The following is a 144179-nucleotide window of genomic DNA, read 5'->3' as shown; positions in this document are numbered from 1 at the left end:
AAACTTATACTAGAAAAATACACTAAGGAAAGAAATATAACTAATTTAGCAATTTAGTCACTTGGTGTCGTTTAAGGAATAATGAGGAAGACCTTCACACAAGCCTTACTTGAGGCAGGTGAACACGCAAATTCCTTTCAGTCATCAGATTACTCACCAGAAGGGCGACAGGAGTAAGAAAACCCGAAATAATAGAAGGCCCATGAAGTATGGGGGCAAGCTTGTTCGCGGTAACAACATTTTAAACCATGGCCTGAAATCCAAATTTAAATTGGTGGATTTTCGTCCACGGTCATACCTCATTTTTACTTTCTTATGAGAGGCCTTAAGATTATTCCTAGCTTTCCTCATAGATTCCAGATATTCTCTGGATCTATTGTCACTATTAAGAGTTCATTGATAAACCATAGATTTGACAATGGAGTGTTTGGGACGAATTTAAACATCAGGGAAATTGGCAAAAACTTGTGGGCTGATGAACGTCCGTATTAAAAGCTGAAGATAACCAATGCAAGGATGTATCCGAACGATAATGATCTTCGTGCTGGAAGGCACTAAGGTCTGATCTAAGGTTTCGATTCACCCGCAGGACGAGATATGGCTAAGGGTAGTGGGCCGAAGTAGTGACGTGTGAAATGGAGAGATCAAAACAGAACTGACGAAATAGGTTGGATCTGCAAGCCGTAGCGTTACTGGAAACAATATACTGACACGGTCCAAAATAAGCAAATATAGAATATTGATGCTAGAAGTAGTAGTTTGTGCAGTGGTAAGCCTAGTACTAAACATCCATGAAAATCGAGTAAAGCCGTCCACACACACAAGAATGAATTTATTACCGTATCCTTCTGATTGCAGGAAGGGTTCCACGTAATTAATATACAATTGCTCCATTGGGCGAGAAGCTTGGTGCGATGACAAGCCTACTTTGGTAGATGATGGTGGCTTGCTAATCAGAGAGTTTTACATGCTTTAACTCATTCTTCATTTTGCCGTCCATGGCTTTCCACATGAACAGCTCCCTTATCTCCTCTCTGATTTTAAAGATGCCCAGATGCCCTCTAATTGGGTCGCATGGTTATGTTTGAAGATCATAGGTACTAGAGTTGATGGAACAACAAATTTTCATAATTTGATCATGCCTTAATGGGTATCACAGGACTTCGTTCCTCAGTATATAAAGGACAACAATTTCCTCAGGAGAAAGGGTGTCAATGATGGGGGCCACCACCGGATCTAAACGTTGGTGTTTAGTGACATCATAGTATAACGTAGGGGCATCAGCAAGAAGGGCACATACACCAGAAGATGCGATGAGAGAAGGCGGAGGGCCTTCCACAGAATCTGAAGAAATTATAGGATCACTAGACAAAATTCTGCTCAACTCATCTGCGACCATATTCCCCGATCACCGAATGTATCGCACTACAAACTGGAAAGCTGACATTCTAATTGCCCAGCAAGCAATTTACCCGGGAGATGGGGCCTAGCAAGCATCAAGCTTAGAACCTGGTTATAGGTCTTCAGTTCAAACTTGACATACTGTAAATAAATATTTTTCTAAGGCAAAGCGTACAGCAAGTCGCTCTAGTTCATATATGAAATATTTGGCCCCTTGAGGTGACAAGGTACCAGACGCATAGGCGATTGGCCTTGGTCGAGTTCAGATCCCTGTAGAAGAACCACAGCTATAGAAGATTAAGGCGCGTCGGTCTGCACAATGAACTTCCTGGAAAAATCCAGCATAATCAAGACAGGGGCATTGCAGAGGTTAAATTTGAGATTCTCAAAAGCGGCTTGTTGAGAAGGACCCCATTCGAGTTTGATACCTTTCCAGAGAAAAAGATTCAGGCGCGAAGCCCGTTTAGCGAAGTTTGGGATTCATTTTCTGAAGAAGTTTACCATACCGATGAATCTAGCAATACATTTCACATCCTTGAGAGACTTGAAATTACGGATAGTCAGAGTTCTCGACTGGTCTACCGAAACTCCATCGGGGGAAACTATATGCCTCAAAAAGTACATTGATGGGTTAGCAAAGTATACTTTTGAAAATTTAACCGTTAATCCTGCTTTACGAAGGCGTTTGAGTGCTTCCCCTGGATGAACTCGATGTTTTTCAAAAGTCTCTGAGGAAATAACAACATAATCTAAATAATGGTAAAATTTAAATTTATTGTCCGAGAAGACACCTAGTATGAACCGCCGTTAGCGTGGGGAACCCGAAGAGTACGTGGTTGTATTCGTACAAATTCCAGTCAGTAGCGAAAGCAGTCAGATATTTTGATTCCTCCGCAAGCGGTATCTGATGATAGGCTTGATTATGGTCTAAGATGGTGAAACATTTAGACTTACGAAACCAAGGGAAGTATGAATGCAAGACGGGAAGTGATTCTGACTGGAGAAAAGTCTTACGGTTCAACGCCCTTTAATCAACTACTGGCCTGAAGCCTCCTTGTGGCTTTGGAACAAGAAAAATAGGTGATGAATATGCCGAAGTAGAGGGGCGAATGATACCATCGCTCAACATCTAGTCGATAATTTTCTTGAGGGCCTTCATCTTTGTAGGAGAAAAACTATAAGGAGGAAATCTTACGAGAATAGAATCCTTAATCTCAGTCTTATATTCAATAAAGTCAGTCACTCCTAGATTGCCCTAAAATATATCGGAAAATGCCTAAGGTGTAACGTCATCCCACTCTGAGGAGGCGAAATAAGCTAACGTAATGCAGAATTACACGTTAAAATGGGAAAATGGAAATTACTATCAAACTTGAAAGTCCATGATTTACTTTTAAGATCAAGCACAAGATCTGAATGGGACATGAAACCTGCCCCTAATATCAGAAGGCGTGACATATTTTAGCAAAAAATTGCACGAAACATATTCAGGAAATGTACAACAGAATTTCAGTTAAATACCATTCTTCTGAAATTATGGATACTATACTTCCGGACTGTAAATGGACAGTGATAGGTTCATTGTTTATTTCAATTTTGAGGGATGGTACAAATCCTGGATCATCAGAAGTAATTTTAAACATTCTCCTCAAAGGAAGCTTTTTACGGTCTTCCTTCCTCAGTACGTGAAATGGTATCATCATACTTAAACTGGGCTGAGCCTGGAGACAATGACTGGAAAAAGGACTCAGCCGGACACTACTCAAATTCTGTTACTATTATTACCAGAGGTAGAACAAGAAGGTGTACTATTTGGTGCGTTACAATTGTTTGCCAGTTGTGTTAATGAACCACATATAAAACAGCCTGAAGAGGCAGAAGATCCATTTTAGAACCTTTGTTATTTAATAGAAGGCATTTATTCCTTAAATGGTCCGCAGAACCACAAGCATAGCATTTACGGGGAGTAAACTTTTTATATGGGGGTGGCCGAGAAATATTAGAAGAAGATGGTGGGTCACGCACAACTCTCGGTGTTTCGGCATATTTCGCTCCTTACGCATAAAGTGACATGGCTTCAAGTTCCCTAAACATTTAAGGGCGAGAGAAAAACACTAATATGATAGATAAGATGGAATTACAATTGGTGAGTTACAATTGTTTGCCAGTTGTGTGAATGAAGCACATTTAAAATAGCCTGAAGAGACAGAAGATCCATTTTTAGATCCTTTGGTATTTAATATGAGGCACTTATTTCTTAAAGGTTCCGCAGACCCACAAGCATAACATTTACGGGGAGTAAACTTTTCACGTGGGGGTGGCCGAGAAATATTAGAAAAAGATGGTGGGTCGCGCCCAACTCTCGGTGTTTTGGCATATTTCACTCCTTCCGCAGAAAGTGATATGGTCTCAAGTTCCCTAAACGTTTGAGGGCAGGAAGGAAAACACCAATGTGGTCGGTAAGATAGAGTTACTATTGGTGAGTTACAATTGTTGGTCAGTTGTGCGAGTGAACAACATTTAAAACAGCGTGATGAGGCAGAAGATCCATTTTTAGAACCTTAAATAATGGTCTGTAAAATTGACCCTCATAATAATGCAAGGCAAATACCTTAGTACATAACTTCATATCCTGAAGGAAATCAGTTGAAATTTGTTTTTTGAAACGACACATGTCAAGATTTTGCCACAATTGAGTTAAGGCAAGTAATACAGTTTTTAAGTATAGATCTATCGTTTTCTGCAGAAACCACACACGTCACTGCATTGCTTTATCCAGTAGCTCTGCCTGGTTATAATAGTTTTTTGGAGAAACCACTTGTCACTGACACTTACGTTTTAGGTGGATATCTCCAAACTAAGATTTATTGACATGTGCTGTTTCAAAAAAACGATTCAGTTAGATTTTCATATAGCCTCTGAACTCTGAAATAGTATTTCAGAATTAGTGACGACAAGGCTCTGGCAGGGATACAGTTAGCCAAAAAGTGTACATGGAAAGCTTCAATGGAACTTCTTTCTGATAGAGCATTAACTATTTTGTCTGCTAAAAAATCAACGGTGTAAGGATATATTATTTTCAAGATATGAAAGTGAAACAAGGCAAACACCAAAGCGGCGTCCTGGAATTCCAGAAGAAATCTTAAAAACGAAATAACGTCGTTATTGGAATTGGCAGAAAATTTTGAAGTCCCTTAATCAACATGGCTAAACGATGGGGTAAGCTGCTAAAACCTGGGTATATCACCGGAGAGGTAACCGGAGGCTGAGATGCTTCGAAAGCGGCATTACTAATGAAAAATATGGGAAGGTGTTGTGGATTGCAGACAGTATTAGCAATCTGTTCAGGTGGGGCAGATGCCTGCTGTTGTTCAACCGATTCCCCACTATCTGAAGACATTTAATTCCTCTTCCGTATTCATGGTTATTGGGGCAATATAATCACTCTTCCCACTAAGGAACCAAGTAAACAATTGGTTCACTGTGCTAGACAGCTCAGAAATATGTTTGTACAAGGAGTTAGCCATACTAGAATGCTCTTTGCTGAGTTTAAGGGACAACAAATCCCCCAATATATTATAAAAGTGAAGCAGCCAAGCCTGAACACGTTTAAGTTGATTAACGGAGGGCTCACCTCCTTAAACAAACGAACAACAGATGCAAGATCAGCAATATTGGTGGTGACCGTAGATAAAGGCTCACCGACTTCCTTCTCTCCACAACCAGGAATACAAATAGGCAGGTGTAAGTAATCCTTTAATCCAGACGCACCTATCGCAACCGTGCCACCAGACTGAACCATTCTAATTTCTGGTTAATAAACAAGCACTTCCTTGCGTAAATACCAAGAGCAAGAACATATCTGGTGCCAGACATGATAACTGAAATTTTGACAAAATTTTAAAAATAGGAAATCCTAAAACATTTCTTGTGTTCAAATCCAATATTGGGAGAAATAGTCAAAAAGGATTTTCAGGCCCATTAACCACGCTCAGCTACCACTTGTTCCGGAATTTCCGTGGCACACAGAGGAAAAGAAAGGACTGGGGTGAATGGCTGGACAAGGAATTAACTGTAGCAGAATTTAACATAAAAAGTTTGGAAATGTTTTTTTCTTTCCTTTTGTAAAATTGAGATATAGAGAATCTAAATGAATAGAACAATGTCAATGAGCTTGTTACCTCTAAAATATCGGGGACATAGGGGTCCGAGCATCAGGTACAAACTTGCGATAATTACAAGGTAGTTCGTTTTACATAGAAAGCGCAATAAATTGCTCCAGAAAGGTACAATATTTTTCAAGAACAAACTTAGCTCCTAGCAGTTACATTACACAGGAGTCTATGCTCTAAAATACCCTTGTTGAGCCTCGCAGAGGCAATCAGTTTCATTAACTGCACTGCATTTAATCTCGGCAACCAATCGGCTGACCATACTTTCAATTGCTAAAACTAAGGGGGCTTACGGCCCAATGATACAGAGGCTAATCCTGTTCTACAAGGTGTGACTAAAGGAGAAACATCTAACGCCGAGACAAGATTTACACAATTTTGAGGTTGAAAACTTTAGTCACCCAGCAGGTTGACCTTGAAGTCCTGGCGAGCGGTTTGGCCAGTCAGAATGCTACGTTTTTCTTTAATAATTTAAAAACATACGGAAATTTTATTCGTTTAAAGATATACTGTAATACAATGAAATTATAAATTAGGGATACGAATAAATAAATGGGTGAGCATTTCATGAAGAATAGCTTCAAATTTCTAGAACTTCAAAATAATTTATACTTGTCTATAGGACTCGTGCTACTCCGCAGCATTCATTATAAATATGGTAATTGTTCTCGTGCTGCCTCTCTGTCAGACCCACTGTAACCAAAACGAGCCTAGTGTTTTAAATATATGCATTGTCTTAGGAAATGGTGAGCAGTGGCCACAATCTCGTCAAGGAAGTGCAGTTAAAGATTATATATCATAAAAGTACTTCGAGTTATAATGTCTGATATTGTTTAACACTGTGACAAACCATGCTTTTACGTCTCCGCTAACTTCGTTATTTAAGTATCTGATTACTTTTCTTTAACTAGAATATTACTTACATTTTACTATTTCATTTGATTTCATTTTGTACCAGCCAACTGCAAGAATTATAGCGTCCAAGACTGCGATTATTCAGTATCCAGTGAACAACGCTAAGAAGTATTAAAACCGGGCGAGTTGGCCGTGCGGTTAGGTGCGTGCAGCTGTGAACTCGCATCCGGGAGATAGTGGGTTCGAATTCCACTGTCGACAGCCCTGAGAATGGTATTCTGTGCTTTCCCATTTTTACACCATGCAAATGCTGGGGCTGTACCTTAATTAAGCCCACGGTCGCTTTCTTTCCATTCCTAGGCATTTCCTGTCCCATCGTCTCCTTACGATCTGTCTGTATCGGTGCGACATAAAACAAATAGCAAAAAAGAAAAGAAGTATTAACAAATTCAATAATGCAAACTCAAAACTTTATATTATGACTTATTTTCATAAAGAAATTCGGTTAGGTGTGAGTTTGATTGTTTCTTTCTAACTGAATGGGTTCCAGAGGCAAAGTGTTTGAGTGAACCTTTTGTTTTTGCTAGTGATTTATCTTCGCACTAACATGTGGATTTTTTTTGTAAGTTGCTTTACGTCGCACAGACTATGGGAGAGGAAAGGGATATAAGTGGGAAGGAAGCAGCCGTGGCCTTATTTAAGGTACAGACCCAGCATTTGCCTGGTGTGAAAGTAGGAAACCACGGAAAACTATCTTCAGGGCTGCCGACAGTGGAGCTCGAACCCTCTATCTTCTGAATATTGGAAACTGACCGCACTTAAGCGACTGCAGTTATCGAGCTCGGTGTGGAAAGTTTTCGGCGACGCAATTAGGAGGAAGGGTTAGGATTGGGAAGGCCTTATTTTAGTTTGCCCAGCGATTGCCCGGTATGGAAACTAGAAACCACGGAAAACCACCTTCAGGACTGCCATAGATGCGATTCGAATCCACCATCTACCGAATGCAGTCTCACAGTTTCGCGACGAGTGTAGATTTGCAGGGCTATAAATAGACAACAATTTTACGTTGCATTAGTTAGATAACCATCCATTTAGATGCTCCTACCTTTCAATAATAAACTGCTCTGAGATCACCATTATTAGGGAACAGGATGGAAAAATTATTTGTGTCGCCATGCACATATTGGCGATAGTCCATGCAGTGAAACATTTCTCTCACCATCTCGTGGACATTGGCCAGTGAAAAGACTAGGACGGAGAGACAGGGGAAGGAAGTGAGTGTTACCTCGTAGCCGCACTAAAACCCCTTTGTTGCCAGAAAAGATGCGATGCGATGGGTTTTCTTTTCGTTTTATTGCACCATGTTTCACTGTCCCACAATTCTAAAGTGGTTTCTGCTCCTTCTTCTCTATCTGATTGTACATATTTTATTGACTAGTCTATTCAAAGGCTCCCACTGATTCTATTGTAAAGTGTTAACAAAGAGAAAAGCCCTTGTGCTTGAGAAAACAGAAAAGAGATTGCAATAAAGACACTCTTACTGCTTGTGAGATAAGGTACATTAACGTTGATACAAGCCACGGTTCTTTAGAACGAGACTTGTTTTAACTGCATTCGAAGAACAGCAAGGAGACCCATTTACGAGGATCAGTGAAGAATCATGTGATTTTACAAGACGCGTTTATCTGGAATAAAATGGGCACTGCAATGACATGGACAGTGATACCTATGCCATTCTTCATAATATATGCCCGATAGTGCTTTAGAATGACGTAGTTTTCTTTTACAACATGATGATGATAAAAAATTATTTATTGAAACATAATTATCTAGAGAGATCGCCGAACTTGCAATTATAATTGACGTAACCAGTCCATAATGAATTGTAGATTATACAGTACAAATATTGACGTTTCAGAACACATTGGGATCAATGTGATTTACTGCTTGTCCGTTATGTAAAGCTTTTCTTAGTGGCAAATATTACAATCTTCTCTCGAATAACTTGTATTGAACGAAGTAAGAACGTCGTGCGTGCTTGCCCTGTTCCCATTTTATCTTAAAACATGTGGATATTACTACCTTGGCTTTCTAAATATATGCGCTATGATGTGGTGAGAAGATACTATTAACACCCAAGCACGGAAATCACAGTTGGTCATACCGCCCCACGGTGCATTTGGAATGTTCGTTCACTGGATATAATTCCCCTCTCTGCCGTCTGAGTGCTCAATTTCTGATTCAAACCACTTCTCCGTTCTTCCTCGTTCTAGGGAATTCCCCGAGTTCGCTTCGCTTTCCCTTTGTCCTGACCTAAGGCGTGGCTTAGCTGACGCATACTTGTACTCCACACTATAAACACCAGCGCTTTTTTTTTGAATAATCTAAGGTGAATTATACTACGTATCTCGTAGTCCTTGGATCATGCCCCTATCGAGTACAGGATCGTCCTCCACGTTGATGTTAATTTATCTTTACCTCTGTCACTTTCCTGCTCTAACGTTATATTGTTAAATCATCGTTATCCACGTTGTTTTCTGCTTCACTGTTGGGTTCCAAATTATCTTTATATCCTCTCCTTGCCTTCACGTTGGGCGCAAAATTATCTTCATACGGCCTTTTCGCGTCCAGGATAGGTGACGTAATGATTTCCCGACTAGATCTCAGGGTTCATTATTTCTGTCTTCATAAGTATTTTTAACGTGGGATTCAAACAACGCTGATACGCTATATAGATCTATCTCTCATCAGGATTGATGGACGTCTCCATATGACGTATCATAAAATTGCAATAAAATGGGTAATTCTATAGCTTAAATCTAAGTGGACCATTATTATAATGAAAAACATAAAATAACACATCATGTAAATATTAATAATTATCATTTATTCAAGAAAATAATAGTCACGTAGATGAAAAAGTGTAATGTGAAAATAAGTTTAGTATTCAAATAATGTTTGTTCCTGATATGTAACAATCATTCGTGCTCGTGCAATCTTCGTAAATCATAATATTAGGTTCATGTATCACAATTGAAATAGGTTATTGGTAATATTCAATGAATTACTCATAAAGAAAAGTAATAAATCTCATCTTGGCATGGGAAGTTATTGGTTATATTGATCTGGAAGATCATTCTATAGTTAATTTTTCATTAATTTTGCTTAGGACAAGCTTTGTTAATTCAAGATTATTACACTGACTGACAGAGCAAATGCAACACCAAGAAGGAGTGGTTCGAAAGGGATGAAAGTTGGGGAAAAAACAGAGACGGCACGGACGAATAATTGATGTTTATTTCAAACCGATGTGCAGGTTACACAATGCGCACGGTATCGACTCAGTAGGATGTAGGACCACCGCGAGCGGCGATGCACGCAGAAACACGTCGAGGTACAGAGTCAATAAGAGTGCGGATGGTGTCCTGAGGGATGGTTCTCCATTCTCTGTCAACCATTTGCCACAGTTGGTCGTCCGTACGAGGCTGGGGCAGAGTTTGCAAACGGCGTCCAATGAGATCCCACACGTGTTCGATTGGTGAGAGATCCGGAGAGTACGCTGGCCACGGAAGCATCTGTACACCTCGTAGAGCCTGTTGGGAGATGCGAGCAGTGTGTGGGCGGGCATTATCCTGCTGAAACAGAGCATTGGGCAGCCCCTGAAGGTACGGGAGTGCCACCGGCCGCAGCACATGCTGCACGTAGCGGTGGGCATTTAACGTGCCTTGAATACGCACTAGAGGTGACGTGGAATCATACGCAATAGCGCCCGAAACCATGATGCCGCGTTGTCTAGCAGTAGGGCGCTCCACAGTTACTGCCGGATTTGACCTTTCTCCACGCCGACGCCACACTCGTCTGCGGTGACTATCACTGACAGAACAGAAGCGTGACTCATCGGAGAACACGACGTTCCGCCATTCCCTCACCCAAGTCGCTCTAGCCCGGCACCATGCCAGGCGTGCACGTCTATGCTGTGGAGTCAATGGTAGTCTTCTGAGCGGACGCCGGGAGTGCAGGCCTCCTTCAACCAATCGACGGGAAATTGTTCTGGTCGATATTGGAACAGCCAGGGTGTCTTGCACATGCTGAAGAATGGCGGTTGACGTGGCATGCGGGGCTGCCACCGCTTGGCGGCGGATGCGCCGATCCTCGCGTGCTGACGTCACTCGGGCTGCGCCTGGACCCCTCGCACGTGCCACATGTCCCTGCGCCAACCATCTTCGCCACAGGCGCTGCACCGTGGACACATCCGTATGGGTATCGGCTGCGATTTGACGAAGCGACCAACCTGCCCTTCTCAGCCCGATCACCATACCCCTCGTAAAGTCGTCTGTCTGCTGGAAATGCCTCCGTTGACGGCGGCCTGGCATTCTTAGCTATACACGTGTCCTGTGGCACACGACAACACGTTCTACAATGACTGTCGGCTGAGAAATCACGGTACGAAGTGGGCCATTCGCCAACGCCGTGTCCCATTTATCGTTCGCTACGTGCGCAGCACAGCGGCGCATTTCACATCATGAGCATACCTCAGTGACATCAGTCTACCCTGCAACTGGCATAAAGTTCTGACCACTCCTTTTGGTGTTGCATTTGCTCTGTCAGTCTGTGTATTTTGTTTTCACAGCATTTCGATATAAGCTTCTTCAAAGTATAAAATTCTCAATAAACTACACAAATCTGTTTCTATTCAAAATAAAGTTATTATACTAACAATCATCATATTTTACATCAATTCTTTTTAACGTAAATCATCATTGAGTGTATGTAACAAGGTAGTAAGATTCTCAAATGTTACGAAAATATATCGATAAATAAGCTAATGTGCGACTTATTCTGTGTACAGTATTTTGCCTAGGGAAAATCATTTTTGAAGACATTGTGTAATATCTACTCTCGATTATATTTATCACATAATATGATAATAAGTATCCATGCTATCTACATTATGCCATCGTTATTTAGGAAAAAATTGGATTTCAAAATATAAATATTAAGTTAAAATACCCAAGTGGATAACCAATCAGTCTTATATGAATTCCTTTTTAAGCTCTTAATCTACAATAACTTTTCAGGTATGTATGACCAAGTCACCATTAACATAGGATATGGATTCTCAGAAAATAGGCTGTCACTACATAATAAACTTATATAATCCTACTGTGTATTAATATTCATTTCCTTACTCTTCAAATAAAACCATTTAGTTCTCGTATTTTGTCGTAGCATTACATATTCCTTCAATACATTCTCCATTCTCAACATATAACAACATTATATCTCCTTAATAACTCATTTTAACTTACATCACTTCATATTCTTTCGCATATTTCACCTATATACCTTATGTGAAGCTCATACAAACTTATTTCCAAACATTATTAGTATCGGATCCATATCTTCTCAAATAACATTAACGGGTCTTCAATCTGCCGTCATATCCAAATTTAACACATATCATAATTTATTACGGTAACATATAACCACTACATATCATAATATCACTTGGCATTGCGTATCGAAGATCCTAAATTTATCCCGGTTATAAACATTTCATATACGGTACAGTATAACATGACTAATTCGGATTCCTTGCTTTCATTGGAACATGATTATCACTTTTTTACATTCACTAACTGGAGTTTGTCTTAGTATTGATGAAGACAACCTACTTCCTTATATCACTGACATGAATAATCACTTGCGAGAATGTAATGTAATTTAAGTCATTCTGACGACTATAAACACATATCTATTAATGTAGGATTTAACCAAAAAATTTCTAACCTGGTTACTACTTATAGATATATATATTATTAGAGAAACTTACCTTTTTCCGCCTCTTTCCGGAATGATATCTACAATTTGGTCATCATCTGGAGCTCTGGATTCTGGTCATTCTGCTTGGCCGGTCATCGTGATATCATCGGGTACCAGGGGTCATCTCTGCCATGTCGGTGCAGCTCGGAATCATCCAATATAGTCGACTTCAAATCATTTTTAGCAAGCCATGGTTTCCTTCAAGAACTCGATTGAAAATACAAAACACAATGATGAAATCAGCTGTGACACAATAACATTTTCAAAGCCTTCTAACATGATTTATCTTCTTGATTCCGCTAAATATTGTTTCTTATAATATTAATGACTTTATTAGATCTCCAATATGTCTGCAAATATTTCAATTTGTTCTCGTACAGAATGACTTTACTAGTTGTTAATCCTTTATATTGCAATGTATTGGATATACTTTCCTTTAGTCACGACCTTGTCTTAGTACTTTACATATGCCGCTGCGAATTAATTTATAAGTTGCGTATTTTACTATTTCACGCGTATTTAATCATTTATATCTACTTTTACTATATGCTTATTTATATTCTATGAATAAGTTTCCTTACTTAATTCCTTCTCTGCTTTTAGTAATTTTGCATGATTTTACAGCTTCTTGATCGGAACACGCCCACTCCTTTGAGTTAGCCTTTCATTTATGTAATTAAACAGTGTTGGTCTTAACAATTCGAATATCTATTTTGTCTTGGTCTTATTCATTCCGACTCTGAGTTACTCTCAACTTCCTTGATATTTTATATAATTTATTCATTGTTCTAACTTCATTACTGGTAATCGCGTTCGTCTTAATTCGATTGAGCTTGATTGCTGTAAGAGTGGAATGGCTCACAGGCACGTAGAAATGAAATTAATGAAGTGATAATGTGAGAAGAAAAACAAGAAGATAGAAATATAGACTTTTATTCATAATTTTACTGTTATTATGACTGACTGGCAATATTGCAATTAAATATAAATTCCAGTGAACCTCTGCAATTCATATGTTCTGGAGTACATGAGAAAGGCCTCCTACTGGAGTATTGCTGGCATCGTTCTTTAGCAGAGTAGCTACTTGTCTCGATACTGATCATTCTCAAGCAACTTTAATGAGTGGCTTCTCTGTTGAAGGTTTCCCATCCAGAAAAGATGACGTTATACCTGATATGTTCTAGAAAACCAAGTGTGACATCCTCTGTATGTAGGAGATCCACCTTGCCACTGATCAGCGGCCACCAACTATTCCAGGCATGCGACTGCTTATTCGTCATCGAAGCTCTGTGTACGGTAGTGCTGTCTTCTAACAACCTGGACTGAAAATCTTGTCCAGAGTCATTAGTAAGAAGGAAGATACTGAAATTCTAACCATGGAAATCAAGGTGTCGCTATAACATCATTCTAAATATCACCTACAAATCAGGTTGACTTTACAGCATGTGCAAACTTCAGTAGCTAGTGCTTTGAAGCTGTTGAGCCTGGAGTAGAAGCGAATGATCTGAGTGTCATGTTCAACTCCAAACAGCCCAAGTCATTCCTGAGCATGATTTATCTTATTCATTTCTCTTCATACTTTTTCAAATAATATCAATGATTTTATTAGATCTCCAACATGTCTGCAACTATTTCAATTTGTTCTCGTACAGAATGGCTTTACTAGTTGTTAATCGTTTATGTTGCAATGTATATCAACTTCATCAGCACTAGTACCAGATGTGTCAAAACTACGGGTGGTAGCTTCCCACTCAGCTAACATGGACCCATAACGTATAGAGTTACATCGGACATTCGACCCCTATAATCAATAATCTAGTTCCGTTTTAGTTTGAATATGGCTAATTTAGAGGAGTTCGAAACAACCGTTGGACTTTGCTGTTGAAAGTATCACTACCAACTACCATCTACATCAAAAAACAAAGTCCTACGGGCAAATGAAGAATGTCTATTCCTGGACTAAGAGAAAAATAACAGAAGGTTGTCTCTGTGATCAATATGTAGGAGAGTAGTCGGAATGTGTCGACAACATTTCACCGCTTATCTGGTATTAAACAGCACAATGCAAGCCACTGAACTACTACTCCAGATCAAACGTCTGATTATGAAGGGGAAGCTTGATAACTCCATGAGGAAAAGACTTCCACGTCTCACCAGCCAGTAACCTTCTTTTGTGGATATACAATTTACTCTTGCTAAACGTAAGAAAAGATAAAACAACAAAGATTAACCAATTCCTTCATCTGGTTTATTCGTTTTGAGATGATCACCTAGAACTGGAAAAAGTGGTGGCACTTTTGGAAACAGGCAAGACACCAGACGTACTTAAAAACTTCCGGCCTGCCTCTCCATAATTCACCCTTCAAAAGTGTTTCAACTTAATAGAATGACTTATCTTGTAGTAGTTTAATTAGTTATCCCGTTAATGCATGGACAGTTCATTGAGGCAGTTCTGCTGCCTTGAATATACTCATTCACAGGCAGGATTCAGATCAGGACGATCATGCTCAAACCAGCAATAAACCTCATCAGTAAATTAAGGGTGGATATTAGAATGGCCTTTTAACTGGCGCTGTTTTCTTCAACCTGACTGCTGCTTACGATACGACAAACCACCGGCTTCTCATGCGCCAACTATTTAAAGTGATAGAGGATTTCAAACTTAAAAGTAGTATTCAACTCTGGTTAATGAAGAGAAAATTCGAAGTGACTTCAAGCTAAAGAAATTCCTCGAAGGAACTAGAGAAATGGTCTCCCACATTGCTATATCCTTGCACCAATTTTCTTCAACATTATCACTAATTATCCTGTTGGACTGAATACCTCGTATTTCCTCTTTGATGACGAACTTGGTGTTGGAATTCAGTGCAAATTACTTCGGGAAGTGTATTCAAGGCTGCAGAACTGCCTCAATGAATTGTTCATGCATTAAAGGGACAACCACTTTAAGCTGAACACTAGTAAAACTCAAGTTACACTTTTCGTTTACGTAATCGTGATGAAAATTGCAAACTTAACATCAGTTGAGAAGGAAGGCAACTTGAGTTCACCCTTGTTCTAAAATAACTTGTATAGTAGTTTAACTTGATCGATCTCCTTAGAGCAACTTCACAAACTGCAGAATTAGCACTTTATTTCTCTACAGCAGAGTATGCTTGTCCAGTCTGGGTCAACTCTGTTCATTCCAAGAAATTCGATATTGCTTTTTACGATAAGTGATGTGCAGTTTATGGCTGCTTCAAACTAACGAACGTAGAAAAGCTATTCCACACTTGTGGCATAGTGTAGATTCACCTTCAAACCGATGACAAGCAGGATTTGAAACTGAAAAACTCAAACAAGAGTGGGACAATTGCCATCCACTCCATAGTCACGAAATTGTACAACAGTGTCTCAGGTCACGGATAAATTTCATAAATAACACCAGGACAGCTCCAGCCACAGCAAGCGTTCTTAGGAATCAATACTGGCAGCAACAGTGTTCACACTCTCCGACTGGAATCGGCCAACGGAAGGACCTAGATCATGTACTTCGCTATCGTGACCTGCCTGAAAAACCGTTAATAAGATAAGAACTGGAATGCCTAAATCCAAGCCTACACTCACAAAACGGGGTTAACGCTGTCTTTGTACCCCATGCTACTGCTCTTCTTATTCCATTTTGGCTGTAAAAGACGACCATATGTTGCAGTGTAAATATTTCTTCTGGTCGCAGCAAGAGCCAGGGTGTTCGATTTTCAATTCGTCTCAGTGTTGTTATTGAAGTTTCTGGATAGGAGTAGCGTCCTTTGAACTTCTGAAGAAGAGCTGGACATGATCTCTGATAACGAGGCAGCAAAGGAGAGCGTTAGTTTTGTGGCAGAGTTTGCAGTGCCCTAATATCTTCAAGCCTTTTGAAACAGCACATCTCGTTTCTGTAGTTATAGTGTACTTTAAGGCCTGTAAGAGTGAGTCCAATGTAACTGGATCCTGTATATGAAGCAGGGCACATAAGTGTAACTTCGAATTCTCTGTTCACAAATCACAACATATGACATTAATGTTCGCAGGCTTTTCCAGAAGTAATACTTGAGGTATGGAATTGTTCCAATTTTAATTTTATTCCTACGAGTACTTTACATTGCTTCATACAACGTAGAATTAATTTTATGGGGTAAAAGTATGGGATTAACCAATCCCAAAGCTTCGGCAATCACATTAAATATTTCTACCACCGCGCAGGTTATAATGTTAACCAATACCATTACCTAATCATTAATAATAATATTAATAATAATAAATATTTTCAAATTGAGAAATTTACAATAACACCACCTACCTATGAGAAAATTTCCCTAATTTATGCATATCAATCAAGTAATCTTATATTCCGCACTATTGTATACAATCCTTATATCACTGTAATTCTATCTCTTTCACCTTGATATGTGATATTCTATGTAATTTATTGGAATCCAGATGTTAAAAACGCTTTGAGGGAAATGATTAGCCTGTTCGATATTTAGTGAAGTAATTAGTGCTAAAATTTTACTTCTACTGAGGGAGGTACCAATTCAGGTTTCCTGTTAGAAGCGGTAATTAAATAACTAGGCATATAGGAAGGTTCGCATTAAACAGCTTGGCGGCCAACATTCATGCAAAAGACGGAGCCTCGGGAATTATAGTGGAGTCCCTGAGCGCGTTAGCCCATGAAGAACTCCAAGCTGTGTGGACTCCTGCTAATAAATTGACTTTCCTTGTTATTGTTAAGCGAAGCAATATAATTATCCTAATGGGCTTAGACTTCTCACCTCCCACAGTAGAACAGCGTATCCACGCCATTCTCTTCACAGCGACAAGAGTTCACCTTTCGTGGAATAGCACATTACATGATGTTCTTGTCCTACTTTCCCCATGTGCAATAATTAATTAAAAGGGAAATATGACGACATTTTTAAATAGCTACAGTATATACGGGGCCCTTTTTCTGGATGGCGCTGAGGGACACGTGCCCTAAACATTTAGGGCCCCGAAGAAGGAGAACGATATAATTATTCTCTCGTTTTAGGTTACATTTTTATATGTCCTCGATTACTGCTCTCATACCCTCTGAAAACAAAACATCGTAAAATGTGATTTGTCGTTGCTCAAGCGTTAAGACACCCGGGGTTGCCGACTTCGAGAAGGTTTATTCTTGTCTTTCCTTTTCAGGTAGAACTGATATGCTAGTCTTCAAAGACGAACAAATGAGTTTTATAATATATCTTACAGACATATTATAAACGTCTGAACCCAATGAGGTTCATGAGGAAAACAAACAATATAATAATCATCCATTCCGTTCTGTCGAAGAAATTACCAGATTGAGGATTTCGATATCATTGGGTTAATGATCGAATCTAGAGGAAGTATTCCTCTCCGTTTCATCAATTCCTTAAAAAACTTTATCCTCGACCAGGCGTTAATAAGGGATGTTGCAGTGAATGCCTTGAAATATTTCATACAAAACTTGAAGAACCGTATCTCCCAAACATTTCAACCAGATATGCTGCCATTCGTTCAAAGAATATAATGGTCAAATTTATCATTATGTAATTAACTCGTTACTGTTATTTTTTAAATCTCTCTTGATTTTTTTGTTCACTTCGTCCTCAGGGCAATTTCCAATTGGGGGAAGTTAAAATAAAAGAATAATAAGAGGAATAATAATGGAGAGGATAACGGACACCATTCGGAAACAGAGGAATTTCTTTTATGGCCACGTAACACATTTGAGCTCGCAGAGATTGACGAACCAGAACTTTTCCTACTTTGTACACAAGAAAAATAATCTGTGATATGCGGCTAGAAGGCTTTATGTGTTGGCGACATTTATGGTACCAAAGCTTGTAAGGAATAGACTAGACACAATAAAAGCATGGAACTAAAATAGCAAGGAAGATATATTATACAATATAGCAATTTATTATCTGGAAAAGTATCCTCAAGTCCGTAAATGAATATCAAATGATTGCTTTGCTCTATGATGCAACATAGCAATTTTTTTGTCTTGAAAAAATATTGAGTGATTGGTTTCAGATGTCTTTTGTTGACTCTGTTTATTTCAACCTATATTGACTTCATATTGCTTTAAACGTTTTTATATAGTTTTTTATTCCTCTACATTTCTTTACCTCAGTCTTATGCTTGAGACTCAAATGATTTATTTTAGGTGGAAGTTTTAGTCTGGAGTACAACATAGTAATTTATTGTCTGAATGAGCAGTGAGTGATTGATCTCAGTTGTCAAGAAATGGCAATGTGAATAACATTAATTCTCTTAATCTACGGATAGAAAAGTTATCAGGACAGGCTTCTGTATATAAATCCATAGATACCATTTTAGATACAGAACAGGCAGTGAATTATCCTGTAGAATTCCTGAACTCATTAGATTACCCAGGAATGCTTCTTCATCTCCTTATACTTAAAATTGGATTACACCTAATTTGACTCCAAAATTTGGATTCGCGCTAATTCAGTATTTAAGATACGCATGAGTATGGCAGTATCATCCCTAATATTCTTCATAAAATATCCTTTGAATTTATATTTATTGCCTAGTAGGTACACTACGTTCATAAAATTAAAATGCTGTGTGCCTCAAGAAGCGGCGAGGGAGACGTAGATGACAGGTGATAAACATTCATTGCGCAGCCATTAATTCTCGATTCAGATTTAGAACTAGCTTTCTTCAGGGAACTTCTCCAACATACACCCAGTTTGAAAACCTCCGTACAGCATTAATGGTATACTATGGTATGTTTACTTTTAGAAGTATCGTGGTACACGTTGAATACTTATCAATCAATAGTGACTGTTTAGAAACAGTTGTGTCTTCAGAAGTGTGTAATAAAGCTTGAAACCTTCCGATATAATTTCTCTGCGTCATTTCAGTAGCTAAGGTGAGTGGCACGTAAACGCCACATCAAACTTTTGGACGCTACTAAACGGCTCCATATGCCATGATCTCTAGCTTTTACCAGTACTTACTTGTAAAATTCCATAATAAGTGTTGTACTCGTATAAGAGAAGAATTAATTAATTTCAAAAGTTCGGTTTCAGAAAAAGCTTAAAAACTGTAAATGGAATTAAATTGATTTTTTTTATTAAAATTGATTATTATTATTATTATTATAGTATGGCTATGGAAACTGATTATCTCAATTGAAATAAATGTTCATTTTGGGTATTTATTGTTTGTCAAATGTCTTTGACACTGCAGATCACATATCGTTTTTAAAGTTCGACTCTTGGTCATCTTCTCTTTATTCTTCATGTCAATGATGTCCTAATTCAATTATCCTAGTTGCTGATGATACGTCAAGTATGATTTTAGACTGGTGTGTTGCTAGTTTACGCAGCAAAAATCAGAATACAGTTGGTCACTTGAATAAGTACGTGATTGAAACTTGAGAGTAAAACCTCCCCAAACTAGCTATATAATCTTAAATAGGAAATTAAGTTTAAAGATACTGACCTTTTTTATTACCGTAGGTAGTAATATAACATGGGAGCGATAGATTAGTGAAATAAGTAATAAAATTAGCAGATGAAATTAAAACGAATTCCTTAGTACTTAAACATTGAGCATCAACCTACAGTGGAGTGTGGTTCAATACATTCACTTTCACCGTATGGTACTGAAATATGTGGAGGTGTGGCACTGATACATAAACCAAATTACGGAAAACGGCAGTTAGATTCATATTGTATTTGGACTGAGACTTAAAGAAATATGTACACTTATATTACAGCTAAACTGTATTTTAACACTCTGTGGTTTACACTTACTTAAATTTATCTTATTGGTAAGATATCATTCACATAACATGATAAACAACGACAACATGCACAATTGGCTAATATGAGGTCAAGACAACTATTTTACAGTAAAAATAAATAATCAATATGCTGAAAAGGATCATGTAATAAGGGAGAAATATTTAACAATAAACTCCCCCAGGAAATGACATTTTTTTCCAGATCTATATTTAGTTAAACACATGATGTTTAGGCGTAAGTATTTTTGTAACTATCATATTCTGAATTCAATACCGGTAATGGAAATAAATGATACTTTTAATTAAGCAGTGCTGTATTGCTTCGAGAAATTATAAGTCTTTTTTCTCCAAGGGAAATTTTACAAATTTCAGATATATGATATATTATATGTAGGTTTATGTTATGTAAATTTTGGAAATTCCATGTAAGTAACTTTATGTTAAGACAGTTCAACGTGATGTAAGTACATAACTTTCCTGACGTTGCCAATTCTACATAAAATACAGGAACTGGAATATATGAATTACCACATTGGCATAGGTTAATAAGCAACGGACACCCTTTATACTTACTTGCGCACGGCTTGTCACTTCTATTTTACCCGACCAACACCTCCTGGACAACTCTTGTTCTCCTTATGAATGTATACTTGCAAGATCTGAGGAGTCCTTTATTCTCACGGCCTTCTCTTTATTTTTTTGATATCTTCATTCTTCGATGCGTCAGACATTTCCATATTAATTGTCTTCCAATTAGAGTAAATAGGTGATGGTTTGCCGGTTTAATCTCGGTTCAGTTCACTGATATACGGAGGTTTTCAAATACACCAGACTCGAGTCTGTAAATTTACTGGCAAGTAAAATAACTCTTTCAGGACAATATTCTGGCATCACGATGTCTCTCAAAAAATACTTATATAAAGAAGATTGAATAGCAGTACCTTGTTCGACATTCAGTTGAACAAAATCGATATGTATCGATATTAACATTCGTCGATTACTTATTTCGCGGTGTGTTGAATCTATCCTGTTGTAGAATAAAACAAAAAATCCTCGGCCTGCTGTAGATTTTTATTCCTTCATCCTGTAGCACAACGGGCATAGTACTTTACTGCAGACAAGAACGAAGCATTTTCTGGTTTTATTGTGAAAATGTAAATACGTATAAGTCAACGGCTACTTCACACAATCACATATTTATATTCATACTGAATATCTTACCAGCGTTGTCTAAGTATAATTTACGCTTGACCTCCAGTGGTGGGGTCAAATTTACTGATAAATGAATACAAATGTTGGATGATGTGGGGTGATGCCCACATCTCCGTTTTTCCCTCTCCTCATTTTGAACAATATTCTTATTGCATTTCCACCCATTTATTCATTTGTTCCACATAGATATATGTGCATCAGTGAATGGGTTAATGAAGTTTATAATCAGTAAAACTGATTATTGTTTTACCCAAGCGCAAATGAACTGTATCAAGCTTATTTTAACACATGTGGACACCACTTTGTTTTAATTTCCTATACTGTATTGGTAGATTTCATTGTGCAGTGGATTTTAACTAATCTGTTCAACAATGTACGGCAGTGTTCCCGAACACAAGCGTGGGCGGAGCATGCAGTTAGCACAATCAAAGCCTTAACAAATGATGTGTTAATAACCAGCAAATTTCTGGACCAACACAGCACAGTGGATTTGCACGTAACAGCTTTCATGTCATTAACAACATGGCTTACTTCTCATCCTGAAATTTCAACATATCTATTCATTCAAAGAAAGTGCATCGTCCTGGTAAGAAAATGCCTCACAGAAACGATGCAGTGTAAAGCCATTTATTTATATTTGTATCGTTTGACGTATAAAATACAGGGTTATTCTAAATAATTGTCGGGGTTTCGTGAATTCTTTTTTGAAAACGTGGAAAACGTACCATTGTTATTGTTGCAGTTACGAATAGACAAACTCTCAAAGTTTTGTTTTGCATCAACTGTAGTACATAAGTTACCACCAGATGGCAGCAATAGCAGTATTTACCAAAATGGCGGTTAGCGATAAGGAGAAAGCTTTTCGTACTCTTCAATTTCATCAACACCGATCCGCTACCAGCGTCCAGCTCCATTTTCGGACAAAATACGGGAAGGAGCCTCCTTCCGACAACTCTATTCGCAGATGGTGCACACAATTTGTGGATACAGGTTGTTTGTGCAAATGGAAAAGCAGTGGGCGTCCCGCTGTGTCAGAAGCGGATGTGAATCGGATTAGGGGCGTTTATCTCGATAGTCCTAAGAAATCAACTACGAGATGTAGCAGGGAACTGCATGTTCCTCAAACCACATTATGGCGTGTGTTATGAAGGCGCCTAAAGGTAACGCGTGTAAAGTGTTCTTAACAGATGTTCAACGTGGACGTCAGAGTGTTGGGAAAGAACCGCTTATCTTAAAACACCATAGCACGCAAGAGAGCGAATGATGCGGATAGATTTAGCAGTTGGAGGAATTAAGACGAGAAGCCTCTCAGTGTATTTATCAGGTGAGGGATCATACGAGGATAAAGTACACAAGTTTTATGAAGCACTGAGTGACATCGTAGTAAAAGTTAATAGGAATGGCAGTATAGCGTTAAAGTACGTCTTCAGTGCGAAGGTGGTGGGTAAATGCTGGGAAGATATCGAAGCTAGTAAGAACGGGAAGCATTTACTGGACTTCTGTGGTAGTGTGGTATTATCAGTTGTGAATCCATTTTTAAACTTAATGCTACTCATTGTTAAATGGTAGTGAGTCTCCGTTACTCCTACAGATCCCAGTCTTGCTTAAAACATTCTGAGCGTGATCGGCAGAAATTCTGTGAAGCAGGATACTTCCCTGTTTACACATAGTCTCAGTATGGATATGTCCTCCAACTGATTTGGAACCACCAGTGGATTGTATAGTCCAAGCCGCATGAGCACAAAAGAGGGCCATGACTCAGAACTTCTCTTTGATGACCAATCCTACTCCATTGCAGCTGGTATTCCGACTCTCAGGATCACTTACTAGGTTACTCAGTCATTACCCTTGCTTCACAAACTACGACGTGACCACAGTAACCTACACCACGAATCACCACTAGCATAATAAGAAATAATCACTATGACCTACCATTATGATAATTATCGCGCGTGATAGTATGTATTGTTTATTTTAGTTTCTTTACAACAATGTGCTGAAATTCTAATAAATAATTCATCTTCATTGAGCTACGTTATTCGAACGCACTTTGGCTTCAATAATCTTCCCACAAACTGATGAAAAATTTTCTAATATTAAATTTGATATTAATTTCCACAGTAGTTCTGAAGACGTGGACAATTAGTTACAATTAACTGATGGGTATTCCTTTTAACATAGTTGAATGTATCTGTTGTAGCCAATTACCATTCTTAAATAAGTAGCAATATAACTAAAAAGAAGAAGTGATTGCAAAGGAATGTTGTTCCAAGACGTAAATGGATACTGTCTCAGCTATTTAAATTATATGGTCACTTTGAGTAAATAATATGGAAACTACGTACTTAAAGGATATTAAGGTCCGAAGGATACGGAATTTCACCGTCCGTAACTTTCGCATTAAGTGAGACGGTGTAGTTAGTTCTCTAGAAATTAATACTGCTCTCATCTTTGGTGTATGTTGAGAGATACACAGAGTAAAATTCATTTCTAAAAGTGGTAGCGTTGTGTCTTCATTGCTCGACATGCTGATGAAAATGCAATCCCACGCCGTTCCGTGTGAACCAAGGACGCATTAACACGTAGGTTATGAGGTCATTTTTCTTTTAATGTGAATGTATGTATGATTTATCTCTCAGACCCGTGGTGCACTCTATCTGAGGACCTAGTTTAGTTTCCAGTCCCGTCCAATGATTTTAATGTAAAAGGCAGAATAAATTCTCACGCTGAGTACGTGGCACTCCTATACCCGCAATTCATTTAACTATGCCACAGATGTACTTGAAGATGGGAGGTTTTATTGGTCTATATGTGTCATGATTTTATTCGTGATTTGTCTGATTTTCTACTGATTAACCTCAGGAAATTTCTGAATGAGAGGCAAGTTTTAAAAAATGTAAAGCATCGCTGGTGTATGTTGAGTGATACCCAGAATAAAATTCATCTCTAAAAGTGGTAGCATCGTTTCTTCATTTCTCGACATGCTGATTGAAAAGCAATCCCACGCCATTCCGTGAGAGCACGGGGCACATGGCACTTCTATGTATGGGAGTTTATTGGTTTGGCACTCAAGAAAGGGAAAGCCATATCCTCAAGGGCTTCGAAGCGCCTGTGGAGGAATAGTTGGTAAAGGTAAAGGCTAACATCGGTACTAAATGATGTATGGTAGAGTTGTTAGCTGTAAGCCCGACCGCCTGTACCCCTCCCCTAATCAATTAGCCGGGTACTCATTTTCCATGCTTTTTGATTGAAACGCAGTTCCATGTGTTTCTCCGGAAGTGGAAATAACGTTTTTAAAAGCTTCGACTTCGTGATGGAGAATCGAACCCTAGTCCTTCCTGTGAGCCGAGTTCACCGTTACTGCCTCAGCAAGCAAGCAATCAAGAAAATTAGCAAGCAAACAAGATTTTAGTTTAAAATTAATGTTGATAATCTGGATCATAAGTACAGGATCGTTAGTGTAATATGGAATATGATTAGCACAGGCATGGCATTTAACTTCAATAACCCTGGGAAATTTATTTGAGATTCAAACTCTGCTACCTTGGGGAGAATCTATGGTAGTATCACTCGGATATGACTTATATTGTTTAGATACATTATTACTGTCACATAAATGAATAACATTTTCACGAGTGAAATAATGAAGAGTCCCCCTTCCCCTTCACATCACACGAGGCATCTTTATTGCTTCAACGGAAAGGTCAAGTTTCCTTCACGTCTGGCGTATTCTTTTAATTCTGGCTTCCTGATACTTCCTGATATTGATCTAAAAGTTGAAAGACAAGATTGACGTATATCACATAGAAAATTTGCTGGGAACTCGAGAATTAAATAACCATTTTCACATCCCTTCCACTAAATCGTGGCGCCTTTCTCCACGTCGTGTATTTCAGTACTCCCACGGCTCCAGAAGAGCAGAGGGAGACAAGAATGGGATCTAGGTTTTTCCCCTTCACTGGGGGTGAGCAAATAAAAAAGAATTCTAGGAAGTCCACAGGGATGGAGGAGAAAGGGGACACTGCGAGCGGCAAACGGGAAATGGTGGGAGAGAGTATCCTGCTTTCTGACAAAAATATATGTGCTATTCTTCGAGTGCGCCATCAGCAGCATTTTATGTCTGGTTTTATGCTGAGGCTGCGCTAAAAATATAAAATAGAGAACAGTATCTGTCCTTCAGTGGTGATCATATACACTTTGCACCTTGCGTCTCCTATCGTTCACGGGAAGACATCAAGATGTGACACATCTACAGATGCTGCTTTGCTGACGCAAAATACTTCCCAGCAGCAGCGTTCTTATTTAGTTAATGTCGTCACAACGATAAAAAAAGAACGACATGTTGCTATCAACTCAGTTTTCTAGAACACATCTCGCAGAGAAGCATAAAAGTCCTTAGAGCAGTATTTCTTGTGCTATACTCCCTATTTTTCAAGAAGGTTTCTTCCATAGTAAACGTTCAATATTGTAAACGACAATCCTCTCAAATGGAACAAGATTCCGAACAGAACGATGAAGTACCACACGTTATGTTGATAAGTGGAGTCACCATTTTTATTTATTTGTTTCTTTCTCTTTCCATTTCAAAATATAGTTGACTTCTTACCACAGTTGTTTTAACTGTGGTATTCAAGGATTTGGCAGTGAATTACGGTATAGCCAATTACATAAAAACATCTACTTAACTTTACTACACCATGTTTGTGTCGTGTGCTTTAGGATCACGAAAAGCAACTTAACGACTGGAGCTAATGTTTTGACATATTTGGGTATGCTTTGTCTGGTAGGCTTTCTTCATCGTCCTGAATGGTTCTTCTTGGGTTTTAATGAATTGTTTCCTGGAAACACTTAAAGTTGACTACTGAGTCCTAATGAAATTTCCGTGTTTCATTCAGTCTTAATTTGTATTCATGAATATATATAATTCTTCTCTTGGAAATATTTCCTGCTTCCTTTTCTACTCTTATCAATTATATCAGAGATTTGTTCAGCGGCTTGCGTGGAATATAGCTGTTTCCTCGTAGTATGTACAGTATAATCTTCGACATTTAACAGTATAGATCTTGTTGGCTTTTCAGTCTATGTTGCCTTTCGACATTCCTCAGCTCAAGGATATCAGGATGATATGCATTTCTTCCTTATTTCATGCAGTTCCTCCATTATTACCATTTTGTAACACTGCGTTGAATAAAATCAGGATTGATTACTATGTTTCAGTGCCATGATTTCGCTGTTCTAGGAATGAATTTCTTGTTAAATAAGTTTCTGGTAAGCAGCTGTAGTGCAGTTTATTGACTTAGAACTCTCACTGGATGGGTCTTCTTTTTTTCCAAATATCACTTGGATTACTTCTGCCATGAATTTATAACATCGTTAACTAGAAATTATCTTCAAGTGTTGAGGGTATGATCTTCATGTTTACGACATACGGGGTTTTCTAAGGATTATTTTTGCCATTGATGTTACGTTGTACTGACTTAGACATAATAAACGTCTAGGGCTGGGATAGGACACGACAAGGGCTGGGAAGAAAGCGTCTAATTCCAGCCATGGAGACAAGTTTAATTATTAAAAAGAAAACTCACCAGAAATTGAATTAGAGATACCTGCCGTAGAGGGGTAATGGCGCTGTGCTCAGTCCGGAGAAAGTAATAGGAGGGCATAGTACGTAACAGGGAGTACGTCAGACCTCGTACGGGCTGTGTGAGTGACAGGATGGCAAAGACTCGATACCCCAGTTCATTTGATCACGGCCAGATAATTGGCGCCAGACGTATGAACCACCCAATCTCTATTTCTTAAAACATTTCTACAACTTAAGTGTTTTGGGAGTTTTATACTTTCCTTATTAGTATATTACAGTGAAATGTCAAATGTGGTTACGGGGAATATTGTTGGTTAACAATGAACAAACTCACAATTTTCATGTATTTGTATTCTTCACCAACTATACTCCATTATTATCATTTTTACTGCCTTTCAGCTTCTCACTTACGCACCTTTTATATTTTCAACAGCATAACAGTACAATACGCTACCTTTCTCGTTCAGGGAACTCATATTCTTATTGAAAGTACGATTGGTGGCTATATCAGTTGGATAATGATTGAAGTTCCGACACTAAATTGAAATTATTAGTTTTGTTAATTATTAATGGCGCTGTGCTCAGCCCGGAGGAAGTAATAGGAGGGCATAGCATGTACCAGCGAGTACCTCATACGGGCTGTATGAGTGACAGGATGGCAAAGACCCGATACCTCAGTTCATTTGATCACGGCCAGATAATTGGCGCCAGACGTATGAACTACCCAATCTCTGAAGTCGTAAAGGCACTTAGATTTCCATGGGCCGCCTTATCAACAGTGTACCGTGATCGTTTGTATTAGGGCTAAACCACAACCAGAAGGTCAACTGTCGTGGTAGCTCGGATCGTAAGAGCGGAGAGACGGGCCACACTGCAGCAGTTCATTCGTCAATTCGACACTGCACAACAACGATGTGCGAGCAGCTATATCAACCAGAACCATGCTCACCATGGGGTACTGAAGCTAGCGTTCCTCGAGGATTCTTCTTCTTAAACCGTCGTCTCCAAACGGAGGTAGACGATCCATACGGCCAGCTCCGATCTTGACGTTGCAGCCATTCCATGTGGATTTATTGGAATATCTCTCAGGATCTTTAATGCAGTGGTTTCCCGTTGCCTTCTGCATCCTAATGCCGTTGACCAAACCGGTTCCTCCGCCTTTGGGAACAATTTCTTGTCATCAGGACAATAGAGTTCCCTTACCCATACCCGCTCATCCACTCTCAAAGAGACGGTTGGCACTTGGTATAGGGGATCTCCTTGTACCGGGAGATAATCGGTCCCTTCATTCGTTAGCCGCCTGCATATAAAATATTATTTTTATATGCAGTCGTTGTCCCCTCTCTACCGCGGGGAGGCGAGTGTCAGGATTTCACCGTCATTGAAACAAGGACCAAATGGCATTTCCTTGTTTCTCTGGTTCTTTATCGAGGATACCACTGCTCAAAACCCGTCACAAGGTACAACGACTGACATGGACAATGGGACACCGCCATTGAACGCTCGAAGCATGGAAAATGTCGCCTGGACAGACGAGTTGAGGCAGCAGTTCATGCACACACACACCTGATACAATACGTTAAAAATGAATCTCCGCAGCTTGAAGTATGGCTGTGTCGTACCCGAGTGCACAGTTCGGGTGGCATCAATGACTTTTCAGGGTCAGATCCAAGTGGATAACTGGGGAGATTGTGCAAGACCGTGAATCGAGTGACTGCAAGCACAACGGTTCTGTAAAAACGTATAACACAAAGAGAGACTGTTAACAAAGAAAATAACAAAGCAACTTGAAAAAATAGTGAATTGTAAGACTAATGATTATTTCACGCGTACCAGGTTCACAGCAGATGTTGAAGATGTTCACCACCAAGTTCCAAGATCTTATTATCAAATCTTTCACCAATGTTTCAATATGCACAGCGTTTGCAAAAATTGTTATGGCTACTTTTAATTCCTCATTTTTTCTGGTAAACTGAGGAATTAGTAGCACTTCATAAAATAAAAGCAGGAAAAAGTGGTGGTCAGAGCCCTTGTGAAAGTATTCGTTCCTCGAATATGTATATCACTTAAAATGTATATCGAGCGATTGGATGTATGATCCGTGGCTCGCTCTTAGTAGAATAAGGGCATAATTTATGTTTAATTCAGTTCCGCAATGAGCGGCTGCAAGATTTCGTAACAGTAAACTTCTGCATCTATCTTTCTGCTAAACAACATAGGTCCAAAAATCATCAGTTAATATGAGATTGCTATCCATACGCTGATCTTTCGAGAATGAAGTTGTGTTCCACGAGTTGCATGTGGATTTTCAGATGACCAGAGTGGGGTATCTTGACTGTTTACGTAACCTCTTAAATGAAACAGCTTCGTTTCAATGATGATTAACAAAACGATTAAAGCACTCGCAATAAAAAAATCCTCTTCTCTGCGTCTGCCAATTTCAACTCTAAATGACAGTGGCTACGGGAAAAGTTTTAGCTCCCTTCATGCTACTCTATGTGCTCTGAATATAGATAATTCACTCTGCTATGCCAACGACGGACATTTAATGAGACTGTCAAAAAATTCTAAACGTTTCTCTTTCGTTAAAATTGCTGGTCTACCGCTCTTCGAACCATCGAATACGGAACCGCAGCTTCGAAGTTTACTCATTAAATCTTACACAGGATCACGATGCGGCATGGAAAACCGCTCCCTAAATCTTCCTTTCACTGCCTCCATACATTTGTCACCTTCCCAGAAACCGTTTGCTTTTCTATAGTAGGGCTCAAGCATTTTTTTAAATTTCGTACGCTTTTGGTTACCTTGCCCGACCGTCCCTGAGCTTTCCTTTAACAACATTGCGTCCCACTCGGAAATTGCTAGAGCGTTGTCAACATACGCAGTGTCATCACTAGCCAAGTTCACTGCAAATACTTAACGCACCGTACAACTGATAACATTCATCTATGGCGAACGTTACAGGAACCTGGTGGCAGATCAAGTTCACCCCCTTTGTTCGCCACCAGCTCACTGCAGGTGTCTTGTACCTACAGCAAGACAATGCTCCAAATGCTCCAGTCCATCGATTCCGAATTTTGGCCGACTGGTTCTATGACCACTTCACGGATGTGACGATGCTTTATCGGCTCCCGAAAAGCCCCGATCTCTATCACATTGAGCACATCTGTTATGCAGTCGAGAGGGATGTGCGTTCCCTGGACCTTGCTCCGACAAATAGGAGACTATGCAGTGATCATGGATCATTATGGCTCCCCAACGTTTCCAAACCAAACCCCATGACGCAACATCCCCGAAGGGCCATGGCCAACCAAGAGACTATTGCTCAGCCCGAAGGCCTGCAGATTATGGGGTGGTCAGCACGACGAATCCTCTCGGCAGTTATTCTTGGCTTGGTAGATCGGCCACACCATCTCACCGTCAGATAGCCCCTCGATTTTAATCACGTAGACTGAGTGGAACTCAAACCAGCCCTCAGATCTAGGTAAAAATCCCTGACCTTGACCGAATTCGAACCCGGCACCTCCGGGTAAGAGGCAGGCACGCTGACCCTTCACCGCGGGTCCGGGTTCAAACGTCTCAGATATCTTGTGTAGTCCACGCCACGCTGCATCGTCGCCGTCATCAAGACGAAAGGGCGTGCACAATTTAGGTATCTCTGGTTCAGTTGCTCATGAGTGTAGCATAGGCTTGTGTTTGAAAAAAAAGTTGTACGCAATATATCCACACCAAATTTCAGCTCAAATGATCTAGTAGTTAGCTCATTCAGGGGAATAGTGCTATTGCATTTCATACTTTTACGCAATTTTAAAAACAATTTCGCAAATTCCTGGTGAACTTATTGAAGCAAAACATAACATAATGTACCCGTCGTTTAGTTCCACATCACTTGTAATTATTGTACCATTAAGAACTGAGGCTAACAGTCGCAGCCATGGTGTGCCTGTATTTCTCTCACCTTCCAAGGCTCTGTTCATTAATTTTCTAGGTAACCTATCGTCTACCATTTGCCCCACCTGCGGAGCCATGACACGTACAGTTCCATTCGACGAGATTTTTCCTAACATAGCTTTCATCTCCTCATTTTCGATACCCTACAGCCATTCTTCCCACCTCCTAGTGCCACCGAACATTCTCACTTCTTTATGTCCGTTACTTCTAACATACGAGTAAGATATTCTAAGTTCAGCAAGTTTTCACTCCGGTACAGCAAAGTCGGTCTGTAAACAAATCAATGTAAGAATAGTTTCGTCCGGTAGTTAGCAGCCGCTTATGTTTCATAAGGTTGTATGACAAAAACTAAAATCTATAAAGCATTTGTAACGCCCTAAATCGGTGTTAATTTAAATAGTACAGTGTGTGCTTTGCATTATTATTTTCCAAACTTAACCGAGGTTAATATATGCTACGGTTCGAATTACAAAATTACTGGCCACAGAGAAGTCGCGATCTGATTCCTATTGGTGACATTTGGGATGTGCGAGCCCCTGGATCTTGCTGCAAAGAATATTCGTGGATTATTATCGCTATGAGAATGTTTGTACAAAATTTAGCGGTTTAGATGTGAAGTCGTTTCGGAAGGCAGCCAGAAAGACGTTATATCATTCAAATGTACAGACTGAACTCAAGAAGGAAAACGAATTCCTCAATATTGTCAAAATATTTAATATGGAATTTTCGGTAATGACCACTTTTTGTATATATCAAGAAGTCCACGAGAAACGAAAGTCGACCTGCACCGAAAATGAATACCAGGTTAAGTCCTCAGGATTCGGGTAACCAGGTAGGCTACAGTGCAAAAATGTCTATACCTCTTAGACCCTTGGTAATGGGGTAGTGCAAGCCTTCATTTAAGGGGCCTTAATGAACATTGTGGACGTGACTCTGCCGTTTGCCGATAAATATTTAAAAATGGGAGCAATGCCTTGGCAATATTTACGCATAATATATACAAATGCGTTAATTTATCTTACCGTAATCCACTAACTTTTCAAACCATAATGCTTATATCCAATCGTTAAGTAATTCTGAACAATGATTAAGGAATGTGGCCATCTTAACCCATTGTTCTCCTGGTGACTTTAGAACATAATCTTCTATTTCATGGTGTCTAGCAAATTAGAACATAATTTTGTCAAAATCATAGTTCAACGCTAGACAAATTTGAAAATGGACAAAAAATTCCGTCGGCGCAAAACGCTTGCATTAACAAATTACTATATTACGATATAAATTATTATAAATATTGTCAATAAATCTGAATCATATTTTAACGTTGCACTTACAATCGCCACCCTTGTTTACATGTATATATGTTCATATTATTTTCATATTTAGTTTCCGTACTCGAGGGAAGCATGGAGAGTGGTATGGGTACGATTGTTGATTTACGATCAACGTGTTCACAACGCCTGGTTAAATTTCAATCATTCATCAGTACTGCAGGACATGAATTTGTTAAATGCAATGCAGACATGGGAATCAGCTATGATTTATAGACTGCTGTCACAATCACCTCCTCTTCTCGTTGCTTTAGTCTGGAAATTCATGAGTATACAGCAATGAAATAGTGATGTGTAATAGCTTATCTAGGGTGGGGGCATTACAACAAGTGAAAACTATTTCCCTGACATGAAACAGAAATACGTTTTTCAAAACACTTTAAAATGGTATTATATTCAAAGTACAGAATGAAAAACCTTGTTGGTTGGATACATGCAATAGACGATATAGAAACCACGGGATATAAAATAGAAATATTCTGTGCCAAAAAGTATCCTGAAATGTTCGTTTTTAGTAATACTTTGATTAGGTGGCAGATTATACAAATATAAGCCCATTCAGTCTTCTGGATAATACAATATTGTCTGTGCATTAAAGATTAATTTGAAATAAAGGCTATTGACACTTAATGTTCTGAATTTATCAAATCCCGCAATATACAGTAATTTAGAATACTTGGTAAGATAGGCCAGCAGCAGTAGGTTTACTAGTCTACTATCAACTAATGGTTTTGTTACCTGTATATATCGTATTTTTCTCTATGGATTCATACATCATTTTGCAATTTGACGAATATTGCCTAACAGCCCAAGTGTCGTTCACAGAGTGGATTTTCTCCTTTGGTTGAAGTTATCACATTAAGATGGAAGTAATGAAAAAAATTGTGATTAAAGGGGTGATAATTCTAAGTAGAGTTGTGTCTAAATTTCTTTCTCTTTAAGACGCCAAGTTCAGAGGAGGTATTATATTATTCATAAATTAGATTAAATAACCGCACTTTGAAACCATACTTCCAGATGAGGAAAGCTAAGCCTAATTAGGCTTTCAGAACGTAGTAAAACTTCTTGTTATAAATATCACCAAAATTTTGTGCACAATCCATGAAATGTGCTAGGATAGATAAGGAACATACGACTTAATATAACCTATATTTTTAATTCCTTTTGTAGCTACCTTCTATTTATTCAATAACCTGGGAGTTTTCAAAGGAGAGCATAGTGAATGACTTGACTTTAATGTGAATGATATAGAACAGTGATATCAAATTAGATGAAATTGTGGCGTGTTCTGGCTGTTTTATAGAGACAGGTTCTCTGGAGACAAAGTAATCTAGCTAGAAGGAAATGTATCAAAGGCGTAAATTACTAAAATTCTGCATAACAATGTTGTGCCTATCTAACTATACAGGTTGCTAATGGAAGACATAAGTAATTGAGATCATGTGAGAAGTTTCATAATGAAAATCCAGGTTGTACGGAGACTCCCAAACCCAGTAGAGTAGACGAGATATGGACATTACAATCTACAGCTGATAAGTGTGAATGAATGAGTCAAATGGATTGACTGATTAAATGTTATGTCAGTTAATAACACATTTCCATAATTCAGCTGAATAAGGAATTAAAATGATAATAATATAATTTAAATTAATAACCAGGTGGAAGTTATTATTATTCTTATTGAATATCCAAAGCAGTTTGGAACCCTATTTTACATAGTATACTAGGATTGTAGTTAAAATACATATTCAGTTTTACAATGAAAAAGAATTCATGTATCTAATCGACGGAAAATGAAGTGGATGAAGTTAATAAAATATTTGTAACAGCACGGCTACTTAAACAAATGATACAGGGGTTTTGATAATGCAATGTTGCAATAATTCAAATGAGAGTTCAAGTCATGTCTTCTTCTTTAAAATGCAACACATTCAAACAGCAGGTGATCCACCGTTTGTGAGGATCCGCAAACACACACATAGCCATCAGGACGATTAATGCTGAATCGATGAAAATAGTAACCAAATTTGCCATGACCAGTCAAAAATTGAGTAATTTCAAAGCTTGGTACCAACACGTTACTTTGTAGGCGGTTGAAAACCTCAAGGAAGGATATTTCTCTGATGATTTGGCCTCTAGTGGAAGAAGTCCAAATGTTGTTCCATTGATGGGTTACGTGCTTCTTTATGACTTTTTAGCGTAGCTAGGTGACGTTTTGTCAAAAGAAATTTCCAAATTAGATGTAGCCGCTGCTTTCGCCAGTAGATCAGCTTTCTCGTTTCCAGATATTCCACAATGACCGTGAATCCAGTCAAAAGAGATGCGCGGACTTTGTTGAGCTGTGGTTCTAATAGCTACAGCTATTGGATTCAGATTATATTTATTACTAGCTTCGCTACGGGATTCTCATAAAGACTGTCTTTGTTGTTTTTCTACCTGAAGTCGTCAGGAATGTAGTGATTAAAAGGAATGTTATATAAAATACTCGATCAAATTAATACACCGCACATTTTCTCACTTTTAACGAGCAGTACTACGGTGCCGATCTAACAGTCCAAAGTTCCAGTGCTGCAATAGCCAGACCACAGACAGCCTTGAACACTTGTCTGCCATTATTCCGTTAAATATGCACACTGCTCATTCCAATCAGTGCCTCAGAGTAGGAATTGAATAGCTCGAATGCTATGATGAACCAGTTTGTTACGTATCAGTAGTAATATAAATTTATCTAACTCTCCAGCTACTTCCCGCCAATTTTCAGGCAGGCTGTTATACTCGGTACGACCGGGAGAGTTGGCTTTGCGGTTAGGGGCGCATAGCTGTGAGCTTGGATCCGGGAGTTTGTGGGTTCGAACTCTACTATCGACAGCCCTGAAAATGGTTTTCCGTGGTCTGCAATTTTCACACCAGGAAAATGCTGGGGCTATAACGTAATTAACATAGGGGCTGCTTCCTTCCCACTCCTCGACCTTTCGTATCCCATCGTCGCCATGAGTCCTATCTGTGTGGGCGCGACGTAGAGCAAATATAAAAAAACTCGGTATACAGCAGTAATATCTATCGGAGATGAATGGCAACAGAGACATAAAGCAAATCACTACAAACAATGGTCAATGTAATGTTATTGTGGTTCAATGTTAAGATATTTCTGTATTATAGGCCTTCACATTCAGTTTTCTTTCGACTCTGTAATATAAGGCCGTCTTATAAAATTAATTATAGCGTAGACTGTAGCTCCTTATTCCCCGACTTTACACACCGATTTTCATTCAATTCTGTTTACCCATTTTCTCGTGACGGCGCTGATATGATCTTAACAACAAAAATTCATATTCATGAATATCTCCGTTATCATAGCCGGTACGGTCAAAATGTATAAGACATAAATGATCGGAAATTTAATACTATGTAACTTTATTATTATAGTAATTGTTAATAAGACCATTAATGACACAAATATTCGAGAATTAAATTTTGGGTCTTCCCCTAAAATACCATTTCGCTCAGCGTGAATATTATTATTTATGGCCTAGATTGTAGCGACTTATTCCCCGACTTTGTATACCGATTTCATTTACGATGGGACAACTAATAACAAATATTTGAGAATTAAATTTTAGGCCTTCCCCTAAAATACCATTTCTCTCCGCGTGAATAAGATTTTTTATGGCGTACATTGTAGCGACTTATTCGTCGACTTTATATACCTATTTTAATTAAGATGGGACCACTAATAACATAAATATTTGTGAATAAAATTTTAGGCCTTCCCCTAAACTACCATTTCATTCAGAGTGAATAGGATTATTTATAGTTTATATTGTAGCGACTTATTTTAGAACTTTACTTACTGGTTTTCGTTAAGATAGAACCACTAATAACATAACCAACTGAGAATTACATTTTAGGCCTTCCCATAAACTACCATTTCCATCAGTGGGAATGAAATTATTTATGGCCTGGATTGTAGCGACTTATTCCCCGACTTTGCATACCAATTTTCATTAAGTTCTCTTCAGCCGTTTTCTAGTGATGCGTGTACAGACAGACAGACAGACATACATACAGACAGACAGACAGACAGACAGACAGACAGACAGACAGACAGACAGACAGACAGACAGACAGACAGAAATTACGGAAAAGTAAAAAATGCATTTCTTTGTTGTTATGGACATGACCGATACACAAATACCATTCTTTTCAAATTCTGAGCAATGTACAGACAAAACTCTTATTTTATATATATAGATCGTCAATAAGACCTCTAATAACACAAATATTCCAGAATTAAATTTTTGGTCTTCCCCCAAACTACCATTTCTCTCAGCGTTAATAAGATTATTTATGGCGTAGATTGTGGCGACTTATTCGCCGACTTTGCATACCTATTTTAATTAAGATGGGACCACTAATAACAGAAATATTTGCGAATAAGAATTTAGGCCTTCCCCTAAACTATCATGTCTTTCAGAGTGAATAAGATTATTTATAGTTTATATTGCAGCGACTTATTTTATAACTTTATTTACCGGTTTTAATTAAGATAGTACCACTAATAACATAAACATTTGAGAATTACATTTTAGGCCTTCCGCTAAACTACCATTTCTCACAGCGTGAAAAAGATTATTTATGGCCTAGATTGTAGATTTTCATTAAATACTCTTCAGCCATTTTCTCGTGATGCGTGTACAGACAGACAGACAGACAGACAGGCAGGCAGGCAGGCAGGCAGGCAGGCAGGCAGGCAGGCAGACAGACAGACAGAACTTACGGAAAATGAAAAAATGCATTTCCTGGTTACTATGGACATGACTGATACAGAAATACCATCCTTTTTAAATTTTGAGCAATGTACAGACAAAACTTATTTTATATATATAGATGTATGAACCAAAGGAATGGCATGCTAAAGAAGAAAGTTCTCTGACTCCCCGGCTATTTCCCGCCAATATTCAGTCAGGCTATTATACTCGGTACGCAGATGTAATCCCATCTATCGGAGTCGAGAGGCAGCATAAGAGACAAAGAACATCACAACAAACAATGGTCAATGTAATGTTATTGTTGATCAATGTTATGCCCTTTCGATATTGTAAGCCTTCACATTCAGTTTTCTTTCGACTCTGAAATACCACTCTTATCATAGTCGGTACGTTAAAACTGAATAAAACATAAATGTTCGGAAATTGTATTCTCTATAACTTTTGTTATGTAATACTTTTCGATAAGACCAATAACATAGGTATTTAAAAATTACATTTTAGGCATCTTCCCCTAAACAACATTTTCAGCCAGGGTGAATAAAATCGTTTACAGCTTAGACTGTAGTTTCTTTTTCCCGACTCTATATACCGATTGTCATTAAATCCTGTTAAATAATTTTCTCGTGACTCGGTGTTGATATGGACTTAGCAACAAAAATACAAATTCATGAATATATGATTTACCGCAGCCAGTACGGTAAAAATATATGACAAATGGTCGGAAATTTAATTCTATATAACTTTGGTTATGTAGTATTTATCGATACGGCCACTAATAATATAAATATTTGAGAATTAAATTTTAGACCTTCCACTAAACTACCATTTTACTCAGAGTAAATTAAATGCTTTATAGTCTATATAGTAGTGGCTCATTTTCCGACTTCGCATACCAATTTCCAATGAGATAGGACCACTAACAATGTAAATATTTAAGAATTAAATTTTGAGGTCTTCCCCTAGACTACCATTTTGCTCAGCGTGAATAAAATTATTTATAGCCTACATTGTAGCGACTTATTCCCCGAAATTGCATACCAATTCTTATTAAGATAGGACCTCTAATAACATAAATAACTGAAAATTACCTTTCCGGTCTTCCCCTAAACTACCATTTCCATCAGTGGGAATAAAATTATTTATGGCCTGGATTGTAGCGACTTATTCCCCGACTTTGCATACCAATTTTCATTAAGTTCTCTTCAGCCGTTTTCTAGTGATGAGTGTACAGACAGACAGACAGACAGACAGACAGACAGACAGACAGACAGACAGACAGACAGACAGACAGACAGACAGACAGACAGACAGACAGACAGACAGACAGACAGACAGAAATTACGGAAAAGTAAAAAATGCATTTCCTTGTTGTTATGGACATGACCGATTCACAAATACCATTATTTTCAAATTCTGAGCAATGTACAGACAAAACTCTTATTTTATATACAGTATATAGATATATAGATTTATCGCATTCAGAGCAGCTTGCGAATCACTTAATAACCGAGATTTCTTATTGTTAGACTTGCACCATTCGATCGCAGACTTGATTGCCCACAATTCAGCCTGGAAAATATAGCATGTGGAAGAGAGTTTGTACTGGGATGAGAACACCTCAGAATCGTTTTCAAGAACAACAAAGGCACATCCAACTCTGTCCTGTTCATCTGTGCTTGGTAAGCGAGATCCATCTGTGTAAATAAAGCAGTCATGGGTAATTGAACAATTTTCATAAATCAAGTTTTTGAAGAGGGGTGATCAGACTGTAGAAAATGACAAGGTTGCTCTAGAGTGGAAGTTATCAGTACTGCAATTGAATGATACAGATATGTGTAATTACTGCAGTAAATACGGTTTTGAGTCATGCAGTGTCGACTTCCAGGACAGTTCAGATTGTTATACATTGTCACTTGGAGCACACACATTTTTATTTGTATGCTCGAAGCATTGTCACAAGAAAGAAAAAGGGCGATGTTCATTTCTCCGTATTGCATAACGTCAGACATATTAGATAGAAAACGTAAGCAGACACACTGTCTTAGCTAGGAAGACGAGCCTCGAAAGTGCAATAGTCTTAATCTTACCTGGGAGTGGTTTGTTGGCAAATAAGTACCTACTACTACTACTAAAAGAGGCGGGCCTCTTAGACGGTGTCGCCGTCTCTCAGGCCGGGAGATTTGTTACGGTGAAGGAGATTCTCGTGGAAGGTGAGAGGGTTGGAGGCCGTAGCCTATACTAGGAACTGTCCCGGCATTCGCCTTAATGCAGGAGAATGGAAAACCACGAAAAACTATTCTCAGGGCAGCCGACGGTTGGAGTCAGCCGTGAGGTCCAGCCCTGCCCGGTATCCCGAATAGAGATGGGAACGATATATCGGTTTTTATGAAATTCTGATATTTTCGTTTCGATTTATCGATGTATTGATACCGAAATTTTGATTTAATTTATCACAGAACATGTCGGTTTTCTATAAATGTATCGTTTTTCTTTGAATAACAATAATTATCATTATCATCATAAACCAAGATCACACAATAGGAAGTGGACCAGCAACACCTGGTCACAAGAAAGTAAAGACGCCCATTCCGAAAGGGTGAAGAAATACTGAGATGATCGTTTGAAGAACTAGAAATGAATTGTGCTTAACGTGGTCCATTGCAGACCCTGAAAAACAGAACAAAACAAAACAAAACAAAACGAAAAAAGAATTTTGTACATTCATCAAATGGTGATCCCGGACTTATTGCGGTGAAAGGATTAAACCATAAATATTAATATAATACGTATGTAAATTTGTGTGGCACCATTTTTACAAAACAATTTTACAGAACATTATTTCTACAAATAATTAATATAAAAATGCAATAAGTAAATTCCTGTAAAAATACCTACAGATATTTAGCCAAGGGGTTAAGGATTTATTATTTATTGGTAATATATTTCATTCAATAATTTCATTAAGAATACTAATGCAGCATTTACTAATTATAAAATATTAATTCCTGTTGCTGGAAGCAAGAATCTAAAAATTACCGAACCCATCATGAAAATTATTGTTGAGGCTGACCTACCCTCCAGGACTGTGGAGGGTAGTGGATTTAAGAATATGATGACAGTTATTGGCTCTCATTATATAGGTACTTCAAGATATACATAACAAAAGAGCTAACAGATAAAAATTATGAAGCTCATGCGTCCAAGTTTAACACTAAAGTAACATTTTACATCATGTTGCATTAACAACAGAAATATTGATGGACATTCAGAAGAAATAATTTTAGGGGTAACTGTGCACTTTGCAAAGAAGTAGGAATTAAGTTCAATATATACTGGGTAATATGGGCTGAGTGAGTCCATAGGCTTGGAACTGGTTGAAATTAGGAATGACTATGGAGTGGCAAAAATAACTAGCTGCTGTCCTTACAGACAACGTGGAAATATAATTAAAGCTATAGTTAATACATTAGGAAAACCCACCATATAGGTGTACCATGTTTTGCAGATACCGTATATTAAATCTGGTGTCCGAAATTTCCCTGAGAAATTCAGAAGGCGTTAAAGAGGTGAAAATATAGGGATTTAGTGTCATGGTTTAAACTCATGTAAGTTCAAGTGATTATCTCGGAAAATTGCAACGAAATTCAAGAATTTCTGAGGGGACATTGTTGAAACCCACTCTTATAATGTAAAAACAAGATGGAACACTACATTCCGTATGATGAAGAGGTTTTTGAAGTGATAGGCTTTGTGGGACAAGTTATTTAAAATACGTACATGTATCAAATCAAGTGTGAAATTTATCAAAACTTGCAACATTCTAAATTTTGTTTCCTTACGTTTAAACATGTTAGGTAAAACAGAACGTTACATTTGTTTCCTAGATTGAATCCTATGTAGGCGTAATTTTAACATCTCTGAATCCTGTTCCTGCAGCAATAGCCTAAAACATATCCATGCGGAGTTTAATGAACTATTTTTCCTTTGTATATTTTTAATCTCACCTCACCTACACCATAATTTGATGTAATTAGTATGTTCTTTTTAAGTATATCGACGAATGAAAACATATTCGTCTTGTCGGAAACTGGAAAGAAATTGCTTAACGTTTGCAATATTTCGATACCACTTCTATATATCGAGTTATTATGTATAATATATATCCATTATCGAAAAGAGCGTTTTAATATATTGGCAATATGAATATATCGGTATTTAAACGCTTTCCTCCATCCCTACTCCAGGATGCAGAGGCATAGAGTCACGGTAGAGCCGTGGCCACCCGTCCTCCGCTCGGTTGGCCGGTCAGAGTGCAGAGCCGTTGGACCACGGACCAACCGTGGCCTCTGATGGGCCGAGACCCAATCTGCATCTACCGACCGCACATAAAATCCATAATATATTTAAGCCTCTCCGAAGTCGGAAGGAACAAATGTTATATTAAAGTGTGATATGAATGACAGCGAGAAATAAATATATTATCATGCGTGATATACAATTCTATTTATGGTGACTGCAAGTGCATTTAGGGAATTGTAATATTATTATGAATATATTTATATTAATTAAAAGTCAGTTATGGCGTGTATCCATCTAGAACTCTGAGAAAGTCATTGCCATAGATACGACTTACCTTGTTAGCACTACCTATTTGAGTTCACAGGTAGTGAAGGCATATTCATGTATATTATCAGCCAGGGGCACTCTACTAACAGAATGAGAGAATATTAAATATGATCCGAAGCCTATAAAGATGGGAAAATATTTGACGGTGGATCCAGGATGAGTCCAAGGGTAACCTCACAGCATCACAAGCATGTATTCAACCAAGGACTTTGAATTTGCTCTGCAACGTCAAATTACAGATAAGTTTAAATGTTTCTGTTCTCTAAATATGCCAAAGGTGTTCTTTTCATATGTTTGTTTTCAAGTAGCACTTGATATTTCCTTATGTAATTTTTCTTTCTTGGAAAGCTTAATCTAGAAATATTGTTCATGTAGATTACATTTAACCTCTTCATTTGAATATCAGTAACTTGAAACTCAGGATCTTTAAAATAATTCAGAAAGGATTATAATGTTTTGGTCTTCACAAAGTTGAATTCATTCTCATAAGCCAAGGTACGAATTATCTAAATAGTTTCAATATCTAATATATGATGATATCCTTAACACAATGGAGGCAGTCATTTAAAAATTGATATATTAATTTCATTATAGTGTTATATCAAGAAGATATTCTGTGATAGTTAATTACCTAAAGTCATGCCAAATAGCTTAGTGTTGGCTCATTATAATATAAATATGTCAAATGATAGATTTCATAACCAGGTAGTTAAAGTTGAAGATATTAGGCGGGAGTCGTCGTAACAATTCATATGTGATGTATGAGATGTACATGTAGAAAATGTGACGTTTTATGCAAGTTAAGAATCATATGGAGGGTTATAGTTTTCAGGTATTCGAAGATAGTCTTCGTAATGAAAGTGAATATGACATATTGTGTATTGAAGATGCAGATTTAATTATATATATGGGAAGAAGTCTCCATATTATGAGTGAATAAGAGATGAATTATGAAGAAAATTGAAAGAAAAATTTGTATTGTTATGGTACATCACAAGTGAGTTACAGTAGTGGGTGGCAGTTTAACGAACATAGGAAGATATCCTGAAATTTTCTTGGTAGGCAGACCCATATATGAAGGGAGATCTTGCTATTTCTTAATAAATATTGCAGAAACTAAATGGTAAGTGAGAGATAAATATTTTGAAAACATGTGCGTTGAATCAGAATGCATATTGATTATCTACACATTGAAACACACTGAATAATTTGGTAGAAGTCAGATATTAGGGAAGTTGAAGTAAGTTATTTACGTTAACTGTAATACTCTCATCTTTTACAGGCATTTCATCATCGGGTGAGAGATTTATGATTTTATTTCAGAGTTCCTAAGAAGATATTGACTGTGGAATTAATGTTGAGATCTTTCTTACTTGCATTTCAAGTTTCTAAGGTAACCAACGGTGTCATGGTACGAGGAGGTATGTTTTTCAAGTTGCTGACTTCTTTTAAATGTTATATAATAGGAGAATTAGATTTTGTTTCCTTTCTTTAACAGAATGAATCAGGATTAAGGGAAAAACCGTATTTAGGCTATCTTATATCCAAGGGAGGAACTCATTGTCTTTTCTCATGGTCTATAAATGAATTAGGATACATATAAATTGTAACATGCGTCATGTTTTCAAAATCCAATTTCTGGATAATTTAAAGTATGTATTGGCGTTAATCATGATTTCCGAACCAGGACAGATGTTTTCATCAATTTTTAAAATTGACCCAAAATTAACATACTGAAGAATGACATAATACACTAAGCAATAATCTAAAGAGAGATTACCTTGATTTGATTTCGTAGTTTAAAATCCATTATATCTTGTCTGTGTCTGTTAGGTCATCAGCCCAGAGGCTGGTTGGATCCTCAAATAGCATCACCAAAGGTTATGCGGTTATAAGGAAATCACAAAAACCAATGGCAGCACCAAAATGAGGCGTACTAGGCAAGACGAGCAGTGAGGTAATTTGCCATTGCTTTCCTCACTGGGTCAGAAAGTGCTATTGCAGCACGACTGACCCTATGAGCAACACCTTTCATAACACTCAGATGCACTAGTCGTGTTCTGAATGTCATTACTCAGCATCACCCATACCCCAGCAGCTTCCATATTGTCACAGCCATGGATGAAACTGGGACTTCAGTGGAAGCTACACTTTATCTGGCCTGTGCCAAGGGATGGATACAAAAGTACTGTATCCATCATGAAATGGCAGCAGGCAACATTATATCTTAATGTTTATATTCAATATACGTTCCTTTTTAGAAAATTCCTATCTCAAGCGCATCAATGATTTTAACAACATATTCTTAGTCATATTTACTTAAACTTCAGTTCGACATTAGCTGACATTATTGAATCAATTAAAAGGAAATATCGGGTCCAACTTCCCAATCCTTCAGAATTATTACCACGCCCGTGAGAAAAAAGTATCGTGAGTTGACGACTGACAGTGAAGAACCGGAGCAACGAAGGGAAGTTTGGACGAGCACAAATTTCTCTTCAGAAAAATCTCATTTATTATAGATCATAGTTCTATTATATTGTATAAACACATTTTTGATTTTTCAGAATTGAATTATTGTTTCTATATAACAGTACTGATGCCTTTCCAGCTAATAAATATTTTATTAGCATATATCAAAACGTAATGGAATATTTTATGATTCATGGTATCATAAAATATTTGGATTTGCAAACTGTAGTGATTCAATATGCGTTCTTCAAATGTGGTCAGATATCTGATCAACCTCTTTCATTTACCAAATCGAGGTAGTTCACTCTGAACTTACGTGGTCCGCACAGTGGCTGGTTCTTAATTCACCACTCATATTAAAAGTCTTCTTGGATCTCTTTGAAAAGCCCATTGATGACTACATTGTGAAATTGCAACCCCTGTCCAAGAGGGATCATCCTCTTTTGTTTTAACTCCACCCAAAAGTGAACATTATATCGTTCTCCTGTAGATATGTTCAGTTAATAGTAAGTATCGCGAATGTGAACTTGACGCTGACTGACGTATTTTGCGATGAGGTTTGTTTTCTGAGTCATCAGTCCATAGACTGGTTTGACGCAGCGCTTCACACCACCCTATCCTGTGCTAACCTTTTCATTTCTACGTAACTGCTGCATCCAACATCTGCGGTAATCTGCTCGTCTTATTCATACCTTGGTCTACCCCTACCGTTCTTACCGCCTAGACTTCCGTCAAAAACCAGCTGCACAAGTCCCGAGAGTCTTAAGAAATGTCCTATTGTTCTATCCCTTTATCTAGTCAAATTTAGCCAAATCCATCTCCTCTCACCAATTCTATTCAGTATCTATTCATTCGTGAATCGTTCTATCCATCTCACCTTCATCATTCGTCCGTAACATCACATTTCGAAAGCTTCTACTCTCAACTTTCTGTGCTAGCTATCGTCCATATTTCACTTACATACAATGCTACGCTCCAGAAGAAAGTCTTCAAAAACATATTTCTAATTCCTATATCAATGTCTGAAGTGAGGAAACTTCTTTTCTTAAGAAAGGCCTTCTTTTCTTGTACTAGTCAGCACTTCATGTCCTTTTTACTTCTGATATTATTAGTTATTTTAACACCCAAATAACAATATTCATTTACTTCCTTTAAGATTTTATTTACTCGTTTAGTATTTCCTGCATCACCCGGCTTAGTTCGTCTGCACACCAATAAATTTGTTGTGGATTTATTTATCTTCATTTTGTACTCCTTACCCAAGACTCTGTCCTTCCCATTCAGCAATTTCTCCAGATCTTCTGCAGTATCAGATACAATATCATCAGCAAATCCCTGGGTATTGGTTTCCTATTCTCGGATAGTGATTCCCCTTCCAAATTCTTCCCCGATTTCCTTTACTGCCTGTTCTATATAAACATGAAAAGTAGGAGGGGGGGACAAACTGCAACCTTGCCTGACTCTTTACTGTACTGCTGTATCTTTTTCAAAGCCCCCGATCCTTATGACTGCAGACTTTTAAAAAACAGATTGTAGATAACTCTTCGTTCTCGGTATTTGATTGCGATCGCTTTCAGAATCTCAAATAGCTTGGTCCAATCAACATTATCAAATGACTTTCAAGATCTACGAACGCCATGTATGTCAGCTTGTCCCACTTAATTCGATCCTCTAACATCAGACGTAAAGTCAGGATTGCTTCACGTGTTTTTACATCTCTTCTTATGCCAAATTGATCTTCTCCCAACTCAGTTTCAACCTTTCTTTCCACTGTTTTGTAAATAATGGGTGTTAAAATGTTGCAGGCTTGAGATACTAAGGTAATGGTATGGTAGTTTTCACACTTGTCAGCATCGGATTTTTGGGAATAGGTATAATAACATTTCGCCGAAAATTGGATGGTATTTCTCCTGCCTCATCCATCTTATACACTAAATGAAATAACCTCACCATGCTGGTTTCTCCTAAGGCAATCAGTAATTCAGAGGGTACGTCAAAAATTCCAGGTGCGGTGTTCCTCTTTTGGTCTCTCATAGCACTCTCAAATTCTGATCTCAAAATTGGGTCCCACAATTCATCAGCATCCACAGCCTCTCCTTGTTCCAGAGCCATTTAATCTACGCCTTTACTTTGATAGAACTGTTGGATATGTTCCCGCCATCTTCCTGCCTTGTCTCCTTTCCCTATAAGTGGTTTTCCATCTGAGATCGTAATATTCATACCCCTACTCTTAGTTTTCCTTTCTCCAAAGGTTTCCTTGACTTGCCTGTATGTCGCATCTACCTTTCCTGAGACCATACAATCTACAATATACTTGCACTTCTCCTTCAGCCATTCTTCCTTAGCTGTCACTCACTTTCTATCCACTTCATTCTTTAATCGCCGGTATTCCTTTTTTCCCCTCTTCATTTTTTCCATTCTTGTACTTTCGTCGTTCATCAATCAGGTCTAGTATCTCCTGAGTTATCCATTGATTCCTAGGTGCTCATTCCTTTTTTCCTATCTTTTCTTCAACAGCCCTAGGGTTCTAATTCTTCACGACTGTCAATTATTCCTATATTGTGTTTCCTTCAGCCTTTTTCTTTTAGTCCTTGTGAAAAACGTTCCTTCAAACAGTCCCTCACACTATTTTCTTTCAACTTGTCTAGATCTCATCTTCTTTCATTCCTTCAAATCTTCAATTTCTTCAACTTAAGGTGGCATTTCATGACCAAAAAGTTGTGGTGAGAGTCTACGTCCACTGCTGGGAAAGTTTTGCAATCTAACACCTGGTTTCTGAATCTCTGTCTAATTATAATGAAGTCTATTTGATACCTTCCAGTGTCTCCAGGACTCGCCCATGTATACAGCTGTTGTTTATGGAGTTTGAACCGAGTATTAGCAGGGGAAAAATTATGATCAGTGCAGAATTCACCCAGCCGACTTCCTCTTTTATTCCTTTGTCCCAATCCAAATTCTCCTACTGTATTACCTTTTCTTCCTTGGCCTACCACTGCATTCCAGTCTCCCATCACAATTAGTCTCTCGTCACCTTTCACATATTGTATTAAATCTTCTATCTCTTCACATATTCTTTCGACTGCTGCTTTCTATTATGTGCTGAACTAGTAGGCATATAGACCTGCGCTATTGTGGTGGGCATTGGTTTGGTGTCTATCTTGACAACAGTAATCATTTCACTATGGTAGTCGTAGTAGCTTACTCGCTGCCCTATTTACGTATTCATTATTAAACCAACTCCTGCATTTCCCCCGTTTGATTTTGTATTGATAAATCTGTAGTCGCCTGACCAAAAAATCTGATTTTCCTGCCTACGTACTTTAGTTATACCAACTACATCTAACATTAATCTATCCATCTCCCTTTTCAGATTCTCTAACCTACCATAGCGATTCAAACTTCTAACATTCCACGCTCTGACTCGAAGAATGTCAGTATTCATCTTCCTGATGGTCGCCCCCTCTCGTGTAGTCTCCACCCGGAGATCCGAATGGAGGAGTATTTTACCTCCAGAATATTTTACCCGGCAGGAAGACATCATCTGAACATCATTCATACGAAGGGATCTGCATATTTTCGGGAGTTGGTTACGAATGCATTTTCCGTTGCTTTCAGCCGTGTATCAGTATCAACACAGCTAAGCCATGTTGAGTATCATTACAAGGCCGTATCAGTAAATCACCTGACTGCCGGCCTTGCATCTTCCGAAAGGCTGCTACCCCCTTTTTGATGATCCATTCGTTAGTCTGATCGCTCGACAGATACCCATCCGATATGGTTGCACCTGCGGCTTGACTATGTGTTTCATTGGGCCACGCAAGCCTCCCCGCTATGGCAAGATCTTATGGTTCCAAGAGAAGTATTTTGCGACATCAGCACATTTTGACCTTGATAGAGGATGATATTTTCGATACAATGTTACTGTAACAGTCGCGTTAAGATATCACACTTCCAACAACAGCATCCTCGAGCTCTCTTCTGGTTCGTGAGTTAGCATATTACCAACTAAGTGGGTCTTGAAGGAATGTCTTGAGTAATTCGAGACTAAAGGAATGGAACTAGAATTCAAGGGACTCAAAATCAATTCCGTTGGAATTGTTTTAAAGAGCAGTAACGTGCACCACGTTCGGTTGAAATTACCTCAACCATAGCTGCAGCTAACGCTGAAAATAATGCCGGAAGCCTGGATCATTCGCTCAGAACTTTGTTAGAATGTGCTGGAGAAAATCGAAGGGGATGGGATTTCCTTAGAGACGGTGTGCTGTCCATGTAAGCTCATTTATGTACTCAGATAATCAACTTCCAAACTGTCCAAATGTATCGCTCAGGATCGTTCTGGAAAACTTTAAAGAAGAAAGCGACATTCTGTCATGTAAGGCTGGTGATAAATTCCTCAACTGAAGGATCATTCCGCATAAATTAATGTGGGAGTTAGTGGGGGATAGATTCGGTTCATGCCTACGTATGTAAAACAACCTTTCTCTGCATATATGAATATGTATGTACATACGTATGTATGTATGCACTGTTTGCTTCGGTGATCCATTATAACACGAGAGCCGCTCGTCAGATCTTTATGTACTTTTCACTGTTGCCCAGAAGATCTCACGAACATGGTTTTCGATTATTTAAGGGTGAACCGTGCTTAAAAATAGCTGTGCAATAGCGGTTTTTGTGAAGCAACCTGAAGAACGTGAGGCGTCGTTACCACTTTCTCGGCTTACGTTGATTAAACAATTAAATATTTCCGCAAGGAATTGTAGAGCATAAGGAGATCTAAGAGAAGGTGTTCTGTTCCACGTACACATATTTAAAAGGTCGATACAATAACAGGTTTTATGTTTGTGAACAGCATAAACCTTGCAATGGGAACCGAAAAAGCATTTCTGAGGCTCGACTAATCGCTGTCTAAACCGATAATGATTTCTCAAACTATGTGTGTAAGAATATTATCCAGGGTAAAAAGTTCTAATTAAAGTGCCTGAGACCACATGCATGGAAACATGCCCTCAAATAAAATAAAATGCAACTTTTTACAAGTATTCTTAAATGTAATAAAATAATAGAATTCCAACCTCATCTCGCTTAATGTCTATTCCCTTGTGGCTCCATATTTTTTGCATCCACAGTGATTAGTAATAGAAGTCACCTTTGACGGAAATAGTCGTACCTCTAGTTACAGTATTTCAAGCGTACACACCAGAACACTTATTATGTCACTTAGAAGCTAAACAGCTTCTACACTCGCTACTCTTACTCAATAGGAGAGTCACTCCCAACTTGAGGATCGAAATATCCAGAAAACACAGGATCCAAAGCTCGCACTAATAGGCCAAGAAAAGGAAAAACAATGGTTCATCGAAGGGCAGAGAATAAAATGATGGAGATGCTCAACACCTCAAGCAATCCCGTGGCGTTACTTGCCATAAAACCTAACAGGGTAGAGGACCCGGTGGCGCAGAGAATAAGCTATTTGTTGTTGCATGCTTGTCGTTTAGAAGGGCCTAAGATCTAGGTCATCGGCCCAGAAGATAAGCCACACGCCATACTACGTGGTGGCTACAAGCTGAAAGAAGAGAAGGTTAAAGTTCGAAACGCAGGATAGAAATTTAGAGTCAAACATATTAGTCACCAGGAAGCAAAGTGAAACAAGATTCATTACGTCATTAGAATTACATATTTCCCATCGGAGGTTTACACCATGTCCGAATATAGCCTAAAAAACCTACATGACCTACCTGAAAGGAAAACCTACGTTAAAAAATTAAGACACAGTAGTCGCAACACATCCTAACTATTACATGCTATAATTGAATGCTTGTATCTTCCCTTCGCCAAATGCTAATATGTTTACAATTTAGGTCAGATTGATGCCTGCCTCACCGCTGCTTTCCCATCCTCGTCGTCGCCTCATGAGAGGAGAGCCTCACTTAATATTGCAGTGTCCCAGATCAGATCATGATAGATAGATTAGGTTCAAAATCACAGTAATTTTTAAGTACGGGCTGGGTGCTAATTGGTAGATAATGACATAATAGGCAGTAGTGATGATTGGTTGATAATGACACAACATGCGGTAGACTTATTGGCTGAGAACGGTATCACCAGAGAATAGTGGCAACTTAGAAACAAAAGAATCTCGCCAAGTATATGCACCGCAATAGAGAAACAATTCTTAAAAATGTTCAACACAACAGTAGTGACATCTAGTGTGACTCAGTAAATTAAGTAGAGATAGTTCAGTTTAGCTTGTCTCCGTGAGACTTCACCACTTCCAGGTTTTAGGAGGTTTGTCTACAGTTACGGAGAGGCCATACTACTGTTACAGACCCCTCCTTCCTAAGGTTTACAATTCTAAAACAACCTGTGAATATCATATTACTTTTCTTTCAAAGTTTGAAATGTTTATAATTTATTGATGTTAGGTCCGTAGCAGGTAAGTTGATTTCAGAGTAATGCATGAAATCGTATGTTTTGTATAGACCGAACTATTGTGCCCAAAGTTGACAGCGAGGACGGATGTCATGGCCACGGTCCGGATTCAGAGAAGCGGACCCCCAAGGTACCCTGAAGTGCCGTACTCCCGGTTAGAGTGAGATAATGGTGATGTGTCGGGTCATGCCCATGCTGTATCTCCACACATTGCCCATCACAATATAAGTTCCCTCAACACAGAGAACAGGTAATGGTTACCAAACTTCATGGCACTGTGCTTAGCTCCAATGGGACCCAGCAGGAGCTGCATTGTTCGACTCCAGATGAAAACACTACCCAGGGTCTAACTGAGTAACTGAAACACAGCACCACTCGACAATAGAAAAATAGTTTAATATACATTTTCTTTTAATAGACCGTGCCTGCAGAAGTAGGGGAATAAGAAATCATAGACTGATTGACTTTTCAAAGAATGTAGGCTTGGGAAACTAGAGGAAATTAAGTAGTTCGGGAAGCCATCACAACATTTTTTGGAATTAGGAAACCAATTACGAAAATTCAGAGCTCTTGGAATAGCCGACCACTCCCTAGCGCTTCCAGCAATGAACACAACAAGAATCCGTGGGCAGTACTTTGGAATGAGTAACTACATTCTAACCTAGTGAGTGCATGTGCTACCACTGTGCATGGGGGTGGCAGAATAATATCCCCGGTATCACCGGCCGATCGTAAGACGCGACTAAATGAGGACCAGGGGCTGTCGACTTGAGAGCGGGGGTTTGTGATCACTAGGGGGCGGATTTCTATGACCTAAAAATGTATGAAATATGTATGCACTTATGACCTAAAAAACATAAAAATATGACCTATAAAATTCAAAACATGACTTAATGAATAGCATCTACGTTACATAGAAGCACTTTTATTACGATTGCTACAGGCTGCAATTAATTTAGAGTTTAAGAAATGTTTAATTCTTCGAAATCTTTAACCCAAAATCAATTAAAAAGATGAATATTTCATGAACTCGTTAAGGTTACACTGCATACTCCTAGGCAAGGACGGACTCTGTGGAAGACATAAACACTACAGTTAATTTCACTGTTCAATATTCAATCAGTTTTCATTTATACACAAAACATATGTTATTTGAATGAAACTTTCATACCTGATCTAGTCTCCATTATCAGAATTGTTGCAATTTATGACCACATGCATCTTAAGATTGTTGAATGAGAATCCCCTCCTGTTGCCGCTGAGTATCGTCTTGTAGCGAGAAAAACTTCTTTCGACATCACATGATGTAACGGGAGCGTGCTTGAATAGAGTTAAATCACTTGGAGAAAATTCCTGGAAATCTGCAGATGAAGGGTTTCCACAAAGAATGTCACTTATTCCACGCAGGTACACAAGTCCGCTATTCTTTTCCAGTATATTTTCTAATTTTCTACACACCCTAGATGCTATTGTTCCTTTCGCATGCTTTAATTCCTGTTCAATGCACTTTAGAACATCCAGTGCATCGCTTAGTTCTGCACCTGAAACTTCCAGTTGCGTGATTGCTCCAGAGAAAGAATTAAAATTGGACTTTATGTAAGCCAGGTCCGCTTTTAATGTAGTGCTTGAAAATAAATCTTGAGTGGTTTTTATGGAGGACGATTCTGCAGGATCAAAAGACTTCACGATCTTCTCCACGACATCTAAGTTGTTGCAATAGTACACTGCGGCATCAAGCCAAGTCCCCCATCGCGTTATAACTGGCTTGGGAGGTAGGGGTAGTGAAGGTGCTTCTTCTTGAAATTTCTGAACGCGAAGCGGAGCTTTGACAAACACTTTCTTACAGTTCGATATTAATTTATCAGCTTCTGGGTAGCTACTTCTAACTTCTTCAGCTGCCCTATGCAAGGCGTGTGCAAGACATGTCACATGTATCATTTTCGGGTATAGCATTTTAAGTCCCTTGGCTGCCTTCACCATATACGGAGCAGCGTCAGTTACAAATAGAAAAATGTGCTCTCTCCTTGCCCCGTTTGGCCACAACAGATTCATTGAATTGTCGAAGAGAACTGCAATGGTGGAATGGTTTGTCTTCTCTAGCACTTCACATGTCAGGAGGAATGTATCTCCAGGCCGGTCTTCCTTCAGCGTGCCAACGATCACATTTGCTACATATCTTTCATCCACATCTGTGGTCTCGTCTATTGAAACCCATATCTTACTGTCTCCCACGCCACGCCTTATTATATCCAATATCTCTTCATAACAAGGGGTCAGATAGTCCTTCCTGAGAGTAGATTCGTTGGGAACAGGATGCTTTGTATATTTTTCAAGAAACTGTCTGAAGCTTCGGCTGTTAAGTTTCTTTAAAGGGATATTAGACGAAACCATCATCTTGCAGAGATCTTGTGAAAATTGTGAAGTCTGAGAACTTGATGTCGGGGTTTCGAATAGCAGACGTTGCCTATTTTCTAGTGCAGAATATCTAGTTACACAATTCTTATGTATTACAGTATTACAGTGTTGTTGCACAGAGAAGCGTTTTTCGGCAGTAACTTTTACCTCACACAATTTACAGAATAATATCACTCCATCCGTACCGAATATGTTTTCACCGAACTCGCGAACAAAACTTCGCAACTTTCCACAAATTGAGACTTTCGTTTTAGGCATATTGAAATGAAATGAATGACTGAAGATCCCTAATGACCAAGGTCATTCAGTGTGTTGAAGGTGAAGAGAGAAGGGGAAGGAGAGGGATAAGAACAATGACAAATAACTGCAGAATTACCTCTGCTTCCGTGTAAACGATTGCCCGGTTTCCAGGAATTGACCCAGCTAGCAAACAATAGATGTTACCTGTTAGAAACATTCCATATACACTACTTTATAATAGTTCTTCAGTAGTATATTCCAGTCTAACCTGAAAAATAATTTCTAGAGCTTATTCTGATTTTTATAATACGAAATTAAAATGAAAATTACCAAAATATGCCGTTATAATGATATTTTGTTGAAAATATGCCATAAAACTTAAGAAAGCCTAAATATGCATTTATATGCCCAATAAAACATGTTTAATTTTGATTATCACGGTTGGAAACGTGTTGAAAATGCAAGACTATAAGATATAATGTTAAGGGAAAAAATATGACTGGTCATAGAGAATCCGCCCCCTAATGATGACGCTTTCCTTAGCTGATTTTGACATTGCTTCCACTTACTTGTGACCGGCTCTTCATCTTCATCTTTCCTAATCTGTCTTCCTCAAAGCTGGTTCTTTTCCAACCAATACCTTCATTCTTGGAAGGGTCAACTCCCATTTTTCTTCTGATTAGAGTTAATTGCAATTTTTCACAGTATTTCCTCTTAAAACAGTAATTACCACCAACACTATGTATGTGATATGTAAAGATTATGATGTTTTATAATATTAGCAATTGCGTTTTTCGGTCATCCAGTCAAATTTTTACGATGTACTAAATATAATGAATCCCAGTTATTTAAGAAAGCAATGAAGTACACTCGACGTGAGTTAGAGCGGATAAATCACAATCACACAGTAAAGTGTAAATGATCTGAAGGAAATTCAAAATGGCGTGAAACCTGTTCAACACAGCACTGGCTCATAACGTGGAGCAGATACCAAACAATCTCGTCGTTTCCATAGTTTATCCATATCACAACTTACATAAATTGTAACGTAATTAAATATCCCATAAAGATACACAGCGTATGTAATGTGTGGCGTGGTAGTCCCAATAAATATTTCACACCCTGAGAAGTGACTTCATATCTCAGGATTTGATGGGTAAAAGGACTTCTGAAGGCAGTCGTGAGGATATCCTACATATAGTCCGTCAATTCTGTTGTAGCTTACTAACTTCAGTTACCTGAAAAACCTTTTAGATTTACGAAGAAAATGGTTTGTATAAGTTTATAGAAAATGTAATTCCAACTCCTACATGCAGTTATTGTCCGTTCCTTGCAAAACTAAAAGTTTACCCATTAATTTGGTTTTATCGAGTAAAACGTGACCCAAGTCACATAAATCCATGTTATCTTGGAAGACTGATCGAAGTAGGAAAAACATATACACTAATGTATTTATCTTTGTAAAGACACTGGGTACGTTCCATCTTGAATAGAAATAACGGTTTCTGCATCGTATTCATTTTAAGGTTCGCATTTATACATTTTTGCCCTGAATTGCTTCATATTTTCTTTAGATACACGGCTCTCACCGCAATGGCTTGATAGTAAGTAGCCTACATATTATCCATGGTCATTCTCAAATTGTGTGTCGAATTTAATCCACATATAGAATTTAGTCTGTACGTAATATTTACACAATAATCCAAACATATTTTCACATTTATCATATTAGAGAGGATACTTCCAAATGAAGAAATACAAACTTTTTCAATCCTATACTCATTTTAACAGGAAAATAAACATTCTAGTTTGAGTTAAATTGAATATGAATAAAATAATCATTGCTAGAAAAGTACTTTCTACTTGGGCATTTGAATTGCAAATTTTGCTCTGTCCAAGTATGAAAAGTTTTACCGATATATTTTATGGAGGTGTGGAAAAGTTAACGAATTGTTCATTTACAGCATGGTATTCTTAGTGATATATACGAACAATTGTTATTGAGACAATTTTATTTCGTGTAAAGTTCAAAATAAGTTACATGAAACTTACCATGTGTCATGTACTGACCAAATGAACGTCGGGAAATCTCAGTAGCTGTTGCTACGCAGAAAATTCTCAAACTGAAGACACCATCCTACCTTTATAATGCATTTAAACCTATGGAGTCGGTACATAATAGAGATAATAGGTTTACAAAAACCATCCTTCAAATTCCCCTTCATCGTACCACGAAATTTAACAAATCCTTTGTTTGCACTGCATCACGTATCTTTAACGTATTTAATCTTCACCGTTTCGCAAGTAACACTAACTGTACCCAACTAAAGCAGTTCTTAACATCTATCTTTCTGGAGGAGTACGCAAGAGGCTGAGATCAGGCATTCTTGTGTCGAACAATCAGGAATATGTATATTTCGAAGAAAATTGTTTCTCTGCTTTAGCTTTATATTCTTTAAACCCATGTAGTCCAAAATAACAGAAGGGCTTAATGATTTACTTTCTTACTTATTATATAATGTATGTCTTAACCTTACTGGATTTGGTATCTGTATTTTCATTTTTTTTAAGTTTCTTGTTTAGTTTAATACTTTAATATTATAAAAATGTAGTTACTGTTTTCATAAATCTGCATTGTATTATAAGAAGACGGTACATAAAGGGGATTTTCAGTCTCAGTGGCATGTAAATCATGATCAATAAATTCAATTCAATTCAATTCAAATTAGTGTAAAATTTAACTTTCCACGTCGTAGTGAATGGACGCCGATTTGAGTTGTTGCGAGAGAACACTTACAACATCTTGATATACAGTAGCTTTTAGGGTGGGCCGAAAAAACCTCGAATTCTTTTTTCCAAGTAGTAATACCGCGGAAAAGCTGCTAATTGGGGAGAATAAAGCGCGGTAAGAAAAGAAACAAAATAGGTTCATTTCTTCCGGTCGCTCATGTGCTCTAAAGTTTGACAAAAATCGGAAAATGTATATTTTTACGATAATTTTCTACCTTGCTTGATTTGTCAATATTTAAATGCAATAGCTCTAGTCGAATCTTACTCGAACAAACAATGAATTAGGAAAAATAATGGTTCAAATCGGTTAAGGTTTTCCGCTCGTGCAACAGCCGTCAAAAATCTAACAAATTCTCGCGCTCGCCGTAACTCGCTCTGGTCAATGACTCTGACGCTCAGCCCACCTACCAATTTCGCCACCACGCCGTGCCATTGTTGTATCAGTCTGCACGTATCCCTCGTGTTTGATGCGTGTTTCATTCACTCTTCCAGTTATTATTGTGGCATTTGCATCTGATGTATTTCGATGTTTGTTTTGTGTTATGGCATTTTTGTGTAACTTTGTGACTTGACGGTGGTATACTGTGGCTGTACCTCAGAAACTCATCACAAGACGGTATTTGATTGCCCTACATTTGCTGCATTTGCAGAAGACCTTAGCCGATTTGAACCATTCTTTTTTCTAAATCATTATTGGTTCGAGTAAGAGTCGACTAGGACTATTACATTTAAATATTGACAAGTTAAGCAAGGTAGAACATTATCGTAAAAATATACATTTTTCCGAATTTCGGCAAACTTTAGAGCACATGCGCGACTGGAAGAAATGAACCTATTATGTTTCTTGTTTTTACCCCGTTTTATTCTCCCCAATTTGCAACTTTTCCGCGGTATTACGACTTGGAAAAAATAATTGGAGTTCTTTCGGCCCACCCTAGTAGGTATATTACTTATTCCTTTCATAAATAATTGGGATTCATCATATTTATTACATCGTAAATATAAATATGACTGGATGACCAACAAACGAAATTTATTAATTATTTTATTTATTTCAAATTCACAGCTACAAAAACCGATGCATGTATTTTACACACACACTTATAGAAGTCCATCAATTACTTGTGTACGTCGTCATCCTTCTCATTTATCATTGGTTTCAAATTTCGATTACAGTTAACAGACCAACAGATTCAACTGACACTCTTCAAATAACTATTTTCAAGGAACAGAATACATTTAATAAGTACATGTATTTACTTTATATAATTAATTTTGTCAGAGGTATAGGTTTTACAAATTACAAGTTAAATTGGTTTTGGAAAAAACTCCATATGTCTTGCATTTTAAACAAAGTAGGGAAGTATAATTGTAAATTACTGACCAGATAAAAATGTCATTGTCTGAACGAAAACTCAATTCATCCCAGAAATTATTCATGAATTGATTAAAATTATGTTATATAGGAATTACGTGACCAAAACATACTGAGATAAATTGAATACGGCAGTGTCTCTCCATGTAACGATGCATGTCACAACATCACTCTTGGACTTTGAGGATGTATCTAGCCATCAAGAAAATCTCAGCATGAGCACTACCAGCATTAAATGTGACATAAGGTACAATCTATATTGTGTAGGCGCAATGGAGTGAGCTGTTGTAGTCTCTGGTATTTGTGTTGTATCCGCAGTTGTTGAAGATGATGTAGGGGCCGAAACTGTAGTTGTAGAAGATTGTGTAGAGGATGGTAACGTAGATTTAGCAGTTGATGACGTAGATGTTTTTGTAGTCTCAGTTGAGGTTTGTGGTTCTGAAGAACTTGGCGTAGATTCTGTCGTTGATTCAGTATTATCGGTTGTATCAGGGGAGGTTGATGTAGTTTCAGGAGAAACTGTAGTTGTTGGTGATTTGGTCGGAGTTGAAGATGGAGTTGAGGACGTAGTTGCTGAAGAAGATGTAGTTGATACTGTCGTCTGAGTTGAAGTTACCGGTGCAGCAGTCGAAGTGTGTTTTTCTGCCTCATGATCTGAAAACATACAAAATTAGAAAATGAGATCGATGGTAATTATTTACCCAAGAAGCATTTTGCATTTTAGTTCTGAAGAACAATCGTTACGATTCAAGTTAATATTATCTCTAGGTAAATATAAATGCACAAGGGTTACGTACTAAACTATCAGTAACAAATATATTACTACAATAAGAATCACCATTTTCTGTCCATAGAATTGTAAACTGTCACCCTACAGTCGTGGATGACCTTCAACAGTCTGTTATATTTTATAGTAACTGGATAAAATGCATCCTATAACACTCGATGGTGATTTAACAAGAGGCTAATTAGAGTACTATTGAGCGAAAATTTTCTCAGCGCGTTTTAAGAATATAGCAGTTACTGGAAGTGATCAATAAATAGGAAGTGAGGTGAAGTCTGTTTATGTTAATTACTGTATGAGAATGTTCCAAATGCATTAATACGACACATGATAGTTGGTGACTGCAATGATTTCGAATTACCTTCCTAAACAACATCGCAGAAGTGTCCAATGCTTTAGGTGTGACTTAACTCTACTGATGTGATATGTTCTACTCGTTCATGTTTATATTATGTGTAAAGATGGAAGAGATTCGTTTTAAAGAATATATAAGGAATCAATGGGAGAAACGTTCGTGGATTAATGACTTGCAAAGTAGTTTAGAAAACGATTCCCCAGCCAGAGTCGCACTTTCGGGATATTAGCGACTCGTAGAATGAAGTGGTACAAGCTGACGCTGTTGTATTTGGCAATGCATTTCGATGTAGTACCACAAAAGATTCTAATCAGAAAATAAACAATTTTGTAAAAGGATGTTCTGTGGATACGAGATCTGTTGACAGACTGACACAAATATTAGAAGTGGGAATTAAATATTCCGACGAATTTTATATGAAGTCGGAAATGGGTACCTGGTTATTTTGGGTCACTTCTCTTTATGGTGCTTATCAACGATCCACTGCATTAAATTCGAAGTGACTGCAGAAAGTTCGTGTATAATATGCATAAGAATCCGAAACGCTGACGATATCATATCTGATCTAAATGATCACTCAGTAACAGAATAAAAATTAATTCACGAAAACGCAGTCTCATAATAATAGGAAAGGTAAATAGGTAAGAGGACTTCCAGTACTGTCTCGGAATCTAAGGTCTTGTGGGGAGGGACTCGCGATAATATCTAGGCGTCCACACGAGAAGGGATCTAAAGTTGGACACTCAGGTAGGGAGTGTAAATACTAAACCGTGCTAGTCCTTACATTTCCTAATAAGGATGCTAAAAGGCAGCAGTTTCCAGGCAAAGACACTGGGTGATTTATCGCTGGTAAGGCAATATTGGAATACTGAACAGCCGTATGGGACCCGTACCAAACCGGGCTCATCAGTGAATTAGAGTTGGTTATGCGAAAGGTTGAATGGTTCGTGCTCAATGACTTTAATCCTAGAAATAGCATGACGAGTTCGATAAAATAATTCGGCCAGAGACGGCAAAGGCTAGAAGGATCAGAGCATTGTTATGTGGCATTGTAGAATGCTTATACGAATAAACCAGCTTGGGGAGAATTGGACAGTCGGCTAGAAAAGTGATGTTGCATTAGGAGCACCGATCGTTCACGAAGAGTAAAAAGAGACAGTAGAAAACTATGGTAAATCAGGGAATTTATATTTGGAATGCAGTATCTGAAGCAGTCTTAGGGCCTATTCCCAAAAGTAAAAGATGCTTCAAGAATAGACGAAAATATCCTGTAAATTTTGTTCCTAGAGAATTTAAATGCTAATCAGTAGTAAGATAGTTCGTTACTGTAGTCATGTCCTAGTTCATGATCCAAGGGCAACGGCTGAGTGGCCTGATAGGCGGTCTTGGGACTCGGGATACCAGTTGCTATGAAAAGGGAGTGGGCACTCGGAAATATTACGACTCTTTGTCCTCCTTCTTCCCAGGCGACCAGGACTATGGAATACATCGGTGGTCCCTAACCCGTTAAAGGAGAGGTCCCCACTGGGACAATGTGTAGGTGGGAAAGCATCCTGCTTCACAGAATTTTCACAGAGCATGTTCTAAACTACACTCATGCTAATAAATTAAGGATAATTGCATATCGTGGTGCCACACAACGTGGCACTACACAAAACTGGCGCTAATAGCATAGGCACATAGTGAACACAAACGAAACATATCTGTAAGTCCACGGTATTGGTGATAAGTTGAGAAAACCGTCCCAAAACACATGTGCTAAAAAACACCACTGTTTCCTGCGCATGTACCCCGACATCAATATGGGATGTGATCACCATGCCGCACGACGGGTTGGCATACTTTGGATCAGGTGGTCGAGCAACTGCTGGGGTATAGCCTCCCATTCTTTCACCAGTGCCCCTCGGAGCTCCTGAAGTGTCCTAGGGGTTTGAAAACGTGCAGCTAGAGCATCCCAGATGTGCTCGATGGGGTTTAGGTCTGGAGAACAGGCAGGCCACTCCATTCGCCGGATATCTGCTGTTTCACGGTACTCCTCCACGATGGCAGCTCGGTGGGGCCGTGCGTTACCATCCATCAGGAGGAAGGTGGGACCCACCGCACCCCTAATAAGGCGGACATACTGGTGCAAAATGACATCCCGATACACCTGACCTGTTACAGTTCCTCTGTCAAAGACATGCAGGGGTGTACGTGCACAAATCATAATTCCACCCCACACCATCAAACCACTACCTCCATATAGGTCCCTTTCAAGGACATTACGGGGTTAGTATCTGGTTCCTGGTTTACGTCAGATGAGAACCCGGCGAGAATCACTGTTCAGACTATACTTGCACTCGTTCTTGAACATAACCTGGGACCACAGTTTCAATGACTATGTACTGTGTTCTCGACACCAGGCTTTACGGGCTCTCCTGTGAACAGGGGTCAGTGAAATGCACCTTGCAGGTCTCCGGGCGAATGGACCATGTCTGTTCAGTCGTCTGTAGACTGTGTGTCTGGAGACAAGTGTTCCAGTGGCTGTGGCAAAGACTCGAGCAAGGCTACCTGCAGTACTCCGTGGCCGTCTGCGGTCACTAATGCTGGGATATCGGTCTTCTTGTCGTGTTGTACACTGCGGACGTGCCGTACTGTAGCGCCTGGACACGATTCCTGTCTGCTGGAATCGTTGCCATAATCTTCAGATGACACTTTGTGGAACACGGAGGACCCATGCTACGACCTGCTGTGTTTGACCAACCTCCAGTCACCCTATTATTCTACCCCTCATAACGTCATCAATATGTGTTCGTTGAGCCATTTTCACCACACAGTCACCATTAGCACGTCTGAAAACATCTGCACACTTACTCGCTGCACCGTACTCTGACATGCACCAACATACCTCTGCGTATTTGGACTACTGCCAGCGCCACCGTGCGACGACCGCAGGTCAAATGCACTACATGGTCTTACCCGGAGGTGATATAAAACCCAAAACCGCCCACCATAGCGTTGTTTCACCATGTATCAGCATTATCCTTAATTTCTGAGCATGAGTGTATTTAACAATAACTCGGATCTATGGGAGTAACGGAGTCCCACTTCCATTTGAGAGGTGGTGGACTCCTTGGAAATCACTTGTCTGACGGAACGGAATTCGATGTATTAATGCATTAATGGGGCTTATATAAGAAAGAAAGTATAACTGGCTGAGACAGTAAAGAGCATGCATCTGGACGTCTTAATGGTTAATGATATTCAAGAGTGGGCTGATAACCAGCAATAAATAAACGTTAAAGTGTTATTGACGGGTATTAAGAAGGGAAAGGCTGAGTGTGACATAGGACTGCTCATCTGGAATACCATTGCAAGCAACATAGTTTAGTTAGACACGTAAATGAGCATTTGATGTGGGTAGATTTGGCAGTTAGATAAATTAAGATGAGAATTGTCTCAGTGTATTCACCATGTGAGGGTGCTGGTGAGGAGGAAGTTGACAAGTTTTATGAAGGACTTAGTGACATCATATTCAGGGTTAATAGCAAGGCTAGGGTAGTGCTAATTGGCGATTTCAATGCGAGAGTTGGAAATAGAACTGAAGGATATAAGAAGGTGATGGGTATTTACTTTTAAGTGTCCAAGACGTACAATTTCCTAGTACTTGCTTCACATTTTATTTCCCTGCAGGGACCCTTTAAGATATACCCTAAAAGTAGGTAGCCTATATGTTAACCAGACGTTCCAGTTGAATACTTGCCAAATTTGAGCACGGTTCGTTGAGTAGTTTTTAATTTAAAGAAACTAAGACAAAGAGACCAAGGATAAAAGATATGCCATAACACACCACACATTTTATTTCGGCAATTACTAGAGATACGAAGTAAATTCATATAATCTACTTCTGGCAATTCGAATTCCATGTACAGTGTGTGTACTCCATCGTTCAATAGCACTAATCGTTTAGGCATCCCATTCAATTTGAAAGGTCGCAAGCTTATGTTTTCCTCTAACTATATTCACATTTTATTTCGCTACATAGCACATTAAAGGCAGCGTTAAAGTAAGAAGGTTTTGTTTGCCAAATGCATCAGCTATTAGCTCGCTAAATTTGAGCCTAATCAGTGAAGTTGGAATTAGTGAAGAAGCGACTAGGTTAATAAGTGTTAGAGAATCTGCAACCTGGGATACAGCATTAAGTTCAGATCAATGATTGATTGATTGATTGATTGATTGATTGATTGATTGATTGATTGATTGATTGATTGATTGATTGATTGATTGATTGATTGATTGATTCCCCCTATTTGTGGAACAAGAGACAAGTTGATTAGCAAAATTTGTTTTGGTCGGTGGTGTATAGGCCTATGCGGCGCAAATTCAACCTCCGTTTACCCGAAGAATAAGAGTTGGCTTTCCGGCTATTTGAAGGTTGTAATACTGATCAGAGGTCTTGAAGAATTGTTACTCAGACTCCTCTGTTACAAGAGGGAATGGACCTAAGTCAAGAGTATCCAACGATCTGATTGAAGACGCCATCACACTCCAAGACCTACAGAACATCAGGTCTTGTTGTCAAACCATAGCTCTTGATGGCCTGTATGGACCACAGAGATCGTCCCTTGTTTTGCTAAGCTAAGTATCTATGTGATATAAGGATCAGAGAAAACAATACGTACATTCTTGATTACGAAGATCACAGCGCCTTGAAATAAAGCTGAAACGCTTGAGAAACTTACAGCGCAGGCAAAGCCGAATATGACCAGCAAATGATAAGAATTACAAAGTGATTTTGCATTCCACACTCAGAAGTGTTCTCTTGAATTCCATGTTAGACATATACGAGTGAACAGAAGGCGATAGAGGAGCCAAGCAATTAGTGAATCAGAGATAACAGGGAGTAAAACATTCTCCAAGATTCATTGTGTTTCGACGTGCTGAAAGGGTCGTATAAACAAACAAGAGGATTTAAACGGGGACACATCTTCAATCCGAGTAAGGCAAATTTTCCTACCACGACATAGTTGCGCGTATGGGACGTAATAACACAACAGTGATGCAAGTATGGAGGTGATGAAATGAAAAGAACTGGACGCTCCTGAAGTGTGACAGTTGAACTGTGACGACACCAGGAGATAAAAGACAGCTGCACCACGAACTAATAATAATGTTATTAGTTTTACGTCCCAAAGACTCCTTTTAACAGCTTTTGAGGACGCTGAGGTCCAGAGTTATGTCAAAGGATTTATTTTACTTAGCGGTAAAGCCACTGATAAGAGGCGGACGTACATTATTTGAGCACTTTCAAATACTGAACTACCGGAATAAGTAGGGATCCGAGTAACCAATTTGAGTTCAGGTGATTAGTGATATACCATCTGAGCTATGCAATCACCTGCTACGCCAGGTTCAATGACTAAATGGTCAGTACATTTTTCTGCGGACCTCGGATCCCAGAGTTCAGTTCCGAACTGAGTCATGGAATAGCAATCCTAAACAGTCAATACCTTTGTAACTGTTCTCTCTCCTCTTCAAGACACTTGAGGAGATGAAAGTTATTACCTTGGGACACATGAATATCAAGTAAACTATATGTGGCTTACCCGCAAACTGCCACGCAAATAGAAACAATTAACATTCCATGGTTTCCCATTTCTCTATGTGATGTTTGGGCGCCAGGGTTACAGTTTTAAACAAAACTGTAAACCATAGTTTATATTTACAAGCATATAGACTTATACTTAAATCACAAGGGTAGGATTTTAAATAATTAACCATTAAGTATCGTTTAAGAAAGAAAATTAACGCAATATAAAATACAAATGAATTTATTGTACCAAACAAATGAGATGAATCGGAAAAGTTCCTTAAAGCGTGGAGGGATTTTAGAATTTACGTTACTGAATTTACTAATTGCTTGCTTTATCCAATTGAAGCTCACCAATTGCAGCTTTCGTTGAAATCATCGGGTTTCCGTGGTTACTCGTTCTCTTCTTCTCGATGTAGAATTGGCTCCATGGACATCCTTCTCTGATGTGGTACGGGCTATCTGGACTAGCACTCCCTAATTGCCTAGTCTTTAAATTAGACATTGCCCCTATACTTGTAAAAACTGATCAGCGTTGATCGTAAGAGGAGAAAATTCAGAGATATGAATTTTTCCATATCAGTAGAAATCTCAATCCAACTGAGCTATACTATTTATACGGTACAGACTTGTACCAACTTCCGTAGACTTGAACTAAACATAGTTCTTCGTCCAGAAGATTTACTGAATATAACACAAGCCGTAAGCTTGTTTCGTCTCACGCAGATCCGATAACATAACCGCAACTAAGTACTATATCGAAGCGACAACACACTGTACAAAAATAACTATGTCTCGGAGAGACCACACACTGTCTCAAAATCAATAACGTCGTTCAAAGTAGATGTACACAGTAGACGTTAGCCTCCCTTCTCGTGGTGAGAATATCTATATATCCGGGCTCACCCCCACTCTTGGTAACAGTTCAATCTCAAAACTCATATACAACGAAGTATCTGATTCGTAGATCGAATTATCAACTCCCCTTCTCTTCTTGACAAGTCCAGTAGGCGTGGCGATGATGTAGCTGACCAGCTTGCAAGCCTCGCGCGCGGGTCGCTATTTACTAGCCTTGGCTCATGAGTTAAACCCTGTGAGTCATGTAATGTTCCACGCTCAAGAATAACCTTTTCCGTATACACAAATATGAGATGAAATGACAACTATATTTCAACATTTTAACCAAGTCCAATATATAATAAATTTCTCTTTCATAATATAATAATAAATAATAAATGATGTTATAATATATATAATATGATTGCAAAAACATAATTTACAAATGCTTGACGTAGAATAAATATGTTATTATAAATAATTGCCGATGGCGGATAAACTTGATATCAAATGATATCGCGTAAAATGATATTATATTAAATCAGTAGGGCTGGAGAAGCCTGGAGGGTTACACCTTCATTCCGGAAGTGGTTGTTTGTTATGTCCTCCCACAACCCACACACTATACACATCTTTACTGTCCACTACAATAACCCCTAAAGATGGAAGATGCCACCCACTCTTTTTCAGATAGCTTGTTGTTCAAGAACTGTATCCGGCTCTAATGGCCATATGATGTATGATGACAACAAAGTATGACAGACATCTCGCCCGCATAGGAATGACACATCGTATAACATCACAAGTTTTAGCATAGCTGTCGAACACTGTAATAGTGGTGGAATGGTTCGCTTCAACAGTTCGACGAAGTCTGCTTCGCAGAGGAGTGTTTGAACACACTTCTTTGCCGCGGATTCCCTTGGGGCCGGACAATCGATTTCTCAAGCTACTATGAGTTCGTAAATTGTACAGTAATGTGCTGATTAACAACATCTCGTGTTTTTTGTCAATTATTGTTTTAGCCCGAGCTACATTTGTGACAGTTTACGCATTAGACGATATTGAGGTGTGTACCACTACAGATCCAACGGTAAAACAATCTTAGTACAAATCCTCATTATTGTGGAAGGCTTTCTCGTTAACAGTGGAGATTTGCTTCCAAAGACGCGGGGCAAAGTTCTTTGCGAACCGAAAATATATTTACCTTGTTTTCTTGATATGGCATAAGCCCAAAGGACCATATCATGTCTACATGTACGGGCCGTGAAAGCATCAATATTAAGATAAGAAATACATGTACTAACGTACGCAGGACATGAAAATTTCGGAGCTTACAAAGAGGGGCCTGTAAAACTTTGTAAACCACTGCTAGAAAGGAAGAATTAGTACCCTTTCTTCAATCCACTTCTTACGCTAACAGTATGTTCTAGCAAGATATCACATGAGCACATTTTGCAAGGAAGGTTTACTAGAAATACAACATAAACACAGCTTAGAGGTTTTGTTTCAAAGCGCCTGATTTTTACCCGCCTAAAAAACATATCCGTCACACCAAGAACCAAAACACAGATATCTCAGCGGTAGCCAAGCATTCCTACGAAACAAGGCACGGAATATCATTTGACAAGACCAAGATCCTAGCAGCTATCCCTTGGAATCTGGAAAGGAAAATCAGCAAGGCTATTGAAATCAAGAAACATCCAAACAATGTGAATTTAGAAGAAGGATATAAAATCAGTAATTCTTGGATGCCTATCATTCATAGTTTAAGACATACAGACCACAACATCAACACGCAGTCCGAATCTCCAATTACATAACAGCGCGGTCAAGCCCACTACCTGACTGTGACACATACCTTCCAGAATTCTCACGAGAGAGCCAGGGGGCCTACGTCAGCAATAAAGGCTAGGATATAAAAGACCAAGGTCAGGAACCACCCTTATAGTGTGATTGCTGCCTGTGGGAGACTGACTACCTCGGATCGAGTAGGGGTATATCAGTCGCCTTAAAAATAATACTGCAATCTATTCCAAACGCCGGCAAACTGTACGTAATGTACAGATAACAACAACACGGTTCAACCCGGAAAATAAATTAAATAATAAATACAGCTCCTTCCATGGCCTGCACGTTCGTGAGATACGTCGACTGTTTGCAACGTAGGATCTATGGTCCGTTGACAAAAAGCACGTCGAAGACCTTTAGCAACCAGAATCCATGAACCGTGGATTCATATAAACGCAGTCAGGTGGGAGATTGCCGAGAAGATCATTCCAAGTCTCCTTGATTTCATGTTACGGCATGTAAGAGCTCCTATTAGTATTCATAAATATGGGTGTATATGATAAGTTTCAATTAAATATGTATTAAGAGTACAAAGCCCCCACTTACAATTGTGGTCGACTACTGCAAGGGCGATGATGAGAGAGAACGTCACTACTGACAAGATTATCACAGCAGAAATCAGGTACTTCTCCAGCTGAGTGCGGTACCCGAATAGCCGGTAACATCTGTAGGGAAAATAAAATAGAAAACATTAATTTTTCACAGATATGTATTATATTTAACTGATGACGGGTTCAAAATTATCAAATATTCATTATTACATAATAGATAAAGTTTTGTTCCGTCTTTAACAAGTATGTAACGAAATTACCACATTAGTACCGTAAATGTAACTTAACAGCCTTGAGTTATGTTACAGTAATTCCATTTTGAAGTCTTGTACAAATGTGCTAATGTGCAAGAACAGCTTTAGTATTTTTCTATGTTTACTTGAAGCCCACAGTTCCTTCGTGGTGCATTCAGTCTTACCGAGCGAGTAGCTACACGGTTTGGGTCACTTAGTAGTCAGCTTGCAGTCTGGATATAGTAGATTCAACCACAATGTCGGCAGTAATGAAGATGCCAAATGCTGGTATTGTATCTTATTTACGGCCAAGGCTGCTGCCCTCCCAGTCCTATCCCTTTCCTATCATATAGTCATCGTAAGACCAGTCTGTGACACTGTGACGTGAGGTAAATAGTTAAAAAATTCAGTCTTATGTAACTTTCATCCTTAAAATCCTAACTCACTTGACCTACAGCTTACGAGTAATTTGCAACTCAGGGACTTCTCATCTGCTCCTTAAGTGTACGGTAGGGGTAAAATATCCCATTTCTAAGCTATACACAGGACATAACACATCAGGGGATGTAAGTCTTCGTCATATTGAAACCCATTTTAGAAACCGATGGTCCTCACCGTCACGCTAATGTGATAAACGTGTAATAACTAGGGTTTGGGGGTTTATAACCAGAAAGGTAAAAATGTGCAATAACATATTTTATGGCTTAAAAAAGTATAAATTGCGATCTAATATACTCAAGAGTTTTCTAAGAGTAAATATTAATTTATTTATTAATGTTAATTCACTTCTTATTTTCTAAAAATAATTATTAATTTATTTTATTAATATTAATCTTAATTCACTTCTTCTTTCCTAAGAGTAATTATTACTTTTTATTAATATTAATCTTAATGCACTTCTTCTCGTACTCCGTCTTTTCCCGTTCGGACGTGGTCAGTGATTTTGGTGAGTTTTTCTCAATTTCCTCCGTTCCAAATAACTTCTGCCAATCTCCTTCGCCACATATGTTCTCATATACGGTAAAATCCATTCACCGCCTCCTTGATCTCTCTGTCCTCCTACCTCCATCCATACTCATTTCAAATATTTCACTTGAGCACTACACTATCATCATCATCATAATAATCATCATTATAACCATCACCATCATGTATTACCTTCAAACCCACGAAAATGATTACATTTCGTTACATTAAGTGATACTGGTGAAACTTAACCCGCGAGTGGTCGCTATATGAGATTTTCTCTCACATTATTTTTTATTGTGATATTACTTCACAGTGATGACAGGGAGTTGACTGTTCCCTCTTCTAGCTGAGTTTATAACTGTCGTGAGTAAAGCGATTCACATTTGAAGTGTAAGCACACCCTCCCCTAGTCAGAACAACGGTTCCTATGTGTCCGTGCGCTCTGCGTGAGAGCTTTTTCATCTCGCGACTAATGACGGTGTTATTTTGAAGTGGAGCGGGGAACTTACTCCTGTTGTACGCGTTAGTATTTGTATTATGAGCACTTCTTGTTTTCGAAACTGTTATCGTGTTCATGAACCTTGCTTCGTACGTAAATATTACTAGATATAATGCATGTATGAGTTTTTATTTTGTAAAACTTCAGGACGGAAGTTATTTTTATTACATTGCATATGTTATTTTAAGTAGTAATTTGTGTCTTTAATAAACAGCTAATCATGTCAGGCTCCATGGCTAAATGGTTAGTGTGCTGGCATTTGGTCACAGAAGTACCGGGTTCGATTCCCAACGGGGTCGTGAATTTTAACCTTAATTTGTTAATATAGCTGACACGGAAGCTGGATGTATGTGTCGTCTTCATCTTCATTTCATCCTCATCGTGAAGCGCAGGTCGCCTACGGGAGTCAAATCAAACGACCTGCATCTGGCGAGCCGAACTTGTCCTCGGACACTCCCGGCGCTAAAAGCCATACGCCATCTCTCTCTCTCTCTCTCACACACATTTTTATCTAAAATATATAAGGTATAACTTGCGTTTCATTTCAGCCTTACGTCCTACAAAACTGTGAAAAATGTCATATTTATTTTAATGTGAGAAAAAGTCTCACGCGCGACGACTCACGTTACATTACGGCTAGCGACGACTCGCGGGTTAGCTGACGGAAAACATTCTGTGGGGTAAGATGTTACTTATCTCTCTGCATTGCTCAATACATATGGCGCAGTCCACATTTCTTTTCCTTGCACAAACATGACAGATATGGATTCCAATAACTTCTGAGTGCCACAGTGGATCACCTAACAATTAACTAAAATATAGAGAACACTGAAATTTTAGCTGCACTGTGCAGAAAGCAGCTGCATGTTTGTTGAGATTGCCGACTAATGCTGTTGTAATATTTTTGCAATATGCGTATTAATTTCGTAATATTTCCAGGAAAAATCTTATCTCACCCTGAAATACTCCTCTCAGAATTTTTTTATGTAAATCTAACTTTATAATTTGGTTATATCATTTTCAGCCCGCTGATATTCACTGAATCGCTTTAAGGGGAAATAAATAGCGGAGCTTCAAAATGAGCCTAAAGTGAATTAAGTAGGAAGAAGTAGAGAACCACAGCCTAAGAGTTAAAGCAACGATGAATAAGAATCTGTTGAATTTCCTTGCATCCAAGGTAGGTAAGACTTTCGTCAAGAGTGCGATTCTATTTTGTCGCTGCAGCGAGTCTTTCGCCCAATTAAGTACATCTCAAACAAACTACAGTAGTTCATGCAAAAGAGAGATGTCGGCGCCTCTAATACATTTACACTTAGTACAATGACAGCATATAATTCTACCTGATGTAGGTCTCAAAATGAACCGAAATATGAACTTAAAATACAGTACCAGTAGGCTATTACCGACATATTGGAACCGTACCACCGCGCCGACATGTGATCCATACTAGGCTACAACCATATGGGACCATATGCCAAGTTGTTAGATGATATGGGACCTCTTTGGTCTAGATTCAAACGCCACCTCATCTGGAAAAACAAAAACAAAAAATCATCGTAATCGATGGATGAACAAATACCATTCCGACCGTGCGAGGATCTACCCCACATCCCTCCGTTCCTATAACACAACATCTGGCCTCCCGAGGCAATAGTGCATTCGTGGAATAATATCAGAATGAATAACATTTCTAAGACAAACTTATAGGCATAATAGAGCAGAGGAAACTAGGATGCACTTAACTACGACAAATGATAGTAGCAGAAATCTTTTTAACAATTTTAATTTCCCTTGTTAAAACATATTTTGAAATAAATTCCTGAATAATAACTACAAAGAAAACTACACATGTCGGATAAATTGAACACCTTATGTAGGAGATGTTACTCCGTTCCATTTTAGAGAAAATTTAATATCAAGTTGATCGTTCCTTTTACATATCTGGACCCTACGATAAGCACACCGATTCTGTGAACACTAATTAGAAATGTACTCTAACACATGTATCTGCTTGTAAATGCGACTGTTTTTCAGTAATCTATTTCTTCTCTATTGGGAGAAGACCACAACACCCCCCAATTTCGGAAACAACTTTGAGTGGTCGCCTAATTGACTAAATGCAATCCTAATTGAAACCAAAATAAAATTAATCTTGTACGCACAACACAACAAATAGCACAAAATAAACAGTTGTTGGGTCCGGCATCGATCCCACATCGCATTGAACAAAGAAACCAAACTACGGGGCAGAACCCGCTCTAGAAATACACAACATAAAGTAACAATCAAACAACTTTCAACAAACATTTATACAGACACTACAAAACTCCACCGGAAAAATATAAAAATAAAATAATGCGTGTAAATGTAAATGCAAATCTAAATGGCTGAATTTCATGAAGACAAAAACTCTGTGTGACGGAAAATCCTGGGTTTGTCTTGGGATTCGAACGGGGAGGTTCCAGCACGCTACCGAGGTTGGGTCACTGTAAATCCCTCTCTGTCGAGATCATAAATAAAATTAATAACAAAACATTATCATCTGGCGTTCCGGTAACTCATATGTTTTAGAGAAATGAACATAAAAGCAATTGGGAAAAATTTTCTATTGCGAACTTATCGTTATGAGCTCCGGAATTCTTCATTCTGTGTGCAGGCTCGACACATTTACCTTGCAGATTTCTTCCTTTAAACGAAACACAGTCAGGGTCCTCCCTCTACAACCATAAATCCTTCACTGCATGGTCTTGTCTCTCTTGTCAGGCCAGTAACCCTACTCTTTTACATCTTTTTAACAGCAAGGCATATTCTCAAGGAATCTCGTGGTAAATCTCATTTCAACCACAGTTAAATACTTCACATTTCAACTTTTCATTCATCAATACGTACTCTTCACATTTCCCTCTCTTATGTCACTTCAAACCATTATTCATCCTATCACTCCCATATAATTTAATCGCAAATGACCCAGGTTCACGACTAAGCAATTGCATAGGAAAACAACCCACGGTTTTCTTCTAACTGAACTCAGACGAGCAATTAAATCAATATGAACGTGGCCAATATTCGCAGTCAATAGAAATTATACCTTCTTAACAGAAAAGGAAAACTTGCGGGGACATGTAGTCGAACCCTCAGGCATTTCACACATCACACAAAATGATACAGCTATTTATCTATATTACGAGCATGCAAAATTACTTTAAAACCGGAGTGCATTTCCATTCCAACTATCAACACGTCAGCGAAGGCATGTAGATGACCCTATCGTCATTCATTACGGATATAAAATGAATATCCCAATATAAAGAAAGAAAAATATACCGTTTGAAATAGTAAAACAAAATTACACTTTACCCATCTTATCCAAAGCACCCTCAATCTTTTAAAATCTAATCCTCAATTCAAGTTCATGCGTTACACTCAAACTCAAATTATATATTCTTGAAATTTATATCAAATTCCAAAGTACTTCCCATTTTAATTATCTTATTTAACAAATACAAAGACCGACTCGAAGCAGTCCCAAGTTTCTAAATAAATCCATATTTAATTTTACAACTTTATTCTACTCAAATTACATATTTACAAAAATTAAACCCCCCATTTACAAACCTACATTATACAGTATTTCACATCAGTGTACTTATCGTCATGTTGGGATGTCCATGGCTCGAACCTCAAAGAGGCCCCTCATGAATGTTTATGCCTCCATGATGCTGGCACGGATCACTTGTTCAAAGTCTCCTCTTCCGATCACCGTCGGCATCTTCATGGTCCTGAGATCGGATCCACTGGAACTGGCTAATACAAAAGGACGTTCAATTAACCACGTCTTCGTTCGACACTGTCTTTGAAATCAAACTATGGTGGAATCTCTTTAATTTTTTACCGGCACTGTTTATCAAAGCGAGATACGATGTAATCTATTTAAAATTACCACCAACACTTTATATCAAGAAGTTTTACATTCTTTGCGGTCTTGCGGTGATACAATCGTCTTTTGCCTGCTCGAGTTTCAAGTTATTTCCACCTCACCGGGATTTTCACATATGTGTTTGTAACCATCGTGCGGATTACTTAGATATTTAACTCGAAATTGTCTAGGAGACAGCGTAACAATACAATTCAAGCTTTCACTCCCGCACAAAGGAAATATTTTTGCTGAGGTGCGACACTACCCGACCGTCTGTCCGCTCCCAACACTTCATGGCAAGTCCTACTGCCTTCAACAGGGTGGTCTCTCAAATAAGCTCACCCCAGCTCGTAGAATGGATGGCAAAATGTCACCACCACAATTTCCATATCTCCAGTTCTACTGGTCCTCCGACATCGGTGATGCGGTCAAAACGTGTAGCTCAGAATTGTATGAAGTCTGATTACATGCGGAAAGTAATTCGTTCGGTAATTTAGCAGAAAACTTTAATCAAAGAGAAGCTCCTTCGGAGATCTCCCGTCCAGAGTCTGGGTTCACAGCCGGCGTGGGTACGCCTCTAACGTTTACATCATCCTCCTGCGACGCACTTTTGCTAACACTGAAATTTTATAACACTTTGTAATTTTGACAGAGGTCTAATATGCTCACATATGACATGCCGATGTTTCGGTTTTCAAGTAATGCAATTATCTCGAAATAGCCAGTTTAAAATCAAGCTACCAAGTTGGCATTACCGTGTTTCGGCCATTTTTAGTGGGCGGAGTTATCAGAATGTGTCTTTCCTCCTTGTTCTGTCCTTAGTTAGCGTTCCCGCTCCGGGGATTTTTCAAGCTGTGACATACTTGTGTCGGCGCCACGAAGTCGCAACTATTGCGCAATCCAACGCAACCTATCTTACAAAGATGGCCAGAAAAATGCCTCAATCCCTCAATCAGTTGCCGATTATATACATTACCGATACGGTTACAAAATGTACAAATCAATTGCACCATAGCCCGTTCCCAAACCCAGAATGAGAAAAGAAGGGAGTTAATTTGTTTGGCAGCAAATCATAAAAACTGCAAACCCCGAGTGTCGGCCGGCGGGAAATAGGCCTAACTTGATACCCTCCATTTTCGGAAGAATATCTCTTACAGAACGGAACGTGCCTTCAGTTGAGGAAATGCTACTGAAATATAGTTAAAAGCAGCGCTTATTTTCCATGTTAGGAATGGCTGTATTCACCGTCTTTTCTCCATGTAAGCGGTGGATGATAAAAACATGAAGAAGGCAACGGGACACCACTGCAAGAACTCTTTCCAGGGAAGCAATCATGGATAGATGGGAAGAATGAAACGTGACCATTGACCATGGACCTCGGAACCCTAGATCCGGTAGGGAGGAAGCGCAACTGGCAAGAAGATCTCTCAGTTCATCATCAAGCGAAATTCTTGTTTCAAAGGACTGAAGAATACCATTAAATTAGGAATTTTGAATGTGAAGGCCTTGTTGAGGTATATTAGTATGAAACAGGAGATGAGGAACAATATCATCTAGGTGAAAGGCAATGGGGATTTCTATTTGTTAGCGAAAACGTTACTTCGGAATTTATATCTGCAAATGGAATTAATGTTTTGCTTTCAATAATTATTTTGTTTTCTCAATATTCGCTCTTACCGTATAATTGATTAGTGCATTTTATTTCATTAAAACCTGCTTCTCGTAAATAAGATTTTCTTATCTTAATCAGATTAGTTAATTAGCGTTTTTTTAATTATTTAAATACCGGTAGCTTACGAATCTGACCGACCCTTTCACGCATATTTCGGGGGAGCCTTCATTCGATTCATTTCATGGCTAGTTGTGACTTGAATGAAGGTAACTGATTTTTACCTTGAACTGAATTGTGTTTGGTAATGTTTTCTGCATTTTCTGGTGTTTTTATCTACCTCAAACCTGCGACTTTAACATTCTTCAGTTTCTTCTTAAATTGTTGTAAACGTTCAAGGAAGTGAAGAGAGCGGCAGAATAGAGAGAATAATGGTATCAGCGACAAGCTTTGCCTTCAGTGCATGATGCCGCTGCTGAAGAAAACAAAATTACTAAAATGCTCTGTGAAATTTATGTAAATCGACTCAGGACCATTCAATTCTAGGTTAAATTCAAACTCGCGCTTTAAGTTAGGAATAAAGCATGTCGTATCCTTTACATGCGAATATTAGTAATAGGCTTCATGAAAATAAAAATAAAATATAAAAACTAATTACTCGATTGTTTCAGCAACAGACACAAGACTATAGTGAAAGTCGTCAGTGAGTAAGGAAATTGAAATAAATTAATATATAGGATATGAAAACCTCAGAGGGACTATTTTATATTAGAGAAAACATATTTAGTAAATCATGGCTAAGTGAAGACTATTCTATACCTGTTGAGGCTAAGATCTGTTCTTTGTATACTTACATGCCAGCGTTTTCGACATCATCGTTTAGAGGAGAATATTGGGATGTATCTCCTGTCATTTCAGTCCGTTAGCCAAAACCTGAAACAATTAAAAAACAAGTACTTTTAATTAAATATTATAATTCAGTTTGTTTCTACTACACAAAATATATACAATAGATACAATCCCCCTTCCCAAATTACTCCCTCAGAAAATAATATCTAAATGTGTAGCTCTATTGGGATAAGAATTGTTCCCTATGCAATTGTCACTCCAGAAGTACACCTCCCTGGTTCTCCTCAATTTCCTATCCGAGTTCATATTGTAAATAACTAACTCCTCAAAATTCACGAGGAATCTGCAGAAGCACAACAGAACAGCTGTTACACCAAGATAAGGAGGGAAATTTGCAAGGAAATTACATTGTGACACACCATTGAGCCATTTCTTAGTAAACATAACAAGCATTATCATGGCTGAGAAATGATGTAATGGATGCAGGAATATTCTCACGTAACTGGAGTGTGTACCGAAGAGAGGATAGAACGGTAGGAGGTGGAGTATTCATTTTGGTGAAAGAATAATTTGTAAGCTACAAAAGTTTCAAGATGACAAACATCAAATTCTAGGTTTAAGGCTCATGTCATAAGATAATAGGCAACTGGATGTCTTTGGAGTGTACAGACCGGAAAGGGTAGCGCTGAATCTGTTTCATAATTATTTGGTAAGATAATCAGCTATGTGGGAAACAATATGGAAAGGAACGTCATTGTAGCGGGTGACCTTGATATACCAAATTTCAATAGGGTAGGTAATGCCAACGACAGGAAGCTTGACCAACAATTGGCAAATATGTTTATATCGGAAGGGCAGCTGATTCAGAAAGCCCACCGAATACGAGGGAACGCCAAGTGACCGACTATTCAGAACTTGCATCAAGATATTCGAAAATGTAAGTGAATACTCATAAACTATATTTATTCACTTGCCGTGGAGAAAATATACTCTAAGAAGATGACTTTCTAACGTAATAACTTACTATTGCCTAGGACAGTGTTGATATCATGAGACAAGGGGAGAAGTGCCTTGTCAGGTGATAAATGTAGCCGGGTTGTTCTAAGAACAGTGAAGGTGGACAGACTAAAATTCCATAGAGGCTAACGGTACATTGAGCAGGTAAAGAGGGAACAGTTTGGTAAATCCTTTGCGTAGCCACCTTTCTTTTCAAGTTCGGGAGCATGTCCTTGAGCTCATTAAGGATATTCCTTTAACCAAGCATAGGACGGGAAGAGTGAAATAATTCCTAGACAGCCGTCAGAAAAAGTAGCACATTTGACCGAGATTTCAAGAGGGCCACTTTGCCGCAGATCAGACCAGCTGATAGAATATTATGTAAATATAGAACAGGGTCACAAATTACGTTGATAGAGTGAGGTCATCACCTGAAGTGTGTTAGAATACATATTAATATTAGAGCTTAGAATTAAGTTGAAGAAGAGTTTTTTTGTGTGTATAAATAGGACGTGTGTCATTAGTGTAAAATGTGCAAATTTGGATATACACCAAACTTCACCATGACAACGCAGATATTTAAAAAGGCTTAGACCCAACAAAAGTGCCATGGATCGCATGGGAGAACCTGTCTTATGCAGCTTGGAGAATGTAAGAACCAGATCATTGAAATTTTGTTTTAATAAATATGTAAAAATTAATTATATCCGTGACCAGGCTGTCATACGCTAGAGATAATTATGCCTACTTTGCTTTGTTTTAGATTTTGTAAGGGACAGCTAATATTGCTTTAAATGTAAAGTTGTAGGTCACGTACCATAAAATTACGGGCATGTCGTGAATTAATGTTGAGGGCCCAACATTAAGCCATCTATTTGCTTAACCTGTATTGATTTTATTGTGTTCAAGATTTGGAATACCTACTGTGTCGTTTAATGATCTAAATTTGTATCTACCGTGCCCAGAATTTCAAAGTACTCTTGAAAATAATAAAAACTCCAACAATAATAATATGAGGTGTCGCGAATATACATTTTATAGTGTTGGATCGCAACAATAATAATGATAATTGTCATGATGTTTTCGACGATGTGGTTAACAATAAATGTTTAAGAACATTTATATAAATCAGGTAATTATAATAATATTAATAACTAGCAAATGTACCCGTGCTTCGCTACGGAATTCTACATTGTATACGGATATCGACGTAAATACTGTGCGCGCAGTAAATGAGATTGTTTTAAAATTGCATGTCTCTAAGACTTGTCCGAGAAATAGCATGGGGAGGTCCCCATACGTTGTTTCCAATGTAAAGTGAGGGTTGCGGAGTTGTGATGATAACGGCAGGTTCACTTGCCTACTGCCATTCACAATCGAGTTAGCAAGTTCACATTATAATTGCAGGCCCCGTTGCCTACTGCGCGGTCACAATCGATTTGGGGAATTTTAGTTACAATGGCAGATCCATTTCCTACTTTCAGACAGATTACAGTTGAGGAGATTTTATTATAATAGCAGGCAACTTCCCTACCACCAGTCAAAATTGAGTTGTACAGTTATCATTATAATGACGGGCCCTTGTTACTGCTGCCAGCCAGCTTACTGCCAGTCACACAGAATTAGTGAGTTTCCATGAAAATAGCAGGCCACTATGCCTAATGCTAGTCAAATTTTAGATTGGAACATTTGTTTATAATGGGGGGCACCCTGACCTAGAGCCAAACACAATAGGGTAGGGGACTTTCGAACAAAACTGCATGATCCCTTGCCTTCTGCTAGACAAATGGAGAAGTGAATTATTCATTGAATGGTAGGCCCGCCTTACTAATGCCAGGTACACAGGAGTTGGAGAAGGACCCCATTCCTACTGCCAGCAGTCAAAGTCGGTGTAGGGAGTACTGATTACAATAGCAGACACACTCTTTCTCGATCGCTACAAATCGACATCAATGAATATATATAGATGGACATACGAAGGTACATGCATGTTTACAATATTGCAGACCTTCATTTACAGATTAACTGCTGCTAAACGGTACGTCATATTGACAAAGGATTATACCGTAAGGCGGAGTATTTAGCGATCTAAATGGCTGGTCCTATGATATTTTCTCGCATCTCATCTATTCATGGTTCAGATTGAGTCAGAAAAGTTGAATAGGTTGAAATTTGTGTAAGATTATCTTACATTGCATTACTTTTCTGATAATTATGTGACATAGCATTTGGCTCACATATGGGTACTGGGTGGGCAATGTTCGTGTAGAGTTTGATCATATTATCTTTCCTGTAAGTGATTGAAAGTATGAGTTATATAGGTAAAGAGTCCAAATTTACTTAAAATCGAGAAATAGAGACGAACCTAACGTATAAGCGATACAGATATGACAAAATGTCATAACACCAAGGTTGAAGATCACTCCTAATTCAACGAAGATTGTGCCGTCCGTTATGTGATAGGACTTCCCGTTTATCCCACGAAATACCTCGAAACGAAGGTCTGCACCATCATTAATATTGCTTCTATATTTCGATATCCTTCGGGGATAAGAAATTCAAAAATTAAAGATCTGTGAAGCTTTTCGTTCCTTGCAGGCTGAAACGTATAATTTTGCCAAATTTCAATTTTCGTGCTTGTCTGGCAGATTATGCTGCAATCTGAATTTTGGCTGAGGGGGTTGAAAATTTGACTTTCAGGAAATTAAACCAAAAAATATGCAGACGATCATTATTACCCCTCAAACGGGTATCTGTACGAAAATTTCACCAAAATAGCCAATGTACAGGCACACACAGTCGTTACGATTTTATTTATATAGATAGATAAGGAATCTGCTCCACGTAAAACACATTTTGGCTACGTCCGCTGGACTTAACCTGCAAAACCAACCGTTTATGATATCTCACTTATTAATCCTCCTGTCGAATAATTCACATGAGAACAAAACTTTTAGAAATGGATTTCCATTAAGGATTGTAGATTTCGATCAATTTCGGTTGTGCATATTTTGAGGAAGTGCAAAATCATGGTTCCGGTTTCGGATAATCCCCCAGTAAATCTAGGTATTCAGAAATAATATTGGCCCTAAAACCTACACAAGGACAGGTGGATTCTAAATATCACGTTTGGTAGAAATATATTCAGTAGTTTTCAAGTTATAAAAACTCATACAATCAAACCGACAAACGGACACCAAAGTTAAGAAATATGCAGATGGTCATTATTACAACTGAAACGGATAACTGTACGGAAATTCCGCCAAAATAGCCAATGTATAGACAGACGGTCGTGGCGATTACATTTATATAGATGACAGATAAGCATGGGCACGTTTGAAAGTGCAAACCTTCATTTCGAGATTTACTGCTCCTAAACGGTACATCATACCAACAAACGGTTTGCACCCTCAGACGTAACTTTTATCGCTCTACATGTTTGGTGTTAAAACATTTTCTCGTATCTCACATATTTATGGGTTCGATTGAGTTACGATATTTGAAAGGGGTGAAATTTGGGTACATTTTCATCATTTTACATTATTTTTCACTTACTTATGTGGAAGCTAGAATCATAAAATTGGGTTCGCATATAGCCGTTGGTCGTGTCAATGTGCATGCCAAATTCGATGACTCTACATCTCCTATAAGTGAGTCAAACTAAGTAATACACTTGTATAAAGCACAAAATTTACGAACCATCGAAATATACAGCCAAATCTACCCTATAAGGGAGAGAGTGAGATACGACAAAATATCACAGGACCAAAGTTGTAGATCACTCGAAATTGAACGGAGATCGTGCCATCCATTTTGTGATAGGACTTACCGTTTAGCCGCGAAATACCTCGACACGAAGGTCTGCACCGTCAAATTGCCTATATTTCGATATTATTCGGCATAAAAAGTGAAATATTTAAAGATCTTGGAAGTTTTCCGTAGGCTACCGGCTAAAACGTATAAATTTGATTAATTTCAATTTTTCAGCTCGTGTGGCAGATTGTGAGGCAATCTTGATTTTGGGCGAGGGGGGTGTTAAATTTAGCACTTCCAGGAAACTATAGGTAAAAAACAGGTGGTCATTATTACCCCTTAAACGAAATGCTGTACGAAAATTTCGCCAAAATAGTCAATGCACAGACACACGGTCGTTACGATATGATTTATCTAGATAGATAAGGAATCTGCTCCACGTATAACACCTTTTGGGCTATGTCCGCTAGACTTAGCCTGAAAACCGACCTTTCATGTTATCTCCCTTATTAATCCTCCCGTTGAAAAATGCACATGAGAAAATGAAATTAGAATTGGATTTCCAAACAGTTTGACCGATTTCCAGTCAGGTTAGTCTTGTACTTTATATATTGTGGGAGAGTAAAAATCACCATTTCGGTCCCCTATAAAACCCCAGTCCATTCCGGGAATTTGAAGTGGTATAAACTTTAAAACCTTCCCTTGGAAGGGTGGATGCTAAATATAAAGTTTGGTTCAAATATCTCAGTAAGAAATACGCTTTACACGTACCCGCTCTTGCGTTAAGTCCGGTGGGACTTGTCCGGAAAACGGTCTGTTAATGATATCTCCGTTATTAATCCTGGTATCGAAATGATGCACATGAGAAAAAAAGGTTTAGAAATTAATTTCCATTAAGGCAGGTAGATTTCCCTTAAGTTTGGTTGTGTATATATTGAGAGTGCAAAATCACGGTTTCGGTTTCGTATAAATCCCCAATTAGTTCAGGAATTTAGAAGAAATATTTGCCCTAAAACCTACCCAAGGACAGTTGGATTCTAAATATGAAGTTTGGTGGAAATATATCCAGTAGTTTTCAAGTTATAGAAAGACAGACAAACAGACCAACAGACAAACAGACAAACTAACTAACTAATTAATTAATTAACTAACTAACTAACTAACTAACTAACTAACTAACAGACACCAAGAAAACCTACCCTTGGACAGATGGATGCTATATATAAAGTTTGGTTCAAATATCTTAAGTAGTTTTCAAGTTGTAAGAAATCCGCTTTACACGCACCCGCTCTTGCGTTAAGTCCGGTGGGACTTGTAGCGAAAAACGGTTCGTTAATGATATCTCGTTTATTATATCCTGTTATCGAAATGATGCACATGAGAAAAAAAGGTTTAGAAATTAATTTTCATTAAGGCAGGTAGATTTCCATTAATTTCGGTTGTGAATACTTTGAGAGAGTGCAAAATCACGGTTTCGGTTTCGTAAAAATCCCCACTCAGTTCAGGGATTTAGAAACGATATTTGCGCTAAAACCTATCCGAGGATATGTGGATTCTAAATATGAAGTTTGGTGGAAATATATCCAGTAGTTTTCAAGTTATAGAGGAACAGACAAACAGACAAACAGACACCAAAGCTAAAAATGATGCAGACGGACATTGTTACACCTGAAACGGATAACTGTACGGAAATAACGCAAAATAATCAATGTACAGACAAACGGTCGTAACGATTTTATTTATATAGAAGAATAAGAAGATACCGTCGTTATTTGCATGAGTTATTTAACTGACTCAGTTGTGAATTTTACGAGGTATCCAACATAAGGTTAGAATAGGTGGATATTGATATCCCTGAGCGGATCCATCTTTGATTGACCACGCAGTAATAAAGTATTTGTGAATTTGTAAGAAATACATTATAAATGTGTTGCATTGTTAACGTAACATTGATTAAAACTGATACAGTGCCGATCGGATGTGTAGAAGTGAGTTGAGATCTGATACAAATGAAAATATCGAGCAACAAGAAAAATTAGAAAGAAAGAAATCCTCGCAAGAGGAGGAAAATATTACGTTGAGGTACCAGTGGAAATTATTTTGGTTACTAGAGATGAGCTAGTGAGTAAATGTGTACGAATAAGTAAAGAATATTGATGAAGCTTCGATGAAATAATCAGAGACAGAATAATGGAAATGGAAATAAGAAATGAAATACTCTGTAATAAAGAAAGGCAGATGTCTGTTTATAAATGCTCGAATACATGAGATAAGACCTCCGTACTCATATCCAGACGCACTGTGAATATTTAATCGATATTGAAATGATTCCAGATTGTGTACTCTGATATGAAGCAGAGTTAAATTGACACCCTATTACTTTATACTCTAAAATTACAACTGTGATTGATAATAATAATAATAATAATAATAATAATAATAACAACAATAATTCATGACACAGTAACATTTTGCTATGGAGGTTAAATAATGTTTATTTATGTCCGTGGATTTTTATTGACCTTTCATTCGTAATTTTGTCATGGGAAGATAGTATCGGACAAGTTATGAGGATCGGTCAACGGGATGTATTTTCATGCCTAGTCTATTTGTCTTTGAAGCTGATTTTCTTTGATGTTCAAGTTAAGTGACGTTCAAGACTTCTTTAAATTATTGTAGTGACCGTGACTTGGTCACATACACCGTCCACAGTGAGATATTACCATAGTCACTGTGACGAGGGAAATCAGTAGAACATCCGGTGACATTCAGTCATTGGAATGCCTTCAGCATCTGAGATACAATTTACAGTCAATTAGAACGTGATCTTGCTGCTTGATGTAAATACTATAGATTAGGTATGAAATCAGTAGAACATCCGGTGACATTCAGCCATTGGAATGCCTTCAGCATCTGAGATACAATTTACAGTCAATTAGAACGTGATCTTGCTGCTTGATGTAAATACTATAGATTAGGTATGATAGGAAGTATTCTTATCCAGGAGTGTATTTAGATGGTAGAGTTAGGATAATTGAGGTATAGCTGTCTCTTTCATTTTGTCACTTAGTTTGTTTTATGGTCAACGTTGGAGGATTCACCCACGCTATAATATAAATATGAGGTCAGTAACCTTACGGGAAGAAGACAACTTGGTTACATTTTTAAAACAACATTTCGCTTACAGTAACCAAGAAAATTGCAACTGAGTAGTTAAGTCACTGAACAGGCCTCTGTAGAATTGTAAATAAGTAGGACTGTAAGTGTGTAGCTGTAGACTTAAGATATGTATTTATAATTGGGAAAAACACACAAGAATCATGCAAACTCAGTAGGGAATGTGTACCGGTAATGATAATATGTAAATGTTAGGCAGGTCTGTTCAGTTGATTTCGTTATGAGAATTTCTAACGTAGAGGATGGATGGTGAAAACACGGTAATCGTGAAATGCTCATGGGTTACATTATCTTTGAGTATCCTTCCGATATCAGATGACGAAAGGTCAGTTGAGACCATATTTAATGTTACGTTAATTTAAACATTACTAAGATGTGGGGAGCAGTAGACTCCCGAACTCACCCATATTCTCAGGAAATTCCTAATTATTTTTGAGACCAGTGGAAATATATATGATTCAATGTACAGTAATTCTTTCTATAATTCTTAATTTTTGGTAACTCTCAGTTAAACTAAATATAACTTTTACACTGCTCAGAGATATTTTATGTAACAGTCATTGTATTTGACGTTATAGATGATAGGTAACTAGATTACGTCAGTCATTATTCAATATTCCAGTTCTGTGGTGTCAGTAATTAATATCAATTTAATTAATCAATTGTGCAGGATTCTAGCTTATGGCGTAACCTAACAAATGATGGCTATTTTACAGTTCGAGTACATGTAATGATTTTATTTGCCTACTAATTACTATTGATTTTAATTAATTTCGATTGCAATACATTGATTAGTAAAATTGAACCTGGTCCATTCTCATATAGTAGTGATAGTACCCGTAGTACTTATGTACCAGAACAAGAAGAGGAAAATCAAGCCGATCGCGCCCCTAGCAGGTGAGAGTCTCAGAGCGGTAAGAATATTCTCTTACATAGAGTCGTGGCAAAAGAATGATAGAGAAGATTACCGCTGATTAGATATTTCCCAGGGCACAAAAATATATTTGCTTTACCAACTGAATTAAATACCTTTTCTGCACTTTATATTCTGTTTTAGGTACCTTTTTCCAATATTTGTACACTAGCCAAGGTACTTACTCCCTTCATTTTTGCCCTTTATATTTGAAATGATTATCTACCATGTCTCTTACAGACATGAAAGTAACAAGATGATTGCTGGTACAAACAGGTGGGAACAATGGCAGAAGGGTACTCGGAATGAGGAGATAAAGGCTAATTTAGAAATGAACTCGATGGATGAAGCTGTACGCATAACACGGCGTCGGTGGTGGGGTCATGTGAGGCGAATGGAGGAGGATAGGTTACCTAGGAGAAAAATGGACACTGCTATAGAGGGTAAGAGAAGTAGAGGTAGACCAAGACGACGATGGTTAGACTCAGTTTCTAACGATTTAAAGATAAGCGGTATAGAACTAAATGAGGCCACAACACTAGTTGAAAATCGAGGATTGTGACGACGTTTAGTAAATTCACAGAGGCTTGCAGACTGAACGCTGAAAGGCATAACAGTCTATAATGATAATGTATGTATGTATGTATGTATGTATGTATGTATGTATGTATGAATGTATGTATGTATGTATGTATGTATGTATGTATGTATGTATGTATGTATCTACCATTGCTGCTTACAATAGTCCCTAAATATTCAATTTTGAATATCATTTAGCTTTGTCTTACCCATGTAACCACTGTTCATTCTTTGAAAGCACCGGGCGAGTTAGCCGTGCGGTTTGGGCGCGCAGCGGTGAGCTCGCATCCGGGAGACAGTGGATTCGAAGATCACTGTCGGCAGCCCTGAAGATGGTTTACCATGGTTTCCCAATTTCACGCCAGGAAAATGCTGGGGCTGTACCTTAATCAAGGCCACGGCTACTTCCTTCCCATTCCTAAGCCTTTCCTGTCCCATCGTCACAATAAGACCTATCTGTGTCGGTGCGACGTAAAGCAAATAGCAAAAAAGTAGCATTCTTTGAAAGCTTGTCACCCCCGTTTATAAAACGTTACTCTTGTATTCTGTGGAATTTCAGATTCCACTCTTTATTACAGTTTTCTGCCTTATTAAAACTATGTTGCGCTTTGACAGATGTTAATGCGAATAATTCTCAAAGCCTTTCGATTGGAAGATATAGTTAATAAACAATAAGAATTATATAAGTGACAGTTTACTCCCCTATTTAAGACCCAATTTTGGAATTATCTCCCCCACTACTAACCCATCGTTTACTTTGATAGAACATTTAAATTCCGAATATGAATGTCAATTGTTCTTATCATTTTCTCTGATACTCCGATCTGTCTCAACAGGAGGACGACAGCTCGTCTATTTTCCGAATAAAAGGTTTTCTTAGTTTTAAAATTTTGCTTCCCACAAAAATAAAGGTAAATAACTTACTCCATAAGTTCTAATAAAATCGGTTGCAGGTAGGTGCAATTTGCCTCTTTTCTTTTTCATGTATTTATCCATTATGGTTTCTCGTGCCAATATATTATCATATTCCCTCATTCTTTCCTGAATCCTGATTGGATTCTCGACAGGATTGAGCACCCGCCTGTCCAATTCTTTAATCTTTTCCCAAATATCCCTGTATATATCTCGTTTAATGTATCTAACAACTTCAACCCTATATTGTGACCGTATCGGCACAATTAATATTTATTTCAAGGGATATGCTTGGTAAGAAAGCAGGCAGCAAGCTTTCTTTGTGTGGATGTTGGAGACTTCACCATGATGTGCAATAGGACGCCCGCCAGAGAAGCGCCCCACACGCCCACTGGGTGGCTTAAAGAATCCCCGAACTAGGCACACGTCATAGAAGAAGCAGCAGAAGAACACTATTTAGCGACTCCATATTGGAAAACAAATGCCAGCGTACAGCGATGCCAAAGCGATCGGGCTAAATTTAATGTATTTTCGGCGTAAATAAGGCTTGATTAACAAAACTGCACCCGTCAGAGCAGTGTGCTGAATTTTGGTGGAATTATAAAGTCAGGAGTTCGGATAGAAAATACTCTTCAAGCGAAAGGCGTTGGTAAACAACCTATATAACTGCGTTAGCGTACGGACGCTTCGTGTAAAGCCAGATGCCTTCGGGGACTCCCTACTTCCCCTCCAAGCTGATTAATTAATTACTGCGGATCCGCCGAACATATTCAACTCCGCATGGCATAGCGCACTTGTGCATAACCAAGTCACACAGTCTAGGGTATTGCTAATTTCGACAGGCTGGTTTATCCAGGAGCAGTCGAAATAAGAGTGGGGGATGAACTCGCTAGCCACCCCTTCTGCCGGCTTCAGTATAAGGTTTTGCACTTCCTAAGGAGCATCAGCATTCGGTGAGGAGCTTTCGACGGGAAACGACGGCCGGTTCACTATCGAATTACCGCTCCTTTGTATACTACGTGAACAAAGCGGGAGTGAAATTTTTTAGTTTTTTGGCTTATAATTTGTGATAGGCAACAGAAGATTATGGTAATGAGATGTACTTAAGATATCGGTTGCAAAGTAGACTAAGACTTCGTGAAATATGAAGTAGGGTTTTGTATAGCAACGAATACAAGGTAGTACGCAGAACTTCTGTAGGAGAACGCTCTCGTAGATTAACAATCAATAGCCGTAAGAATGAACTAGTGAGAGGGACAGAATCACAGTATTCGAAGACATTATTCGAAATAGGTAGGGTCGACGTCTGACAAAGAACTGTATAAATCTACGCTGGTTTCTGAACAAAGCGCAGGTCAGATTATTAACTGATTAACAGGCAGTGAGAAGTGTTCCTGAACTATTAAAACATACAGAAGATAGGGATAGAAAATTCTGCATCATGCGGATGCTGGGAATGCCCGTATTAGCAGTGCAATTGGGGTACACTAGCTGAAAGTAGCCGGTATAATCATCTCCATGTAACTGGCAGTGGGTAGACAAAGAAGTAGTAGGAGTGAATGGTGACACGTGAGCAAGAAATCGATGAATTGTGTAAATTACAATCTAATTTCAGTGATCCGTGTGCTACTAAAATGGATTACGCGAGACAAGATATGGAACTTCTGAACTCCAGGACTCCAGGATCCGGCGCCATGGAGTAATCCAACATGGGTAGGCCTCCGGAACTTTCGGAGGGGGCCGAAGTCATCAACCGTTGAGTACAAAGTTATGTTTCTATTCCAATGCTAGTATTTCCCTTTGTAAATAACAGTCATGAAGTATAGGGTTATTAATAACACGATTAAATAGAGTAAATCCGCCTAAGAATGGTCGGGAATCCTTTTATTCATTTTGGTTTTAATTAATTAGATACGGGAAGGGAGTGATCCTATGTTAGTGTATAGAATATGGGACCCCTTTTAGTGGCTATATTTGTATGTTATCATATTTTGTTTATTTAGTGCTGAGAAGGAATTGAGGGGGAAAAGGAGTAGAATGCTATGTAGATTAATGTTGTAGATCTCATCTGAGCAATTGCCTAAGTTACGCAGGGATTAGCGAGGTGACAGAGTCATCAACAAGTGCCCATATAAAAGGAAAGGCTTGGGCTAGAATCAGCACTATGTTCGTAAAGATAGAATTAGTAGTTTGTTGCATGGTAATATAAGTTTTGGCTGTAACTGAAGATGTTCAAGGAATGAAGTGCCGAGGGTTGAACCCCTGTCCTCCACCACACTAGTGAGGTTACACGTAGAAGGTCTGTTAGTGGTTTGGCAGGATTTAATAACTTAATTTTTATTTTATTATTATTATTAGTACTATTATTATCATTATTTTAATATATATCTTTTGATCGATGATTACATGCCGATCTATTTTAATGGCAAGTTATTGTTATGCCAATTACACAATCTATACCCACACGGGTGAAATTAGGAGACGTTGTTCTTCGAGGAAAGGTGATCGGAAGTGTGAATGATGATACGAGTGGAAACGAAGGGTTAAATTCCAAATGCGAGTATAATGAGGGAGTTTTTGATATAATCGGGCTGAGTAATTGAGAAAAAAGAATAAAATAATTATCATATTGAGGTAATTTGAGCAGGTGACCCTGCATTAGCTAATTTGAATGATGTTAATGGCTCGGCGACGGCCGGTTGTGAGCGTGGTGGATTAGTCTCGCCGTGGTGCGAGAGGGGAACGGACTTGGGTCAGGATTTATGGCCAGAGATGAAAGAGAACTCGCCTTGTTAAGAAAACGTTTCTGGTAGAATGTTGCGTTCTACTGTGTGAAATAAGACACAAAATTTATGTAACTACTACACACTGTCCATTAGCCTTGATCCGGAAAACAATGTAGAGAGTAACTACTGTACGAAACATGATTAGCGTAGTTAGGGTTTTGCATTACAGCGCCCTGGATGGAGACGACCAGAGTCTCAGGTTCAAACCTCGTGTGAGCACAGCAGGGATCAACAGCTCACTAAGATAGCGGGTTACAACGGATTAACTACAGCCATTGTATTTATTGGTACATGTGTTTGATATATTTCTTTTCCAGGATGTGTTTTAGTTTACTTGTAATCGATGTCGATTTGAATCTAGACTTCGTGAAAGTCCACTGGTAGTGATTGCAAGTGATAGTTCGTTGTTCAAGTCTGTGTTTAATTTTATATGGAAGACTTGAGTCCATTTATTTTTCTTTTCCGTGATTTAGTGATGGATTTCTGATATGGTCAGAATGTTCGGTTAATTATGTTTTAATATTTACTTTATTGATTACTTAAGTTAGCCGACCATTCAAAAAACGGACATTTTTCTTTTGTGTAAATAGATTTTAATGTGTAATACGGGATTCAGTCCCATGGAATACTCGCATTGGGGGAAACATGGCTTGTTTTGTTTTTGTGAATATGGTAGGGTCATTTTATTGTGTATGTCGTACTCAGTGGTTTATGGTAAACCGGGTGATAGCACGCACAAAACAATCGCGATAATACACAAAACAATCTGTGTAGCATACATCCAAACCAATGTTGTCTTTATGTAAGCAATGTAGGGCACAGGCAATTCAAAGTGATAGTATGTGAAAAAGTGAGGTCATATTAACAACCTCTCGGTTATTCTCTGTTTTGGTAGAGAGGGATATGGATATTAACGTCTGTGTCAAAAAGGAAAATTTATTGGATTAGAGATAGTACCAGCTAACGTTGCCGTCCACATAGATTTTGTCTGTGGAATGTGGAGGTAACAGCTGATGTCAATGGCAGCACGGATTTTTCCGCTGCTGAAATAAGTGATTGCTTATATCAATTGTGTAATAAGTATCAAGAGTGTATGTAAATTTTGTATATTTCACCGAATGAATAGTAAATTGTTCTAGACTATTTCGTGCCTATCTATACCGAAAAACATGCATCCAGAATCCTCTTCCGTTCATTGTTGGCCTTTAAGGTAGTTTATGTTTGATAGCCTCTTTATGCCGCGAACGGTCTTCGGCCCTGAGGAGTCCGGGTTCAGACCTCAGGAACGGGAGAGTAGCTTTGACCTAGCTGAGCCGTATGGCCGATAACTTCTCATGTGAGTGGATTAAATATACAATCCCAATGAGGAGAAATCGGCACAGGCCAAAAAGGTCCCTTGACTATCGACTTCCGTGGAGCATGGTCCCATGTGTTCGTTACCCGAAAGGGTTGGTTTGTTGTCACATGGTCCTATGAGTCATGGGGGACGGTGGGAAAGGTTCCAATATAGTTACATGGATCAGATCATTCAACACGTTCCTTTTGTACATAATATACGATTCCTTCTTGCTGTGATCTTGGTAATCTCGCTCAGTCAAAAATCTTGATAAATATTTTGACTGTACTTCCTAGAAAAGTGCTATTTTTGTCTACTTCCTTCCAAAATTCATTGTTGATACCTGAAATTGCTCTTGGTTTCCTTTCAATTCCTTTTTCTAATAATTCCCTACTGAAATTTCCTTATCTAATTTAGGCAGGGTGCACTCCAGTCACCTCGAAACTTCATCTTTTCTTCTATCTAGTTTTCTTGTCCTGGAGTTTATTTACACGTTTTCATCTGCAGACAGGTTCACATTCCCTATCCTAGGCCTGGAGACACAGAATAGATAGTGGCCTGCTTCATAAAAATCCTCCGAATAACCGAACATTTCTAGCAGATATTTTCTGAATACAAATTTAGTTATGATATAATCTGATATGAATCTGATGCCCATACACTCCCATGTGTAGTGGTGAACTGCCTTGCCTTATGCTTGAAGAATGTATTCGAAACTGTCAGTTTCATACTATCCCATAAGCATTTCTATTAGCTTCGAAACCTTATTCTCTAGTTCTCGCATTTGTATCCCCCATTAGTACTATTTTGTCCGTGACGTTGACCCTGACTCTGACGTCACTCAGCGCTTCATGAAACGCGTCAACTTCATCGTCATCTGCAGCCTCACAAGGTGCACAGACTGAAGCAATTAGCGTCTTAATTCACCCAACTGTAAAATCTACCCACATCATTCGCTCATTTACGTGACTAAGATAAACTATGTTACCTGCAACAATATTCCTGATGAACAGTCCTACCCCACATGCTACACGCCCCCCTTCCCCTTCGGTTTTAATACCCGTTAGGAACACTTTATTGTCTTGTATCTCTTTCTCGTTTCCTCCCGTTACCCGAATATCGTTAACTCCTAACACATCCTGATGCATTCTATTTGCTTACTCACCCTGTTCTACTTTCTTTCTTCCATAAACCCCATTAACGTATATACCTCATAATACCCCATAGTTCCATTTTTCTCGCCAAGTTGTTTCCAATGATGTCCTCCGTTACTCACATAGGTCCGAGCGTTCTGAGTCTGGTCGGTAGAAATTATATGAAGAAGGGTACTATTCTACTTACATGTAGTTCCAGTGGTGGTCTCTCCTCTAACGCGTTAGGGGCCAGCAGTGGACTGTATAGTCCCAGCCGCCTGAGCAGTCAGAACTGCCACTGTACAGCAACAGCTATCCCCACTCTCAGGACCACCTACAAGGTCATGGCTAACGAACTGGGGAGTGACAACAGTAACCCACTCCACGAACCTCAAGAAAAATCATATCGAAAACAAAATATGCAATTAACTACCACAAATTTAATCTGCTATAAGGCGTGTATTTCATAGTAAAGAGTATCTATTACCAAAAGGATCAAGATTTCAAGATCTTTAGTGATGACTCCTACCCAAATAATACTGAAGAACAAAGAGACGTTTCAAGCAAGTCTTTGATCAAAACTTCACTTTAAACTCATGAAAAGCGTAATTTTGTGCAGAAACGAGGGAGGTGTAATTGTATTTCTCTCAATGAGATCAAGCAGAAATAATCAGAAAAAATCTATATGTGATGGTAATTTTTAAAAATTATTGATGTTTTTGACTGAAAATTGACGACTTTTGTTATTCTTTAGAAAAAGTTTAACTACATGTTTAACAAAAAGATAAAAGATTTAAGAGAACGTATATAAGAGGGAACTAAACTCAAGGAGACAAGCAAATGTAAAGAAAAACTGCATGGTAAATCATACATCTGTTACTTATCATCAGCATTTCCTTTTTTTCAATAAAACTTTGTGAATTGATGAAAATAGTTCACAAGCAACTTTAAATAAATCAAACGATATGAAAAATTTCAACTTGTTTTTCTTTTCTAATTACGGTGCACGATGTAAATTTCATGAACTTCAACGTCCACAACTAGTACAGCCCACCATGTCTATTATTCCATGGGGTTGTTAGGAATGCAGATAATAAACACAATTTTTAAAAAATATAGAACAGTTGTAATTTTGAGCTGTTGCGACTTCGGATATGCTACATCTGACAATTACGTCTGGAAATATCTGTAATACTTCAACTTGAGTTTCTATTGGCTTAAACTGACGTATCAGCCAGCGTTCATTGGGGCAAGTACGGTACATTTTGGCAGTCAAGCTCTTTCTTTGTTGTGATCACACTACTGGTCCTGTATTGTACGAGCAACCACGTGAATACAATGTGAAGGATTCCTTGGGCTTACAACGTTTCTATGACAGGCGACATAAGGACAGAAATGAAAGATATATTTGAAAGAAATTAAACTGTATTCTTGGTTAGTATCATCACAGCATGTGCTGCAACATACTCTTCTGTCAGCTGCGTATGCTGAGTCCAAGACGTGGACTACCACTATAATAGACTCAGTTACCCCTTTTCAATGGTTGGTTTAGTGAATGTCAAGCCTTAAGAGTTTTGGGGCTGCAGCCAATAGCCAACGGAGTAGCCTGCTGCGTTGTCAAGGCTATTTCAGAAGCTACTATCCTAGCCTCTGCTACTGTCAATACTGAACACCTGATCAGTGGAGATGGTAGCCTAAGGTTTAGCAAATTAAAATCCGGCTTTGTGGCAAAATGGTTAGGAAGAATGCTTGCCTTTTGGTACGATGGCCCCGGTTCAGTTCTCAGAATCAACCACCTCGTACTGTTAATTCCCCTGGCTTGGGGACTGGGTATTTATGACGTTTTCGTCATTCATTTCATCCTCATTAGGCCACCACCAAGCCTATACAGATGTCATGCACCATTATTATTATTATTATTATTATTATTATTATTATTATTATTATTATTAAATACAAATTTTGAATTTGACAGCATTACCAGAGGTCGTTCGTATCGTTCACTGGTTTAGTAGTTTCCTCGGGAGATCAGTGGTGGTGTCCGACCTATGATCACCTGAAAGATTGCATTTCATTTTAGCAGATCTACCTATAAAAATAAAACTATATTACTCTTATAACAGCAGCCCTGTAGTGTCTTCCTACAAGGATGTAGAAGTAACGGGAGTGAAATGTCAGCACTCTGTTATCAAATACTGTGTAAGGTGAGGAAGTATGTACGATGAGGAACGCATGGCTGTTAGTTAGCAGTGGCGATCTGATAGACCGAAGCCTAGCATGCCTATCCCCCCCCCCCCCGGTCCCCGCACCAACCGAGCTTACATCAGCAGGGCGCTTGAGGTGGGTCGAGGGGAGAGGGACGCAGTCTGGGCTGCGATATCTTTCTTCTATGCCTTGCTCTCAGAAATACGTGCGGCCTTTTTTTCCCATTACTTTGAAGTTTTTTTAAATGGAAGAATGTGTTATATGCTTACATTATAATATGCTTTAGATTTCCATCGTTCTCATTTGCGGTTTGGGCTTCACCGATAGCCTTGGTAGCCCTCAGAATACGCCACTGTCTTCTGTATGTGCTACGACCACTCAAGTGAAGATTGCAGAAGATCATTGCAGTTGACGGTAATATTACGAGCACATAATAAAATAGAAGCTATAGTGTGAGAATCGCTCAGAATTGGACATCCTTTTTAAGCATCTCCTTATTCTCTTTTATTCATTGTTTTCTTTCTCAAATGATAATTACACCTGCAGTCAACTAAATATTGACCAAGAGCAGAAAATCGACGGAGTGGGTTTATCGCATTACGAGAAAGTGTTGCAGAATGCAAAACTCCGGTTAGTATTATAACAAAGAAACTAATAATAATGTTATTTGCTTTACGTCCCATTAACTACTCTTTTACGGTTTTCGGAGACGCCGAGGTGCCGGAATTTAGTCCCGCAGGAGTTCTTTTACGTGCCAGTAAATCTACCGACACGAGGCTGACGTATTTGAGCACCTTCAAATACCACCGGACTGAGCCAGGATCTAACAAAGAAACAGACGATACTATACTATGTTACCGTGCCCAGTACACTCCCCTTATTGCTAATGAATTTTAAATGAGGCATTATTTATTTATTAATGTCTTTCTGTACATGGCGGGGCTCAGGCTATGAAGCCTGCTATTATGCCAAACCATATAATTATGCACCTGCATAAACATAATATACTGAACATTATAACTACTTAAAAATAAGTTAATTATAATTTAAAGTTAATGTGAAATTTAATTTGTATGAAATGTAAAGCATCATAAAATCATTTTAACATTTTAAAATTAATTTATAATATTTACTATTATTAAAGCTATATCTCGAAAAATATAAATTATAATGTTTCTAACCTTACATTGACATTTTATTCATTTAACTTAATAATCTAAAATTTAAGGGTACTTCTAAGAGTAAATCAATCTGAGTGTAGGTAAAATTTCCAGCACATTCTTCTGAATAGCTTTAGGTTGCTTATGTCTCTAATTTCAGCTATTCTGAAAGGAGCTGTTCAATTTGGTTGTGTTTCCATTTGTCATTTTACATGTGTTGTATGCTCAAAATGGAGACAATTAAGCTTTAGTTACTTTCCTTTGTAACCAATAGTGTACTTTTACTTCTTTCAAAAACCTTAACTACCTTATTCCTTCTCTAGTTCGCATTCATAAACGCGTTGCAGACTCAAATGTCATTTTATTTATTTTGAAAACTGGAATCTCTCTTGTCCGTTTTTAGTTCGTCTGTCATAAACGCGTTGCAAACTCAAGGGATACATCACATTGTAAGTTCAAGACCTGCTTTTACATACTGAACATCACCTGTCACTTGGCTGGGGTTACAAAAAGGAATCAGTTTGGATATGAACACGCCCTTGCACCACCGAACGCTTTCTGACATGGCAAGACCAGAGCACGCTTACAGTCACTAGAATCGCTAATTAAAGTATTCTTGATATTTCAAAAGGTAATTGTCCTATGTTCGAGTGTGTGTTATTACTAATGTTTCCGCTAGTGTTAGAAATTACTTAAGTTTCATTTAAGAAATGAAGTTAGAATTGATCTATCCGTTATTGATAACTATGGTAAAACGTATCCCAAAGTTTAATGAATCCCTTAATATTTAAGAATTTGAAAACAGGATATCGATATCTTCAATGAATTAAAAGTCATTTGGTGTAATATATTGGGTGAATAACCCTGCAAGTGTACACGTTCGTACAGACGTTTGTTTTGTGAAATTATTTATATAGTTCCCTATTTCATATTCTGTACCTGCAATTTATATATTCAGTATGAGCTGTGATAATGGTACAACTTGTGTTACAAAATAATTTATAAGGACGTGGGCTTCTTAACATCTTAAAGTATGTTCCCAACTTCATTTCAGAGTATGGTTCCAGTGTATGGGACCCTCACCAGGATTACCTAATTCAAGAACTGGAAAAAATCCAAAGAAAAGTAGCTCGATTTGTTCTGGTGATTTCCGACAAAAGAGTAGCGTTACAAAAATGTTGCAAAGTTTGGGCTGGGAAGACTTGGGAGAAAGGAGACGAGCTGCTCGACTAAGTGGCATGTTCCGAGCTGTCAGCGGAGAGATGGCGTCGAATGACATCAGTGGACGAATAAGTTTGAGTGGCGTTTATAAAAGTAGGAAAGATCACAATATGAACATAAAGTTGGAATAGAAGAGGAAAAACTGGAGCAAATATTCATTTATAGGAAGGGGAGTTAGGGATTGGAACAACTTACCAAGGGAGACGTTCAATAAATTTCCAATTTCTTTGAAATCGTTTAGGAAAAGGCTAGGAAAACAACAGATAGGGAATCTGGCACCTGGGCGACCGCCCTAAATGCAGATCACTATTGATTGATTCATTCATTCATTCTTCCAAGGCATCTATAAGATAGGATACGCAAGTATGCCATCCATTGTTGTAGTTCGTTGTTCATTGTACTATACATCGGTTATTGACGTGGAAACAACAGGACCCTGATATTTGTGTTAGTCAATGGATAGCGCGTCTCCATAGCAGCAACCGGAGAAATAGTCATATCAGCTGATTCATTTAAGTTAATATTTTCACAAATATTTGAGATATCGATATTCTGCTTCTTTCTGGTAACTAAAATTGTCAGAAATAAGTTCCGATGTTAAGAAAAGTGTGTTCCCAACTTCATTTCAGAATGAAATTGAAACCAAGCGCTAATGGAAATTGTGGCCAGACTTAGGTAAATAATTGTCTCAGAACACTTTCATTCCTTACGCAATATTTTGGTAACATTATACTTTCGGAGCAGAACATGCACGTACACCGTCCATTGTTGTTGTTTGTGAATGTAATAGCGACGTAAAAGCAAGGGAGCCCATGCCCGGGGGGCAAGGGGCGGCCATGGCCCTCCCCTAGCTTTCAGGGAAAGGAAAAAATATGATGAAGTCAGGTGTTTATCTTTCAAGAAAATGATTTAGAAGTCGGTATTACGTAGACGTGATAGGGGATACCATTGGTGTTATTCTATAGCGGAATACAAGTCGCCATTCATCTTCCAAAATATTTAAAATACTATGTACCCCCAGGTCTAGGCCCCCTCTACAAACTGTCATATGGGCACCCATGGAAGTAAGTATTAGAAAACTCGTTCCCCGAACAGTGCGGATTGTTAGCTTCTCTCTATTTTTTTCTTTGCAAAGCTGCAGCAAACTGTTTGAGAACAAGTAATTTAGAGAACCCCTTACTGCACTGATAATTTCGTCTTATAAAATGGAACTCCACCCCTGAAATTATATTTATCTCATAAAAAAGAATATTTCGAATGTTATTATCTTTTGTTCCATTCTGTCTTGGGTAACAATATAGCACTTCCATTTATAAGAAATGTTAGTACCTCTATAAAAATCCGTTACTCATTATCGTACGAAATTAAACTTACAATAAGTAAACTATTTGAAGTATGGCAGCAATGGTATATTATCAAATAGAAGAGGATAGAAAATCGACAAACTGCTCTACAAAGCACGTAACTACCTTTTGCGATGCAGATAAAATTTCCACATTTGCGATTCTAAATACATTTTGATATTCAGTGGAGGTCAGATGTTATTACAATCCTTACCTAATAAATTTTATACGTTCTTCAACAAGAAAGCCAACGACCGTATGAAACACCGGATCCCGTGAGATCTCCGAAGTTAAGCAACATTGGGCGTGGTCGAGAAGTGGATGGGTTGCCACGCGCTGTTGGTGGTATGTAAGGGAATAGTGCAGAAAGGAACTGGCCACACTACCGCACGTAAACTCCGGCTCAGGCACACCTCTGCGGAGGTGCGAACCTGCCTTCGGGCAGTATAACCCTTACCTTGCTGTTAATTAATAGAAATGTTTTTGTATTTATCCAGGATGCTACAGGGTAGTCCGTTGTTTTCAGACGCTGCTTCCGGAAAGTGTTCTTGATATTCGTTGATCTTAAACGTCTGGAATGTGTGTTACGATATTCTTATCTATAGTAAATTCTCTGAATTTGCCCAATGTATTTCGCCATTCGAGACGGTTCTTGGGGTTATTATCTATATAAATAAAGTTGTAGGGGATTTGCCGTCTGTAATTTCGTTTGTTTTGCCAATTTTTCAGATATTTATCCTTTTTAGGTCAACTCAAGACCGAATCGGTGGTTTTTATTTTTCGTGTCTGTTTCTTCCACCATCACAGATTAACTGCTGAATAGATCTCGACCAAACGTCATATTTAGAGTATACTTATCCCGGGGAATGTTTTGATATGCATATGATTTAAAAGTGTTTGAATAGACGGAGGGGTTATAGGAAAACAGGATAGTCCCTCCATTTTCTCTTATACTATTGATTTTCTGTAAAATCCGTGGACTGTACGTGAAACGTCTCTTCATTATAAACATCTTTTATGTTCATAATTTATCTTACTCTTCAAATGTCGGAGAAAATTATTATATTCTTCGGGTATAATGCTCTGCATTTAGTGACCGACAGACCGACAACAAACCTACAGGTTACCATAGCAACGTTTCTTACTGCTTATTATTATTTCGTATGGCATGCAGAGGGTAAGGTTACAAACATCTGACTGCTTGATAGCAGGGAAGTAATGTATTGCCATTTTCGTCATCATTCATGTAAACTCGTGGTTGTTCCTTGGGTAAAAAGCAAGAGAGACGTCAATCGGCCACTCTTCGGGATATTGGCGGAATATCCTTGATGGTTATAACCATCCCCGAATAGCTTAAGTAATAACACCATAAGTCATCTTCTTATCTGTTTACCTAAGAATCCTTGCGCCTGGATTTCTTCCTCATTGAGCATTTTCTTATGTCCATAACTTATACCATCACAATTTATTGAGGGACATTTGATTTTCCAATACATCCACTTGGTATTCAAATATTTGTCCTATCCAGATGTCCTCAGTTTTAATCCTATTTTCTATTAATTTCAACTTTCTAAGGACACCACGTACTCTTGCATGATGAAAAAATCGATTTTTTGATTTTGGCATCATAAAATTCTTCATTATTTTCTGAATCCAAATATATATAGTTTGTTGGGGTTTAGACGTCTAAAAATACCTTAAATTCGTGTTTTATTATAAGCGTCCCAAGCATCACGCCTTCTTTAAATGTCATCAGTGTACTGTTGGTTATCATTAGACATAACACAGAAGGTCCCTTGTTTAGCATCTTGAAAAATGCATGAATTCCTTGGTTGGCAATCCTGGCTGATGTTTAAACTCCTTGAAATATTTCTGCTTGCCCCATGTATTTGTATGCATTATTTATGTTGATCATCGTGTTGCTTAGATATCATCATTAAATGTTTGATTTTGTGGTGGCGAAACATGATCAGGATGAGGTAGACTAACTGATGGGGAAATAGATGTACATCAAAATTATTATGGTCTAGCTATCAGGAGAACTGCACCATCGAATGATGTACATGTAATGAGAAGGGCAGTGTGGGCCACATTTTTTCATAAGTGCTCCACAGACGTTCACCCAATTCACGAGCTCTATCCAAACGATAGTGACACTTGGTGTGATTATCAAAGAGTACTGATATCTGGTGAGCTCTACACTCATAAACATTCTCTTCCTGCAGCGGTAATGGCTGCCATTAAACCAATTTACAGAGATCTGAGTGACACAAAACTCCTCGCCAAGTGCTTACATGGTGGCACCCAGAATACTAATGCAAGTTTGAACCATTCTATTTGGGGATGAGCACCAAAAAATGTTCTCGTTGGGCATAATACTCTCAAGATGAGTATTTTAGATGCAGTAATCTGTTTCAATGGAGTTGTAACAGCTAGAATGAATGTATTGAAGAACTTGGGGATAAAATATGGACCTAACATGAAAAATAGTGTCATCACTGTTGACAAGGTGGAGAGTACGATATGCCCAAAAGTATGCTGAACAGATCACCGAAGAGGCCAGGATGAGAAATAGGAATATAAATAGGAAGAGGGAAGAATCAGAAGTGGAGGAAGATCATTATTATGCAGCTGGGATGTTCTAAAATACAGGTAACTCTCTGAAAAATATACTTTTAACTTTGCCAGCTGTTTCCCGTTAATACTCATTTTTCATGTTTAGGTACCAATAACTAGGAAACCATTTAAGATCAAAGGCTATTTTTTTGTACATTAACTTGCCTAATGGAGTACTTGAATGTTAACCTATTTTCATTTCCAAAAATAGTAGGCCTGGATTGGGAAGAGAAAAATTGGTACATGTTTTTGAATAAATTTGAAAAGAAAGGGTTCGGAATTTTTTTCTTGCATTCTGTCCCAATAATAAAGAAACAAAGTGGTTACTCATCTGCCAACATCTATTCCCAGTATGTGAACAAAATTTGAGTGTATTTGAATCAAAAACAACTGAGAAATGTGTACCTGAAGTAACTTATACAATTTTTTTTGGAAATAGTATCTGTCCAAATTTTTATTCATTTAACACATCCTATAAAAGCAAAGTAGTACTACATGGTCATAAACACCTCAGAATATACTGCTTTTTATATGTTACAAGAATCATAGCTGTACCTTTAGCACAAACCCACAAAATACTTATTAAAGTGATGCCAAAAAATATACTTTTTCATCGTGTAAGAGTACGTGGTGTCCTTTTAACCGTATCACATTCTTCCTTAATTTCTCCGCATGTATACGAGTGCTAATTTCGATACCTACACACACTTTTCTTTGAAGAAAAATTCAAAGCTGTCCAAATGTATAAGTTTTGCCCTGGTAATATCCATATATGGATGTATTTTAATGACAGTGCAGACCTTCGTTTCTGGATAATTGGTGGCTAAACGGGAAGTCGTATTACAAAACTGATAGTACAAACGCCGTTCTATTGTTGATACGATTATTGATACGTTAGATTGCGCTGCAATTCTCGATTTTAATAAGATGTTTCGAAATCGATTTTGACTTACATTAGGAAAAATGCTGGAGCAGTTCCTCAATTATGGCTACGGACGCTTCCTTCCCATTCCAAAATCTGTCATATCCCACTGTCATCATAAGTCGTCTCTGTGCGGCTTAAAACAGATAACAAATTTGCCTGTCGTACCCAATGGGAACTATCCACATGCCAGTAATTTGGAACCGCACTTCGTCCGTAAATAAGATGCTGTAGGGTTCATTGACATAACGCCACCCGTGCTTCTAAATCATGAACATTGAGCTCATTGTGTAAGTGCAGATAGTACGGATGAAACCGCCAGATATGCAATATCCGCATAACAGGCGACCGGCTGATGTTCGTCTACTGTGCAATGGTCCGTATGCTAGTGTGAGGGTTAAGGCCGCTACACACAGAAAGCTAAGATAAGCTACGCTAAGGTACGCTAAGCTAAGTAATGCCAAGCTATGTTGAGCAATGTCACAAATAAAAAGCTAAGCTAAACAATGCTAGGCAGCCGTTTAAAGTTGGCGGATTAATTGAAAGGAGCTTTTAAAATGTCCACTGTCGTGGAAAGATGAAATAGGAGATGATTCTCTGAAACCGGAAGTGAATAATCCATGGTGAGTCCTACCATTTGATTCAAGCATTGCATGGAAATGAAGAATTAAGAAAAGTCATCTAAATCAGGAAGAGATTAATGAACTTCCCTCTATTACTGAGGATGATATTAAGAAAAAAATATGAAGCACCCAAATTATGGAATGCAAGGTATGTAAAAACAAAAAATTACGTAAAATCAATTTTCGAAGTTTCATGTATTTCTTGCCAACAGATGTCTTTCATGGTTATCTTTAATCATTTGACAGACAAGTGTAATTTTGTTCCCCTTTAATCAGTCTTTCTACATTTCGTCTGCCTTCCCTGATAATTAACAAGTTACACAAAAATAATTAAGCAATATAATAGCTACTGTACAAAGGTAATTCACAGAAAGCCACACACATGAAACGACGGTTTGCTAGATGCCGGGAAGAGAAGTGATCGTGCGCAAGCGCGAAGCCAGCTATGCGATCTGTAAAATTAAGCTTGTCATTGCTTAGGTTCGCGTAGCTTAGCATAGAAGTCTGTGGGGCCATTCCCTGTAACTTCATGTAACCTCCGGGTGTTGTGGCCTTTATGCCGGACAGCGTCCAAAACAATCTCTTACCGGGCGAGTTGGCCGTGCGCGTAGAGGCGCGCGGCTGTGAGCTTGCATCCGGGAGATAGTAGGTTCGAATCCCACTATCGGCAGCCCTGAAGATGGTTTTCCGTGGTTTCCCATTTTCACACCAGGCAAATGCTGGGGCTGTACCTTAATTAAGGCCAAGGCCGCTTCCTTCCAGCTCCTAGGCCTTTCCTATACCATCGTCGCCATAAGACCTATCTGTGTCGGTGCGACGTAAAGCCCCTAGCAAAAAAAAAAAATATCTTCATTGTCAGCTGACGTTACGGGATGATCTCAATTAGGGCGTGTCCTTCCCAGGAACGCAGTAGCACGCAGACGTCTTTCCATACTCCAAAATCAGTCAAAATTAGTCCAAAATTAGGGTGCCTGTCGGTTGTCGTCTATCCCAATAGCGTTCTTCATACAAGCGTTGTGCCAGGTATGCATTCTGTCTAGTTTCTCCATAGATGAATAACATATGAACATACTCTTCGTTGTGTTATGTTGTGACTTGACTCGAAGAAGCGCAGTTCCCGCAGCTACGTACCTACCTCCCATCGCATGTTGTTATCGTTCCAATAGGGCACAATTTGCCCTACCTGTGGTCTACGAAGCTTGGGACATGTACGACATAGCTAATTAGTTTCCTGTGTCCTAGCCACACACCATCATCTCCTCATCCTCGTCCAACCCAGGTCAATACCCTATACCAAGATTCATACGGCCCGTTAGAGGGCCAAATAAAAAAAAATCAGTCTGTGAAAGCTATCAAGTATGCCACGTTACCACATCTCAGGCAACTGGCGGCAAAATAAAAAATAAAGAACTTGTGTGGGATTTGAACCTTCGAGCTCGGCGCCCTATTGCTATTGCGAGGCTTAACATGCAGCGCGCAGTTTTCAGCCTATACAATATCTGCTCCTGGTCTGTGTATGCACCTCCTGTTGCAATGTTTTTCGTATCTATACTCGTTTTACGGGTTCATTCGATGTACCCATAATGAACTAATAGTGGCGCACACGATTCTACTGTATTCTAGCCCGTAACTACACTTATCGTTATATACAGCAACCCGGTTAAGAGAGAGGGACCGATGTATTTCACAACTGTAGTAAAAGCGGCACGATGCATAAAACTAAATCGCAAGGGGCTGGTGAACCACCCGGTATACCTACATATTTTGTGATAAATCAACTCAATTGACTAACAGAGTATGAAATGTTACTCAAATCGTTTACGATGAAGGCAACAGCTTATCTACGTAATAATTAAGTTTCACCGAGCTCGATAGCTGCAGTCGCTTAAGTGCGACCAGTGTCCAGTATCCGGGAGATAGTGGGTTCGAACCCCACTGTCGGCAGCCCTGAAGATGGTTTTCCGTGGTTTCCCATTTTCACACCAGCCAAATGCTGGGGCCGTAGCTTAATTAAGGCCATGGCCGCTTTCTTCCCACCCCTAGCTCGTTCCCCTCCCATCGTCGCCATAAGACCTATCTGTCTCGGTGCGACGTAAAACAACTTCTGAAAAGAAAATTGGGTTCTATTGAACAAACTACAACGACTGTTGTCTCAATAAATATTTTCTATCATTAAGATACATTCTGTTCATAGTTTCTTTCATTTAAAATTTTATGAATGTTATTGCATCAGTTATCCAGGTGACAAAAACTTTTAGTTTTATAGAAGCGATATGCAGTGATAAGGTGAAGTGTTTCCTTTCGAAAATAATTTATACTGTAAACATTAGGCCAGGATGAAATATTAAGGATTGAGGTGTGAGGATCCTGTACTAAAGAATGAGTGAAAATTTATGTTTTGTTTCTTAGGTTTCAATTTGTCGTCAAAGTTTTCCTTTGCACATTATATAAATAAAAGCTATTCAGCCCTTTTCATTGCAGAGATGATTCTCCTATATAATCTTGCAACTCATCATGCTGCGAGGATGGATCGATAGCGACCGTGAGGTTAATGGGGAGAGTAAGTATCCAGCTCTTCGCATCGAAGCTTTTCAATGAGGAGCTTCTAAGGGTGCAATGCGACCTTCGTCCCAGTTAGTATGTATATATTGAATCAATCCTGTAACAGTATCATCCATCGTAGAACTTACCTACTGTATAACATTCAAGCGCTAAACGTCTTGATTGGGAGCGTGCTTTTTTTTTCCATTTGAAATTATGCACTATATCTAATTACGATAATTTCGCGTTTTTATATATATTTCGTTGCAAGAGTGCAGTAGTTTTAAGTTATTTTCGTCAGCAGCATGCCCTTCCTAAAGATAGGAAGCTTAATATAAATGTAAGATGCATACGTAATATGCATACAGCATACACGTTTTAGTTCAATTCATCAAAAGTAGAACCAATTATTTCCTGAAATCCATCGACTGATTTAGTCTTGATCCTGTATGCCTACTAGTTTGAATGTCAAAGAACACTTCATATACCAAGCCATCATGTTTTCATCTGCTTAGGAAAATCGATATAAAGTGCCTGTATTTGTGGAGACGTATCTCATTGATAAGTTATCAAGAAAAATGAGATAACTGGTATCTGGGTTTAGTAATGGCGTTCAAAAGATCTCGTAGTTCCAAGTGTGAGATGCTATTATTATACAAGTAGAAGGGAAATTGTTCATGAAAACTGCGGACGTGTTTCAATGTGAAGAGCGGAATTCATGGTCAATGCCCATTACCCCTAAACAGAGTACAGTAAGCGGTTCAATGGTACAGTACCAGCCTCCGGATCGCAACATCCTGGGTTCAAACAAGGCAGATGCTGTTGGATTTACTTAAGCACTATATAAAGCCAATTCCACACTCCATGTCGTACGATGTCCGATGTGAAAGATATCTAAGGGAGTACTTTGTTTTTAACCGACCAAATTAATTAAAACTCAGTCAAAAACTCCCTCTTCCAGCCATCCCTAGATGTGAAAGAGAGCGTCGAAATAAACACACAGGCAGCCAAATGGGGTCAATTTAAAATGCCTCCACATATTACCTGAGATCATATGACGAAATTTCTCTCTTCTTATTCTTATTCCTATTCTTATCTTGATAACATACTTTAGCTAAATGGTCTCTTGCAGGTTTATTAACTTGGAATAACGAATTGCGGGGAAGTTACTGTAGTCTGCATTTTAGAGGTTGCTCATCCAGTTTTCTTTATTTGAATAAGGAATCGTGAAATACCACTTCAATAAACCCCAACGGTTTAATTAAAACCATCCGAGCCCAAGACTACTTGGGATCCATGCCCCGCCCCAGAATGACTTTTAATCACTGACATAGCCAGTATTTACTTGCAATGATAATTTGATGCTGCTGGCATCGCAGACTGTGATCATCTCCCCAGAATTCATACAACTTTTTCAGGCGCATGCTGCTTCAAATCCTTGTCTCCAATATAATGCAATAAGTCATTGGCATGTGGTTAGAAATATTCTTACGTCCGAAATTACGATATTACACGCGTATAGGAGTATCTGCTGCGACGCAGGCTCGTCTCAATTAATTTAAATTTTGGCAGTTCGCCCATACATTTCAGGGTCAGAGACTAGTCTCATATTCATAGCTCCGTGGAAGGTTATGTTTTCTGTAGTGATAACAATAACAATATAATTATAATATTTTGCCGGACTGAGTGGCTCAGACGGTAGAGGCACTGGCCTTCAGAACCCAACTTGGCAGGTTCGATCCTGGATTAGTCCGGTGGTATTAGAAGGTGCTCAAATATGTCAGTCTCGTGTCGGTAGACTTACTGGCATGTAAAAGAACTCCTGCGGAACTAAATTCTGGCACCTCGGCGCCTCCGAAAACCGTAAAAGTAATTGAAAATTGCTTTACGTCTCACCGACACAGATAGGTCCTATGGCAACGATGGGATAGGAAAGGGATAGGAGTAGGCCTTAATTAAGGTATAGCCCCAGCATTTGTCTGGTGTGAAAATTGGAAACCACGGAAAACCATCTTAAGGGCTATCGACACTGGGGTTCAAACCCACTAACACCCGGTGTAAAAGTAGTTAGTGGGACGAAAAGCCAATAACATTATTATTATTATTATTATTATTATTATTATTATTATTATTATTATTATTGCTATTATTGTTATTAATGATAATAATAATATGATAATTATAATAATAGAGGGAAGTTATTTGCGCAATGGCTTAACAGCTCTGGGTTCCCAACTGGAGGACCGAGTTTCGATCTTTGTTGATACTGCGCAGGAAATTTTTACCTATAAAATTATTGCTTTTCAGGAAGGTCGTCCGGTCTTAAAACTGGCCAAAACCAAGATGAGCCTGGGCGATATAATGATAATAGAATTAACGGAAATAAGCTGAAAAATGCAATTTAATAATAATAATAATAATAATAATAATCTGTGGCTTCGGCTACCAAGTTCTAGATCTGAATTTGTGCTATCTAGGTAGCCTTCCATCCAATTTTGACAATAGCATTGCGCTACCGTCCAGAAACGAAGGGTGAATTCTACTGGACAGGTCGTATGACTGAGTAAGCGTAATTAAATTTCAACCGGGGCCCTGAATACAAACAAGAAATGTAATAAACATAAACAATAATAGCATGGAATGTCATGATGTTTGACTGCGATTGAGAACCAACCGCCTCGGCCGTGATAGAACCCATAAACATCGGATGATATTTCGCGTACTGTACCACAGATCCACCGAGAGTTTTCTTTGATTTGAATGAATTGAAAATTTCCTTAAATTAGATCTGGATGGCCCTTTCGTTAATACGTAATAAATACATGGTCAAAACGAAATATCACCTACCAAAACTTTTAAAAATATGTAAGATCCATTACAGATATTCTCTTCCTGGCGTTCTGTGGAGGCTGTGGACCATGTGGAAATTTTCCTTTCTACATTACTTACTGTTAGTGGTGATTTACAATCTTTCCTATTACAGCTGTGAACAACTGCGTTGAACTACGAGGAAGAAACTGTTATTCTCCAATTATACTCTAATAATATTCAAGTAAATCCGTGTACAACCGCAGGACAGAGGATATTAGTATGGAATGTTCTTCCAGATTTATTTTCTTTCCAGAGAGACTTCCGCAAGACATCTTTACAGACGGAACTACCGATCGCGCAGAAACTGAATAAGCTACGATTGAACGAGATCCACGGTACCTGAGACATTCCTTTAGAACCGGGAAACCTATCGCACTCTTCATCGACAGAGCTGCATAAATTCCTTGTTCGTCTGAAGTCGAAGTGAAAATGTAAGTCAGCTGATGTGTCGTAACCCTTTAAGCTTCTTCTTCTTCTCCTTCCTCATCGATATGTCATTTAAGAATGTAACTTCCCTTATCACATCATGCCATGTTTAAGGAGAAGGAGATGTTGAAGCTTGCGGTTTTCATTAGCAGCTCTTTCAGGTACAAAAGTAATCACTGTCTGTAACGAGTCCTACATACTTTTAAAGAATGTTACAAAGAAAATAGGCTCACATCATTGGCAGAAAGAAACGGTTTGCAAATAAACCACAACAAAACTAAAAATATGACCTTTAGGAAAGGAGGAAAACATGCACCTAAAAATACAATAACCATGCACAACAAACCTCTGGAAGTAGTGCCGAAATTCAAGTACCTTGGAGTCACCCTCCAAACTACTCTAACATCCTACAATATCCACGTCAAAGAAAGAGCAGCCGCAGCAATAAAAGCCATCTACAACATCCAATAACCTCAACAAATATCACTGAGTAGAGCAATGCTACTGTTCAGGACAGCCATATCTCCAATAGCAACCTATGGGATTAGCATCACCTGGGAAAAGCTCACACTCAGCGACCTGATGACAATAGAAAAAGTCAAGGCCCGATATCTCAAGAGAATACTAGGCATTGGGAAGTCAGCCCCTTCAAGGTTAACATATGTTCTAACTAAGGAGGACTACTTCATTGACGATATCAAAACACAGTTTTGTCTACCAAACACCAAGCCCTAAGAGAATGCACGCCAAACTTTAAACGAGAAAAGGAATGCTATTTGGTCCGACTTCTATTCCACGGACGCTATAATGACGGAAGAGTGGAAGCAAGCAAATTACAAGCTACGGCACGTAATTACACGTTACGCCACTAATGGGTTTCACCACAGATTCTGCCAAACCAAAAACTTCCACCAGCCGAACGAAGACTGTATATGTAACCTGTGCAACGATCATTGTGAAAGATACCACGCACAAAACTGCAAAATGAGGACAACCTCAATAATAAGAATGGCATTAGCATAGTTGACCATCTGTACAAAAACTGTTTTTGCACATTGTGCGCTTTTCATTTAATAATAAAAGAAAATATTACGTAATTTCCGTATTACTTGCTTAAGGAGAAAATGTAGAGAAAATCTTACGATTTTTCTGTTTGAGTCACAAACTAAAGGATATGTATACTCTCCTATTGTGATATTTCGAAAATCTCTCGATATAAAATCATCGCTTAGCCGAAACCGTACAAGTTATAAACATGGAATTTTGTCAATGTTTTGATTTTATAATATATAGACTAAGAAGAGACTTTTCAAAATTCAGCCCCTAAGGAGGTCATAAAGAAGTTTAATGTTTAACTTGTAAAACGTTACTTAACGTGTCTATTCACTTAAATATTGGTATAAGTACTCCAAAGTATAAAGAAATAAACACTTTCTTTAACCAACACCTAAAAGGTGAAAAGAGGTATACAAGTTTGTATGGGAGAAAATGTTTTGGTCGGATTTTCTTGTGACAACCTAAATACTCAACAACACAAATAAAGAAACAACTATTTCAACATTTCCCAAAATGGACAAAAAGTGCATGAATTGGTTGTGCGAACGTACACTTCTTGACTTATGGTTATCAGATGGTTTTACAAGACATGTTGAAGCTTGAAATGATGTGAATGGATGGCCGAAAGCAAAGGAAAACTAGGGTTTGGCTGGGTATAAACCATTTGCCCTAATAACATCTAGTGTTGTTATATTCGCAGTTTACTTCATGAACTCCAAGGACCACACCTCTTTCTTGTAATTTCAGCTTACGAGTCATCACGTAAGGCTTGCTGGAAGACGAAAGATACTGGGATGTAACTATGTAGGATGCTGTGCTTTGTGATTCTTCATTTAGATTACGGGAACTTTTTCCTATAATATTCATATTTTGCCAATTTTCGGATGCTTCATGTCTTTGAGAGAAATACAATGTTAGATTTTCTGAGATATACGGCACCGAGTGGAGTTAGAGTTAAAAACAGGGAGGTGTTCACCTAATTTTAATTGATGTATACAATGAATTCTATGATTCAGCGTTACCTACAGGAGTCCAATGCCTATAACAGTATATTTTACCTCAGCCATCAAAATGTATAGCAGTCTTACTAAACAGGGACAACCGTCGGGAGATTAGCTACGATCCTAATATTTTATCATAGGTTGGAAGTGATAACTAAAATTATGAACAGAACTATGTTTATGACCAAATGTCAGAAAGCATAGAAGAAGGCAAGTCAAACAATTTTCTAAAACGCTTCTGGGGACGCAGTACGTCATTTGTAATAAATCTCTTATAGGCAAGAATACGAAGAGATCGTGGGATAGCCTTGGCTGTTGCTTCCTCAGACATTGTTGCTATTGCTGGAAGGAGGTAAAACGGTTCACTCTGCTTTCAAATTGCCCTTGAACATGATTCACGTAGAGACACTTACGTGTAATACTTCAAAATAGAGTAACGTAGCGCAAGTTTTGAAAGAATGTAAGCTACACACAAGGGTGGATTTGATGCCCTCAGTAGCATATTAAAACATGTAAGAAAACACAATAACTTGATGGTAGGCGTCACTGTGCTATTAGCTGGAATTTTTTGCCAAATAATATCCGTCATGTACACGGGCAAACGGTATAAAATCGTGCCTAAAGGGTTCATATTTCAGGCAGCATACACAGAAACTTGCACTTCAAAAAATATGAGAGTTAGTTTACCATTCCATATACTCGCTGGGTTTGAGCAGGCATGAGAGAGTTTTTAAAAAGTAACTATGATCGTTCAAAGTAATAAACTTCATTGTTAGGTTCCGTATTGAGTTGAGACTATGCTTAAAGTAAATACAAAATTTTAATATTCCACCTTCTCAATACCAAAAAATCCTTTGATGTTTTTACAAAAACATTACAATGATATTAAGTTAATTGGTACTAGTTTCGGTCCACTGTGGACCATCATCAGCCTAGCCAAATTATAACAGTAAAAGACGTAGTGATAAAATAAAGTAAAATAATGTGGAGAAATGAGAGAGGATCTAGAAGGATGGGATGGTGGTGGAATGACAGACAAAAGTGAAAAACCGTATTTGCGAATTATGATAAAAGTAACAGAAGTGTTCACATTGACAAGTAAAAATCTTTGTGAAGTCACGTAAAAACTCTTGATGAGATAGTCTTTGGTTGACAGTTACTCCCGTGTTGCACAATTAAAATATATAACTAAGTATATGCTTCTAGAAAGTTCTAGATGTGAGTTCCACTTTAGCGTAGAGAGAAGAATTGTCCGATGAGACCAGCATAAGATTATAAGTTGACAAAGTTGGACATGTTCTATGCTGGAATGAAAAGCTTGCTGTGTTAACCGGAAGTAGTCTCAGTTCAATCGGGACCCCAATGAACCTTGCGCTGCGTGGAACAAACTTGCTGTATTGAATGCAACTCTCATTTCCCCACATTATTTTACTTTATTTTATCACTATGTCTTTTACTGTTGTAATTTGGCTAGGCTGATGATGGTCCACAGTGGACCGAAACTAGTACCAATTAATAACATTGTAATGTTTTTGTAAAAACATAAAATTATTTTTTAGTATTGAGAAGGTGGAATATTAAAATTTTGTATTTACTTTAAGCATAACTATGATCGGTAGAAAACGAAAAATAGAAATGTAAACAGACTCTGGGATAGGCTTAAAGCAGTTATTGAGGAATGTGAACAGTTTTGTATTTTAAAGGCGGTAAGGAATGATAAAGGCCCACTTTATTATAACAGAAATAAAGAGGCTAAGAAGGAGGTGCAGGCTGGAAAGAATTAGAAATGGCTGTGGAAGTAAGGAAAAATTGAAGGAACTTACTAGGAAATTGAATCTAGCAAGAAAGTCAGCTAAGGATAACATGATGGCAAGCATAATTGGCAGTCGTGCACATTTAAGTGACAAATGGAAGGGTACGTATAGCCACTTTAGAGCAGAAACAGGTTCCAAGAAGGACATTCCAGGAATCACTAATGAACAAGGTGAGTGTGTATGTGAGGATCTTCAAAAGGCAGCACTATTTAAAGATTGTTGGTTACAAGAATAATGTCCAGATAGAGGAGGTGACTAGTGCTAAATAATTATTAAAATTTAACAATGATAACAATGACATTTACAATAAGTTACAAAAGTTAAAAACTAGAAAGACAGCTGGAATTGATAAAATTTCTTGGGATATACTACAGACAATGATTTGGTATATAGTACCATATCTGAATTATTTTATTATTGTTTGCATGATGGAGCTATACCAAATGAATGGGGAGTTGCTATAGTAGCCCCAGTGTATAAAGGAAAGGGTGATAGACAGAAAGCTGAAAATTACAGGCCAGTTAGTTTACATGCGATACATGTAAGCTTTAGAAAATCAATCTTTCTGATTATATTAGGCATGTTTGCAAAATTAATAACTGGTTCGAAAGATGGAAGTTTGTGTTTAGGAAAGATTATTCCACTGAAGCTCAGCACGTAAGATTCCAGCAAGATATAGTAAATATCGTGGATTCAGGAGGGCAAATGGGTTGTATCGCGATTGGCCTGCCTAAGATATTTGATAGGGTGGATCATGGGAGACTACTGGCAAAAATGTGTGCAATAGGAATAGGCAATTGAGTGACTGAATGCGTGGCTATATTTATGGAAAGTAGAACTCAGAGAATTAGATTTGGTGAATCTTTATCTGACCCTGTAATAATTAAGAGGGGAAATCATCAAGGCAATATTATTCAAATTTTATACTCTTTATACATAAATGATGTGAGTAGAAAAGTAGAATCAGAAATAAGATTTTTTGCCGATGATGATATTCTGCCTAGAGTCATAAGTAAGTTACAAGATTGTGAGCAACTGTAAGATGACCGCTATAATATTGTGAGATGGACAGTACGCGATGGTATGACGATAAACGGGGTTAAAAGTCAGGTTGTGAGTTTCACAAATAGGTAAAGTCCTCTCAGTTTTAATTACTGCTTTGATGGGGTGAAAGTTCCTTATGGCAATCATTGTAAGTACCTAGGTGATAATATAAGGAAAGATCGTCTTTGGGGTAATCACATAAATGGGATTGTAAATAAAGGGTAAAGGTCTATGCGCATTGTTTTGAGAGTGTTTAGGTTTTTTGTAACGATGTAAAGGAGAGGGTATATACGGTAAGAACTCATCGGGAGTATGTTTCCAGTGTATGGGACCCTCACCAGGATTACTCGATTCAAGAACGGAAAAAATCCTAAGAAAGGCAGCTCGATTTGTTCTGGGTGATTTCCGACAAAAGACTCTCGTTATAAAAATGTTTCAAAGTTTGGGCTGGGAAGATTTGGGAGAAAGGAGGCGAGCTTGTCGACCAAGCGGTGTGTTCCGAGCTGTCGGTGGAGGAATGGCGTGGAACGACATTAGTAGACGAATAAGTTTGAGGGGTATCTTTAAAAATAGGAAAGATCACAATATGAAGATAAAGTTGGCACGCAGTAGAACAAAGTGGGGTCAAATGTTCGTTAATAGCAAGGGGAGTTACTGATTGCAATAACTTACCAAGGGAGATGTTCAATAAATTACTAATTTCTTTGAAACCATTTAAGAAGAGCCTAAGAAACGAACAGATGGGGAATCTGCCACCTGGGCGACTTCCCTTAATGCTGACCAGTAATGATTAAAATTGATTGACTGTGTACTTTTGTCCCTGTCAGAGCTAAGTACTTGAATATTTGTACATATATAAGTAACTAGCAGAAGTACCTGTTCTTCGTACGGGTTATCAGAAACTGGCTTTAGTTACTCATACCATCGGTGTGACTGACTTCATTAGATATTTATATCACTGGTGTATTTACTTAAGTACGTAGAAATTATTTGTCATGTTCGGAATCATAATGTAACTTCTTCTTCTTCTTTTCTTCATTGGGGCCTCTAAATATTACTTCCTAATTAGCATTGACCTCTAAGATCTTTTGCTACCATGTTTTCTCTTCATTCCCTCTTAGATATACTTGCTCCCCTCACAAAGCTGCAGGTTTAGTGTAAGTATACTTCCGCTAGACAATACCACAAATATAAATATTATTTAATGTATTTGTTTAATCCGACATTTCTTAACTGTTACCAATGATCAAGGAAATACGAGATACATAAAAGAAACTACTATAATTATCGAGATTTGTATGTCTCAGGGCTTGTCACTCATGTCGCACATCATATAATGAATCTGAATATAAAAGTTGAGAATTTTTTTCAAGTCATGGGCGCACCATCCTGACGATTGTGTACAGTATATAGGTTGTTTTCATGGTTACAATGTTCGTAAAAGTAGATCGAAATATCGGCACTAATAATATCAGTGATCCTATTACTTCATGATTTGACAGAAAACTATAGTTTAAACTATAGGTAACAGACTCTGCAAAATGCTGAAACCTAAGGCAGTACGTAAAAACGGAGGCCCGTCAGCAACCGCTGGTCACTGTACTACGAAGATCTCCGGGGCTATTATTTTTATACTTCACTCCCTTTCCATCCCCGCCCAAAGGAGTGCTATGAGCGTCTTACACAACAGTTTATTTTCTCCATATAGTAAGTCATGTGTATCAATTTTGGTTGGCAGCTATGCCCAAACGTACATGCATAATCTAGCTGATACAGAATCCTGGAACTGACGTTGCGCTGGTTACGGCCGTTCGTTTCTCCATCCGATTCCTAGACCAGGGGCAGTATGGTACCAATATCTCCATAACGGTTGGTTGTAGGGTCTTAAAAATGGTTTTCGGGCCCGAAGGATTTACCGAGTTTTGTTCTTTGCGTCAAGGGCTTAAAATGAGCTTTGTCTCGTCCTTGCACGACAAATTCGATTTCGCCTATATTAGCCTATTATTTTGATATTTTTATACCTCCTCCCGTCGTTGTCCTCCCCGCGAATTCATTTGAAAATAAGATACAACCCACGTTACTGACTGGCAATGTAGCTTTCTATAGGTGAAGTAATTTTTAAAATCCGTTCAGTAGTTTTTGAGTCTATCCGTTACAAACAAATGTGCAAATGTTTCCTCTTTATAATATTAGTATAGAAGTATAGAATACATCCCTACACATACGGTTGCCATCAGCAAGGGCAACCAGCCGTAAAACATGGTCAAATCCACATGTGCGACACAGTTCGCACCCACGACCCCACAGGTGTGGTTAAAGCGGTAGAAGAAGAAGATACTCATTTTAAAAATTCACCCGCTTTTTTATTATTTGCACCCCTTAAGTGGATTTTCCAAAAAGAGTGTGTTCATTTTAAAAAGGAGATTCCAAGTACCAATTTGAAAGTCTGTAACATCTTCATTTTTTGAGATATATGTATCCTCATATAGATATAATTCAACTCCTTCCTCACTTCTTTTCACACCTCCCCCCCCCCCCTTAAGTGGATTTTCTGAAAACGAATATTTGTGTTCTTTTATTTGTAAAGGTGTTCCCAAACATCAATCTTCAGGCGTGTAACATGTTAGGTTTTTGTGATTTATTGTAGATAATTTCTCTGCGGTACAATCCTGGAGCTGACGTTGCAATGGTTACGGCAGTTCATTACTTTATCCGATTTCTAGAGCAGGGGTAGTGTGGTGCCAATATCTACTTAATGGTTGGTTTTAGGGCCTTAAAACATAGTTTCCGGGCCCGTAGTGCTTACCGAGTTTTGTTCTTTGCATCAAGAGGATTAAATTGAGCTTTGTCCCGTCCTTAAACGACAAATTCGATATTTTACCTATATTAGCCTATTATTTTTATATACCATCCCCGTGCCCCCCACCTCGAATTGTTTTGAAAATAAAATACAGCCCATGTTACTCACTGGCGATGTAGCTTTCTATAGGTGAAATAATTTTCAAAATCGGTTCGGTAGTTTTTGAGCCTATTCGTTACAAACAAACAAATTTTTCCTCTTTAAAATATTAGTATAGACATCAGCGAGGAGCCCTTAGAATAGTAGTTCGAGCGTGCTAGCTTAATACCAAAAAAAGATGAAGCAATCGCAATTAACAAGACGTTGAATACATGAATTTGTTTCATTGATCCAAACGGACGCCGCCGTCCACTACCGCTTATAATAATCTGAATCCTTCTGGCCTTCCATCACATAAACACATTCCGAAACTCAGGTACTTGTAATTATATTAAGTAATCTTAATCCTCCTAAATTGAGCAATAAAACTAGACTACAAGTAATACAGAAACCTTGCAGAAACCATAGTGGTCACTGAGTATGCTCAGGGAAGTTTGTTTTCTTCCAATGAATATGCCAGTCCCAACAGTATAGGCCTAGCCCTTAGAGCAGGGCCTCTCAGGGTGCATGCGCGTGGTGCATGCACTGTGCACGGTGCAAAAGACGACTTGGCTTGGTTGACCAGATTGCAGATCCCCCCACTCCTCGATTTGGAGCAATAGCGCTTACTCTCTCTTTCCTCACGGCTCTCTCGCTCGCTCCGCATGTCTCCCTCTGCCCCACTTGCGCCGTAGCGCTCTAAATCCTGGCTGAGTTGAGCCGAATATAGCCGAGTAGAGCCGAGCTTAGCCGAGCAGCCCAGAGACGAAGCGTTGATCCGAGCCATACCGAGCGGCACCGATGCACAGTGCATGGAGCTCTTGCGCCTCACTCTGCACGCGTGAGATTTTGGGCGTTTGAGAGGCCCTGCCATAGAGGTTGAAAGAATACAGTTTGCTGTCATGATGTTCTTTTCATAATTACGTATTAATATATTTTAAGGGCAGTCACTGAACTTGGCCGGCATCGACTTGAGGGAGGACTGTTTCCGTATGTCGTATGATGCAGAGTTACCTTTGCCAGTAGCCTGGTAATCCCAAGTGAAAATATCAAAGGGATGCTTTGCCAAGAGGTACTGCGGTATATGAAACTAAATGTTTCGGTGAGGTTTTACATTTTAGGAAATTTCAGATATCGCCTGAACGATTTCTTTTATCAAATTACGAGTTTCACCTGAGCGAAGCGACTGGTAACAGCTAATAAGTGATAAATATGAAACTTCAGTGAAAGAAGGAGGGAATACAATTTCAGTGCCTCAGAATTTTTCGGATGTATTACAAATTCTGGAAGCGTGGACGTCATTTTATGTCTTATATTGCACCCATAAGCGAATGTGCATAATAAATGCATATATTAAATGTTTAATAATTCGCATATGGGAATACTGCCGTAGGCTGCGAAAAGCTTGCAGTCTCACAAAGCAACAGTCAGGCGCCGTTCAGACTGAAAATATATCCACAGAATACGTCTTAAGGCACGAACAGGAAGTAGCTAGCCTGAGTGGTACGTCCAATTATGTTTTATGATGCCGACGAGAAGTGGAAACTTTCTATCCAGTTCCCAGGCGAATCCGCACGTCGAAATTTGCCCTGCCTAGAAGAGCGAGTGAGACACGAATAATGCCCGTCATCCCTTGGCAGAAAATAGAAGAATCCAAACTACTAAGAGCGCGAACGTCTCAGCCAATCACAAAATTGCAAATTTTAATGTCTTGTCATAGCGGGAATCTACAGCTAGTTTTTCGCCATTTGGTGCCCGAAGCAGCTGTGAAATATTGTGTCCTGACTTCAAACAATATTTAAGGATTCATCAGTGCAAATGTGTGGTTAATCAGTGGTTAAATAAGTAATTTTCAACTTTACATGGAAGAGTGGTATCGCCCAGGAAGTGAACAGTCATGGCGGGAAGGCGCCGTACTCTTATAGAAAATAGAGCCAGTGACGCGCGCCGTCGTATAAATTAACCTGTGATCGTTTCTCATAACGCAATATAACACATAAATCGGACCAAAATTAGGAATGTTTTGAGCACATTTCCTAAAATTCTAACCTACGGACATATGATAAATCGGTCCCAAGGGCAGGATCATTACGCCACATCCTTTCCACGGAACTATTTTCGAAGTGGGGGGAGGACTGTTTACAAAAACGAAGACACCAGTGTGGTGAACGTCAGTCTTGTACGAAATCTCAGTCTCGTCGGAATTCTCAGTCTTGGGGTGAAACTTCAGTCTAGTACGAACTTGCAGTCTTGGAGAATTTCAATCTTGTAAGAATTCGCAGTCTTATACAGTAGTTGGCATCCGAGTGCGTAATGTATTTATTTGTGTGAGTAATATATTAGCCGAAATGAACACTTTGACAAACTTTTATTCAACTTTACTTTATGCAGAGATAATCAGGCAATTAAATTAACAAATGACAATGGTAGTCATATTCTCAACATTTGCCATGAATGAACTTAAAATGCTAGGACCGAGATGAACAATGAATTTCTTCGTAACACGTAGCAGCATAACATTTTCCCTAGTTCACGTGTAGCTTGTAGATTTCGTGGAAAAGTCATATTTTGGAGGACGATTATTATAAAATTCTCCACATCATCGGGAACATTACATTTAAATGTTTCCACACTCTCATAGAACTATTATTGCAAGGGAGATATTTGGGGAGCAGAATTTAGTCAAGCCAGTTACAGGGAGAAGAACTCTGTTTTCGCTTGTGGAATGCTGCGGTACTAAGACCTTGAGTCCAGTGTTATGGTCAGAGAAGGTGAATAACCAATAATCCGTTACACAAACAAACTGAGAGGGGTGAAGGAGACTACAGCAGGAGGCTAGGCAGGTAGCGGAGTCCAGACTTTCAACTTCACGTCAGGTGCTCAATGCAGTGTCATTGAATATTCTTCGTAGGAGTGTTAAAATGCGAGTGCTAATATAAATATGGACGTGTGCAACGCTATTGTAAAAATGCATCAAGTTTGCGTGTGTGACCTCTTGGATAACATCAGCTTGAATATGGAGTACTAAATTCATCATGACGGGGTCCGGAGGATGATCTGACCTGCCTCCAGCACAAATAAGGTAAATGAGCAAAATGTAAATATGTAGGACTATGAACAATCGATGATCAAAAATGTAGTTTAGAATTTTAGATAGGATTGTAAATAATTCACGGATCGGATGGTAATAAAAAAATTAGAATCGTATAATAACAATAATAATAATAATAATAATAATAATAATAATAATAATAATAATAATAATAATAATAATAATAATAATAATAATAATAAAGTGTTAGTGAGTGTTATTTGCGCAGTTTCCTTAAGTTTATGTTTTTCATATTATTTCTGGATCATTTTGAAGTAAGTCATTTTGATATATGAGAATTCTATTTTACTAAGAAATTAACATACTGTGTAGTGCAGATTTTTATGTGATGATAATAATAATAATAGCTGTGGTAATGAGCGGTATTTTTTGTTGACGTTTTGATTTTGTAGATGCTGCCATGTTAGTTTAAATGTTTACTTTTGCTATTAGCGCATTCAGTTTATTATTTCATGTTCTGTAATCATTCTTCAGATGATCGTTTCCGGTAGCTCTCATAATTTGTACTTAGCGACGATCTGGTTGATACGCGAGAGTGAATTTCTTTATTGTAACGTGGTTACACATTTCGATAGCCGTGTTTTTGAGAGGCAATCTCGTTATTTCAGTTAATTAATTAGTGACAGGAAGCCATTGATAAGTTAGCTCTGATATTTCATAATATGTGAAACGGTGGATGATCAAAATAACGTGCAAAGTAATAGTAATATCCCCGATGATCTGCGGTGAGAAATGAAAAATGTGATATTTGGACCATGTCATTAATAATGTCGTGTAAATGGATGTGTGAACGACACAGTTATTTCGCCCGCCGGATACGAGCGAGGCCGTATTATGAGTTACTACGTTGAGAATATTGATGAATAAGTAGAATTGAGAGGTGAATAATTTAACCGAGAGTGTTAAATATGCGACGACATGTGTTATGGTTGTAGGCGGAAAGCCTGTATTGGTTCAAATAGTTTCCAGGGAAAATAAATGCTCGGAAAATATGCAATTTAGAGTCCGAGAAAAATTATGAACAGAGCGACCAATCAATGTGTGTTTCGACAGTCATGTATAATCATTGATGACATGTAATACCAATAATTATTTTCCGTAAAGATTGAATGGGGTCATGTCCAGACATTTTCGTCTGAGGTTAGAAGATTGCCATCAAATTCACGTAATTTTGCTACTTGAATCAGGGTAATATTCTATACTGCGATATTGCGCATTTTTATTTTAAATTTTACTAAGCAGCGATTTTTGGTATCTAGATTTTTATTATGATATCATTTCTTTTTGTATATTTTTGTCACCGTATTATTTTAAAATCTGATACGTGAATTGTGTTTGATTTAATGTCTGTAGATAAAATAAGATAGGTGTAGTCAGGTTGTTTTAATTTCAGTTTTTCATGGGAGCAGTGTTTCTCCATTGACATGTTCATTTATGTAAATAAGATTTCATGTGTTAGGGTAAGAGATCATCGATTAGTTCATAGTCAAAACCATAGTAGCGGTATGCTCATACCAAAAGACAGTCAGTAATCACCAAGCCTTAGAAATCCACTACATTTCAGTTAGGCAAATGAAGCGATCTTTAATGAGTAGTTGTATAACAAGTGCCGCAGATGACTTATATAAATAAGATGAAATCTGCCTCCATCTAGAGTTGGTACCACACAAATATGCATTCGCAATGAAAATGCAGGCAGCGGCAAACTAGGTAAAGTTAACGATGTAAGGGGATCGCTTTCATTTGAGATGTAAACTTGAGGCACTTGGCCTAATTAATTTAAGTATTTTAAGCGTCCAGACTATCACAGTTAAGTAAATAAAGTGTAACAAACTAAAGGAGTGGTGGTATCACTCAGGTGTTCAGTTCAATAAATTTTCTTGTTTTCAGCCACGAGTAGTTTAAATATGTGGCAAAGGTTGTATAACGGATAAAGTACCATGTTCATGGTTGTTTTATTTTCCCTCTTTTTCTTTTATTGTTACACATGGTTAGTGCATTCTAGTATAACTTTAGAGTTGGGTGCTTCCCAAATGAATTTAAACACGGGTTAAATGTTTGATACACACCTCAAGTCAATGTAAATTGGATGAATTAACAAAATTAATTAATTAATTTCTGAATTTATTTTGAGAGGACATGTTCCAAGGTATTGTAAATCATTTATTCAAATGAGGCTGTATTTCTGACCAGTGTTTAAATGTGGTCACGTCATCATCATAGAGACAGTGCTTCGATGTAATCCACAATATTTAAGTGTAATCGACCTTCAGTCGAAATTTATTAAGGCAGATAATTAACTTATTGTAATGCAGATCTTTTAATTGTTTAAAATTTTAATTTCATTTCACGTTATTTTATTTCACACCATTTTACTTTCAAATTTACACTTTGCAAATTTTGTTAAATAAACCATTTTATTTATTTAAATTTTCATTCTGTAATGGAGTTTGAATAGTTACTCGTCATGGTACTATGTTGTCTCCATTACATTCATGCGTTCATATCATTTGTCTGCATCTCCGCGTGTGGAATATCGTGACTGTATGGCCTTTTCATTAATTGCTGATGGTGAGCCATCTAGTGGTGGATTTAGTACTAATAATTCGAAGTGACTAGTTGGTGCTGCTATCTGGCCACCAAAAGATAAGCTTGCTCGGCCGTGAACGGTGGCTCTAACAATCAACGTGGGCAGTTGTTCTAATTCTTGGCTTTAAACTGGAAGACGCGTTGAGCTAATCTCTGCTGGTTGTGCTTTAAAGATACAAATTATCTTACAAGAAGGGAAGATGGTGTGGATATTTGACCCCGGTTGATGGATACTCCATCTGGCATAAGTGCCGAAGATGTGGTTTGTTTTTGTATGATTTAATTTCTCGTAAACACCGACCTCGTAGGTAGCTTCATTGAATGTCATGACTGTTTTAAACTGAGGGACTAATCCTGTTCTTTAATGATGTTATGGCGCAGAGTACTTAAGTCTACGATATGTGAGAATTTCTAAAGGTGATTTTTGGGTCATTTGTGGTTTAAAAAAATTTTAGAGTCTAAAACTGGTCATAGTCGTCAACTTGTAATGTGAAAATATTTGGGGTTTCAATTTAATTTAAGAAGATAATTATATGTTAATTTTAGCTTCTGCATTCAGTTATATTAGGTTTCGTGCACGAAAGGAATAATTATGTTCAAGGAGCTCCGACAAGATAGTGTACGAATTAATTGTATAACCTTAAAAGCTTGGTTTTATTTCATTTCCTGTTTTAAAACATAATCAAATATTTATTATTTAAAATATTTTCAAGCCATTTTGGGCTATTAAAAGAAAAACTAGTGGCTTAAATGAAAGCTGATCTAATGACTAACTCGGTACATCGTGTTCTCATTTGATCATGGCGGTCGTCTTGTATAACACAGCTGTGTAATAGAATGCAAACGCAATGGGGGCGTTGGTGTGTTGAATCTGACATTTGAGTATCTGCTTATTATTGTGGTCTTGACATTCATCTGATTTGGAATTTTTGCCTGCATGGGATGATTTCTGCTGTGTTTGACTTACTCTTTCGATTTTAGTTATCGTATCTGGCCGATATTGGATTATTTTATCCTACTTCTGGATTTTATTGCACGTTCTTGAATTATTTCTTCGATTTCTGACAAAGTGTGCTTCGTGGGTACTTACTGTTTTCACGCAACCTTGAAAACCGAGATAGTCCATTAGATAGGTTTTCATTGTCCATTCTGTGATGGTTGATTCAATTATTTAATTTTCAATCGAACCTCCTTTATTTATTATTCTAAAAAGGTTTCCTGTTTTCTTTCAATAATTGTTGATGTAAGAATTTAATTTTCAACTGGGTTATTTTTTATTTGATCTGAATAGTATTCAGTATTTAACGTATTATTAAATTAAAAAAGGAAAAGGGTAATTTTTGAGGTCGGTAAATTATAAATGTTTGAATTATTAAAGTTTTCTTTAAATTGATCAAGGAATTATTATTTCAGCCAATTAGTTAAACTTATTTTAAGTTGATTCGCTTGGTCTCTTGTGCCCAGTGCTTCCTCAATCAGCGACGGCCTTTTGGTTGGGATAATTGTAAGTATTTCCTTTAAATTTTGCTTATTTATCCCAGGTCGTGCTAACACTCTTGACTTTAACCTTACGTTGTGAGACATTCAGTCTTTGCGTACCGTCATTTAATAGTTTAATTTACCCCATCTTTCATTTCCTCACCCCCCGATCGACGTGTGGCCCATCAACCCGAGGGATCCAAGGACGCAACACCCCTGAGGAAGAAGAGTCTACATGAGGCGGTAGGTATTTTTAATGTCATTATTTTCAGGAGCAGCCGGCGCGCATATCAAGAAAGAAGACCACCGCCTTGGGTGCCTTTAAAAGGGCACAATATCTGTCTCGTTCTTAGACAGGTATCAGATCCAAAAAATGATACTTGAATATTGTGTTTTAATTGATAGATCTACTTGTCACCCTGGTTCTTGTACCGTACAGAGAAAACTTTCACTCCTGCCGGGTCATGAAGAGAGATTAACTTAATCTTTACTATCAAGGCAACAGTCTCAAATTGTCTTTGTCAGTATAGTAGAATAATAAAATGCCAAAGAAATGTGGAGTAATAATTCATCTTTTCGGAGCAGGAAACTGAAGGAAAGAAAAGGAAGTGTTCTCGTGCACCAGTATTAGTGAGATAAATCAGACAGATGGCCAGCATTTGTAGAGGAATGAATACGGTGTAGAAAGCCTGGCTAACCAGAAGTTCCTAAAGTTGCATGCGCAAAGTGCAACGTATACTTATGCTTTACGTTGTCATCAAACTGCTTCAAAACATTCCATACGAAGTAGTTAAATAGTGACATTCTAGGTTAATTCGTTTATTTAATTTATACCACTTATACTTTATGAGGTGTCTCTAATGTTCCTGAAACCATATTCGAGTAGTATAAAGGATCCCGTAATTGTAGGCACGATATAGGCTTTTGCGCTTATAACCTGCCAAGAAAACAAGGTGAAACTCTTTATGTTTCCCAGAGAAATTGGTTCGGCGTCTTCAGAAGAAAAGCTCGACCGTTTAAGCGGAAGACTTCTCCAATAAAAGTATAAAATATGTGCGATCCCCCTCGCAGCTGTTTTTACCTGTCATATCTCCAGAAATATCAACTATGGAATGTAATATGCACAATATGTAGCTCCGATTTATTTTATTTTAAATATTTTAGTTTTTTACTTAAAACACTAAATACCGCATTCCTATATAGCGGACCAGAATGCCGATCAAGTGGATGCGCGGTTTGAGTCACGTAGCTATAAGCTTGCATTCGGGAAATAGTGGGTTCATCCCCAGTGTCGGCAACCTTGAAAATGGTTTTCGGTGGTTTCCCATTTTCACACAAGGCAAATGGCGGGGATGCACATTAATTAAGGCCACGGTCGCTTCCTTCCTACTCCTATCAATTTCCTATCCCATCGTTCCATGTTTCGGTGTGATGTAAATCAAATTGTTGAAGACCTCCACAACAAACACCCGGGAATGCTATTTACTTTCGCCACCTGTCAAATTGAAATAAAGTAATAATACAGAGGAATATGAAATTATGATATTTTGTCTAGTGTTGAACTAAATTGTTACTAAAACTGCGTTTACTGTTTACGGTCATGTTATTTATGTGACAAGCACATACCTCTCAGTTCAACAATGAATTAGTTATTACTTCTGTGTTACTGTCGTATTTGATTAATCAAAACAATCGCTTCGAGATTTTTCTTAGCGCACGTATCGCTGCGGGCAATACATATGCTTGTGATGAAACATTATCAGTCAGGTACTACATCAAATAGAAGCAGTGTTCATCCTCAAGCGATGTTAATTTAGACGGCGTGTAAAAGCGGCCACTTCTATTATGACACCAAATTTTGATAAAAAAAATGGCAGTAAATGAATTCAACGTGTAACATCGAACTGTTTAGAACAAGTTTGATACTCTCAGTGAAATGCTAAGTTAATTTTATGTCCATGATTATATGGGTTTTTATTGAAAACGTTTGAAGATAAATAATGTTGATGATAACTTCAATAATAGGTCTCTAAAAATGCTGAATATGTACGTTAATTATTAGTTACGGTAGAACTGAAAAAAAAAATGACTTACGTTCCAGTGCAGTAGGATAATATAAGACTCAGTATCCGAAGTGATCCGACCCTTGGTCAGATGGTCCAATTTCGGTTCGATCCTTTATGCAATCACGGTTTGCAGGCCTGTTATACAGGTATGCTAAAAGTGAAAGGAACTGTATATTGTTTCTTCAATCAATCAATACTGATCTGCATTTTGGGCAGTCGCCCAGGTGGCAGATTCCCTATTTGTTGTTTTCCTAGCCTTTTCCTAAATGAATTCAAAGAAACTGGAAATTTATTGAACATCTCTCTTGGTAAGTTATTCCAATCCCTAACTCCCCTTCCTATAAATGAATATTTGCCCCAGTTTGTCCTCTTGAATTCCAACTTTATCTTCATATTGTGATCTTTCCTACTTTTATAAACGCCATTCAAACTTATTCGTCTACTAATGTCATTCCACGCCATCTCTCCTCTGACAGCCCGGAACATACCACTTAGTCGAGCAGCTCTCTTTCTTTCTCTCAATTCTTCCCAACCCAAACATTGCAACATTTTTGTAACGCTACTCTTTTGTCGGAAATCGCCCAGAACAAATCGAGCTGCTTTTCTTTGGATTTTTTCCAGTTCTTGAATCAGGTAATCCTGGTGAGGGTCCCATACACTGGAACCATACTCTAGTTGGGGTCTTACCAGAGACTTATATGCACTCTCCTTTACATCCTTACTACAACCCCTAAACACCCTCATAACCATGTGCAGAGATCTGTACCCTTTATTTACAATTCCATTTATGTGATTACCCCAATGAAGATCTTTCCTTATATTAACACCTAGATACTTACAATGATCCCCAAAAGGAACTTTCACCCCATCAACGCAGTAATTAAAACTGAGAGGACTTTTCCTATTTGTGAAACTCACAACCTGACTTTTAACCCCGTTTATCAACATACCATTGCCTGCTGTCCATCTCACAACATTTTCGAGGTCACGTTGCAGTTGCTCACAATCTTGTAACTTATTTATCACTCTATAGAGAATAACATCATCCGCAAAAAGCCTTACCTTCGATTCCACTCCTTTACTCATATAATTTATATATATAAGAAAACATAAAGATCCGATAATACTGCCTTGAGGAATTCCCCTCTTAATTATTACAGGGTCAGATGAAGCTTCACCTACTCTAATTCTCTGAGATCTATTTTCTAGAAATACAGCAACCCATTCAGTCACTCTTTTGTCTAGTCCAATTGCACTCATTTTTGCCAGTAGTCTCCCATGATCCACCCTATCAAATGCTTTAGACAAGTCAATCGCGATACAGTCCATTTGACCTCCTAAATCCAAGATATCTGCTATATCTTGCTGGAATCCTACAAGTTGAGCTTCAGTGGAATAACCTTTCCTAAAACCGAATTGCCTTCTATCGAACCAGTTATTAATTTCATAAACATGTCTAATATAATCAGAAAGAATGCCTTCCCAAAGCTTACATACAATGCATGTCAAACTTACTGGCCTGTAATTTTCAGCTTTATATCTATCACCCTTTCCTTTATACACAGGGGCAACTATAGCAACTCTCCATTCATCTGGTATAGCTCCTCCGACCAAACAATAATCAAATAAGTACTTCAGATGTGGTACTATATCCCAACCCATTGTCTTTAGTATATCCCCAGAAATCTGATCAATTCCAGTCGCTTTTCTAGATTTTAACTTTTGTATCTTATTGTAAATGTCATTGTAATCATATGTAAATTTTATTACTTCTTTGGCCTTAGTCTCCTCCTCTATCTCGACATTATCCTTGTAACCAACAATCTTTACATACTGCTGACTGAATACTTCTGCCTTTTGAAGATCCTCACATATACACTCCCCTTGTTCATTAATTATTCCTGGAATGTCCTTCTTGGAACCTGTTTCTGCCTTAAAATACCTCTACATACCCTTCCATTTTTCACTAAAATTCGTATGACTTCCAATTATGCTTGCCATCATATTATCCTTAGCTGCCTTCTTTGCTAGATTCAATTTTCTAGTAAGTTCCTTCAATTTCTCCTCACTTCCACAGCCATTTCTAACTCTATTTCTTTCCAGTCTGCACCTCCTTCTTAGTCTCGTTATTTCTCTATTATAATAAGGTGGGTCTTTACGATTCCTTACCACACTTAATGGTACAAACCTGTTTCCGCATTCCTCAACAATTTCTTTAATCCCATCCCAGAGTCTGTTTACATTTATATTTACCCTTTTCCACCGATCATAGTTACTTTTTAGAAACTGCCTCATGGCTGCTTTATCAGCCATGTGGTACTGCCTAACAGTCCTACTTTTAAGACCTTCCTTTCTATCACATTTATTTTTAACTACCACAAAAACAGCTTCATGATCACTAATACCATCTATTACTTCAGTTTCCCTATAGAGCTCATCTGGTTTTATCAGCACGACATCCAGGATATTTTTCCCTCTGGTTGGTACCATCACTTTTTGAATCAGCTGTCCTTCCCATATTAAGTTATTTGCCATTTGTTGGTCATGCTTTCTGTCGTTCGCATTTCCTTCCCAATTGACATCTGGCAAATTCAGATCTCCCGCTACAATCACATTTCTTTCCATGTCGTTTCCCACATAGCTGACTATCCTATCAAATAATTCTGAATCCGCGTCAGTGCTACCCTTTCCCGATCTGTACACTCCAAATATATCAAGTTGCCTATTATCTTTAGAAATGAGCCTTACGCCTAGAATTTCATGTGTCTCATCTTTAACTTTTTCGTAGCTTACAAATTCTTCTTTCACCAGAATGAACACTCCGCCTCCCACCCTTCCTATCCTATCTCTACGATACACACTCCAGTGCCGTGAGAAAATTTCTGCATCCATTATATCATTTCTCAGCCATGATTCAACTCCTATTACAATATCTGGTGAATATATATATATATATATATATATATATATATATATATATATATATATATATTAAATTACTTAATTCTATTCCTTTCCTTACAATACTTCTACAGTTCAACACTAACAATTTTATGTCATCCCTACTTGATTTCCAGTTCCCTGTTCCCTTATCACCGCTCCCTAGGCCATCCCGTTTCCCTGAATGTACCTCCCTATTACCCTTCCAAACAAATTTCCTAACTTAAACGTACCACTGCGGTTTAAATGAAGGCCATCTGAGCGCAGATCCCTATCTCCTACCCACCCATTTGGATCTAGAAATTTCACTCCCAGTTTCCCACATACCCACTCCATAGTCTCATTTAAATCCCCAATCACCCTCCAGTCAGTATCCCTTATACACAGTATTCCACTAATAACAATCTCCGCTTTCTTAAATTTCACCCGTGGTGCATTTACCAGATCCCACACATCTCCAACTATGTTGATACTTATATCAGCTTGCCTTACGTTGTTGGTACCAACGTGAAACACTACCACCTTCTCCTTCCCCTCCTCCCTCTCTTCTACTTTCCTCAACATCTGCCTCAACCTAATTCCTGGATAACACTCTACCCTGGTACCCTTTCCTCCACACACTTTCCCCACGTGTCTAACGATGGAATCTCCCATGACCAGAGCCTCAACCCTACCCACCTCGTTTGATCCCCTCCCCTCCTGGTCAGCCCTATCTTTCCTGATAACTGCAGAAGCTACTTCCTCCTCCCTTTTCTCCTTCCCATGACCCTGTTCCACCTATCTTTTCCTATCATCTACTCTACACTTTCCTTTCCTACCTTTTCCCTTCCTCCTACTCCCACACATCTCAGCAACAGTTCCCTGTCCCTCATTTTCCCTCTGTTGTTCTACCTGGAGTGACTCGTACCGACTTTGCACAGACACCTGTCCTGAATTCTGATCCTGAATAGAGCTCGTAGCCTGCAATCTCCTTCCCCTCAGAACATTAGACCACCTGTCTTCTACAACTCCTCCCTTTCCTTCCCCTCCCTCTTGTACACCTACTGTAACCTGTACGTTGTTTGAGGGAGTCCTATCTTCCTTCCTGTCTTCTGTGAGAATCCTAATTATCTCCCTCAAACTTTCCAACTCCTCCCTCATACCCCTCAATGCCTCGCCACACCCACAGAAACTACACTCGCGCTCCTTAGCCATTCTTTACGGGGGGAAAATGAAATTAAAAATAAAATAACTTATTTGCAAAAAATAAATGAATGGAGGGATATATTGTATGGGATAATACACAACAATAAGGTAATTAATATACGACTACACTACAGTACTACTTATTCGTGCTCTATTTTTTATCCTACAACCCCTGACAGGATAAAAACTGCTGTTAATTACTGAATATCGAAAGTAATAGCCTACACAAGAACTACACAATTCCAAACTGCAATTAAGCCTATTCTAATTACAACAACAGTATTTTAGTACGAGTTTCTACGGATACCTCTACTACACCAGTACTACACAAATATTTTACAATAATAAAATAATCACACTAAATTCTAATAGGATATTACTCGTATACTACTGTACAGTACACTACAGTAATGTTAAACTACTTTCAGACGTATCCTAATTACGGAACCGTACCGTATGTCACTAAACTAAGCACAACAGAAATGAAATTTGCAAGAACTACTGTACTCAAAGATTACCAACGAAGCTAAATGCTTAGACAAATTATTAATTAGTATTATGGTCTAATAGATACACACGAATATAGCAGGCAAGATACGGCACTATCTAAATGTACTGTATCTATACTACAATGTATCTACACTACACTATCCTGTGTTTGGTTAAATGCTTAAGTATCGAAAAGATTGCCGTACACGAAGAAAAACACGAATATAACTGGCAAGATACTATCTAATATATTATACCTTATCTTCACTACAATTCTACTGAAATGTGGTTATGTGATTATTACAGCTGGTGGATTACTATTATTTTCCCTACTCCACGGGACGGAGAATAAAAGTGTCCTTAATTAGGCCTACTGAAAAATACGAGGTTGTCTACAGTAATTTCTCAAATATTTCTATCAAAACTACTACTACTACTACTGCTCCAGGGACTTGAACTGCAATTACTGGGATATATGAACTTTATTATTATTAGCTAACCGCTCATAAATACTGAAAGATCGAGGGAGCGAGATATAAATTACGGATACTTTAACTACCTACTTAGAAGTACCAATGAATGGAATACAAGATCAGCTGATTTTTATTTATATTTACTTGACTACACTACACCCTTTGTTCACAACTTAGCCAACAATGCAATATTTGAATATGAGGACGGACAATAATCAATAACAATACAACGACTGTTAACTATTACCGTGTAATCTCTTTAAATGGAGGTTTACAGGCGTATCGTGTTTTATTTTATGTAGTAAATTATTACCTTCGCGATAGTTTGAACGGATATCTATACGAAATACCGGAGAAGTTGCTGCAGAAGTTACGGTACTATTCCTTATGATAACCTACCTTTGTAAGTATAACCAACGAACCTACAGATATTTACAAATATTTTTAAAGTTAATATTTCCTAAACCTAAAATCGAAACAAGGTACACCTAGCTAGCCTACTTAACCTAGAAAACGTAATTTACTGAAGACCAACTGAATTACTTGTTACAAAATTTAAATAAATGTCACTACTCCCAATTTCTACCAACAAGCACTAAACACCACTATATAAACAGCACTAAATGAATCAGATAGACACAAAATTTAGCTATTTCAATAGGTTTTCACTACTTTATCACTACAATAATGCAAGAGCTCTCTCAACAGCCAACCGTTCTCAAGCGCATCCAACAATGCTAACCCTCCATCCCTCTCCTATCGTGACGTCACCCCTGACACCAACTCATCCCAGTTCACAAAATTCAACACTCCAGTCACCAGCCGAGACGGAAGCCACCAAGATGGACATAGAAATAGCAAGACCAACGCCGACACCACCGCCCGAGTCCAATAACAACACTAGCTGCGTGATACGTGGCCTTACCCTCTGAATTTTGCTGCCAGATCTCACCTTTGAGTAAAATAATTATTTTTAAAATCTTAATCGATGCTATTTGTGTTACAATACATCTTAGTATCTAAATGCATGGGACAATATGTTTTCTGTCAATAAAATTAATTACGGAGCAGAGGGAAGTCACAATAGACTATGTATTGAAAAGTTATTTATTAATAGATTGAGCAATTAATTAATTAATTAATGATACTAATAGCATCTGCACAATTCAAGTTAGGTCTCACCAGGTGAAGCACAAATAACCAAAAAGTGTATACCTGGATACTTCAAAGACCATCTAATTTTCTCACGTTGCCTTAAGGACATTTTTGGAACAATAAATTTCACTTTATATTAAGTGATGCTGCAAATTTGACTTTCGTGAGATATATAATTAATTTATACTTATTACCATAGAGTTCACATTTGTTTTTAATAATGGTTGTGACCACTGCTGGTGGTGATTACGATAATTACTGTTGTGTGGGGAAATACTACTAGTCAACTCTGGTCAGTGGGGAAGAAGGAATACGTCTATCCCTGTAAAGGATGAAGGTTTCAATAAAATAGTTGGCCGGGCTGAGTGGCTCAGACAGTTAAGGCGCTGGCCTTTTGACCCAAACATGGCAGGTTCGATCCTGCCTCAGTCCAATGTTATTTGATGGTGCTCAAATACGTCGGTCTTGTGTCGGTAGATTTACTGACACGTAAAAGAACTCCTATGGGACCAAATTCCGCCACCATGGCGTCTCCGAAAACCGTAAGAATGTAGTTATTGGGACGTAAAAACAATAGCATTATGGCTAGAAAATTAGAGGCGAAAACCACAAAGGGAGGGATAATGAAACACTACCTATGCCACGCAAGAACTCCGTATATTTTGGGTCGAAAGAGAATAAGAGTTAACCTGGAGGCAAGGAAAATAAGGAATATCTAAGAGAGAGAAACGTGGCAGAAATAATTGGAAGCAATGCGGGACTCCTAGTTGAAAACGCCTGCTACGAATTTGAAAGTTCCCTGGCAGTAGTCACTAATGGCAGGCAGAGAATAGGCCTACCACGGACATTTTCTATGCTGCAACTCACAGGGGATGAGCGAGCATTAGACAGGTAAGACTGAAATTTAATCCTTTCGTACATCGCTTCTCAAAATTCGAAAAACGATTCACGTTCTTTTATTACGGCTGGGGAACGACTCAACTTTATTCCCGGACCCCGCTGTGCCAAAAACGCATAACCAAACTGGAAGTCGGCCTCCCCCACCATGCCCAACTGTATTATCCGCGGCGTGGATCTCGCCTTCACGGATGGAGTACTCCTCTGCTACCTCGAGAATAAAGGCGTGCCAGTCCTAAAACTGTCCAGGATATTAGAAAATCTAATACCAACGGACAAGGTCCTGATACATCTAGCATCCGAAAAAGCCGTCCAGAATGCCTTGAACTGGGGCATATATATAAATGGAGTGCCACATTTTGCAGAACCGTGTTGCTCACCGAACCCGGTAACCAAGTCACCCCCATGCTCCCCACCTCCATAGTCCCCAAATTCTGAAACCAAGCCACCTCCACACACCCCACCAACACAGCCTCCATTCCATGTACACACCACCCCCAGTACAACTATTACCACTACCATTGCCACTACCCCCGCCCACACTCCCATAACCACAACAGTCACGTTCCATCCCTCCCCTATCGTGACGTCACCCCTGACACCAACTCACCCCAGTTCACAAAATGCAACACTCCAGTCACCAGCCGAGACGGAAGCCACCAAGATGGACATAGAAATAGCAAGACCAACGCCGACACCACCGCCCGAGTCCAATAACAACACTAGCTGCGTGATACGTGGCCTGAATCCTTGGATACCCATGGAAATCATCAACCACGAGCTGCGCCAAGCAGGACTGCACCTGAAGAGAGCAACCCGAATCCACAACGCAGCCGGGCCCACCTACATGGTGAGACTCAAACTCCAGCCACCCGATGATGTTCAGCGCCTTATCCACCAGGGGATTCAGCTCTTCGGCCGCCATCATCGAGTGGAACCATCACGCTCTCCCCCACAACACTCCACCCGCCCTACCACATCTCAGAACTGTCCCCGGCTCCCTCCTCTACACCACCTACCTAACCCATATAACCATTCCTACCTTCTCCACTCACTTACCTGGTAAACATATCTTCCTTCTACCAGCAAATCCTAGACCTCCTTCTCCCCAGCACACCAATCTAAATATAATAATGTAAATTGTAATAATTATACTTGTAACATGTAACCAACTATATCTGTAACAAAACCAAATAAAAAGCACAAGAGCAGATGCACACCCCTTAGCCAAGAGGCCAACCCCCATCACCTCCAATAAATTTACATCACCGTTTTATCCCTCTTCCAACTCCTTCAAACCTTCCAAACCCGCCAAATCTCCTGGCCAGAGAGAAGGCGTTACCTTCTAGGTAGCCCACCCCCTCCCCTTCGCGGAAGGGAATGAAAATCCTTCCAAGGTCCTAGGTCCTTTCATAGTCCTAATACTTTGCTGTATGCCGCACGGTGTGTCAAGAAAAGTAACAGAGCATGGAGAAGGTGCCTTTCACTGCTAGTCGACGGTTATCTTCTTCAGGGAAATGGACGAAATGAAGAATAAAGTCAAACCATCCCCATGGCTCTAGAGCCCTCGTCCCTGATGAGCCTTGACCTACAAAGAGCCAGCACATGGCACTAGCAACCACACCAGGAAGAAGTAAACGTAAACCTCTCCTTATCAATTTGCCGTCAGGAAGTGCATCCGTGTCCAAAGCTGGGTCTAGTCCTTACAAGCTCTACAGATATCAGCCATTACCCGATCAGGGTGTGGGTAGAGTGACGGAGAAATAAATGAAGAAGGGAAGGAGAATAAAATAATAATAATAATAATAATAATAATAATAATAATAATAATAATAATAATAATTCGAACCTCACTGACGGCCGCCCTGAAGATCGTTTTCCGTGGTTTCGCATTTTCACACCAGGCACGACCGCCTCCTTCCCACTCCTAGCCTTTCCTATTCCATCGTCATCGTAAGACCTATCTGTGTCGGTGCGACGTAAAGCAAATTGTAAATAATAATAATAATAATAATAATAATAATAATAATAATAATAATAAAACGAAATGAAATGAAATGGCGTATGACTTTTAGTGCCGGGAGTGTCCGAGGCCATGTTCGGCTCGCCAGGTGCAGGTCGTTTGATTTGACACCCGTAGGCGACCTGCGCGTCGTGACGATGATGAAGACGACACATACACCCAGCCCCCGTGCCAGAGAAATTAACCAATTATGGTTAAAATCCCCGACCCTGCCGGGAATCGAACCCGGGACCCCTGTGACCAAAGGCTAGCACGCTAACCATTTAGCCACGGAGCCGGACATAATAATAATAATAATAATAATAATAATAATAATAATAATAATAATAATAGTAATAGTAATAATAATAATAATAATAGATGTATTAGGTGTTTATGATATCCGGGTAATAGGAGATAACGAGGAAGAGATAGGCGATACTAAAATTTTCTTAACATGTTCTCAAGGGGGACAACACTATGTGGGCTGGAACTGCTCATCAGAAATATTATTGCACTTAACGTACGTTTCTGTTATGCACTTAAATGAGTGGATGATTTGAGTAGATTTAGCTGTTAGAGAAATTAGGACAAGAATTGTTCAGTCTGTTCACCATGTCAGGGTGCAAATGAGGAGTGCTTGTTCTAAAGGTGCTATTTCCACTTCCAAAAAATAAATCAGTATTTCTTCCACATGCGTTACAGTAGTTGAATATTATCGAATGCATTGAGCAATCCAGACCAGGAAGATGTAATTCCTTAAAGGTGGTACCAAACCCAATCGAGGGTACGTTCCATGAACCTTGTATTTTAAGTTCCTTGCGCCTTTCCCACCACTCTCTTAATGTGAAAATACTACCTTGTGGGCAGACACTCTTCAAAATAGAATTTGTTTGAGAAGTTTTAATAAAGGCAGAGTGACATCGGAGTCAGGTCAACAGCAAGGAGAGGATAGTGCTAATGGGCAATTTGAACGTGGCAGCTGGAAATAGAACTGACTGGTATGAGAAACGTGACGAGTAAATGCGGGGTAGGTATGGAAGCTAACAGGATTGGCAGCGTCTACTGGACTTCTGAGCTACTATGGGATTAGCAGTTACGAATGCATTCCTCAAGTAATAAAGTTATTCATCGCAACACTGGGCACCATATCGATAATATACCACAATCGAATTCGAATTCAGGCATTCTGTCAGAAATGTGTGATTGTTCTAATCTGTACAGAACTACAGTAAGATCAGAGAGATGCGATCAATGGTTGAGAGTAAGATGGATGAAAACCATTGTGGTTTTGCAGACCACTGAGGGGCTCTCAATATCAGATTTTCTGTATGTGCCAGGTAATTGAATAATGCTACGAGGGGAAGACGGGGATAGCCATTTATGTTAACGCTTCGTAGATCTATAAAGGACATAACACAGAGTACTCAAGGAAAATAATGTTACCCGTACTGAGGGATTATGGGGGTTAAGGGTTGATTATTAAAAATCATCAAAAGCATGAATATTGACAAGTGAAAACAGATGGAGAATGAGTTCAGCTTTCAAGGTACTTATAGTGGTTAGACAAGGCTGTAATCCGTCACCTTTGTTGTTCAAAGTTTACGTGGATCTCCTACTGAAAGGTGTACAGTTGCATGGAAGGATTCCTTTAGGTGAAAATGTAGTAAGCACTTTGGTCTTCGCCGACGTCTTGGTCTAGTAGCAGACTTTACTCAAAGCTTTGCAATCTTGGAACTTGAAAATAGGAGCAGAAATATGACATGAAAGTTATCATCTCCAAACCTAAGGTGATATCGGTTGGGAAGAAACCCAAGAGTTGATTCAATGTCAGATCGGTAACATAATTAAAATCCCTTAAGCAGGTAATTAGGATGTGTATTCTCCCATCAGGGTTATACAGTAAGATTGAATCAAGGAGCATCAAAGCTAATGCAGTGAATTCGCAGTTGCGATCACCGGTATTCCGAAAAAAAGAAGTCGGTTCCGGAAAAATACTCTGTTCAGACCGGTTTATTTCCAGACGGACTTTCTGTACGAGAGTGAAGTCTGGGTTGACTCAACATATCTTATTTAGAAGAAAGGCACATGAAAGTAGCGAGTACAAACGCTGATACAAACAGGAAAGAACAATAGCAGTGAGGTATTCGGAATATTGAGGTTAAGGCTAATTTGTAAATTAACTCGAAGGATAAAGAGGTACGCATAAACTGGCTTCAGTGGTCGGGTCTTGTGAGGTGATTGGAGGAGGATAGGTTACGTAGGAGAATAATAGTCTAGGCGTTGGAGTGTAAGAGAAGAAGAGGTAGAGCAAGACGGCGATGGTTAGGTTCAGTTTCTGATTATTGAAAAGGAAATGGTGTGGAACTAAATGAGGCCACAGTGCTAGCTACATAAAGAGAATTGTGGAGGCATTTTGCAAATTCGCACAGGCTGGCAGACTGAACGTGGAAAGGCATAACAGTATATAAAAATGTATGTATGCACGTATGATACTACTACTACTAGCATGTGCCTGGCGTGAAACTGGGAAACCATAGAAAATCATCTTCAAGGCTGCCGACAGCGGGGCTCGGACCCACTATCTCCCGGATGCAAGCACACAGCTGCGCACCCCTAACCGCACAGCAATACTAATAATAATAATTAGAAAGTAATGCGTAAAGCGCGTGTTTATCTGCGGACGACATCGAGAGAAGGCGCAATATCTAACATTCACTCCTAAGTTACTGACGTTCTACCAATGTAGTCTAGGCCTGGGGTCAGACAGCAGCATGCTCATCAGATGTGCATATACTGTATTCGTCACTAATATAATATTGATTTGAGTGAATAAAGTGAGGTACACTTAACCTGATCGAACATACTTGGAAAAGAAAGAAAATGCTGCTCTTGATCATACTACTCTAGGGTTTCCATGATTTCTAGTCCTGAGTTCTTGATGCAAGCTGCGGATGTTGGAATTGCTGTACTTGACGGCCATGTACCATGGACACTGCGTTACAAAGACGCTTAAATATGTAACATTCTCATCAGCATGCAGAACATGGTTACATCTACGTTTATAATTTTCATGTTCCGTATTGATGCCAATATAATAATTGTAGACAAAATGAATTGAATACTAATTTTATATTGTATTGATCAGGTGGATTACCTCATCTGTCTACAGTTATGGTTACATTTGTCATTATGTGGTCACTAGGCGGAATGGCTCAGACTGTAGAATCCTGGGCTTCTTAGCCAATGTACTGTAGGCGGGTTCGACTTCCAGGCTTGGTCCGGTGGTACTTGAAGATGCTCAAATACACCGGGCCCTTGCCGATAGATATAATGGCACGTAAAATAAGTCCTGCGACACAGAACTCAGACACCTCAGTGTCTCCAGTAACCGTATCTGTAGTTAGTAGTATGATAAGTCAGCTGTATTTGGTCCGTTCCAAGATCTAAAATAATGCACTGTTCTATTATGAACTAAAATCACTTATCATTGTATATTAAAATCAAATTTAATTGCGAAAAATGATGGATAAATATATAATAAATGTTCGATAAAGTAAAATTTATAACCGCTTATTTTGTACCTAAGGAAGATTTTAAGTTACCATAGCTTGTCTTTATGAATAGTAATCAAAATATGTTGTAGATAGTCTACGTCTAAAACGTCCATATTAATAATCTCACCGTGGTAACAACATATGAAGTCCTGAACACCTCCACATGAAGCATGAACAACAAACTACTTCATATAACAACGTTTATATGAGAAATTAAATTCCTTATGGTGGCCATTACATAAACTAATAAACTAAGCCTGCATATTGGTGTACTATACACGAAATAATACTATTCAATATCTTATTTACTATCACCGCCCTGTGTGAAAAACTGCACCTACTGAATTGGCTCAAAATTGATGACTAATCACAAAGCAACCTTTATTATATTTACATTATTAGTATCTCCTGTGCGTTAAGTTCATAAAACACTTTAAATTTAACACATGACGACTTAATAATAAAGGCTCTGTCCATTTTATTCGCGTAATAAAATATACTTTTGAATATATTTCCATAAATACGGTAAATATTTTGTTATCATTGCTTACCTTAGTCTTGTGCGTGTCCCACTTACGACGCTACACCGTAAAGTGTGCACTCCAGTCACATTTCCTCGACTGCCACGATAACAACACGATAAGACTTACTAAACTCAAAGTACAGCTGCAGATACTAGAATACATCCTAGAGCTTCATGCTCAACGGTACTCGGGAGATCATAACATAATGAACAAGAAATGATGTGTTCAGATTCCACATTCCAAATAATCAGAAATATTTTATATCAATTATTAACAAGGTTAACAGCTTATTTCGTAGTTGACCTTCTGCATATAATAAGTCCATCACAGTCAGTTCGTTATGACACTTAAGGGGTAATTCTTCTTCTTCTTAATCTGTTTACCGTTCCAGGGTCGGTTTTTTTCCTCGGACTCAGCGGGAGATCCCACCTCTGCCGCCAGGGCAGTGTCCTGGATCTTTCAGACTTTGAGTCGGGGATACATCTGGGGAGGAGGATCAGTACCTCGCCCAAGCAGCTTCAACTGCTATGCTGAACGGGGGCCTTGTGGAGGGATGGGAAGATTGGATGGGACAGGCAAGGATGAGGGAAGGAAGCGGCCGTGGCCTTAAGTTAGGTACCATCCCGGCATTTGCCTGGAGGAGAAGTGGGAAACCACGGAAAACCACTTCAAGGAGGCTGAGGTGGGAATCGAACCCACCTCTACTCAGTTGACCTCTCGAGGCTGAGTAAACCCCGTTCCAGCCCTCGTACCACTTTTTAAATTTCGTGGCAGAGCCGGGAATCGAACCCGGACCTCCCGGGATGGCAGCTAATCACGCTAATCACTACACCACAGAGGCGGACTAAAAGGTAATTACGTAATCAAATTAATGATAATTGCTGCCCTGTTTCGACAGTTTCTGTTTACAGACACCCAACATTGCAGTCATCAACCTATTGCCGAATTATTTTAAACTTGTGATGAAATTAACTCAATTCCGGGCTGAGTCGCTCGGACGGTAGAACGCTAGCCTTCCAAGCTCAAGATGATGGATTCCATTCCATCCAGTCCAGTGGTATTTGCACGTGCTTGAACACACAGCCTCATGCCGATAGATTTACCTTCACGTGGAAAGCTCCTACGGGAGAGAATTTCGCCACTTAGACGCCTCCGAAAACTGTAAAGTAATTATTAGTATTATTATCGAGAAGAATGTTGCAATTGGGAGACACCTCAGTGGCAATGCTGGCTTATAGTGTATAGCGACGAAGATAAATAATTAAACTTCGATTATAACGAAGGTAATACAGCATACAATTGAATTAAATTTGTGAGAAGCACAAACTTTATTATTATTATTATTATTATTATTATTATTATTATTATTATTATTATTATTATTATTATCATCATCATCATCATCATCATCTGTTTACCCTCCAGGGTCGGATTTTCCCTCGGACACAGCGAGGGATCCCACCTCTACCGCCTCAAGGGCAGTGTCCTGGAGCTTCAGACTCTTGGTCGGGGATACAACTGGGGAGAATGACCAGTACCTCGCCCAGGCGGCCTCACCTGCTATGCTGAACAGGGGCCTTGTGGAGGGATGGGAAGATTGGAAGGGATAGGCAAGGAAGAGGGAAGGAAGCGGCCGTGGCCTTATGTGAGGTACCATCCCGGCATTCGCCTGGAGGAGAAGTGGGAAACCACGGAAAACCACTTCGAGGATGGCTGAGGTGGGAATCGAACCCACCTCTCCTCAGTTGACCTCCCGAGGTTGAGTGGACCCCGTTCCAGCCCTCAGACCACTTTTCAAATTTCGTGGCAGAGCCGGGAATCGAACCCGGGCCTCCGGGGGTGGCAGCTAATCACGCTAACCACTACACCACAGAGGCGGTACATTATTATTATTATTATTATTATTATTATTATTATTATTATTATTATTATTATTATTATTATTATTATTATTATTATTATTATTGACCCGTGCTGCTCCGCAGTATTCGTTATAAATAGGGCTGATAATGCGTCTTGTTATGCCTGTCGTAGTCAAACTGTTTTGCCTGACCTTTTCAATGCTCTTATGAACATTTAATAAGAAGAGCGTTATGGTATGCCGAAGGTCATAGTCCGCATTCATCCATTCTGACGTCATCATGCCGTTTGTTTGGTAAGAATCTATCCGTATGTTCACTTTTTTATCCTGCAGTTCTTGATGTAAATCCTGGTAATGTGTTGTAGAAGGACATGGTAACTTTAATCGCGGATATCCGCGAAGTTAATGTATTGGCGGATACAAGCTCTACGGCAGTGCGGATAATTTTGCTGATAATTTCTAAATAATAATGTTTATTGATTTTCACTCAGGTAAACTCTTATTTTTGCTTATGGTTAGGCGACCCTTGACACTGCATGTGAGAATAGTGATATATAAAGATTCTTGAGACCATAAAGCAAACATCTGACCTAAACCTAGCTGGATCCTGTCCTCAATTAATGGAAGGAAGGAACAAAGGTCAATACGTCGGTAGTTTTCGCAAGAGGAAGTCCCTCATGAACCTGTGACTCTAGGGGTCCTTGTGCGAGGTGTCAGGCCCATTGTATTATGTTAAAGGATCTATCCCTTTCAATATCTTGGGTGTAATATACTTATAGTTAAATAATTACAATATCAGCGCATAAACATTTTGCGGATTCGGATAACCATTCGCGAATGCGGATATGGGTGCGGGTGAAGGAAGTACGGATGCGGAGCGGAGGCGAATATTATATTTTACATCCGCGCATGGCTCTACTCAAATGTTAGTCCCGATTGAGCGTTCTTTGCCGGGAAGAGATTTTCTAAAATATACATGGCCTTCCATAGGTGTTCCCAGACAATGTCTAAGGTTGTGTCATAATCGGGTTTGTGTTGAATATATTTGGAAGCTGGGAAATGGTAGAGAATCAAAGAGTATCTAGCAGGGAGCAGTATTATTCCGTGATCAGGTGAAGTGTATACTCTGTGGCTTGACAGGTAGTAATCAAACATGGCTGCATGCAATGACATTACAAAGGATGAAAATCACATATCAGAATATTAATGAAAGTGTTAGCCGCTTAGCAATCTGCTAAGTACAGAATGTATTGCAGGTTAGGATAAGCCTTCACCTGCAATTATTGGATTGATAAATTGATGATTGCTGGACTGAGAGACCTATCACCGAGCTCGATAGCTGCAGTCGCTTAAGTGCGCCCAGTATCCAGTATTCGGGAGATAGTGGGTTCGAACCCCACTGTCGGCAGCCCTGCACATGGTTTTCCGTGGTTTCCCGTTTTCACACCAGGCAAATGCTGGGGCTGTACCTTAATTAAGGCCACGGCCGCTCCCTTCCCACTCCTAGGCCCTCCCTGTCCCATCGTCGCCATAAGACCTATCTGTGTCGGTGCGCCGTAAAGCAACTAGCAAACAAAAAAAAAAAAAAAAAAAAAAAGAGACCTATCAATGTCTCATGATTCACCGGCAAGTAATTTCGGAGAGTCTAAAACGAAACTGAAGCAAATCGGTCCAGTAGAATAGACGGGCGGATTTGCCAAAGCTGTTCTTAGTCAACTCTTTTAACATACAGATTACTCCTTGTTGGTCCTCAACCTCCTGTGAAGTTATAGCACCAGGAGAAGAAAAAGAAGAATGTCATGAACTCTTATTTGAGGTAAACGATTACACATTCTGAAGATACCAACAGCGCAGCCATGTTGAAACTCAAGATCTCGTGACGTCTTCAAAGTTGAACCTCGGTCTTGGTAAACAATTGAATGGCTATCTCATGTGCTGTAGGCTAGAGGAGAATCGGAAATGTACGCTAGGACAATAATATTCAGCTCAAGATAACTGATTAGTGGTCACTGGCTTAGGTAGGGGCAGCGACCCGGTCACGAATGTCCATGTTGTCATAAGACTAAGGTTATGTATAATAACAGTGTGTGGCCTCCGGACGAACCTCGTGCAGGTCATTCGAATTGACGCCCATGGAAAATCTGCGCGTCTGTGAGGATGGGACCCTACCTTGTCCGAAATCTAATGTCAAAGAAGGCACGAAGACAAGTGCGCGAGCAAGAGGAAATAGCCAATACAAGTTAAAATCCTCCGACCCGGTCGGGAATCCAACTCGAAACGCGGTTAAATGAGTGCATGTGGAACTGGTTGTATCTTATGGCATCCTAGATACCTTAACGAATGTACAGACCAGAGCATGGAATCGTATAAATGTAATCTAGTTTCCAGTAGTGTTTTCCGTTGCCGGTATCTAATATTATCACAAACTCTCTTTTAATACAATTTGCTGGCCACACCAGCCCCGTTAAGAGCCGGCATCTTAAAGGTTTTATGTACATTCCGGCTGGCAAGCATAACCTAGGTAAAAACTGAAAGATGAAGAGTAAAGAAAAGGTGAATGGCCTCAGCTACCGTGTGCAGAATTTTCAATTTGACGCCATTTGGCTGTCTGCTCGTCAATTTCGACGTTCCGTTTAACTCTAGGCCCACTAGATGGCAACCAGAGTAAACTGGATCTCTCTCGGGCGTCTATGGCTGAGATTTAATGAATTTTGTCGGGTAAATACCAAATGTATCACCAGAGATCTTTTACATGCCGACATCGTACGACATGGAGTGTCGAATGGACTTTTTTTCCGCCCTTCAAAAATCCGACTACCTTTGCCGGGTTTGAACTCGCTTTCTTGGGATCCGGAGGCTGACACTCTACTACGGATCCACAGAGGCAGCTTGACTTTCTTATAATTTGATCGTTTAACTACCTTGACCTCGTTAGACGCTGTGAACCAAGGGTGAGATCAAGCTGCCATTCAGCACAAGGGAATTGATAGAATTAGAAGGGTATGGCTGTATGTAGAGTAGAAGCGTTGTATCATTCCACTACCAACGAACGTCCACCTCCATAGCTCCAGCGATATTGACACCAAGAATCAGATATCCAGCCGTAAACATGGCAACGTCAGCTCAAGGATTCTAAAATACAGATCTGGTGTTCGAAGTAGGCACTTGCATGACTGTAGGCAAGGCCAAGGAGAGATTCTGTTTAAACATTTTAAACTCATAAAGAACGTTTATCTAGCGAGGTACTTATTGTTCCTGGATCCATGTATCCATTCTCTTATCACCAAAATCATTCTGAATAGCACCTAATTGTTGCTTTCGCTATTTGCAAGTCTAAGAAATAGAACGAATATCGACAACAATATCTGATCTTAGCTTGCGCCATGGCCCTCTTCATAAAATATCAAATATCATCACAGTCAAGGATACTTCAGTAAAATGTATAAATTATCTTCTCTTTTAAATTGGTTTTACATCGCACCGACACAGATAAATCGTATGGCGACAATGGGATAGGAAAGGCCTAGGAATGAGAAAAAAGCGGCCGTAGCCCTAATTAAGGTACATTCCCAACGTTTCCCTGGTGTGAAAATCCGAAACAACCGACAACCTTATTTAAGGCTGTCAACAGTGGGGTTCGAACCCACTATCTCACGAATGCAAGCTCATAGCTCTGCGCCCATAACCGCACGGCCAACTCACTCGGTATACAAACACCTCCTCTAGAAGTAATGCACATTAATGTACTGTATATATATATATATATATATATATATATACTAGCAAGATACCCGTGCTTCGCTACGGTATTATACTGAAATTTATAATTGAATGTTGTTTTAGATATATAATCAGCCGAAATTCGCGATCTGCATCGTTTTCTGCGAGAATACGCCAAAATTCCCGATCTGACTCGTTTTCTAATAGATTATGGCAAGTTTCCTCCCATTTTTCAATCTTTATTTCCAGCAATCGATTTCGTACTTCCCAGGCTAGGTCCAGGTATTCCACCCTGTCAGTTGGGTCCCTAAATCTTTGCCAACTTTTCTTATAAGCATTTTTAATATGGAACAAATCCTTCAGGAGATCCGGCGTGGTGTCGTCTTGGGTGCCTTGGCGGTACTGAACCCGCGGCCAGACTGCATTCTTAGTCATTAACCGTCCAGGGCCCGTTTCCACCGCGGTCCGCACATTTGACGACGGACCAGAACATTATTATTATTATTATTATTATTATTATTATTATTATTATTATTATTATTATTATTATTATTATTATTATTATTATTATTATTATAGATGTTCTGGACCCAACAGCAAGATGCAAGACCGCTACTTGGCGGTAAATTACATTTGCTGCCATTGTTATTGTTGAGAATGTGACCAGCACCAATGTCGCGCGTAGGCAAGTGTGCGGGTTTTTCTGGCGATACGAGTGACATACTTCCGTGCATTATTGACCTTATTATAGAGGTGAACAATTGGATGGTCAATCTCATTCCTATCGTTTATTTCAAATGTGTTTAAATTTTTATTCATATGCCAGGAGAATCAACTGTAATATAAGAACGTTCTCCGAAGGAAAAGTTGGCTGTTGAAAACGAACCCACGAAAGATTAAAAAGATCGGTTTATGATCAGAATAAGTACATCGAAAATATACAGCCTGTTTCCAGTCATTCGACAGGGTCAGGAATGGAATGAATAAAGCCCCATCTAGCGGCGACAATAGGAATTGTGCCGGCTGCCGAAGCACTCCTCTGGGGCAATGATCGATGAATGACAAATGAAATGAAATATTGGACAGTGTTGCTGGAATGAATGATGACAGGGAAAACCGGAGTATCCGGAGAAAAACCTGTCCCGCCTCCGTTTTGTCCAGCACGAATGTCACATGGAGTGACCGGGATTTGAACCACGGAACCCAGCTGTGAGAGGCCGGCGCGCTGCCGCCTGAGCAACGGAGGCTCCTTATAAGTACATTATGAACAGCAAAATCAATTGGTCTCACCTCCTTTTACACCCCACCTCCGTTAAGTTTATTTACCCCCCCCCCCAAAAAAAAAATTAAATGGAGGAGTGTTTCTTTATGTTTAAAGGAGATTCCAAACCCCAATGTTCACGTCTATTACCTTGAGTTTTGAGATATAAGTATCCCCATAAAAATAATTCGCTTTTTTTACTTCCTTTCACACTCCCCCCCCTCCTTAAGTGAAT

At 38.7% G+C, this 144179-nt stretch overlaps 1 protein-coding gene across 10 annotated transcripts; it reads right to left on the bottom strand.

The window, feature by feature from the left end:
- Window positions 1–50855: 50855 nt before the first annotated feature.
- LOC136858365 (integumentary mucin A.1) lies at window positions 50856–137294 on the bottom strand. 10 transcript variants are annotated; one of them, XM_068225525.1, is made up of 5 exons: window positions 137130–137294; window positions 132079–132140; window positions 75274–75352; window positions 67189–67307; window positions 50856–57903 (listed from the first exon to the last, which is right to left on the bottom strand). In XM_068225525.1, the coding sequence occupies exon 5, from the start codon at window positions 53100–53102 to the stop codon at window positions 51606–51608; it is 1497 nt and encodes a 498-aa protein (XP_068081626.1). In that variant the 5' UTR covers window positions 53103–57903; window positions 67189–67307; window positions 75274–75352; window positions 132079–132140; window positions 137130–137294; the 3' UTR covers window positions 50856–51605. The 10 variants fall into 10 exon arrangements, with proteins under 10 accessions (XP_068081626.1, XP_068081625.1, XP_068081624.1 ...); XM_068225524.1 differs by lacking the exon at window positions 132079–132140 and having other exon boundaries at window positions 50856–51500; window positions 51601–57903; window positions 137130–137293; XM_068225529.1 differs by having other exon boundaries at window positions 56907–57903; window positions 137130–137207.
- Between the last annotated feature and the right edge of the window lie 6885 nt (window positions 137295–144179).

This window comes from Anabrus simplex, chromosome 1, assembly GCF_040414725.1.
Source record: "Anabrus simplex isolate iqAnaSimp1 chromosome 1, ASM4041472v1, whole genome shotgun sequence".
NCBI classification, from domain to species: domain Eukaryota; kingdom Metazoa; phylum Arthropoda; class Insecta; order Orthoptera; family Tettigoniidae; genus Anabrus; species Anabrus simplex.
Note: the sequence above shows the minus strand (reverse complement) of the source record. Positions and strands in the feature narration are given on the sequence as shown.

Coding starts and splice junctions, on each gene's coding strand:
- LOC136858365 (XM_068225525.1), bottom strand. CDS start 53,102: ATGCCTAAAACGAAAGTCTCAATTTGTGGAAAGTTGCGAAGTTTTGTT.